At 31.2% G+C, this 112125-nt stretch overlaps 4 protein-coding genes and 6 long non-coding RNA genes across 15 annotated transcripts; 3 read left to right on the top strand and 7 right to left on the bottom strand.

The window, feature by feature from the left end:
* Window positions 1–2644: 2644 nt before the first annotated feature.
* Window positions 2645–6192, bottom strand: LOC146951052 (uncharacterized). The gene is made up of 5 exons (XR_015027774.1): window positions 5595–6192; window positions 5346–5520; window positions 4662–4716; window positions 4456–4545; window positions 2645–4373 (listed from the first exon to the last, which is right to left on the bottom strand). It is a non-coding gene; the product is annotated as an uncharacterized LOC146951052 (long non-coding RNA).
* Window positions 6193–6421: 229 nt separating this feature from the next.
* LOC146951051 (uncharacterized) lies at window positions 6422–8999 on the top strand. The gene is made up of 3 exons (XM_085747013.1): window positions 6422–6999; window positions 7746–8415; window positions 8850–8999. Exons 1-2 carry the CDS (start codon window positions 6977–6979, stop codon window positions 8380–8382), a joined length of 660 nt encoding a protein of 219 aa, XP_085603139.1. The 5' UTR covers window positions 6422–6976; the 3' UTR covers window positions 8383–8415; window positions 8850–8999.
* Window positions 9000–13589: 4590 nt separating this feature from the next.
* LOC146951049 (uncharacterized) lies at window positions 13590–18278 on the bottom strand. 5 transcript variants are annotated; one of them, XR_015027772.1, is made up of 7 exons: window positions 17938–18278; window positions 17263–17401; window positions 16700–16789; window positions 15962–16098; window positions 15656–15883; window positions 14905–14982; window positions 13590–14188 (listed from the first exon to the last, which is right to left on the bottom strand). It is a non-coding gene; the product is annotated as an uncharacterized LOC146951049 (long non-coding RNA). The 5 variants fall into 5 exon arrangements; XR_015027770.1 differs by lacking the exon at window positions 16700–16789 and adding an exon at window positions 17488–17512 and having other exon boundaries at window positions 17263–17404; window positions 17938–18069; XR_015027771.1 differs by lacking the exon at window positions 16700–16789 and adding an exon at window positions 17488–17512 and having other exon boundaries at window positions 17938–18068.
* Window positions 13986–16607, top strand: LOC146951050 (uncharacterized). The gene is made up of 3 exons (XR_015027773.1): window positions 13986–14125; window positions 15697–15816; window positions 16352–16607. It is a non-coding gene; the product is annotated as an uncharacterized LOC146951050 (long non-coding RNA).
* Window positions 18279–21329: 3051 nt separating the features above from the next.
* On the bottom strand, window positions 21330–30243 carry EMB3011 (RNA helicase family protein). Its single transcript, XM_085747010.1, has 18 exons — window positions 30128–30243; window positions 29978–30017; window positions 29744–29885; window positions 28943–29155; window positions 28477–28547; window positions 27317–27530; window positions 27054–27215; window positions 26776–26921; window positions 26584–26681; window positions 26372–26480; window positions 25373–25550; window positions 25047–25276; window positions 24782–24958; window positions 24266–24337; window positions 23943–24119; window positions 23572–23633; window positions 23323–23475; window positions 21330–23237 (listed from the first exon to the last, which is right to left on the bottom strand). The coding sequence occupies exons 2-18, from the start codon at window positions 29981–29983 to the stop codon at window positions 21638–21640; spliced, it is 3810 nt and encodes a 1269-aa protein (XP_085603136.1). The 5' UTR covers window positions 29984–30017; window positions 30128–30243; the 3' UTR covers window positions 21330–21637.
* A 1819-nt stretch (window positions 30244–32062) lies between these two features.
* On the bottom strand, window positions 32063–33889 carry LOC146951047 (UDP-Glycosyltransferase superfamily protein). Its single transcript, XM_085747009.1, has one exon. It carries the CDS (start codon window positions 33780–33782, stop codon window positions 32328–32330), a length of 1455 nt encoding a protein of 484 aa, XP_085603135.1. The 5' UTR covers window positions 33783–33889; the 3' UTR covers window positions 32063–32327.
* An 18071-nt stretch (window positions 33890–51960) lies between these two features.
* On the bottom strand, window positions 51961–54355 carry LOC146951046 (IRK-interacting protein-like). Of its 2 annotated transcripts, XM_085747008.1 has the most exons (3): window positions 54027–54355; window positions 53485–53625; window positions 51961–53187 (listed from the first exon to the last, which is right to left on the bottom strand). In XM_085747008.1, exons 1-3 carry the CDS (start codon window positions 54279–54281, stop codon window positions 52093–52095), a joined length of 1491 nt encoding a protein of 496 aa, XP_085603134.1. In that variant the 5' UTR covers window positions 54282–54355; the 3' UTR covers window positions 51961–52092. The 2 variants fall into 2 exon arrangements, with proteins under 2 accessions (XP_085603134.1, XP_085603133.1); XM_085747007.1 differs by having other exon boundaries at window positions 51961–53625.
* A 15332-nt stretch (window positions 54356–69687) lies between these two features.
* LOC146951045 (uncharacterized) lies at window positions 69688–70730 on the bottom strand. Its single transcript, XR_015025493.1, has 3 exons — window positions 70601–70730; window positions 70495–70520; window positions 69688–70423 (listed from the first exon to the last, which is right to left on the bottom strand). It is a non-coding gene; the product is annotated as an uncharacterized LOC146951045 (long non-coding RNA).
* A 6298-nt stretch (window positions 70731–77028) lies between these two features.
* Window positions 77029–79206, top strand: LOC146951044 (uncharacterized). The gene is made up of 2 exons (XR_015027767.1): window positions 77029–78661; window positions 78818–79206. It is a non-coding gene; the product is annotated as an uncharacterized LOC146951044 (long non-coding RNA).
* A 2868-nt stretch (window positions 79207–82074) lies between these two features.
* LOC146951043 (uncharacterized) lies at window positions 82075–83732 on the bottom strand. Its single transcript, XR_015027766.1, has 2 exons — window positions 82696–83732; window positions 82075–82577 (listed from the first exon to the last, which is right to left on the bottom strand). It is a non-coding gene; the product is annotated as an uncharacterized LOC146951043 (long non-coding RNA).
* Between the last annotated feature and the right edge of the window lie 28393 nt (window positions 83733–112125).

The raw sequence follows: 112125 nt of genomic DNA, 5'->3' as shown, positions 1-112125 counted from the left end.
CTTTTAAAATTTGTGGTTTGACATATTTTAAATGACATGACATACAATCTGATGATGTGGAGTGATCAAGACTCATGAAATTATAATAACATCAACTAAAAAAACCACTTGCGTTGCCCTAGTGGTATTGGCTTGGAATCTGGGAGTGTGCTCCTCCTCAAAGTCTCAGGTCCGGTGCTAATTTGGGTGGACTAATCTAGCTTTTTTTTAAAAAAAATAACATCATATTTTTAATCTCTCTGGTGCTAATTTGGGTGGACTAATCTAGCTTTTTTTTTTAAAAAAAAATAACATCAATTAAAACTTTAATTCAACTTTAATCTGAACATTTTATTAAGTACAAAAATAAGATGGAGAGACCAAAACAGAGTACGTTTAAAATGGAGTGACCAATACTACTATTAATTTTTTTTTAACATGATTTGAATTGAAAATCATTTTTTTAAACACAAAAAATTCAAAATAAAAGAAACGAAAACCAGGACTTGAAATCAAATTTTGAATTCATTTTCTGAATACTTTTTATACTGTTTTAAACATCTCTACAAAACGTGTCAAAAAAAAACATCTCTACAAAAGAAAGAATCATTCAAAAATGCATGTCGACTTAACATTAGTGACTAAAACTGCGTGCATATTTTTTAGTGACGACAAAGTACCACTTATGGGGACGAAAATCAAAAGTTGATAATTTAATAGGAAAAAAACATATTTACCAATTTTCGATATGGAGCTAATCTACAAGCAATATTTTATTTTTATTTTTGAGAGGATCTACAAGCAAACTTGATATAAACTCAAAATTTCCCCTTAATGAACAGTTTTTTTTTGTTTGTTGTTGACAGAACCTTAATGAATAGTTAATCAAGCTACTGTGTCACGAACTCGTGCATAACACTCCATTTTACTTTTAGAAGATGTGTAAAGCAAACTTGCATAAGCGGAAACAAAACTTTGTGGATAAACTCAAAAATTTCTTTAAAAACTCTTGTAAGGGACTTGAAAACATTTGAGAATTGTAAATGGATAATGAGAAAACATACATAAAGCTTGTGAAAGACGTCCTAACAACATAAGTAAAATCATTGGTGAAGTTTTACAAATAGTTAAAAAGTGGAAAAACACGACATTTATTAAAACCTAAGGAAAATGTGAAAAAATTGGATAAACTTAAGATCCTGACCTTAAAAAGTCTTTCATTTAAAACATTATCATCATAATAATGTCCTTTAGGCTAGTGGATAAACCATCATAATTGTATCATTTAGCCTTTAGGATGAACCATCATAATAGTAATATAATAGTAATTAGTAGACATTTTTTTTTTGAAGAATAGTAATTAGTAGACATAGTACAATATGTTTATCCATAGTTTCTTAATCTTTCATACAAATCCAATATGTGACCAAGGTTTATTTTCCTCGTTACACAATAAAGAAACGGTAGGAACTGGTGAAGACACTTCCACAAGGATGCCATTGATCTTGGCACCACTTGTATTTCAACCTCTTTAGACTTCTTGAAGTGGCAAGGTAATCTTATGAGAAGCTTAACTATGATTTCTTTTCTATGACTAAATTGTTTTTTTTCCCTTTAGTAAAGGTAATCTTTTACGTCATTTTTACACTTTTGATCCATTTGCATATAGATTTTCAAACTGTAAATTTATAATTTTATTTTTTTCTTATGACTCCCAATCTTAAAATCTATGATCTTTTACACATATTTACATTTGAATTTCAGATTTGATACTTAAAATAAAAAATATTTCAAATTGTTATTAAAATTAAATTAAAAAAATAAAGTTGTTTTTTTTTTTCCTCTTTAGAAATCCCAGGTGACAGTAAACAAATCTTTGTCACTTTTACCATTTACCAATAGTATTAGTGTGCTACTCAGACTTCCTCCTAGCCATCAATCTTATCATGGATGACACTCCGCGATATCACGTGTATGATGTCTTAAATTCAAAATATCAAGGACTTGCTAGCTAATCGGAACATCTCTCTTCATCACAATCTCAGAGAGGGAAATTAATGTGCGGACTTCTTTGCGAAATTCGGAGCTACTTCAGAAGTTGACTTAGTATGTGCACTACTAGAAAAATCAATTTTAGAGAGGGTAGAAATCCGTCACTAAACTGCCATAATTCCCTCACAAGCTAATTTAGGGACGGATTTAGTGACGACCGGTAATCCCTTAAGAATATTGGCCTTGCTAAATATTAGTGAGGGATTTTGGTTTCCGTCCCTAATTGACACGGATACAATCCCTCACTAATTATTTAAATCCGTCACTAAATATGAACCAGAAATATCCTAAAAATTGGACAAATCCGTCAGTAATTAGTGAGGGATTCTTGTTCCCTCTCTAATAGTGAGGGACTATTCCATCATATTTTACCATTATTTCCGTCACTAATTAATGACGGATTGGTTTTCCCTTTCAAATTTTGAAGGCACAAATTGTGAGGAAATTGAATTCCCTCACTAATTCAAAGAGAAATTTACATCAAAATATAAATGTTCCATTTCAAACCATATTTCATTAATTAATTATATTAATATTGTATATGCATTTACTATATTAAACCATATTGAACTTGTTGGACATTATAAATATACAACAAAAAACACTTGATAAATTGTCTTCATACCCAACACATACATTCATCACCATAAAAGTCATAAGGAAAATCTCAATAAGTTTACAACCATTGTTCAACTCTCAAAATACATAGAGTCACAAGGAAACTCTCAAAAATTAGTTTCATAATAAACGCTTAAACATTTTTAACGATACTAGAAGTAGCACATTAACTAAGTTTGCAACCAAGCTATCAAAATAACCATATATTATACATATTATATATCTATATATCAAGTAGATGGAGGTGGAGGTGGATGTAGATGACCTTGAGAAACCATTTCCATCAATTTAGTCATTTGCTCCCTAAGAAAACGTGAATCTTCCTGCGATGCACGAATCAACTCCTCATGAGCCTTCAATACATGAATAATTCGAAGTAAGTATATGAAATATTTTGATAACTATTCTCCCCTGGTCTTAAACACAGTACTTTGTCACCTGATAACTATATGAAATGTTTGCCTAAAACCTTATCTAAAAACAATGTTGTTGATTTTTACCCGGTATGCTGTCCTAAAAACTTATGATGTGTTCACTGCTTGCCTATATCAGTTTTCTAGAAGCATCAAACAAACTAACATTCTAATATATCTTCCTGTCAAGACAATTCATTATTTTTCTCAATCTGCTTCTTAAATATGGACATAGTTTCATATGTAGTTCTTTATGTCAAAAAAATAATCAAGTGGAGTTAGGATTGGTATGGAAGAAAAAAAAAAGAAAATTGAAATGGTAGTGCTCTGTCTAAGTCATAGGTACATTTATATTATTTCTTAATATGTGCTTAACAATTAGCACTAGTGCATAACCTCCATAAAAATAGCATCAGTGAACAATTATTTCAGTGCAGAACTATTAAAACAATTAAAAATAGTATCAGTTCTTAACAATTAGCATCAGTGCAGAACCTCCATATCATAGTTCAACTACTTTAAAAATAGACTAAATATTCATCAAGTTCAATAAGGTCATGAAGTAATAACTTACAGCAATATCCTCCATATCATGTAAAATTTGAATGATAAATAACAGGTCTGAAACTGCTGCTATTCAAACACCTCAATGTCCTAAAAACAGCACAAAAACACACACAACACACACAGTCCAACACACAGTCCACTAGGCTTAAAAAACAGTCATGGAAAACAGGCCCCAAATGCTGTCAGCACCTCCCTGCACAGAGAAAACACTCACACCAGCAGCAGAAAAAACACAGCAGCCTCGTTTCATCGAAAGATGATTAAGAGGGGTCAATTCATTTTCTCAATAAGGTAAAAAGCATTTATTCAAGTGTAATACATGCAATTTTCCTACTTCATAATAACCCTATAAGTTGGGCAAATAAAATGCATAAGAAACACGTTTCTTCCAGATCAGCTTAATCAATATATACAAATTCAACAGTCATCAAAGAGGCAGAAATCTTACAGCAGTCGTAGTTGATGTAGCCAAATTTTCTTTTTAGTATGGTACTCATCATCACTATAAGCAATGCGATAATCAAGATCATAATTTTTTATGTGCAATTATTCATTATCAGACACTTACCAACTTTGGAACAATAAAGGGAGGACTGAAGCAGGGCTTTAGGAGCACGATACCTGACCATGGGTCATTAATACATGTCATTAATATACATCACACGGTGCCCTACACAAATTTCTAACTTCATCATCAGAAAACAGCTTTTCCCTTTTTTTCATAAGTTGGTAGAGATTGTATTCCTGCATATCCAAAATTGACCTAAAACAGTTAGTATTAGACTTCAAAACAGCCACCAGTATGCCATAAAATCCAGTCGCTCACCATGTACTCAAAAACAAGGTACAGAATGTCACTTTCTCGAATAACTTCCTTCAGCTTCACGACATTTGAGTGATTCATTTTTCGTAATGACTGTCATAAGGGAAATTAGAGAATAAATATATGCAGAAGCATGAAGTACATTAAATTTTGCAAAGGCACAATATAAATTTTCAGATGAATTTACTACGCTATGGAGACATACATACCTTGAATGCCGGAACAGAGTATTTCCCAGAAAGTAAACCATGCACCAATTTTGTCCTGTCAACAAATGGATGCTTATTTACATTATAACGAAGAAAAATGATCTATGCCTTGAAGAACATCATCTTCACTAACAAATGTTTTCTTCACTAATAAATTGGTATTGTAGTCATCATATATGCCATATATATATATATATATATATATATATATATATATATATATATATATATATATATGCAAACAGAAAATCAGGTACAACACCATAACAAAAAATTTGACGATTTCTTCAAATTAAATTGTCTAGATCAGGCAGAGAAAAATCAGGTAAGTCATAAAACAGATCAGGTAAGTCATAAAATAGAAAAACAGAAAATCAGGTAAGTCATAAAAGCTTAACCAAGTACAAATTTGACGATTTCTTCAAATTAAATTGCCTAGATCATGTACAGCACCCTGCTCTAAATTGTATCAACACCATATCACATAACAACAAATTTCGAACCCAAAATCCAAGTGCCACTTCAAGTAAGGTCATGATGAAAATAACAATAAATATATAAATTAAAACAACATCAGAAATACAAGTATCACCAACATCAACTTCACTAAAGAGAAAAACTATAAAAAAACTATTAAAAATAAAATAAATAATAAATAAATTATGAGATTGAGAGAGATGTTACCGTCAGTCTGAGATTCACTGAAGATTTGACAAAGGATTTTGGGAGAAGGAAGAAGATTCGATTTTGGGAGTGAGATTCAGTGAAGATCTGTGCTGTGAGAGCATGAGCACCGTAAATTTGGGTTCAAATTCAGCTTCAGATTTTAGGAGAAATTCAGCTTCAAATTAAGAAGAATCTACAAATTAAACACATAAATTAGTACAGAATGGGAAGAAATTTCAATTAACAAAGAAGAAATCTGAAACTGACCGATTCCAACTGAGAAGAGCTTGCGATTCCAACTGAGAAGGAAAGAAGGGTTCCAACTGAGAAGATGAGAGAGGTTGAGAGAGCGATTCAGGGACTAAGAAGGAAAGAGTTGTTCAGTGAGAAGCTTGCGATTCTGAGAGAGTGAATGAGAAGCTTGCGATTGAGAGAGTGATTGTGAAGGACCGATATGTTTTAAAGATGAGAAGCTTGCGATTGAGAGAGTGATTGAGAGTTTGGGGAAAATTTTGGGTTAATTTTATTTTAGGGTTTGGGTTCATCTTGAATTTTTAGGAGTGAGAAGTTTTGAAGATGAATATTTGGGTTTGTGAGTATAAAATTTGGGGGATAATTTTTTTTTTTAATGGAAAATTTTGGGGATAATTATTTTGAGGTTTGTGAGCCAAAAAAAAGAGGGGGAATATTTTGGTATGAGAGGAGGGAAACCAAAACGTGAAAATAAATGAGGGGGAAGTAATTCAGTTTTGGCTAATGAATTTAGTGAGGTTTTTAGTGAGGGATACATTAGATAGAGATATGCAATTGATATTAGTGAGGATTTTAGTGAGGGATACATTAGATAGGGATAAAATCCATGTCAAATTCCGTCACAAACATTCAGCTAAAGAATTTAGTGAGGGATTTAGTCGCGGAAGTTTAGTGAGGGACTTTTTGTGACGGATATCTAGACAATTCCGTTGCTAATGTTTGGCAGCTCAACTTTCGTGGAAATTACGGAAATCCGTCCCTAAATCCGTCACTATTAGTGAGGGATTGTTTTCCCTCCCTAAAATCCGTCCCTAAATCGTGTTTTTCTAGTAGTGGTGTTTGGAGAGGCGTTGAAATTTTCAAAACCACGGCAGAATATCACGTTTGTAGTGAAGCCAAAAATGCTAGCTTCCCAAAACCACGTTGAATCCTGCCTCGGGAAGTGGAAATCTTGCCTCCACCGCTGATCCAATCAGAGGCATAGTCATTCACCAAACGCCTCCAGCTGACCTCCTCCCCTTGCTTAAGACTGATGCGTTGGGCATATTAGGCGCTAGTTTTCTTGTGTTTATGTTTTTCCTCTTTTGTTTCTGTTTGCTTAATCTTGTAAACAAAGAAATAGTATCAGTGGCACTTTTATTCGTGTTTATTATTTTAAAGCCACGTGTAACTGATTACTTGTTGTTCTCCTTTATTTTTGCATGTATTTTCTCAAATTCCTTTTGCATGGAATCAACTGTTACCTTTTTTATGTGCCTCATTTTCAAAAATTTCGGGATCCTCATTAAGAGAAATAAGTATGGATCCCTTAGTTTTAGCAATCTCGTTATTTCACCAACTGCAACTCCACCGCCGCCATAAGTCAGCTGCAATTCGAAAATCATCAATCTTCATAGATGGCTGAAATGGAAGAAATTGGGTATGTGTCAAAACTTCTATTATCATTTTGTTTTTATTGTTTGAAAATTCAATATCCTGCCAAGGAACGACTAAATTGTGGACCATATATCCATCAAGAACCCTAAATGAACTGTCTCAACATAACACATGAATTGTTGACACCTTGTGGATTAGAATCTAGGTGGATTAAAATGTCATATGGTCTTCACCACCACCATGTCAATCCTAGGGTTTCTATTTTTTTGTTGAAGAACCTATGATTTCTATTATTATTATTTATTTATTTTGACGTGATTATTATTATTATTATTATTATTATTACTACGAGTCTACAAGAACTTCAACTTAGTTTTTTGTTTTTGGATTTATATGTAACATGTTTCGTGATTCTAAGTTATTTGTCTTTTATATTTTTTTTTTGTAGGTTTGTGTTTTTTTTTGTTCGATGATGTATTTCATTTTTGGATAATTGTTTGTACCTTAGCTTCATGAATTAGTTGGAATGTGTCTATATATGTTGTTTAGATATTAACCCTATAAAAATTTATAACTGTTTGTAACTATGTTTTCAATTTGAGTCATGATACAAACCACTGTGCTATAATTGTAACCCTTCTCTTTGTAGCAAAATATAAGTTAAAGTGAGTCAAATACATCAACTTTCTTTGACTCATTTTTGCTTATATTTTGTTTCGAAGGGAGTAGTATATAATGAAATGCAAGGTTAGAGATGTAATTCAGTTGGTTTGGACATTGCATTCTTAGATATCACAATATACTGGAGATAGATGTCAGTGATGAAGAGATTGAAGTTGAAGATTTGGAGAGGCGAATGTGGAAGGATCGTATCAAACTCCAAAGGCTCAAGGAAAAACAAAAGCTTGCAGCACAAGAAGCTGCAGAGAAGCAAAAACCAATGCCGTCTCAAGCACAAGATAATTACTCTTATATACATGCAAACAACATAGTTTCTTTGGAAAACATGAATGTGAGTGGAAGGCCATTGAACTACCCTTACTTGCAAAACCCTCCTGACATGCCACATGAAGCTGCTTATAATCTTGACCTTAGAGTCGCGGAATATGGTCCTCGTCAGGAGGGGCAGCAGCATCAGCATCTGCAGGCCAGCCCAGCCGTGAACATTGATCCAATTAGGCAGCCAGAGAATGGTGCAATCACTATGCCTGTAGCAAATATGAAAGGTGACGAAATCACTGGAGGAGACATAAATTATTTCGCTAAAGACGCATTCCAAAACGAGCTGGATAGGTTTGGATCACCAATCACTAACATGTCATTTGATTTTGGAGTTCTTGACAATCCACCATCACCGCCATTCCTTTTAGTTGATTTCATGGGCCCTATGAGTGACGATGAAATGATAAAGTACTTTGGCGGGTAGTAGATTATTGAAACTAGTAATTCAGCAGAAGTTGTAAGTGCTATTCCTCTCTTAAATTATGCTTCTAATTAGTTATCCCTACGAACTGTGACTCGACTTCTTTTTTGTGTTTGTTTCATCTTTTTTTTCTTCCAGGAACTACAGAAATTCAAGCAGGGATAACTAATTATGCAGTTTGAGGCAGAAATTTCTGTAGTTCCTACAATGTTTATTTAGTAATTTGGTCTACAATGTTTAAGTTGGCATGTCTCAACTTGTTGCTGCTTTGTGAATTTGAAAACAATGACTCTCTGGTACTCGAGAATCATTTTGATCTCTTCTGATTTTCTATTTCAATTGATATATTTTCATGATATGTTTTTGAATGAAATATTGTGAACAATCTGTTTAGCTTGCCTCAGATTTTATTTTCATATCTGTATTTGGTAGGGGAGCATAAAATTTAATGGATCTTTATATTTTTGTAGATGGTCAAAGTTGAAGAAGATCGGTATATCTGATCATCAAATAGCATGCCACTGTAAAAATCTATTGGCAAACTATGTTACATTTCTGCCAAAAACAATTAGCATATTTGCTTAGGGAATTAAAGAAAACTACTGTTCTGTTTGGATTGTTATATTTTGACGCTATTCTACTTCGACTGCCGTTATCTCACATTAGGGCTGGAAAATGAGTCGAGTCGAATTGAACTGCTCCGAGCTCGACTCGATTCGACTCGATAAAAATTGACTCGGCTCGAAACTTGGCTCGAGTTCGATACGAACTATTTTTTTTATTCAAGTTCGACTCGTTTAAAGTTTACAAAGAACTCGGTTCAACTCGATAGGTTCAACTTGTTTACACGAGTAACATAATTCAAAAGTTTTTTTTTTTCTTTCTATTTTTGTCAAATAATTACTTCTTGACCTTTTAAATTATTTAAATTTTTTTTTTTGAACTAATATAAAAATGTGGATAATGTTGGTCTTAGGACCACTAAGTAGAAAAGTAGTACCAACTTATAATACACTGTAGCGCTATGAGTATACATGAACTCTCTTTTATAAAAGTAATGATATTTTGACATCCATTTGATGACAACTTTGTTGACAACATTGTTTTTCTCACTTCTTATTGGTCAAAAACAATGGAGAGAGAAAAAGGAAGAGAGAGAATAACAATATCATGTGAGTATGAGAGAGAAAGTTGTCCAAAAATTGGCAAAAAATGGTTGTCAAAATATCATTTCTCCTTTTATAATGTAATGATTCCTCCTTTCTAATGTGTTCAAAGTCACGGATGTGGGACTAATTTTGGCACACTTGGTTAAAAGCCTACACAACTACATTATCTTATTAGCTTTTTAATCTAATGTGTTTAAAGTCACTGAGGACATTTGTTAAGAAAGCAAAAAGTAGAAACTTTACATTAAAAAGAATATTTTTTAAACATTAAAAAAATTGAATATACATTTTATTATCATTTCCCAAGAAAATACCCCAACTTAAAATCATTCATTAAGTCGGATAATACGATTTAAAATCTTTTAATTAAAACGGTTGGCCACGTTTAATTAAGTCTATCTTTTTAAATCGATTGGTCACGTTTAAAAAAAAGTTCAATAGATATTTTTGCTTTTAATTTCACACTTTTTTTTTTCAAAAAAAAAAAACACACACACACACATCGGTTCACCCAACTTAAAATCTTATTTTTTTTTAGGGAAATGCTAATTACAAACGCTTAGTCACTCGCTTTATAACACACGCGATATTGTGATGCCACATCGCCAATTCCCTTAAACTCATTACTTGTTTACCGGTGCAACCAGTTATTATATTTTTATTTTATTTTATTTAATCTAATAATATTGTTGGTCTCACCGCTCAACACTTAAATTAAAACAACAAGATATTTCACCACAACCATTTGGTTTCTGTTTGTACTCGGAATCATCTGATATTCTATCTATGTCTTGGTATGGCCACTGGTTGTGCTTGAGCCGTTGTGATGATGGGTTGTCGGACATGGTGGCTGGGGACAAATACAGAGCGGCGATCATGGATGGAGGCCGGTGAATGAAGTTTGGGGAACGACATAGATAAAGGACATCTAAAGGGCTGGGTTATACCATTTAAGTAACTTTGCTTGTATTTTGCTTAAAATCTTCAAAGTTAAAAAAATATGCCTCAATGATTAAGTCTCGCTGCAAAGACAAGGCTAGAAGTAAAAAATAACAGAGGAACAAAAAAAAATACGAAGTTGAAAAACTGAAAATTAACATCCATATTAGAGAGAAAATTTAAGGTACCAATTGACACTGAAAAGTGAAAACTGAGTGAAAGTTGACGGTCCAAGGAAGGATTTGATTATTTGTTTTTTTTGAGGGAAAGGAAGGATTTGATTATCTTGAGTGGTTGATGAATGAAATGATGATGATGGTTTGAAATTAATCTCAATATAAGGGTGGTAGTCTTTAAACCGTAAAACTTTTAATAAGAAAATGGTGGATGGAAGTGGCAGTAGTGATTGGGTTTTGGTGGATGAAATAGAACAGAGAAGTATTGAGAAGTTACTATGGAGTATTATTGATTTTAGGTGGATGGTGGCAGAATTAAAGTTAAACGTGAAGAGCCAAGCCGGTAGCCAATTTTTTTTACAAAAAAACAGATGACGTGGTCCAATTGTAAGGCGTGTGATGAAAGGAGAGTGTTTAAGCGTTTGACGCTAGCACTTCTCTTTTTTTTAAATAGTTTTCACAATCTACCAAATTTTTATATATCTTATCCAACCTTCACAACAAAAAAAACTCAAACAACCTTCGCATAGCAATATACATCTTATTGGATATCATTATGGAAAATTTCACAATTAATATCTGAAACAATAATATTTAATTTACTAAAACTCAGTATGTACCTACTAGTACATGTCAAATTACAAAATAAATCTGGACCACAAGTCTCATCATGTAAAAAAACGCAAAATAACAAAAATATTCCCTAAGAAAAACAAAAATATTGTTCACATAACAAAATAAGCTAGTTCACATAAGGATATGCTCTTTAACATTTTTCAATAAAAATTTGGATGGATCTAAAACAATCAAAGTTGGTTCAAAATTTAATATTTTTATATCTCCATTTGTGAAAACTAATACAAATCTTGAATTCCTTTGATAAATTATCAACAATGTTATCACCTTGGCAAGACAAATTATCTTTCGTTGGTAATATGTTACATAACAATTGTCAAGCAAACAAAGAGACATTCAACTAAACCAATCTATTCCAAATAATGACTTTGACCGGAGAGTTTACAATATCATCACTTATTTTAATATCCACCAAAACGATAAATCCGAGTCTAAATATTGAATACCATATCATCTAAAATAAATAATATTAGCCAAAATATTCCTAAATTACACTACCAATTCCTCCTCTACTCAAACTACCTTTTCTCCAAACCATAGCCATCCCTCGCCGCCTCACCTACCCCACGCCTAAACTTCTCAGCCGTCAGCATATCTTTGTCAACCACCTAACTATTCAATCTTAGCAAACGCTCTTTAAACTCCACTCTCCAACCAAAGATCAGACCAAAACCGAGTCTCATTTTCATTTTCAAGAATTCTACGTAAATGAAGATCGAACCATTTTCTCCCTTCAAACCCCACTTCTTCTTGCCATGCTGATCCAAGTTAGGGCTCTGTCTCAAAATTTTGGTTAAAAAAAGTCTAAATAAATTTAAATTTACTTATAAATGTATAATATCATAAATTAATTGTAGATACGTATATTTTGTATCGATCATGTTATTTAATGTGACTTCTTACTTTTTTTTATTCACGTGGCTTTCATCTATTAATACTATGACTATTTAGATCATAAAATAGATAATTGAAAAATGTTTCAATCCTAATTGCAGTTAATTTGATCCAAACGAACCAAACTGCGAGGTGATTTTTAATCTTTGGGTCAATTTGCCTCAAATCGTACCATGAACACCACTATTTTTTAGGGTCTGATTCAAATAGTTTAGTGTCATGGTACTCTCTTTTCAAATGCAAACGATAACATAAATCACATTAGATAAAGGTGGTTGATAATTTCGTTTAACTGTCCCGACGTAATAAGAAAAAAATAGGATTCTCCAAAATGCACTTCATAAAAACATGTTTCATAGGTATACAAGATGTCCATAAAAAAGGACATTGATTGAAATAAAAGAACAAAACTGCATTAATTGATGATTTGCGAACAATAAAGATATATGATTGTTCTAATGTGCTTTTGTTTTATCAAGTTTACAAAAACACCATCCCTAAAATTTTAGAAATCCTATTCGGTGTCATTGATATTTGTCACCACATTTATCATTGTCAACGGTGGAGACTAGTTGCTACAAACCCACTGCACAAGTTGAAGACGGTGGATGTAATGATCTCAAATTTAGCACAAGTAAAATAATGAATATCAAACAACTTTCATTAGCAAAGGATGAGTACAAGAGAACAATTGATTGAGAATACAAGTATGGATAATGAGAACAATTTGTTAAAGGGGAAGGAAGTGAAAGTAAGATAGAACTAAGAACAAGTCTAAGAAGAAGAAATCATTCCGAAGAATGTCAAAGGGAGGAAGTAGGGACTTTCATCAAATTCTACACACCCCGAAGTGATCATCCTTTCCCTATTTATGCACAACCACTAACCACATATCCATTTATCTCAACCAATTACATTTTGTCATATGTATTTGTTCACATACTATTTTGAATCATGACAGTGGAGTGGAGTATATGATAAAACACTTTAGCATGATTAACTAATTTTGTTCTACAAATACCAACTAATCCGTACACCCTCCGGTCACTAATATAAGCAAAAATTTGATTTTTAGATTCATTCATTAAATGACGTATGTAGTCTATAATAAAGACTACATACGTCATTTAATGAATGAATCTAAAAATCAAACTTTTGCTTATATTAGTGACCGGAGAGTGTATATAATAAGACTTGAACTAGGTTTTCAAAATCTTCAAGTGTTCAGTCAGCCATTATTTACAAATACTAATTGGGCAATAAACGGATAATTTTTTTTTTTCTAGAAAATAGATTGAAATGTATCTTAATTTTTTTTTTTTTTTGGTTACATTCTCTGTGCTCCATTGTTAAAGTTAAAAAGAGAGAAAAAAAAAAATATTTATAACTTGCTAAGTTTAGGACAGTGAAAGCAAAATATTGATAACTGAACAATATATTACAAGTTTGAATAGATGGCAATTTGGTGACCGATGCATTTCTTCTTTCTAACAGTGAATACAATCAATAAATCTTACAAGAGATGCTAGCCAATTTTGCCTAATTTTTCCTGTAGATCAACATTTCTGTTATTACTTGCTGGGGAAGAAATTTTGGCAGACATAAAAGGACAACTCTGACAGTAAGGACACTTTACAGCTGGAAAACTTACTTTAGTCTCACAAAGTAAAAACACTTTCCAGATTTTGTGGGATTTATCCCATTTTTTCAACCTTTTAGCCCTGCAAAAATTTATATAGCCTCTAAAAAAAAATCTATAAATACTAATACTAGGAGAAGCTTTGTCCCAGGCATTGGTGTTCAGCTGCACTCTGCATTGTGATGAGTTTCTCCATTCCATTCCAAAATTAACATGTATGTTTCCTTTCATCTCTACTTGATCCTGCACTCTGCATTGTGATGAGTTTCTCCATTCCATTCCAAAATTAACATGTATGTTTCCTTTCATCTCTACTTGATCCTTTTCTCCCTTTAAAGCTTTCTTTTGTATGCAATCTGCCAAAAAAAAGAAAAGAAGAACACAATTATTGAAAATACTTCATTCATACGAAATTCATAAATGTCAATCACAAAATGAATCATGATATCTTTTACTACTTTTTTGCTTCAAAGATAACAAAAATTACTCGGCATGAGTTATATCTGAATTTATATATGCACATGTATAAGTTATTGTAACTATTAACTGAAGTTCATTGGTATGTATTCTTTTCTACAAGATATCTACAAATTCAAGGATATATTGTCATTCTCCATTTGTATATTCAACATGCAATTTTTTGTCTTTCTTAGTTTCCAATACATAAGTTTCCACAGCCAATTCATGAAATTCTTGAATGAAGCACACAAGCAGCATGAAGGCACACCAAAAGAGCACAGTAATTGGAATATTTCACAAAAGTTAATTTTTATTTTGAAAGTAAACATCAGTCTGAGGAAAATTTAATCTTTTATGCAATCTGTCCAAGGTATGGATATGGCAGTCCATCTAAACATATATAAAGAGAAAACTAACATAATTGTTTGAGCAATGCTTGCAATTATATACAAGAATGTATGATGATTTATAACGCATCAAGAGTCGATAAAAGGGCATAAAAGCATGTAGAATAAAAAAAAAACAACTTTGTTCCATTATATCATGTTATATTATCAATTTGTTGCATTATCTCATGTTATAGTAACAACAAGATCAATGGTTCTGAGCTTACAATCAATTATGGTGGTGATAAAACTGGCTGGGAAAGAACCATCTAAAAATTTCAAAGGCAGACAACTCTTCTTCTCACCTGAAATAGTAAATCAAAAGCCCATTTTAAAAAGTAAACTTTCATTAATATAAAGTGAATATTAAAAGAAAAATAAAACAAACCCAGAATTTTAAGTCATAATACATATGCACACTTGCCCATGTTATAACTATTGATTCCAAATATATGTACAAGTAAGTTAAAACAATGGACTTGAATCAATAGTCATAACATGTACATCTGCAAGCAAGTTCTAATTTGTATCTCTCTTAACATAAATCAATTGCTTTTTCTGCATCTTTTGGTTGTATTTGGAATCTGAGAGGTACAAATTTGATGTGCCAATTTCACCCCTTTGAGTTTCCTTCATATATATTATGACTTAAAATAAGATGTATTCCTAGATTCACATGAGGTTTTTCAACATGTGTTCAGCACACAAGGCTAGCATAATTAGTCTATATTAATCTTTCTATTCAAATGCCACAAGGAACGAATAATTACTACTAAGTACTTTATTCATCAATTTTTGAGACTATCTTCTTTATTAAAAATAGTAATTAAATAGCTAATACAAGACAAATTTGTTTTAAAAATATACTGTAAATTAAATATTATCAATATACTAACACAAAAGCCAGCATGTTTGTCCAAAAAAGAGATTCATTAACATAAGTTAAATGCAATTGTTTTCATATTTTTTTGTACTTACAGTGAATATATGTCTTAAGACATGTCTTTTTCTCCTTTCAGTTATGTGGAAGCAAATTTGGCAACTCCTTCATCACACAGTTTCTCAAAGTGTTTGGCCAGCAGCCCAGCAAGCATGTAAACAAGAACAGGATTACTTCCAACTTTGTGTAGATTACAAAAGTAACTTTAACCACAAAATGTCTCAGTAAATTATTATCACCTTCAGACCCCAACTATCTTTGTAAACCTGAAAATAGTTTAGCATTAATGTTGGTAAGTTTAGTTATCCAACAAAACAAGACAAACTTTCAAAACAAAAATCTACCTGTGTGCTCCAGTTGAATATCAGACTATCAAAGATTCTTGGCTAGGGTGTGTATTATCTCATTGGCTAGCGTCACTGGCAGCCTTCAATGCAGCATTCTAATCTCCCATATGCATTTTTATTGAAGGCCAAATTACCTGCACAAATAAAATAATTAAGTTGAATTCATATCAATGAATGCAACAAAATAATTTGCTAATAGTTGCTAAATTCATGACAATAGATTTGATTTGAAGTACATTTAATCTATCAATTAAATATATTCAATATAATAATAAACTTAGCCAAATGTTAAATAGGTAGAAGTATGAGTAGCATGATGAGTAGAGTAGTCACATTGCAAATAATACATATATTTTTTCCATCACAAATCACAACTGATTTTTGCAGGAAAAATTGGTGGTTCATACAAAGAGTACTTTTATACATATAGTATGCAGACATCAAGCGAGATTGTGAACGACCCAAGACATGATATAGCAGCTTTAAACTATTTAACCAAAGTTATTACAAGGTGTCATCGTTCATGATGCATTTGGATGAAGTTATGAATGAAAATGCTTTTATGGTATCAATTATTTGAATTGAATAACTTTAAAGAAAAAAACTACACTTTCTATGTTATGAGAAAATTACATGTAAGGTATATTTCTTTTTGGGTTTGTTTTTCTTATTTTTAGAAAAAAGGCTTTGATTAATCATATTAGATATTGTTACAACTTAAAAGCACAAACATACATGATCAAAAGTAGTAGGCCAAACTGCAGGTTGACTTCAAAAGTCTTAAAGCTTTCTATGCATTATATTCAAATAGTCTAAAATGTTAACCTGCAAATACATGATAATCATATTTCTTAGTGTGCAAATTAACTCTTAACAGGACTAAATCTGCATACAAAATCATAATTTAATTTTCAAAATACTAGAGAATGTAATTGTTTAGAATTCAATAAACATTAGTATAAAGATTAGTTCGTCCATTAACAATAGCATTGATCAAATGCATTTTATGACATTTCAACACAACTAACTAAATTTGAATAATGAACATTTGAATTAAGATCATTAAAGTGAATTGAGGAAAATCAGTTTTTGGATTCTATAACTCAGATGGGAAGCAATCTCATATAATAGAAGGCTTAAGATATTCAAATTTACAAAATAAAAAAAAAATGTCCTGACATAACCAACTGAACTAAGGGGCCTAATTGATTCAATTTTGATTTTTCAAGAACAGTACATAAAAGACAAGGAAAAAGGAAACATGTCATAGAGTAAGGGTAATTATTATTAGTATATACCAATTCATTTCCAAGTTCAACCGCAGCATCTTGATAACTACTTTTTTGGCCGGGACTACTTCCACACAAAAAACACCCTCTTGAACTTTGATAAGCTTAACTCGCTATTTCTTTCCATTTGTATTTGTATCTTGAAAACCTGCTAAAAGTTTCACAAAAGACAATTAAGATGGCAAGATTTGTAAATATTTTTAGCTCAAAATAATTGAAAATAACACAACATACCATCAATTCTCTGAATTTACAGGTTCTGCAAGATTATGTTTTTTCAAATATCAATATACATGTAAGACCATGAATACCATGTTTCTAGACACCAAATATTTCTGGAGGCATGCCACCAGCATTATCGATCATATGACAATATCAATTTGAAAAGTATTAATAAATACATTAGTTTCCACAAGTGAGGGGAGCAAAACAATTTTTTCCACCACCTAAAGTCGGTACTGGGTACCATATTAATTTAACAGACACATCAAAGAACATCAGTTGGTATTCAAATCTAACACAACCAAAAAGAATAGAAACTTAACATAGCCGAAAGGTAAAGTATTTAATTTCGAAAAATGAAGAAAAAATATGAAACACAAGATTTTGCAAAAGGATAATATAAATAAAGCAAAAATAAGACAGGCAGAACTGTCTATTGAAATAAAAATGAAAAAAAAATACCCATTTTAGTGAGATTCTTCCATCGAGATTTTGTTAAGGAGAAGTAGAGAATAAAAGACATGAAACTCGATTGATGAAACGACCTCAGGTTGCTCAGAAAACTCCTTCAAAAGGGATACCCATTTTTTAGATATTCTCTTTTTGTGATTCTATCCCGATAAAATGATAGAGAAGGTTGAGGAGATGAAGAAAACATGGTTTGGTTGGCAAAACAAGGCCGATTTCGGGGTGGTTCAGGGGAGAAAAGGCGGCGGCTACGGCGGTAAGGGTTTAATGAGGAAGATGGAGAAAACGTGGTTTGTTTGTTTTAGGGTTTGAAATGAGAAGAATCAGAAATGAGTGTGGGAGAAGAGGGTCGGACCGGCTTTGATGAAGAAGGTTGGGCACTTGGGCTTGGCCCACTTCTGATTACTTTCATAGGAGGGTGTATGCCAATAACGGTGGTGTAAATTGCAATATGTTCAAATCTGCATTTTAAACTTACTATTTACTAAAACAATCTCAAACCTAGAATTTATGAGTTTGTTATAGTTTTTTTTAATAAAAAAACCACTTTTTTTAAAAAATAATCACTTTTAAGAGTTTTGTATCTGTTTGTTACAGCTTTTTAAAAAAAAATTAGAATATAAAAACGGCTTTAAATGAAAAGTCGTTAAGAGCCCGTTTGTTATAGCTTTTCTTTAGGAAAAAAATCACTTTTTTTATGAAAATAATCGCTTTTAAAAATATTGCATCCGTTTATTACAGATTTTTAAAAAAATCAAAATCTGAAAACAGCTTCAAATGAGAAGCTGTTGAGAGCAGCTTCTCAAAAAATAGATTTTTTTTTTAGAGAAAAGAGAAAATATGGATCTAAAAATTGAACTAATTTTGTAACAAAAAATTGCTTTTATATAGTTGTATCCAAACAAACTAAATTATTGTTTTAAAAAAGTGATTTTTTACTACGGTAAACAAATGCAAAATAAATTATGATTTTTCATAAAATCTCTAAATTATTTTATGTGAAAATCACTTTTATTTTTATCTGTAACAAACGGGCCCTAAGAGCAGCTTCTCAAAAAATAGATTTTTTTTAGAGAAGAGAGAAAGTATGGTTTAAAATATTGAACTAATTTCGTAACAAAAAATACCTTTTATATAGTTGTTTCCAAACAAACAAAATTATTTGTTTAAAAAAAAGTGATTTTTATTACGGTAAATAAACGCAAAATAGATTCTGATTTTTCATAATCTCTAAAATATAATCTCTAAATTATTTTATGTCAAAATCACTTTTATTTTAATCCTTAACAAATGGGCCTTATATCATTTAATTTTCAAAGTATCTTCATCTTCAAATATATCTTGAAAAACTTATTCGAAATATTTATTTTGTTGGATAAAATATTTTCAAATATTCCTTCAATTTTTCTTTTCAAATTTCAAAGAATAAAAATAATTGAATACTAATTATTATTTTTGAAATTCAATGTCTACTTTATTCGGTTCGATGCCCAGTCAAAATTTAATTATACTAATTAACAATTAATAATCTTAATAAGATGGACTAACAAGTTTTTTTTTCTTAGTTTTAGTTTGTGATCCTGTGTAGTGGTGGTATCATAGTAGAAAACTTAAAATTAATTTTAATAACTCGAAATGGAACAAGAATAATATGAGGAATGTCGTAAAATGTAATTGTTATCCCAAAAGAATTGGTACAAAAAATTGTCCAAGAAATTTACAACTTTATTAGTTTTAGTTTTTGTTCATGTGTCGTGGTGAGGTTGTGTAGTCTATAGCCATTGTTAATTCCACCCATGCATCACATATATTGATGTAGTACTTTTTTTAAATGTTTTGTACATTGTTTTTTTTTTTTTTTTTTTATGTTTTGGATTTCGTTTTTGGAATTGAGGTGAAGGTGATTTGTTTCTATTTCTTGCATTGTGATTATATTTGTTCAAGTGTCGCGGTGATGTCGTGTAGTCTGTGGCCGACGTTATTTCCACCCAATCGTCACATATATTAATGCAGTACTTTCATAATTTTACCGTTGTACTGTTTTATGAATTCGTTGTTGCATTTAATTTGGTTATCAAGATCAAATTAGTCCTCGAGTGTATTCGTTATTTATTACCACTTAGAGTTGATGGGGGTCAAGAACATATGTAACCTTAATATTTTTTTCAATAAATATTACCTGTTAGTGTTGATGGATATAAAAAACACATGTAAACTTTTTTAAAACTATTTTTTCACCATTTTAGTGTAACGAGCAGTAATTAGACCGCCAACGGTAACAAACAATGGGTAGAGCGAAATTCAAATTTTAAAAAAAATTAATTAACTGAACAAACGGCTATGAACAGTGTTTCAACGGTTATGAACAGTAGCAGCCACTTTACAAAATCAAATCTATTAATATCCCACCTTCCTTCCTATCTTTCACACCCTTCTCATTAAAAAAATTCATGTTTTCAAGGATGGGCAAGTGTTTCCTTCTCTGCATCACCTTGCTTGTGTTTATTCTGCTACTAATTATTATCATCGATTTTGATGAGTTGGGAGTGGTCTTTGTAGTGTTAATGGTGTGTAGTGTTCTTCCATTGTTAGGCTTCGCCTGGATGATTACCTTTTGTTAAGGTATTGTTCTAATTCACCAATTTTCTTCTATTAATTTTTTTTTTGTAATTTTGGAAACTTTAATTGTTTTACATTTCTCTCAGAATCTCAAAGAATCTAAGCAAATTTTATGTATTTAAAAACGGAGAACTTTTGTTCCAATTTTGATGAATGTCGTAAATGGTATCTGTGCTGGTCATTGGTTTTTTACATTATTTGTTTATAGTGGTTTTTATATGTGTTACGATCTTGCAAAAAAAAATGTGTATATACTAAATTTGTACTCTATTTGATATTGTTCAGGTAAAAATGCAGTATCCTCGAAGAATAATGAATGTTGCAGTTGACTTTTTGTTCGTGTGGGGTTGTACCGGATGAATGTGATTGGGAATTCTTTACACTGGAGATCGTCCTTTGAAGATATTTCATTGTACTGATGAACCATTGTTGTAGTTTCTAATGTTTAGTGTTGTTCTGCGTTAAAAGATAATTTGGTCGTGACAATGTTATGTAGAATAAAAGTTATGTCTAACTTTACAGATTGTGTCGTGATTAGTTGATATTAATTGTAAGGAATGTAGTCTGTAACCCCATTGTACTTTCCTATCGTCTGTCGTTATATTTATGACAAGTTTCTAATTATAGTTTGACTGTTAATTGTTTTGGTTCAATACATGTTATTTCGATTTAAATTATTCGTCCGTGTGATTCAAACTGTAGCTTCGAAATATATTTGACACCTTGCCATTGTTGCACATTCGTTGTCACTTGAGCATACTGCCGAATTTATACTTGAAGAATTTGGTGCATTAGTCCGTAACTGTCACACTGGTTCAGTCAACCCGTGCATCGGCACGGGTTACACACTAGTATATTACATAACAGCACAAGGCTCCAAAACAAATTCAAGTACAAATGTATTATACAAAAATTCGTATGAGTGACCCTAGGAGCAGGAAGTAGCCGGAGAAAATTCATCTTCAACACCAACTCAATAATTCATACTTTTCCGATTACTCGTTAAAATTGGAATTTGGGCCTTTTTTAACCTCCCTCTCCTCCATAAGTTTACAAATATTTCAGAATTATACATTTACAAACCAAACTTTTTTGGTCTCAAGAATGTGGAAGAACCCTTTTTTAAACCTGGAATGGAAATCTGCTGCTGACTCTTGGCCCTTTTTTCCTTCTCCTTCCGTTTATTTTCTCTCTCTAACTCTGCTTGCTCCTTCTTTAAATTCTCCATTTCCTCCTCCATGGCCGTTTTCTCTCGTTTCTGTTTCTTTTTATGCTCCAGTAGTGATGTATCAGATTCCTTCACAGAGAAAAACATGGGTCCAAGCTCAGCCATCCACTGGGGCTCTACCGCTGTGGCACATTGCATGTACTCCTTGGTGGTTAGAATTAACTCGTGATAAACCACATAATCAGGAGTGCAACCCATGCCATAGAGAGCACTACTGGGGTGAAGATGACATGGCATCCCATTCCGGGTGTTAACATACTCCCCGACACCCTTTAGTCTTGCTGAATTGTGGAAGTACGCAGAACAGATTGCTTTTCTAACTACGTCTGTATCAGGAAAGCACGTTGTTAAGGGAATTTTTAGTGTCTTGAGAATATCAAGCAGCTGGGATCTAACCTCTCTAGCCTTTCTTAGACCTTTAACATGCAAAAAATGGTCATTGCACCAATCACCTCTGTAATCGTGTTGTTTCCATTGCTGATAGACATTGTAAAGAGTTAAATGATCGGATTCTGGCACAAAAAATCTTTCACGTGCAGCATCACTCTCCTCTGCTCGGTCCTTTGGCCTAAAGAAAACAGATGGTACTGAAAGCATGGAAACTATTGTCAGAACCTCCTCAAGACACCCTAACTTTTCACCCATCAAAAGCATCTTGGCAAGTGGAGGATCCAGTGGAAACTCAACCATTTTCCAGCCAAGTTCAGTCAATCCCCCCACATTGTTAAGGGCGCCCAACACCCACAACTGGTACATAGAATTGAGAATATTATCCTGCGGAGGTGGATCCATGAAATCAAAGTCGAGTAAATTTTCAACTTTAAGAGATTTCAGCAACAAGACCACATTGCCAAGGTTAGTTCTTTGAATCTCTGGAACAGGACTGGCCAACATTTCATTTAGGTAAGCACTCTCTGTATACAACCGATAGCATGTACCAGGGCCAGTTCGACCAGCTCGACCAGCACGCTGGTCAGCAGCAGCACGGCTAACAGGGAAGACTTGAAGAGCGTCCATACCCATTCTAGGGTTGTACACCTTCATTTTACCATAGCCTGTGTCTATGACAAAGAAGATACCATCCACGGTCAGTGATGTCTCAGCAATATTAGTGGCCACAATACATTTGCGTGCACCATCTTCAGCTTTCTGAAATATCTTTGCTTGCAAGTCAGCCGGAAGCTGAGAATATATGGGAAGAATCAAAAGTTTCGGGACTTCTTTATTTGAAGACGAAACCATCTGCTCCATTCTTTCAGCAAGGGAGTAGCAAGCTGCCTCAATCTCATCTTGGCCAGTCATGAAGATAAGGATGTCACCTGGAGGGCTTGTTACGTGAATAGTCATAGCCTGCTTTACTGCACCTTCAACATAATCTTCAACTGGAGTTTTACTCCATAATATATTGACAGGAAATGTTCTCCCAGGAATATGAAAAATTGGAACACTGCAAGGATGCCCCAATTAGATTGAACTAAACTAAAGTTATTAACAAGAATAAGAAAGAATGCTAGATGAGGAATTAACATTACCTTCCAAAGAAATGTGAAAATTTCTGTGCATTCAGAGTTGCTGATGTGACAATCAGCTTGAAATCACGGCGTTGGGCTACAACTTTCTTCAATATTCCAAAAAGGACATCTGTGCTTAATGACCTTTCATGGGCTTCATCCATCACAATAACCCTGAAACAGTTTCAAACCAGATGATTGGTAACATTGTTTTTATTTCAAACAAACAACAATGAGACATGGAGGCTGGGAGTTTTGGTAATAACATACCTATATTTGTCTAAATCGGAGTCTTTAAGTGTCTCACGTAGAAGTACCCCATCAGTCATGTACTGTAAAATTTAACCACTAAAGTTTAGATCAAAATTAACGTAGCCACATAATTACAATGCATGCCCACCTCATGAATACTATAAAGATAAATAATGATGAAAATAAATCACTTAATGGTACTTTTAACAAAGCGCAGTAATTAATTTTGATTTTATATAAGGTTGGTTTGGTGGTCTGAGTGAGGAGGTGGTTGAAGTGAGGGAGTTAAGAAGCGGAGTGATAAGGAGGTTGAAGGTTCTATCGCCACCAAAACATATCACTGATATACTAACATTTGTCATTCCAAAAAGATAAATGAAGTTGTTCACCTTTATCACGGTGTTTGGTCCAGTCACATCCTCAAAACGTATAGCATAGCCAACTTTATCTCCCAACTCTGTGTCCATCTCCTCGCTAACTCTCTTGGCAACACTCATAGCTGCGACACGCCTTGGTTGGGTGCAACCTACTATACCGCCAATAGTATAGCCATCTTCATATAGATACTGTTAAGAAACCCCATATGTCAAATTCCATTTGATAAACATAGTTACCTATTTCTAACAAAAACATGTGCTTTTAATTTGTTTTTTCTCCTTTCTTGATTGGATAACATAATTAATAATATAAAACAAAGAAAACGACAACAAACCTGTGTCAATTGGGTTGTTTTTCCTGAACCAGTTTCCCCAACTACAACCACAACCTGATTTTCTCGAATCACCTGCACATCATAAATAAATAAATGAAGTGTTGCAATAACTCACGAGCGAATATGTTTTAATGAGAAAGCTAAATGTATACATATATTGAGAAATGAAATGAGAAACCAACACAGGCAGATAAAAATGTGAAATTACATTATTCCAATGCATAACTAACAGGGTGAAATAAGGAAAAGGGACTCTTGTTTATGTCATGATAAAAAAATGACAAATGCGGTCGGTAATCTAACAACCTAGTACTTGATCACTGGGAAAAGAAAAAGAATAATACTCAGCAGACATACCCAACCCATATTCCTCCTCCACAGATAATTCAGATAGATAAAAAAGCGTAGTACTTGATGATCAGTATATTTGATGCTCTAATATTCAAGATTTAAACTGAGTGTGATATTTGTAAATCCAATAAATAATTGCCACAGATAAAACAGAGAAAAACCAACCTGTAATAACTCTTCTCGCACTGAAAAAATAGGCAGATATTGCCTTTGCTCAGCAAGAGTTTTTGACATAGCGAAGTCACTTACAGCTTCTCCCTTCTTCATGTGATTTGAAAACTTAGCTTCCTCCTTAAAATCAATTTCACCATCTTCACCCACAACAGCAGTGTCTGCATCAATCTGGCAATTGAAAAAAAAAATTAAATAAGACTAAATCTCCAAATTATGAAGAGAGTAAGCAAATGTCAAAATTATTCCAGAAGAATACCTGTTCTGCTGTTTTTTCAACGCCTAAGATATCGCCAAGTTTTGAGCCTGCAAGTTCCCAAAAGCGTTGGCGAGACTTATTCGAACTCTGCTTCTCATGGATTTCTCTTACCAGAGCAGATCCTTTGCGAGAAATTAAAGCCATGTCAGATGTTGGATCTTTTATTGGCATAATAGGCTCTGCCTGCTTGGTATAAACAACTCTGCCGTCAAGAAAGGGAGGCTTTGTATCTGTGATCAACATGGAAAGAATAATCAGTCAAAAGAGTAGATTGATACCAATACAAACTACATTAACTTGTCAAAGTTGGTAAGATCAATATTTACCGTGCACAAGAAGAATGACCTTGCGTTCATCCTCATCATCAAATTCAGTCTGAACCTCTGTACCTCTAACAGCACCTGATCTCAGCAGCTGCCGATCTTCCCATTGAGCATTATCAGCTGTAAGCTGAGACAATTTCTTGCTTTGAGAAAGGGACATCTTAGTCCCATCTCTTCGGACCTATGAATAGAGATAACAAAATTACTATTATATGAACTAAAAACTAATAAACTCATACCAACTTGCTTAAAATAATGTGCTCCAATACACTGAACACTTTGTACATAAGCAAAATCATAAATACTTCACCACAGCAACAATAAGAAACTATGTGGATAGTACATGCACCATATTGCAAATACTGCTATAACACAGTAGAGTGTCAAAGCATGTCTTAGAACTGGGATTGGGCCTAACTCAACCCTACAAATGTGGGCCCTAAATCACAGACCAACTCCATAAAAAAGAACACGAGTTGAGACATTGGAATTGGATACAGAAAAACAACATCTTCAACAAATTAATTGTCTGGTCCATTTATTAAAAACATAAACCAGATTCAAATGCCAATCACTCAAAAGCCACCCATATTGGTAGGCTACATGTTAAAACATATCTATCTAGCTTACCACCACAAAAACTAAGGATATGGACAAATCATAGGTAACTGGTCCAAATATCAATCAGAAGGAACATAATGGTTCTATAAACTTCAATCTTTGTCTAAATGAGATCTAAACATGTACGAATAGAAAAAGGCGTGATGAAGAAAAAAAATCCATGCTATCATGTCAAATATAGAACCTGTTCAATATTAAAATATACCAGCTCTCCTTAAGGCCAATGATTATCTATAACTTCCATACGTAACAACTTTATTTGACAGAATACCTACTTAAAACTATAATAGTAGGAAGAGGAAGCACCAAACGCGGACAATCAAGCACATACAAGTGAAGGATAAGTTAGTTTAAAAATATAATTGAATTCCTAAAAGTTACCAGTCTTTTGGCCAACTCAGCCTCTTTTTTCTGAAATGAAGCCTCATCTCCAAGAAAAAGTGAAGAGCTATCAGAATCAAACAATGCGCTGCCTTCCTCTCTATCATACCTTCATAATAATAATCTTAATAAGATTCAAAATAAATAATACCACATGTATCAAATACTGAAGAAAAAAAATTCAAAATAATTTGCAAAACTAAATTACATACCATGCTCGGTCTGCATCATATTCCATCTCTTGACGCATGCTTTCAGTAATCTCATACTTGTGTTCTTCACCCAAGTCAGATTTATCAGCTATTTCCTCCTGAGGAATAAAATTATTAATGCTAAACATTATTGTTGTACTGTATCAGCTATCAAATGCACAAAAAACCTACATATGTTAGGTGCAAAATTACCTCATATGTATCTGAGTTTTCTGAAGAAAAGGCGAGTTTATGCGACCTTCGATTATATCCAGAAACAGAAGATTTGACTGAAGAGCCAGAAGCTCGTATTGGAACAGGAGACGGAGAAACATGGTCCCAAGGAGAAGGTGAATTATCTACATTCAATTCAGCAATAAAAAAATTATTGTTCAAAGACTATCATCATCAGAGTCAAAAATAGGAATTAAAAACATCAAATTTTGACATTAGAAAAACAAATACGATATTTGGAAATGGGAATAACATACAGGATGAATGAGGAGTATGCCACGGAGAAACTAATCGTGCATCAGGTGAGGCGCCAACAAACATTGGGGATGGTGAAGGTTGATGACGTCTAGAACTAGAGACACCGTCCCTTCGTGGAGTATCTTCCCATTCCCATCGGCCATGGTCCCAGTCAGATCTGCCTGCAGATACATACATGAGATATTATGGATATTCCTGTCTTCAATACTTGGATTAATTCATAAATTACAAAAACAGAACAATTACAATTACAATTACATACCAGGCGTTCTCCTTGAACCTTCATATCTGTTTCGCTTTCTATCATATTCATGATCATAATACCTACTACGTGAATCCCTTCCTGAGTAAGACTCCCTACTGTCATAATTGTTTCTATGTCGGACCTCCCGGCTGTCACTCCTTGAATCATCCCTAGAATGCCTCCTCTCACTCCTATGATCATCCCTGTCATATCCAGAAGGTGAAGCAGAAACCTTCAAAATTGAAATATCAAAATTAGAAATATGGAGCACACTTTCATAAAAATGAAAAGAATTTTATCAAGTAAAAACTGCCAGGAATAAATTGAAATGTCGATATTAAGCAACAAAAAACATTTATTCATTACACAGACTAGGAAAAGCAATATTTTTATGCTTTGAGGAATGCTAGCAACACACTTTCCAACACACACTCTTTGATTGGTTAAAATTCACATGGGTCCCACCAAATTATGTGGGTCCCATATAAATTTGGTGGGCCCATGTGAATTTTAACCAATCAAAGAGGGTGTGTTGAAAAGTGTGTGTTCAAATGTGTGTTGCTAGCATTTCTCTTATGCTTTTTATAAAAACCAAAACCCAGATGTATACTTCATATTCTTCAAAACATATCAGAAAAACCAAAAAAAAAAAAAAAAAAGTCACTTAAAAGTAACAGACTGATCTAGGGCAAAAGTTCTTTTGATTCCCTTTTCTTTATCTTCCAATTTAATTTTGCTTACAGTGAGTTCAAACTTCTATCCAAGTCCAACACTTCGATTCAATTAACAAACACACAACATAGAGCAGACATGTTGGGAGAGTGGTGGGATTTCTTATGTCGCTTAGTTACGGAACCAAATACAGAAATATTGTATTGAAAGTTATGTATTTAATTCCTTAAAAGTCTAAAAGTTGTATTTTTAAATACAAAACTTCTTATTTTTGATTCATTAACTAGTGCCCTATGGGCATATGCTAGCAAGAGTGCCCATTTGAATAACACATGACTCACCAAAATTTACTTCATGCTGGCATTATTAATCTACGAAGTTGCAAACAAGCATACAAGAGACAACTACAGATGCTAAAGTGAACTACTGTGCGTAAATGTTTTTTCTAGAACAGAAGGCACGGAAATGGAATTATGGAGTTAAAGGGAAAGAGAGAATAATCTTACATCTGAACCCCTACGCTCAGTCGAATGGTTCCCGTATGTATCAGCATGGTGATCTTCGGTCAGAGAACTTTCTGTACAAAGTCATTGAATTCTTAGACATTATTATTTTCTTTTCTTGAGAAACAAAAAGTAATACCAAAATTCAACACACACACAAAAATAAAAAAAATACACGTGCATGTATGACAACTCTAAATCATCATTTCAGACAGATTAAGGATCTTAAGTTGTAGAAACTTCCTTTACAGTTACCCTTATACATGTTAGTCTAATTTCATTTGATTAACTCATGCCCATCAGTAGGATTTGAATTTTAAGTCCACAATATGGACATCCAACAAGGTTGAAATGTACTCTTCAGAACAGATTGATCATTGATGTTTCATTACTGAAAATATTTATACATAAAACCAAATGCTCGTAACATATTTGCAAAAGGAAATTAATCATACAACTAAAAGAATACCTGCACGTGATGTTTCACTGGTTGTCTCACGATATCTTCTATGAGCATGTCTGCGTGTACCTGCCTGCCCACTTTCCTCAACAACATCAGAGGACTCAGACTTATCTTCATCTTCTGCAGCAGCTGCAATCGAAGTGGTTATTTCTTTTGGCACCTTGAATGCCCCATCACTTTGAGACTCTCCCCGTTTTGCAATGGCAAGGGTATCAAGTCCTATTAAACCATTCGTTAAAACAAACAATAAAAGCTTCAGCATTCATTGCTTAAGATTGTAAAAAAACATAATAAGACACAGAATCATGCATGATATGAACAACCAATATAAGTAAAACATTGCAAGAATGACAACAACCAAGCCTAATCCAACTAAGTAGGTTCGGCTACATGGATCAAACAACGCCACAATCCTCAATCATATATCATATCACTATCCAACTAATTAATCACAATATCTTTTTTAATAGTTTCTCCTATAGTTTTTCTAGGTCTACCTGTCTCTATAGTGAATTGACTACCCTCCATCTAATCTACTTTCTCTCTACATGCCCAAACCACCTAATCTTAGTTTCCACCATCTTTTCTGGTATAGGCGCTACCCCAACTCTCTCTAACATTGTCATTTCTAATCCTATCCCGTCTAGTCTTACTACACATCCAATGCAACATCATCATCTTTGCTACGCTAAAAAAACTGTGTCGGTTCTTTACAACCCAACACTGTGTCTCATACAACATAGCTGGTCTCTGGTGTCATTGAATGATCATTTAAAATTTAAAATGAATTATAAAACAAAGCAATACCCAAACGAGATTTTCTCTCCGGTGCCACGTAAACCACTCGATCCTTCCCAGGAACATAGAGTCCACCACCGGTAGACTTTTCTGGTTCCAACGTCATTGTAGTCTTGTTTATGTCAACAATTTCAGCATTAGCTCCATTTTTCTATTGACAAACAATAACAACAAAATCAGCAATGAAACTAAGAACAAGATAGCATAATGGAAAAGAGAATGAATATGATAGTGATAACTAACCTCCATGGCGGTGATGCAACTGAAAATTGATTATGAAAATCTACACAAATATAAATAGAGAAATTCTGAGTGAAAATTGAATGAGTAACTAACAATATTCTTAGTGTTAAAACCCTAATTCAAAAATTGAGAACCAAAACGAAATCGTACCACAATAGAGAAGAAGGATGTTGAACCCTAGAGATAGAAGGGAGGTTGCTGATAGAGATCCGGCGCGGTGGATAATGAAACAGGATGGATAGCGAGCTGCGACTGCTTTGGTATTTAATTTCGAAAAAAGAGATTGATCAAATTATAGTTTTTTTTTTTTTTTTTTGAAGGAGATCAAATTAACGTTCCTTAAAAAAAAAAAAAAATTAACGTAGCTGTTTAAAAATTTGGTCCAATATATTAATTTTTTAACTTGCTTTTACTGGACTGGAGTATAATTTAGTAGTATAATAATAATAATAATCTATCATTTCTTCCCCTTAAAAACATAAATCTATAATTTCTTCTTAAAAAAATATTTTCTTATTTAAACAAAAGGGCCAAGTCCCAATAGAAACACTATAAATTCTGGAAAATCAGCTAAGCGAAATCATTTATTAAGGTATAATAAACAAAATATAAAAAATTCAGATGATTTTTTTGAGACGGCAAATATTATTTACGACGAATAAAATGCAAGAAGCATAACCAATTATGGATAAAACTAAAAATACAAGCAAACGGTGCCGCATATATACAGAACACCTACAATACCAACCACCCTTAACCTCGTAAATAATATTGATCAAAATTCAAATGATTATCTAAGGAATGATCAAAATTGTCCAAATAATCCATCAACTTGATTTGTTTGTCAGAAAACATGAAGCCACAAATGGTACAATAATTCTTGTAGATATTTTCAAGAGAAAAGATATTAGTACAACTATTTTTTGACAACTTTTTTTGTCATACTTATTTAATGTTTTTACTTTCTCTCTCTACTGCTTTGATTTTTGTGTCAATACCTCATTTTCTTTGTAAATGATGGTTGTCTCATAAGTTGTCGTTCAAATAGTTATTCAAATATCATAACTCTATTTTTAATACCTTTAACTAAATTATGAATATGAGGCGGTTGAATACATCCACTTTAATTTAAGTTTAAGTTTTTGTTTGGTGATGCATTTGTAAAATGTGGTTTGATCAAAAGTGTAGCAAAAAACCACATTAACGAAGTTAGTATTGGGAACTTTTGGAAATCCGACAAAAACACATTAAAACATGCAAACAGACTTTTGTATGTTCTAAACGGGAAACCAAACACACACTAAAAGTTCATTTGAGTCGGATTGGACGAAAATGTTTCTAAATCCTACTATAGATAAAGTGGATTATGCTATATTTTATTCAATATATTGAGCAATTTTTTTGTTGCCAACATATTTGATGCTATATTATCTAACATATTCATTATAATAGTGTATGGATATTCCACCATAAGCAGAAAATGCATGTTACACACCTCTTATAAGAATTAGTTGCATTTTGCATGCTTTGCAAGGAACAAAGATGTGAAAGTAATTTATTTTTTTTTGTCTCTGCAAATTTAGTTAACTTTAGCAGGGTTATGAATACATTTTTAGGAGGGAAAACAAGTTTAGAGGGCTAGAGTTTATATTAACAAAACAGAGAATGTTAACAAAAACCCTTAAAGCAATTATAACTTTAACGACCATTTAACTTGTATTGTAAAGAGATGATTTCCATATTTTTGTAGGTTCTTTTAAACCATGATACTATGAGAATGACCCAAAGAAGAAAAACTCAGGCAGGACAATAGTGAATGTGGCACCGACAGTCCATGTTATCTAATATACTAGAAGTAGAAGAGTTATTTTTTGCTGGATTCCTATGCTAGAAAGAGTGATGTCCAGTGTTTTTTAACTGGTAGTACTACTATACTAGTATAAAAAAAGCATTTTCTAACTATAAACCAAATTTTGCTCTACAACTGTCATCGACCAAATTGTATTCTAATAGATTTGCTGAAAAGCACTTGTGCTTATTTGTGACTGAACTGAAGTAGAAACTTCCCTTCCTAATTCTGTCAAGTTTGCAATAATAAAACACTTGCATATCATTATTAAAAATAGAAAATAAAAAACAATCCTGCCATTATTCCACTGCACTCATATCACAAATTTGGTGAAAATAGATTCAACTGATTATACTCAACTAGTCATACTCAATCAGCAAAAAGTTTTGCTAGTCATTCTAGAATCATTTCGTTGAAACTTCAACTTTATTGACCTAGGTTCGATACTCTGACACACCGGATCCACGACTAATTCAAGACCTCAAAACATAAATTATTCACTCATTCAGTAGTTTTATTGCTCTTTCCAGCAGCTGATAAGAACTCATCAATACCCCTAACAGATGACCCTTTAACTCCATCTTCATTTCCATCTTTCACAGCATCCCTTATCATATCCTTAATCTTACAAGCATTCTCTCTAATCTTCACCCCACTCTCCCCCATTACCAACTCAATTTTCTCAACAATATCTTCATACTTCACCTCACAACTCTTCCCTCTAGCAACCTCAACACAAACACCAATCTCTTCTTCCAACAGCTTACAATTAAAAAACTGCTCCGCCGCCATCGGCCACCCAAGAATAGGTACACCATGACTCAATGATTCCAACACTGAGTTCCAACCACAATGACTCAAAAACGCAGAAACTGATCCATGTGACAATATCTCGACTTGTGGTGCCCAATCATTTACTATTATACCTCTCTTTGTCTCCACAATCTTCTCCATAAACCCTAATGGTAACCACTCTTCATATTTAAACTCTGAGTTTATATCAAAACCTATTGGTGGCCTCACTACCCAGATGAAATTTTTGCCACTTTTTTCCAACGCGATTCCAAGTTGCATCATTTGTGTAGCAGAAATCGTGTTCATCGATCCAAAACAAACGAATAATACCGAATTTGCAGGCTTTGTATCAAGCCATTCTTTGCAAGCTTTAGGGTTTATTCCACCTACTTTACCTCGTGAACCGGTTGAGAGAACAACCGGTCCAATAGACCAAACCGGAATATTGAATTTCCTGGTGAAGTAGTTGAGCCCAACAGAGTCAAAATCTGAAACTGAGTTGAAAATAATGCCATCTGAGTTGACCCAATCACAGAGATTATTCTTCCTTTGAAAAATCGACCAATCATCAAATCCATCAGCTTGTGAGATATTGTTTGGTAATTGATTTCTTTGAATCAAACGAGCTTCTGGAAAATCACTTAATGAAAATTCATCTGAGTCTGTGAATCTATGAGGAAGATTCATCCATAGAGAATAATAACAAGCTAAACCATAACCACTAGCACCACTAAAAACAACATGAAAAACACCGAGTTCTTTAGCGACGGTTGAAGTCCAACCAAAGAAAATATCAGAAACAATACATAGTTTATGGTTAGGTTGTTGGGTTAAGATGTTTTGGATGATGTTTTTGAAGGATGGTTTTAAGGAAAGAGAAGCTTGGATGAGTTTGATGACAAGATTGTAAGGGACAGTGTCAGTGTTTTCTGTGTTAGGTGGGAGATTATGGTCGGAAGAGATGAAAGGGATTGTGAGGAGATTGATGGAGGAATTTGGTGGGAGAGAGGTTTTGAGTTTTTGGATGTTGTGTGGTGTGTTGATTATGGTGATGTTGTAGTTTTTGGATTTTTGTTCTAGATTTAAGGCTAAAGCTAAGAATGGGATTATGTGACCTTGTGCCATGAATGGGAATAGGATTATTGATTGTTTCTCTGCCATTGTTGGTTTGGTTGGTTGTTGTGGAAATGCAGAGTGTGTGTGTTTGTTTTTGTGATTGGTGGTTGCTACTTCCGTTCTTTGTTGAATGAGTGCTTTGGTGGAATGAACTTGACTGGGGGTAGAAGTCAAAGTGCCTGTTTGGTATACTGGTGGAAGCAAGAAAAACGGCGTTTTGGCTAAAGCTTCAATTTGGAGCTTCTGCTTTTTCACGGCAGAATTGCTTTGGTATCTGTGCTGCCGTGGTATCTGTGTTTGTTTTTGTGATTGGTGGTTGCTACTTCCGTTCTTTGTTGAATGAGTGCTTTGGTGGAATGAAACTTGATTGGAAAATTCTATGGTGAAGTCATGAGAATGACTTTTTTGGTGAAGTTAAATCGATTTTCACAAGGTTTCTATCCTTCAATTAACAAAACCCCCATTTTCTTGTAGAAATCTTAAAAATTAAATCTTTATAAACTAATGTTCTTCAATTTCCTCGGAAAACAAACAGGATAATGAAAATTCTAAAAAATCATCACATCCTCCTCCATATTGTTTTTCGCCTCAACACATAGATTCCAATTTGTGCACTAAGACTGAAATTCCCCTTAATATTTTGTATGAGGCCTGATTTGTAATAAGGTAAAGTTTAGTCTTAGAGTGGTCCACCAGTCGGACACTAGTTGACATGACATCAACAGTAATACTATTGGCTAAACAAAATAACTTTTTCAAAAAAGTCAGTTTCCCCACTGCACCGTAGAAGCCCCCAACTTGATTTGGGGGTAGAAGTCAAAGTCATGTAGTTAGATAGATACCACCCTACTAACATTATTAGGACTTTAAAAGAAATAAATCAATTTATAAATCAACTAGAAAAAAGAAGAGAAATATATAATTCTCTTGCGATTCTCTCCCAACATTATCCTCACCTACCATAAAAAAATATTTTCCAAGATTAATATGGATCTCAATATTTGCTAGGAGGCTCTTCTCCATTGACCGAATGAGTTGTTTCAGAAAATAAATTTTTTGTTGATAAAATTTAGGTGTATATCTTTAGATTTTTTTAATTGAAATCAAAATCAACAGAAAAAAGAACTCTCAGCATATATGATGTGCCAAGAAAACAAATTTCACCGTAAAAAAAGAGAGTCAAACAACTTACCAAAGCTAATAAAACACCAAAGACAAGCATATCCAACCATAAAAAGAAAATCAAAACTCCGAGAAAAGATACCGGCCACCAAGCAACAAACGCTCAAGCAACACTACTAAACTCATAATTGAAACATTTCAGCTGACACTTAAAACTATTACAAGATTCGTTGATCACTTTTTAATTAATCAGTGTGTTATTGAATCGATCCGATCCGGTCATGTTTAAGATGTCATGTCCTTAATGTTGGAGTGTGTTAAGAGTTCCACTCTAAATTTGATAAGACTTGAACATAGCTTATAAGTAGAGATAGTCTCTTTCTTCAACAAAAAAAAGTTGAGATAGTCTCATCTTACAACTCGATTTTTTAAGGTTGAGTTACACTTAATCAAAATTCTAGTAAAACCAACCCCAAGATAATAATTTAATCTATCTTGAACAAGACGAACATCAAATTCCTAAAGTCGAATGATCACGTTGTTTCTGTTTTTTCCTTTATACAGAGAAAATAGTTTCAGTAAAACCACCCCCCGAGATAATAATTTTAGTTCACATCGCATTATGTTAGTATAGCAAACTGAAAATACAATACAGGGTGACATTTACTTACACATAGTTATAAATATTTAATGTGATTTTTTTAATATAAAAAATACACTTAAATTTTGTTTTTTTAATTAAAGCAATTATTATTATTTGTCAATTTTTGAAATAGTAAATTTTTTATAATTGTTTTTTTAATGATTGAATTATAAAATAAAACGTATTTCAAACAAATTCGTCGAACTACCTGAGTCGAATGAATGACATCAATTACTTTGAGGTTTTGGGCAAAAATGGTCCAATAAAGTCGTCTTAAATTTTTGGGTTCTTAAGTCCAATTTAGTCACGATTTCATCGTTACAAATGGATTTGTCCTGTTCAACCATGATTTAACCGTGACAAATACGTGGCGAGCCTCTATTTATCGCATATGGCAAAATTTAACTTGGACATGCTAATCACTGGTATTTTTGCGACATTGATTAGCATGTACCTTGGACATGCCAATCACTGGAATATTTGGTACATTGACAGTCATTCCGTGTCAGCAGCAAGGTCATTATTGACTTTTTCGATCGGAACAACCTCAGGAATTTGAGGAGCAGGAGCACAAAAGAAGTAGTTCAAGATGCCACTGCAATCGGAGTGGTCGTGGCACCAACAACCAAACAAGCAATCCACATGTGCGAAAGCTGACAGGGTTTTACCTCTACCGGCCGCCGCACAACCATGCATCAAAGCAATGAGCATCATCATGAAAACAAACACCGCTTTCATTTTCATATTGACTTTTGTTGTTTTGATGTTTTGTTATGGTTTCAATTTATATTTATAGAGTACCATGAACCACCCCAACTTCTTCTTCTTCTTCTCACGTTCTTTATGCAGTGGCTTGACTTCCCCATTCTTTGTGCTTGTGACTATTCTTTTTTTTTTTCGAAAGATAGTTACAACTTACAATTCTTGTTTATTTTCATGAACTTAATCACAATTCTTGGATGAATATTATCGGATATTGTAGCATTTAATGAGAACTTATAATAGTACATAAAAATGAGATAGTAAAAAAAATCACAATCTAGATGAGTTCAATTATATATTTTTCGGTAAAAAATAAAGATAGAAACAAATTAATTCTGAAACGGAAGAAGAAGAAGATGAAGAAAATGGTTTACCTGTCTAGCTTGGAAATGATAAGGTTTTAGTAATAGTTGGAATATTCGGTACAGTGACAGTCAATAAGGTGTTTTCACTACAAGAAACATTACCTTTTGCCAGGGGCAAAATCCCTGAGAAAAGGACAGAATCCCTGGCAAACAGGACGTTTGTGAGGGAATTTCCCAGGGGCGGAAGCACTCGCAAAAGCGCTCATCGCTAACATTTTGCCAGGGGTTACACCCCTGGGAAAAAAACGAGGGGCTAAACCCCTGGCATATGTCATGGCTTTTTCCCTGTCAAAACCCCTGACATATTCCCTCACTTTTTTCTGCAACTGTGCAGTCTGCTCTGAACTATGCAGTCTGCTCCGACTTGACTGCTGACTGACGAAATGTCAAATCAACGGTTTATCTTATACCAAGGCCTTTGCGAGGGATTTAACCCCTGGGAAATTGTATATTATTTTTTTTTTTTTAAAAAAAAGGTTTTATTTTACAAACCGATTTATTAATAATTAATAAAATATTTTTAAATAATTTTAATTAATAAAATGTATTTAAATTAATAAAAAATCGTACTTTTTTCAAAATTGTATTTTAGAATATAATTAATTCTTTTAAAATAATTTTAATCAATAAAATTTATTTAAAATAATAATAAAAAATCGTTTTTTAAATTGTTTTTTAATATAATTAATTCTTTTAAAATCATTTTAATTTACGCGCAAACATATAATTTTACATGCAAACAAAAAATAACAATTTTACATGCACACATATAATTTTACGCGCAAACAACAAATAACAATTTTACATGCACACATATAATACATCATTTTTAAAAACTGTTTTCCAACATTAAACCTTTTTATCCCTCAAAAAAAAACATTAAACCTTTTTAGTATATTATTTTTTTATCAAGTATTTTTATTTAACAAACAGTTTTTCTAGTAAAAAAATCAGACTTTCTACTACACAAATTAAAAAAAAATCCCAAAATTTAAAAAAAAACGTTTTATATAAACTGTTTTAGTAAATAAATAATTAAAAAAATGCTATATATATATTTTTAGAATATATATCAATTCTAAATTTAAAAAACGGATTATACATTTTTTGTCAAGATCTGCAATCGAATGAGGAGGCAGATAGATTAACTATATGTGCAAATACCATAGAAAAATCAAATAAGTTGATAGATATAAAAAATAGTAACATATAAATATAATAAGTGGAGAGTTTTTTACCAAATTAATAAACTTTGATAGAGGTGGAGAATAATGGATTCTATGATAAAAATGAAGAAGATGAAGTGTTGTGTAATGAAGAAGAGGAAGTGTTGTGCATTCTCCTGAAATCTATGATAAAAATGAAGAAGAGGAAGTGTTGTGTAAATGGAAGAGGAGCATTCTCCTGAAATATTACCAAGTGTTGGCAAGTGTTAGTTGTTTACGTGAGAACCAAATATATAAGGGAAATAATGCCAAGGAAAAAACCAGGGGTAGCCCCTCGCTGCCACATCCAATCCTAGGCTATAGATTAGCCTGCCAAACGGTCAAAAAATCAACAAAGAAGCATAGATATTCTCCAACTTTAGTCTTGTCATCTGAGCAATTGCAGAAGCCAGGGTCAATCCCTCGGTTTTGCCCTGTCAAACTGCACCAAATCTCTGCCAAACCACGTGCAATTTGGCGCCTAAAATAAACCGACGGATTTTGTCAATATGCGAGGGGCAAACCCCCGTCTTATATGTCAGGGGTTATCCTTGGCATTTTCCCTGGCAAATTTGCCAGGGGTTTCAAACCCTTGTCAAAATCCCTGGCAAATTGACATATTTCTTGTAGTGTTTATGTGAGCAGCATGGTCATTATTGACTTTATCGACCGGAACAACCTCAAGAACTGGAGGAGTAGGAGCACGAAAGAGGTAGTTCAAGATGCCGCCGCAATCGGAGTGGTCGTGGCACCAACAACCAAACAAGCAATCCACATGTGCAGAAGCTGGTGGAGTTTTACCTCAAACAGTCGAAAAAGTCAATAATGACCCTGCTACTCACATAGAATACCTTATTGATTGTCACTGCACCAAATATTCAAACTGTCACTAAGACTAATCGGTCCAATAATACATAGTTTATGATTTTGATTTTGAAGTTGTTTGGTTATGATGTTTTTGAAGGATGATTTTAAGAAAAGAGAAGTTTGTATAAGTTTGATGACAAGATTGCAAGGAACAATGTCAGTGTTTTTTGTGTTGGGTGGGAGGTTATGGTCGGAAGAGATGAAAGGGAATGTGAGAAGATGGATGTAGGAGTTAGGTGGGAGAGAAGGTTGAAGTTTTTGGATGTTGTGTGGTGTGTTGATTATGGTGATGTTGTAGTTTTTGGATTTTTGTTCTAGGTTTAAGGCGAAGGCTAAGAATGAGATTATGTGACCTTGTGCCATGAATGGGAATAGAATTATAGAATGCTTTTCTGCCATTGTTGGTTTGGTTGGTTGTTGTGAAATGCAGAGTGTGTGTTTGCTTTTGTGATTGGTGGTTGTCTACTTTCGTTCTTTGTTGAATGACAACTATGTATGTGTTGGCTTTAATTTGGTTTGGTCTATTTTTTCTTATTGGTAATAGTTTGGTCAACTTTCATTTGTTTTATTTATTTATTTTTCAAAAATTGTTAAAAGAGGGTCTTATATCATTTGTTAAGGAAGTAAATAAATAAATAAATAAAATTTGTCTTGTAAATTGATGTATTCAACAACTATTTGTTGGTATGATTCTCTAAAAAAAGAACTATTTGTTGGTATGATGCTTATTTATTAATGGAATTCTTTCGTAAAATAAAATGGATCTACAGTGGATTTGCGATATGTCTCATATATACATCTAACAATAGGGGAAAGGATTCTCTCAATTTTTTTTCTCATGTGTTTTAAATCTCAACTTTTTGCTAAAAAAAAAAAAATTCCTCTCATCAGCAATGCATGATTGGGATTTCGATGGATGCTCATGTCACACGAGGGGATTAATTCCTAACAATAGTGGTTGCCTAAGTAGTGGACAATGATGCTTCGTGAAAGAGGTGGTGTGTTTGTAAATACTTTAATTTTTTTTTTTTTGACAAAAAAAAATCCTTTAATGTTTATAAGTCATTATTTAATTGTATTTGATGATCAAAGTTTTAGTGTTTAGTCATAGATCAATAGATACAAATTATAGCATATTATCAATAATAAAGAAGAAAGAAGAATTGTGTACCTTTATATTAGGTTGATGAAGGAAAACCGCCGAAAAACATGAGAGGGATGACTACCCTCATTCCGTCTAGCTTTAGGTTTTCACAATGATGTTCAGAATAATTAACCGTCTGATGGGATGACGTTTAAATAGCTAAACGGTTGAGGGCAGTGACCTCTCATTGGGCTTAGCTAAATGGTCCAACCCATCACGGTCCATTTAGAAACAATAGCTCAATCACACATATTCATCAACTAATTAGTGCTTAACACAATAGACCATAATTTATGTTATAAGATTAACTTATAATAATTGATTATTGTCAATCCATAATTGATTAATTATATAATTAATCCAACAGTCTCCCACTTGGATGACAATACTCAATCACAAAAGAATATAAAATTCATTTTAAAACTTTTATTTATGGTCAAAGCACTAATCATTCAAAAGAGAAGTAAGTTTTAATGCTGCAGAAATTGAATCTGATAGGGAAAACAAATCATACATATCAAAGACTCACTTTTCTAACAAATGATGAATTTATAGTGACACGTTTGAATTAAAAAGAATGTGTCACTAAAGAATAGCCCAAGCATTTTAAAAATGCTATAACAAACTCCCACTAACCCAAAATAACATAGACTTAATCAAATCATTATGAGTTACAATAATCATATATATAAGTCTGTGGTTAGTGGTTCTGCCAATGAGTTTTCAATATTACAGAAGTCATATATCCACACAGGTACACGAATAGTAATTACTTATAGGGATAGCCTATTAAGAGAGTGTAATTACATATAGTCAAAATCAATAAATGTTCTACGACATTCAATTAATCCAAGTTTTATAAAAAAATGTGACTATGAAAATCCATAAAAGCAAAATAGGAAATTCAATAATCCCCAAATTGGATTAACATAGACACTTAGTTTAAAGAAAAAGATGTGGATTAATGTGGCCACTAGAATGTCAATAACAAAAGAACATTTATGATTATCTCAAATTATAAGTACCACAAGAACACAATATCATACTCGATAGGAGTATTGATATTATACATTGTACTTACTATTTATGACCTCATAAAATGTGGAATGTTGGTAAAAACAGAAGCACAATGTATATTTGCATGCTACGAGGTTATTGTGCATATTCCAACAAAATTGACTTAAGCATCCAATTATGATGCTCATTGAGATTAATAGAATTTTAATATATATCTCAATATAATAGAATGAGACTAAAATTTAAAGTCTCTTAAGCTATGCCATATTTTATAGTGTGCACAAGAGTATATGACAATGACGATAATAATATTGTGTACACATTTCTCTTGATCTCACATATATATAAACAAGAGTGATATTTCTCATTTGAGCTCATAATATATAGTGTTGTGTACACACTCCCACTGATCCCACATATATATAAACAATAGTAAGAGGGATTCTCATTAGTGATCACTGATATAAAAATATTACAATAATGTAATATTCAATAGTGGGATACTTAGTTGCTAGTGCAAGATTATCAACATAAGTGGTTATATAATTTTAACCAATAGAGTTTCATGAACTCAACCACATATTTTGCACATGAGCATAGCAGAATTATTAACACAAGTGGTAACTCAAGGATAATATGAAACCCCCATAAATACATATTTTATCATGTCAGATATTATCAAGAATTGGGTTTCGTAGTTAACCACATATTCTGCATTTAGAATTAAGGAGAATGTAAATTTTCATTTATAACACAAGATCTCCTTTTCACAATTAAAAATTCCAAAGAATTTTATAAATATAGCAACCTTTATATGACATAGTATGATGATTATATAAAAGGTTTATCATCATATGAGTGAGATAAATCTCTATTATTATAAAATAGGATATGAGACTCTATTCACAATTTTAATAACTCACTCAAAACTCAAATGCTACAGTTATAATTACACACATTTGAGAAAAGATTAGGTTACACGCAGCGGAAATACACAAGACTTATATTTTATTATTACTGAGAATATAAGAGAAAATAGTCATAAGCTTCCATAAGTATTAAAGAATAGCAATAGCATAATTAATATCCTCAATATAAGTCTCTACAATAATTTCATATCTAGAGTTATAAAACAAATAAATATATTTGTTTATAAGATATAGTTAGTTGACATGTAGAATTTTCCTCGGTTGTTGAAGAATTATATTTTCTCCACTTGGTGGAGAATGATACTAATAAGGTATTTTTCTTACCCACAAAAGGATGATTATGTTAAGTAATGTCATACCGATAGGGTATGTCCATCACGTTACACAATGCATAGCAAAGATTCTCCCACTTGATAGAGAACTAATCATGATAGTTGAATTAAAAGTTTGAAAGGTATTTTAAATAAAATATTCAACTATTTCTCTATCACAAAATGATATGTTAAGTAACGTCACACCGATAGGGATGTCCGTCACTCACATAACAAAGGGATAGTAGCAATCCGATATATTTATATATATATAAAATCACATTTAGGTAGAAATTTAATTCAAAATGTAATAATATTGGATTGCAAAATTTATACAACTTTCTACATGTCTTTTAATAGAGTAACTTACTTATTGTAATCTCATTCAAGGACCTTAAGGATAATAATAAGTAAGAACTATATCATCACAATGTACAATTCTTATGTCTTAAATTAAATATTGATAAAGTACTCGAATTATATTTGACATAAGTATAAAAACCAAGGTACATTGACTAATAGCAATTATATTAATAACAACACACCGATAGGGTATGACTGTCACCAATATAATGCTAATATATTTAACAAAATTCGCATAATTGTACTCACGATAGGTGAGATTACAATTATACAAATAAATAATTTTTATGCTTAAGAGAATATGATACAATAATATCATGCATAAACAATTGTACTTAATTTACTCAACTTCGGTCATATTCAAATGATAGAAAAATGTGCTTAACAATATTTTAAATTAGCACATCATAAATATGACTTTATAATTTCTTTTATATGAAGTAGTATAATAACAAAAGTTATTATTTGGAATAGAAGTGTGTCAAATAGTTTTCTAATTTATCCAGAATAGAACTCTTAGAATAAAATTTTTCAATACTCCCACTATAAATTAGAAAGAACATAAATACAAAATGGAGCATTATAGTAAGAAAATAGTATATAACAACAGAGTTCTGTTTAGAATATTCTGAAAAAGGATTTCACTTCTATATAGGATATCATAATTGCACAACAAAAGAGAAGAAGAACTAAATTTCTTCATATGTGCAATAATAAGCAATAAGTCACAAGAGGATAAAATAATTAAATAACAACTTACCTCGTAGAGTGTGACATTCATCCTTATACTTAGAGCCAATGACCTTTGATGACTTAAAGAGAATATCTTATAATATAGTCATCTCAAAATATTCATCAATAGAGAATAAACAATTATAAATAAGCATATGTGAGACTCTAATTATAAATCAATATGATTTATATAAGAATTCAGATGTAAGGATGATACATATTTTAAAAGATTACCTAGATTCTTAATAAGTTGTTTTGATAATAGTTAACGGATAAACAACAAAGAGGCGTACAAATTTTAATTCATAATTAGAATTTTTAGCATAAAAAATGCAACAATGCATTATTCACTATATATAAAATATATAGTTCAATATTATTGTGATCCAAATATTTAATTGCGACAAGACACATAATTAGATAGTTAATGGTGTTTGTCACAAAATTTAGAGTAATAAACTACGGGTCTAGAATAGAGAGTATAGTAGAAAGCATAATGTATATTAAAGAGAAATATGTCAATTTTAGATTCAATTAATATAAATGACATATATATACAAGTCACCATACTCATTTTGAAAACAAAATATTATGAGGACCCTTCAAAACAATTTGTGACAAGAATCAAAGACAAGTGTCTTAGTTTAAATATGTCGCCAAAAGAATGATCAATTAGTGAACTTTGGATCTTTATGCTAAGACAATATATGAATTCAAGAATATCTTATATTAGAATATTTATAATGCCAAGAATATTTAAAACCGTAAAATTTAAATTAATTATACTTGGCATTAAAATTAATAAAATCGAGCCTTCTATAAATTCACAATAGTAACATTTTAATTGATTAGATAGTTAGTGTTACTAATATAAGAGAGAATTTTCAAAACAGTTTAGGCTCAAATATTGAGAATACATGATTTGAAATAAATTATTCTCAATTTAATTGATATATGATCTTTTCAAGATTTGGTAAAATTTTGAAATCCACGCATCAAAATACAATATCAACAATTCTCAAAATATATTAGTTTATACAAGATATTTGAGACAATAATATAAGACTGAGTCTAAAGATTCTTCACAATACTAACACTTTAAAAGAATAATTTACATAAGTGTTATATTTTAGACTCAAATCTAAAGAATGCATGATTTAAAAAAGAACATATTATTCTCATATTAGTACGCATCAAATATTTAGAGATCTCATAAACTAATTTAGATCCCAATTTTTATGGGTACAAAATAAATCAAATCTTCTTAAGAATATTTTGGGTGCAAGAAAAGAATATATTTTTATCCCAAAATAATATAATATTTACTAATTAATTGGGGATGTAAAATTTGTCAATGACACATTAATCTCAAATAAGAGAGTGAGATTATTTCTCAAGTGTCATATAAGGTAAGGAATGTCCATAAAATTTTCACAATAAACGTGAGAATATATTATCTTAAAACATAGTTTAATTTTCCCCATATAAAATAATAACATAACATATCTTTGAGTGTCAAAACAAATTCCAAAAATTTTACCAAAATATTCAGAATATTAAAATATCATTATTTGGTAAAAGAAAATAAAAAAAAATTGGAAGGACATGATCCCCACGCGCTACAGCTGCGAGTGGGCATATGATTATCTTATATTAAGGTGGTTTCTTCTTCGCCAGTTTGCAGCGAAACGGGCGGGTTTGACCCGTTTTGATATAACGGTTCCGGTGGGGTGACCAGACAAAATTATATGTGTTTTGATCGTTATGCTTCGAATAAGAGAAGCCCTTGATTAATTTCCAGAAACATTAACAATATAGAGAAAACACAGATCAAGAGAATGGGTTTATGGCATAATAGAGTCGTAGAACACCAATTTTCATACTGCCTTGATTGAATAATTCGTTGCGGCAGTCAGTACGATAATCATGATAAATAAGCAAGTAAAGCTCACAAAAGGTTTTACAAATAAGGTGGCCATAGAAGTTTCAATCACCAAAAAGGAAAAATTTATGAATCGCAAATTACAATAAAACAAGGCATGAGCTTTTGCAATTCCCTTAACTTATTTATTTAATAAAACAAAGCATGATTGCCATGTTACATACATCATCGGTGTTCAGATATGATTTGGTCTAACAACAATAGCCATAACTGTATCTATTTGGCTGTGATACCAATTGATGAAAGTTTTAGTGTTTAACCATAGATCAATAGATACAAATTATAACATATTATCAATAATAAAGAAGAAAGAAGAATTGTGTACCTTTATATTAGGTTGATGAAGGAAAACCGCCGAAAAACATGAGAGGGATGACTACCATCATTCCGTCTAGCTTTAGGTTTTCACAATGATGTTCAGAATAATTAACCGTCTGATGGGATGACGTTTAAATAGCTAAACGGCTGAGGGCAGGGACCTCTCATTGGGCTTAGCTAAATGGTCCAACCCATCACGGTCCATTTAGAAACAATAGCCCAATCACACATATTCATCAACTAATTAGTGCTTAACACAATAGACCATAATTTATGTTATAAGGTTAACTTATAATAATTGATTATTGTCAATCCATAATTGATTAATTATATAATTAATCCAACATTTGATTGAGTAGAGTAAGAGATTTATCCTAATGAAATGTTATCTTTGTTTCGACACATGTGAGTTTTTGTTAGTTTATAGATGAAATGAAAAATATCATCTAAAATTCAGACCCACACACTGACATACGCCTTAAGAACTATGTGACCTTTTATAAATGGAGTTTCAATTAAGTTAGGGTAAATCTCGTTGAGAGTACACATATTCTCATTGCAATTCTTAAATCATCATATAAAATTAGTCATGTGGCATGATTGATCATCTAAGAATGTATTCTCAACGCCTTATTTTTCATCTCTTTTTTTTGGTAGAATATTTTTCATATCTCTAGATATATTAGTATTAATTGTATTAATAAAATTTCTTTTTAGAAAAAAGAACTTATTTAGTAATTTAATTAATTTTTTAGAAATATTTTTTAAATGGTGATTATAATCAAGAACACCAATATGGGACCGTAGAGTAGAGTGTACTTATTTTAAGGTCCCAAATTCAATTCCCCTAGTTCTAAATGTTAGTGGGTTAGTTTGACTTCTTAAAAAAATATAATTAAGAGTACTAGTAATATAATACGATAAATTGATTTATTTAACACTAAAAAAGAATTTAGTAACCAAAAAAAAGTAATATAATACGATAAAAGGACCATTAACGTTATTACTAGTACTAGTATAAATTGATTTATTTAACACTTCATCTATCTTATAATAGTTCACTTTTTCACACAAGAAATATATATCCCAAAAAGAGTGTTATTTTCAAATTTTAATGTAGTTTTAATCAATCATTTTATCATTTATACATTATAATTTTTAATATTATGCGTATCACTTTCATGTAATTATTTTCAATCTTGGGGCTGGGAGTTTGTGATGCCCTTGGGGCTAGCCCAGCAGTTTCAGGCTTTTATGGGTTTAGGAGGGGGGAAGAGAGTTAGGTTAGGTTTGCTTCTTGTTTGGCATGCTGTTATCTGGACCATCTGGGCGTCCCGGAATGACCTTATCTTTGCTGGTGGTACTCTCCGAGAGGAACCAGTGGTGGATAGAGTTAAACTCTTAGCTTGGAAGTGGTTCATGGCTAAGTGCCCTGCTAGTCCCTGTTCTCTCTATGAGTGGGAGGCGCAGCCCGTCCTGTGTTTGAGTCGGTAGCGTTTTGTGGTGGTAGGTGTTCCTGGGGCTGCTTGTGGGGGTGGGTGGGGTTGTATCTCCCCTTCCTTCCCGGTGTGGCTTTCGGGGTTTTTCTTGTGTTTCTCTTTCCTTGCAGGTGTGGCTTGGCTCTCGGCTCTTTTGGTTCCTTTTAGTGGTTTTTTCTTGGTGTTTGGCTCCTTTTGGGGGTCTTTGGTGTGCCTCTAGCTCCGTTTGTGGGGTCGGAGGTGTCCCATTAGGTGGTGTTTTGTGGGGTCCCGCTTTGGTGCCTCCCCTTTGTATTTATACTCTTTTTTCTATGATATATATATATATATATATATATATATATATATATATATATATATATATATATATAGGGGTTTGCTAGGATACACCCACTAGTTTTTATTAAGGTGTGTTTTAGCAAAGATATAACTAAAAAGTTGTTAAATACACCTTAAGGTGAATGTTGCTAAAACACACCTTCTAAAAAATAAGTGGGTGTATGTTAGCAACTCCTATAGGCATTTGCTAGGATACACCCACTTATTTTTTAGAAGGTGTGTTTTAGCAAGTTATAACTAAAAAGTAGTTAAATACACCTTAAGGCGTAGCTTGCTAAAACACTCCCACATAAAAACTAGTGGGTGTGTTCTAGCAAATCCCATATATATATATATATATATATATATATATATATATATATATATATATATATATATTTTGCCATTCAAAAAAAAAATGTAATTATTTTCAATCTTGTATTTATGATAATCAAAATATAAAAATGATAATTTAATAAAATCGCCATTATTTTTCTTTTACTTGTCATTTTTTCTTAATCATAGTCATGAAAATAGTCAAATGCGACGGTGATTGCAGCTTAGATGGAGTATTGGAGTATTAATTTTCTAGATAGTTTAGGTTGGTGCTTTGGTGGAATGAACTTGATCCATCTTTAAGACAGGTCACAAACGACTCCAGATCGTGGTAAAGGTCAAAGTCATGTAGTTGATAACATTATTAGGACTTTAAAAGGAATAAATCAATTTATAAATCAACTAATCAATGAAATGAAATAAAATCTTATATTCGAAAAAAAGTAAGAAATAGAATTCTCATGCGATTCTCACTACCATAAAAGATCATTCTCCGCAAAGATGAAATGGATCCTCAATATTTGCTAGGAGATTCTTCTCCATTGACTCAATGAGTTGTTAGAGAAAATAATATTTTAGGATAAAATTTATGTGTATTTCTTCGGATAAATTTGGTATACTTTTTATTGAAGTCACAATCAATATAAAAAATCTCAACACATGATCTGCCAAGAAAACAAATTACACTTTACAAGATGTCCTATCCCTAATGTGAGGAGCATGTGTTAAAAGCTCCACTCTAATCGTAAGTTATGAACATAAGTTTATAAATAGAGACAATCTTTACCTTACAAGACGTTTTTGTAAAGTTGATTTACACCCAACCAAAATTCTAGTAAAACCAACCCCAAGATAATAATTTTATATATATCTTCAACAAGACGAACATCACACTCGTGAAGTCGAATGATCACATTGTTTCTAAGTTTTCATATATACCAAATAATCACTATTTAAATAGCATGTAAACAATCCCCCAACACTGTACCTATAAGACAACAAATTGACCTAGTGGGTTCATATTTCTAAGTAGAAGATTCAAAACTACAACTTTAAACACCACCATAGTTGTGGTCTCGGTTATGAGAATCAAAATAGTTGTGGTCTCGGTTATGAGAATCAAAATAAGACTATGAAACAAGGGTTTGTTTTAAAAAAAGGAAAGAATTTCGAAAGATCAAACTCAAAGGGAAGATAAAAATATGTAGCAAAGTGAGGAGTGTAAGTCTATACTATGGCTACTTATAGACAAGGTTTGATCTCATGATGAGGAGTAATCAATTGAGAAAATTAGGGTTACCATTGCAGAAATCAAATCAACAGGAAATATTAGGTTTTAACCAATCGCAAGCCGAAGAAGGGTTTCTAAGAACTAGTTTTTTATTTTTACGACACAATGATAACAGTGTCAACGCACAATAATCTTAGTTTGCGTCGCATCATCTCATTGCTCATAATTAACTTATAATGCAACACACAGGTGATATTTACTTACAACTAGTTTTGAATATTGTGTGGAAAAAGGAAACCTAAATTTTTATTTTTTTAATTAAAGTAGTTATTATTTTGTCAATTTTTGAAATACTAAATTTTTTAAGTTATTTAATTATAAAATAATATTTATCTCAGACAAATTCATTCCAATTCCACATGTTGATTTGGGTGGAAGGACATCAATTACTTTGATTTTTTGTGTGTAAATGTGTAGAGAGCCTCTATTTAATTGCGCGGCAAAATTGAGTTATTTACGTAATCTACCTTGTGCATGCTAATCATCGGCCCTTGAAGCCAAATACAACAAAAATACAAAAGAAAACCTATAAACATAGAGATCGTTGTTGCGACAGACTAGTCTTTGTTTCTAGTTTCTAGAGCTTTGTAGATTTACCATTGAACTTATTTTCAGTTTCTTGTCGTATTATTTGCATACTTTCATTGTATAGTAGAGAGTCTTGCATCAAAAAATTGTGTAGCAGAGACTAGAAGGCGTCTATTGTGCTTAGCTTGTTGACAGTGACCTTGCTTTTTGATACTACATATTTATGTCTTCAATAAGTTTATCGTAAGACTATTACTTTTTCCATCCTATATCAGTTTTTTCACGCGCCTTATTATTTTTTATGAAAATACCCTAGAGGGCGTCTATTGTGCTTTACTTTTATGAGTGATGATCCTTGATTTTTTTTGTTTCTTCTGATTTTCTGAACAAGTTTCGGAGCAATCTAATCAAGTAGTCTAGAAATCAAATTTTTGACTGGGACTTAATAGGAACAGCTAACAATGATTTGAAACACAAGGAGGGGGGTTATGATGATTAATATAGTTCTTAAACGGATCATCCCTGTCTCAAACAGACTCAGTCTCAGTGCTGATACAATTTAAATTATATAATCCAAATAAGTTTTCCCTGACTTCTTGGCACAATAGGGGTGTGTATGGAGTGTTCGGATTTTATAATCCGAAAAAAACGAAACGTGCCCTGTTATAATGTGGTTTTTGGATTGTATAATCTAAATAGGTGAAAAACTCATTTTCCACCCAAAAACATCGTGAAAACTCGGTTCGGACTCTATAATCCGAAAATCTCCTAGAATATTTTTGTAAAAAAATAATAGGGCGCGTGAAAAGATCATAGGGTGCGAAAAGTAATAACCTTATTGTAAGGCATATGGCTTGTGTTTGGCCCATTTTTCTCATAATGAAATCCCTATTTCATGGACCAAAAAATAAAGTTTTGTTGACATATACTAGCCATTGAAGGGTAGAAACAACAATTGAGGGATGTACAAGTAGAAAGAGGAGAATAAATCGAGATTCTCTCCATTTATTAGTATATCCATTTCTTCTATTTGAAGAGATAAAAACACAAAGAAGTTTTAAAATGACTGTTTGTTATTTTAAGAGAAATGATATTTGTACAACAATTTTATGACAACTTTCTCTTTTATACTCACAATATGTGTTTTTACTTTCTCTCTCAATTGCTTTGTTTTCCGTGTCAATACCTACTTGGTTGTCCCAAAAGTTATCTCACAAATGGTTGTTCAAATAACACACCTCTTATTTTAACAATTTCATGAATTGATATTATAATATAATTACGTTATCTATCTTTGATTTTTGAATTAATGGTTGATATTAATCACTTTACAATTTAAAGTGATTTGTTCACTTTAGAGGAGACGGACTTGAATATGATTGCCGATGTCCAAACATGATTTCGACAGTCTAAACAAAATCGAAGATGATAGCATGAGTCATTCCCAAAGTTCTCCCTTTAAATTGGTTTTTAACAGGAGTGGCAAACATCGGCCAGCTCACTCTGTTTTGCCTCGCCATGCAATCTTCTCTTCTAAAGCAGGGCAGGGCAGCTTAGATAAAGTGGGTTAAAATTCCGAACCATCTTACTACAGGTTGACTCGTCAATAAAAAAATGAAATATATTTATATGAATTTATCAATCAAAATCGGAAGGAAAAAATATCAAATCATTGCCATATTGTTTTGACAAAGAAGACCAACATGAGTGGTAGGGACGTAAGGTCCAAAATCACAAATCATTATTTCTAAAATAATGAGTTAAACGAATTTATCCACGGATTGAACCCGATTTACCATCCTTATTTTTTCATTCGTTTTACAAATGTTTTGATGTGGTTTTGAAGAGAAAAAGTTTTGTTGGAGAAATAATACATAATGTTTTGCAAATCCTAATGTAGCCGAACAGAAAATCATCCTAGGTTTGAACTTTTTCTTGATAGTGAAAAGCAATAAACCCTATGGCACAATAATTAATTTCATTTAATTTTTGTATTATCAATGGAAGTATACATCAACAAATATTTTGCTGGCTTTTAACCACAGTTCCTTAAGTTAAAAGCTACAATGATTCAATATTATTCATTTTGCCAAGCCACTGCCATTAGAGCAACTCTTGCCTTTTCAATATTATTAATGGCAGTAAGATGTTAATTTATGCATGTATTATCTCCCTAACTTTTAAAATATAAAAGTCACCATTCATTGGAAAAAAACAAATTCGTTTTATAATTTCTTACTTTCTACTTTCATCAAACAAGTTAGAACCTTAAAAGAAAAAATCAAACAAGTTAGAAATTATTGTATTTTTATTCTTATATATTTTTCTGTCCAAATAATCCATTAGTTTTCTTTCTCTTTATCTTCTTTCCTCGTCCAAAGGTCCCCTTGTATTGACACTTTGGTCAATGATTGTTTAACTACTCCCACTCATAATAATATAGATAAATTTTAGACATTTGTTACCAAACTTTTTACCAAAACTAAGAGCCAGAAGAAAAATTATCCCTTGCTTATTAACACAAACATCCAAGTTCTAATCAACACCAAACGTAACGAATTTAAACAATCATTTAGTCATGATCACATTAATTAACATACATTTTGGTAGTTACAAACTTATTCAAAGAGTGTCTAAACAAGACCAAAATAAAATGGACAGTAAAATAAAACCTATTTCCAAATTCAATATTTAGATTTATGCCTACAAATAACTTTACACCTTAAAACCTTGTCTTGAACATAGAATCCAGGCATTACCATAATCTTAACCCTACTTGGACCTTGTGATCTTTGTCTATCAATAACCAAATCTTCCATATAGTAACCATCAAAGCTTCTATTCTCTTCAACTCTTAATATTCCCAATGTTGGTGTAAAAGAAAATGCCAAAAGATGTAGCAACCAAATGCATTTTGCTGCCACAAAAAAAGCTTGAAGTAGTGGCTCAGGCCAAGGCCTTAACCAATTAAGTGTAGTAATAATGCAACTCATTTTTTGGTCACAGAATTTGCTGAATTCTTCACTATAATATTTTGTACCTTTTTTCAAAACTTCATTCCAGCTCAAATTCCTTAGTGCAACAAAAGACGAGAATTGCGCACGTCGATCTTGTCTAGGGTCTAAGAATTTCGCCGAGCCGTTCTTTTGGAACACACAATTCTCAAAGTCTTGGTAGAGAGAATTGTTTATGAATGCTTCAAAATGGTAAAGTACTGCTTTTGAGTATTTGGAATCCAAAGAGAGCTTATATGGTTGAAGAAGCAAGTTCAAGTTTTCTATCAAAGTTTGATCATTTTCTTCAATTTGGCTTATAAGGGTCTTGCAAAATTGTTTCACTGATAATCTTGATTCTGACACTATCTGCAAAAACCCTTCTACCATTACATCTTCATTCACAGGCATCATCAAATTTTCACCATTTCCATCAAATGGTATTCCAAGTTTCTCATCACAAAGTGGAGATTCTTTTGCTTGCATTGCTTGTTTCAAAGCTTTTTTCAGCTCTTCACAGTAACCTTCCAAATACTCTAGCTTTTGTTTCAGCTCACCAAATGAAGATCTCATCTCAGAAACTTCAATTATAGCAGAATCTCTACTCTCATGTGCCTCCATAAGCTCTCTTTTTAACATCTCAATTGACATAATTCCCATGTCTTTATTAAAAATCTGAGAAACTTCCTCAGATTCTGTTCTATTTGGTGAAAAACTCTCATTCTTATTCTTGTGCTTCTTCTTAAACTTAGGAAAAAGCCATGAAATCATCCCTTTACTTTTGTGCTGTGTTTGAAATGATGCATGAGAATCAGTGAGAGGAACAACAATATTAGAACTCCTATTGTTGTTTTTTGTGTTGTCAAATTCACTAGTTATCAAAGCAGGTTTACACCTATTGCAAGAAGATAAGGGTTTAACATCATCTAAACTATTTCTTCTTCTAGATTTGAAATATTCATTAGGTGATGTTTGAAGAACTGTGATGTTATTTGCACAAGAACCTGTTACTGATTTTGTATCATCAATAGGACACATGTGTGATTCTTGGTTTAGATTTGTTGAAAAACCAAAAGGTAGTACCTTTCTTGAACATGACTTGTCCTTGTAATCTTGTACAATGGAACTTTCCATGATGTTTCCTCCTTCTACTCCATTCTCATCCCAACTTTCTGATACTGTTCTACTTTTTGTTCGATTTTGATGTGGCTCATCTTCATAACTCTGCCAATTATTAACAAATTTAGAATTTAACTTTCCGTCACAAAAACATAATCTATGTCGTAACATGTGTCACAACATCATGAAACTGCGTCACATCAGTTGTATTTGACTGCGATTCTCTAAGATATCAAGAACTGCACGACCGCAACCACAATTTAAAACTTTAACTGATATATTAAAACATCATTGTTTTTCTCAAACAAAAAGAACATCATTTTTGGGTTTCATTGAACTTCAATAGACCAATTTTGAAAAGTTTCATGAAAAGCAAGATAAAGCAAAAGTTTTAAAAAGATAACTTTTTTATAATAAAAATTCAAAACCCATTTAAAGGAAAAAGAAAAAGAAAGTGAAATTGAATGCCAAATAATAAAATAAAAATAGAAATTTTAGTTGCTTACTGGTGTGAAAACAGGGTAATCTTGAGCAGAGAACTGAGAAACAGAGCGAGAAACAGGGGAAGGAGATGGAAATCTAGCATTGTGCGGACCTGAGCTTGGGCTTGGGCTATTTCCTTGAGTTAATGCAGCATGAAGGGCTCTTAATTCAACTGCTTTAGCTATGGCAGTTTGAATTTCTTGTCTGTTAAGCTCAGTGTTGTTGCTGCTGCCATTGTTGTTTTGTTGAAAAGGTTGTTGTGAGGTTGCTGCAGCCATGAAAATGTTACAAGGATAGAACAGAACAAAGTGGTGTGTATGTGTGTGTGTGAAGATAATAATATATGTGCAGTGGAATGTTTTTGTTGAGGATTGAAATAAAAGAAGAACAAGATGGAAGAACAAGTGGTATTCAACGGTTGGATTTGATTTTGTTTGTATGGTTGGATTGTGATGTTGGAGAAACAAGACATGGAATGAGGGATGGAAAAGAAAACGTCACATCTTAATCCTAACGAGCTTTGTCTCTTTTCTAAATGGAAAATTCATGGCTTGAGCACATGTGATGATGAGTAGAGGGATGAGTAATTTTAATTCCATATTAATAATTGTACTTACATGATCTTAATGGCAAAATCACTTTAAACAGATACATTTTGACTTTACATGCACTCTCTTATATTTGTGTAATTTTGATTATTTGATCAATTTAACTTGGAGCATCTAGAATGGTGCGCGTGTCACCTATTTAACATCAAGTTAAATAGATATTTTTTATACGTAGTAAGAAAATTGAATGTTTATCGAGAATATTGTTAGCGGCCAACACTCAGTGGGACTTAGTCTCACATCAGATAGATAGGATTCTTGAGAAGAGTTTATAAAGAGGAGACACTCCTCACCGTATAAGGCGGTTTTGTAAGGATGAGTTAGTCTCCGATTTTCGTGTCATGGTATCAGAGCCTATCGGGTCTATCATTGGGCTTCTTGCATCGTCCACGCTTCAGGCCCATTGGGTCGGGCTGAAGCGTGAGGGGGTGCGTTAGCGGCCAACACTCGGTGGGATTTAGTCCAACATCAAACCGGTTTTGTAAGGATGAGTTAGACCTCAATTTTCGTGTCAAATAGTATTGCAATGTGTAAATTGGACTAAGGACCATGCTAGGCGTGAGGGTGGGTATGAAAGTTGTTTGTAGTTTGTTTGGAGTTTCACATTGCTCAAGTTCCCGAGTAGTTGCGTGTTTAAATGTGTTCAGACATCCTTATTTTTTTGCGATAGTTTTTGGGAGAGATTCAAACTCATTTAATTCCAAAGATTTCAATCATATATGGTCTTGAGTGCGTACATGTGAGACCCACTTAAGTGGCTAAACTGATAAGAGATAATTAAGGATATATGTAAAACTTCTATACCTATTGTTGTGTAAAGAAACTAAACTCTCGACAAATCAACGAACAATGAAAGAAATGAAACTTCAATTTTTTAATTGAATTATTGATGTGAAGTATTCAGACTTTTTCAATGATCAATCTATGCTGGAGAGTTTAGTTGACCATTTTTAATGGAGCCTCATCTCTTAACCTTGATTTTTTCATTCAAAAATCTTAAATCCAAAACATTACTTAAATAATCCTAGTTTAGTCCGACTTAAACCAATGTAATATTGGTTAACTATGATTATTTTTTACCAAAAGTTAAACTATGAATTTGATTACACTAATTTCGATTGATTTTATCACACGTAAAGTAATAATTTAGGTGCTATGGTTGAACTATAATAACTGGGGATTTGAACTCCACAGCACAAGTGTACATTAATCGGTGTGAAGCCATTTTACCAAAATGCCCACTATGTGGATATATCATGAGAAGCAAAATTAGGTGGTTAATTTGCTCTGTAAGCAATATAGGAAGTTTCCTAATGTCCCCATATGTAAGGTGGGGTACTAATTCAGCTTTTAATTGAGGATCGATGCTGCCCACTAGATCTTGTTTTTATGCCCATTTACAGTAATCATGATTGAGGACCAAGTAAGAGTGTGTTTGGTTCCACTTTAACTTGTCAAAATTGATACTAGACTAGATGCATGTAATTAATTTTGATTTTTTTTTGAATTTTTTTTAGTAGAATTGATTTTGTGAAAAATGATTCCAACTTAAAGTTATATCTTATGAGCAGTGCTAAACATCCCGACAGATTTTACCACGAAGTGATCACGAAACAAATCTTAGCCAATATAATTATTCCCTGGCCGGAAATCACGGGGGTGGTGGGCCTTATATAATCTTTTGATGAAGCAGTTGGCAAATAAGTATGAAATCTAAGGGTTGATAATTTGCCACAGCATTCGGGAACACCTCGTGAATACACGTTCGCTGTGCATAGCATTTTCCATATTTTATAGCTCATTGTACAACTCACTTTTATATTTATGTCTCCAAATTAAATACTACCGTTATTCTATTTTCTTTTTTGGGTACAATACCGTTATTCTAAAAATGTGCTTAATGATTACAATCACTTATTTTGAAAACTTATTGAAGTTTCTTATTAGTAGGCATTTTAAAAATGATTGAAAGAAACGTTTGCATAAACTTTATTATTCAACATTGTTTGCATCTTGGATGCAAGGAATGGACTGGTAAGAATATTCTCTCTGTATATTAAAGGCCTAACGCACGAATTATAACCAATCGTGATTGTTATTTTTTCCCATGCAAATGTGGTGACCCTTCATGGTGTTTAAGATCGTAAACTCATTCATCGAACCAAAGGTCACTGTTAATTTTCAAAATAGAGAAACCACTTATCAAAATCCATGGAGTGAAAAAAGATAAATTCCATGAAGTGAATAAATATTCAATTTGATATTTGATGTTGTAGAACTACAAAATGGAAAAATAATTAATAATCATCGAACGTGCAAAGATTTAGGTTTTCAATCGTAAATGGAGAAAAAAAATTAAATACATGTTTCGTTTTATGATAAGTTTGACAAAATCAAAACGAATCAACATGTTCATCATAATTTCGACAAACCTACGGTGTTATCAAAGATGCATTAAAAAGGTCCCAAAACTTTCCATGCAATGAATCTTGCGAAAACACACGCTACAATAGGGATTTATAGGGTTTTGTAGTATAATTTAAAATTAGAAGTACTTGTCATGCCAAAATAAATACAAGTCCCTATAGGTATGGCGTATTTTTGAACTTGGAGAACAATATTTTTCTTTTGGAGCATGGTATCCTTTTATATATATAATTGGAAATGGAATTCCACGTAGGACAATAGAATTGTGTAATGAGTTCGTAGGTGGAGAGACATGTGACCACAACTTTAATTTATATATAAAAAAATCATTATTTTATAGAAATTCAAGATCCCTAGCAAGGGCAGTTAGGTTTATCAATCAACCACATGGCAAAAAGTGTCTTTTCTTGCTTAATTGATAGTGTTGACATAGATGCCTGAATTAAATTTTGGTATTTTCTATCATCGTCAAGGAAAATAGAGTAACTCATAGTAGGTAGTTTAGTTGTATGCTTTAGAAGACAGATGTATTTGTCGTTTGGTTTTGACTATAAAACGGATATGTAGTAGTTGGATAAAAGGTTTATATTATTTTCCTAACTACCAAATATTGTTTTTGTTCCCAACTAAAATGTGATGTTTTGGTTAGGTTAATTAATTGGTTGACGACAGAAAAAGACAATAAAGTAAGTAAAATAAAAACAAAATGTGAAAGGGCTTCTTCTTACTTTTTCATTCCTTCATGTAATTTTTACCTTATTTCTTCTTTGTTGCATTTTTTTCCTACATTTTCACCATCCAAGTTTGCCGGAGTCGACTCCGCCAAATTTATATGGTTTTAATTTTTCCGGTTTGCGACATCTGCACCGGTTTACAATCATACCAATTTGATACTCTGATAAGATCGTTTATGACATTGATTTTCGATGGAACCGGTCCGACTAGCTAGTCTGATATGATTTTAATAAAAACACCACCAAGAATGTATTCATTTTAATTTATCCATATCTCCATTAAGTGAATTTAGGTTTTCCATCTATATATATTCATCACAATATTTCAATAAACTTCAAGTGTAGGTTTGACAAATATATCAATAAATTTCAAGTGTAGGTTTGACAATTTTGAATTTTCTATTCCTTTTGTTTTTATATGGAGAATAGGCTAAGCCAAAAACAAAAACTACTATCTAACTTTGTGAGGAAAAGAAAAAAGAAATCCTTCATAGCATGTTGTGGCAAGTGTGAATAGAAGTTTCATATTAGGTAAAAAAAAGAAGTTTCATATATATATATATATATATATATATATATATATATATATATATATATATAACTGACATGACCCCATATATACATAATGCCTTAAGATTTTGAGTTAAGATATATTGTTCAACTCATTTGTGTGGTTACTCTTGCCTCGATGTGAATGATCCTCTAAGACCCCCCATGATCCAACAGTGGCAGTGAAGGGAGATTGTTGTGGCAAGTGAGTTAGAAGTCTCATGCACATTAAATGAAAAAGTGAATGTTAAACAATATATAAGATGACTCATATACATAATGTCTTTAGATTTTACGATAGAAGTCTCATGCACATTAAATGAAAAAGTGAATGTTAAGCAATATATAAGATGACTCAGATACATAATGTCTTCAAATTTTACGATAGACTATTGTGTTTAACTCATTTATATGGTTCCTCTTGATTCGAGGTGGATCCCGAACTCCCTTCATGATCCATCAAAAATAACAACCCACTTGAGGGGTGATAGAGATAGAGGGCAGTGTTGATTCTGAGTATAGTTTGCCAATTGACCAATCAACAACACTATTTACTTCACGATAAACATGCTTCACACAGACCTCGCAACCATGATCCAATCTATACTTCCAAGTTTGGAACATCCTCAACTAAGGTATTAGATTTGCAGCGTGTAAAATAAATTGAGAGAAGTGAAAAAAAAACGCCAATTTTTATGTTTAAAAAATAAATTTATTTTATACCGATGAAGAAAAATTCCATGATACGTAGAGTTGGATCTCCTACATACATATCAACCCAACAACAAAAATCTAACACGCACCTTCATTACCTAATTTAAATGATGCAAAATTATAAGTGTGTTACAAGTACAACACACAACCATGTATTATAAAAGGAAATTAGGAAACCACTCTTCAGAAAAAATAAAATGAACACGGAAATATATGGGACCTATAGTCCGTTTTATTTGTCAAAATGTTACACATGCATGCTCACATCCATAATCATACAAAAATGTCGCATTTCATTATCTACAAATACTTTTAACTTTGGAATCACACTAGAACAATTTCCATATAAAACTCTTAGTAAAAATTTGTTTTGTTTCCTCACCCTTCCTTGGAAACACAACATGGGAATGTACCTCGATTACAGCTCATGTCTGCTTGAAGAATATTTCTCTTTCGTTTTCACTAACAGTCACAGCCTTGATTGAAAGAAACAAGTGATATATGAATCAATTTCGTGACAAAGTTAAAAACAAAAGAAGTATAGTAAATAATTATAACCATAGAATTACCAACTATAATTGATATTGCTTTAAGCATGGCTCTTTTTGTCAGTATAAAATGACAAAATCATTTATTCCTTTATATAATTGAAAGTGTTGGCTCAAGTACTTGTTACCTAGTTAAAATTTTAGCAGCTATGTTAAATTAGTATGGCCCTTGTTGTATATAGTATTTGGATTTTGTCTTGTTTTGATTGTTGTATTGAACAAAAGAGAATATTCCCTATCAATGTATGCTTTACTAATATTTGGTCTATATATCTTAATTAATTTGTTATCTTATGTTTTTATGAATTTCTTACCATTCATATTACGAGGCTAAGATCATTGTGTTAATTTCTTGTCTTTTATGTTGTCTTCAAACACCTACTGTATCTTTTTCTCATAGCTTTGATATTGGATAAGTTATACTTGCGTTATGGCTCATGAATGATTAAATATAACGAGCAAGAAAAACAAAATATGGGTGGCTTAAACGATAAAGTTCTTGTAAGGATCAGTTCCTTTCACATGGGTTAGTTAAAAGTGAGGACTAGGAAGAAGGAATGGGACCATTTATTTATTCTCTATCTATCTATACTTATATAAATATGGCTAATGTTAACTTGTGCCCTCAAGGCACAAGTTAAGAAGTAAAAATAGAAATGTTTTGTTGTAATTAATGTATTTGAATTTAACTTTTTGACTTTTAACTAATTGAATGCACAAAATTTAAGAAACAATTTCTACTTTTAAGTTGCTGAACATGTGCCCTAAGGGCACAAGTTAACATGACCCATAAAATATATATGATTTTGAGTTGACTTTTTATTTTTTTTCAATATATTTCATTTAAATTATTTTAATTATAAATTTATTTTTATATAATATTATTTAAATTTTTACTTAAAAAGCAAGTTAAATCCTATTATAATAAAAATAATTCCACTACAATAAGAATGATATGATTTAAATCTTTATTTGATAATGTACAAAAAAATGTTTAACCAAATATTTTTTTTTTATTTAAACGCAATAAAAATGTGGAAAGACAAATACTTTAATGTTCATTTTGATTTTGACGTGGTGTATATAATGGGACAAGCTATAGAGATCGAACATTTTAGGCTATGTTTGGTAACAACAAGAAGTTAGTTTATAGTTTGTTGAATTAACTTATAAGCTTGTTGAATCAAAATTTGACGTATTTTGTAACAAGATTTTTTCGTGAGCTTATAGCTTTTTTTTGAAAAGCTATTTCAAGTAGCTTTTGAGCTTATAACTTATAGCTTCTTATCATTTCTTCCAATTTTAACCTTGTTAATTTAATTTTATTATTTTTAAATAAATAAAATAACCACCCACTTCCCAAGTTTTATGGCCTACAGCAACCATGCTCACAGCTTGCTAGTCACTACATGGTATAGTTTTAACTATTTTGTTGTTCACTTTTTTTTATGACCTTGCTTGTAATTCATATAATATTTAATGTTAAATAAAATATAAAAGAAATAATAAATAGTGAAACAAATTTAGTTAAATAAAATTTCTCAAAAAATAAAAATTTGTCCAATAAAAAATGTCAATTGAATTCATAAAGCACATTTATTAGTGTGAAAATGAAAATAATTTCAAATAAATTTGAATAGTTTTAAAAAAAATATATTGAGTAAAAAAATTTACATATATAATTTATAAAAAAATAAATAAACAAACATATCCTTTTATGTCATTTTATTTATCAGCTACTTTGACAACTAACTTTACCGAACACTTTAATTTTAATAAGCTAGCTTTTTCAGTTATAAGCTATCAGCTATCAGTCATCAGTTATCAGCTGATTTTTCAGCTATCGCCTAACTGATAAGCTATCAACTAGCTTGTAGCTTATTTCTACCAAACAGAGCCTTAAAAATAAGTTGTGTGTTTGCATGTGTGTGTCGCTCTCTGTTTTTTTTTTTTTTTTTGAAAAATAAGATCAGTATATGGTTTTGAGAGCACTAGTATTTTAAATAAATCTTTTTTTTTTTGAACAAAACACACATAAATTTTCCAATTATTTTATAACATTTTACCTTGCAAAAAATAACATGTAATTTACTAAAAATGTTAATAGAAACAGGAAAGATAGTAAAATTTAATGACTCGTATATGGAACCTACCAAGAACATGGGTGTCCCTTCTTTGATTCGTTTTGTTAATCCCTTTGGTTCATGACTGAGACAATTGATGCCGAATGTGGAAAGGTTATTACTGGTTTAGGTTTGGACAAGCATTTGTTAATCCTAATTGAAAAATAAAATAAAAGCCACTTAATATTACACAATCCACATGTATCCGTTTAAACCCATTATTTCTCTGCAAAAATGTGTAACTATATATGCTCATCGACTATTGAATGAGAATTTGGAGAGATTTAGTATTTTATATCTTTGAGCATTATTTTATTATTATTTATTAAAGATGTTTTTTTATCATTCATTATTGACAATTGTGGGCGTTGACCAAATAATTAATTAATTAATTCCTCAAGTCGCTTATAAAAAATAATAATTTTTTTTTAAAAAAAACTTGTGTGTGTCTATATATATATATATATATATATATATATATATATATATATATATATATATATATAATAGACTGTTTTAGGCTATCTTTTTCTCTTTTCAATTATATCATTAAACAAATAATTAAAATTCAACGCATATTAATACAATATATATTAATAAATTTTCAGTGATTTTTCTGTCCACAACAGAGGCTATTTCCACAACAACTGCCAACTAAAAAAACAAAAACCAAGAGATAGAGAAATATAACACATAATCTAACACCAGAATCACGAAGAGATGCTTCTCCAAACCAATGGTTTGGAGACGTGCAAAAATCTAAAGAAAGTACCAAAATTAGAAAGAGATATGTTTCTCTGCATGCATGTAACCATACAACACACGCTATTAAAAATGAAAAAAAATCTAAAGAAGGTATCAATACAAATACAAAATACAGAAGAACCACCATTCTATCATTCTATTTCTTTGCATGTAATACTAGAATTATAAAGAGATATATTTATATGCAAATCAAACAAGCTTTTGGTCATAAAAGCCATGTGCATATGATGAGCTTGGCTTTCCATGAAATCGAAATTGGCACGGTTGGGCTGTGAAAACGAGTTATACCTTTCTTCGTTATCGTACACGTGTTTGTAACCCGACCTTATATTGAATGCAGTTGCTATGAAGGAGGTAAGTTCTCAAGTATTAATGTTATTGAGAGTTACGGTAGTAGTTTATAATTTTCTAGAAGATGAATTGAAGTAACAAGACATTAGCAATTTGTTTAAATAGAATAGTTCCCTCTTATGCTGCTATTGCATTGTTAGTGACTGTTGTTCTTCTCAATGTACGATATAAGTTGGTTTCTCAAATTTCTTAATTAAAGAATTTTTGATATCAACGTGTGAGGTTAAATATGATATAGAGACTTATATTTATAGTACTGACTGGTTTGTTGTATTGGGATAAGTTCATATATTCAATTTGGATGGAATGAGTTTATAACCGTTAATGACACTTAATCAACTAGCAACAGACCCGTGCTAAGCACGGGCCCGTGCTCCGCACGGGCTGATCCTTAAATCGTGATTTACGCGTCAAAACGCGTTTACAATATTATTTACATTGAAAAATAAGAAAAAAAAATTAATGATAAAGATGAATATAATAATAAATACATTGAAATAGTTGTTATTAAATATTATAAAGTGGTAGACTAAAAATATGTGAAAACATTATAAATAATAAAATCACAATAATGATAACGGGGACGTTAATAAGCCCTGTGATTTTTATATATCATTGAAAAATATTTGTAATTATTTTAGCATTTTTTATATGAATTTATAAACAATAAATATGTATATCGTGCAAGATTCTTATGTCAAATTAGAGGAAATTATACTCCCCTCCCCTCTAAGATGCTTGAATTAGACTTTCCTCCCCTCTTATGTTAAAATATACACTCCTCTCCTCTCTTATTCAAAACATATTAGAAAACTGTTCACTCCCCTCCCCTAAGAGAAGCCTTGAATTACATTCCCCTCCACTCTTATGTTAAAATCTACATTTTACTCCCTCAATATATTTTTTTTTATTTCTAATAATCAAGAAAAAAATAAGAATCTAACATACTTGATAAAAATAGTATTGCGGGTCTATTTTAATATAATAAAAAATTGAATACATATTTTTCGCTATTTTTTATTCACAATTTCATTAACATGTAGTTTAAAACCTTATTATAAAATATGAAACAAACCAAAATAAAATTAAAATATGTGAAAAATTACAACAACAATAAAGCATGGTTATTTAAAGTTAATTTTATATTCTAAATTATAAAATTAATAGCAAAATATTTAAATTTAATTATCATTGACATTTAAATTATAAAAAAAAATGAATTAATTTTTCTTAAATGGTGGTTCAAAATTAATATATATCATAAAAACATTTGTTTATGTTAAAATAGATTAAAGTGTAGTGCATATTTAATTATTAAGGAAGAGGGTTGTAATTCAAGCATCTTATAAAGGAGGGGAGTATAAATATTACTTTTCAAGGGAGGGGAGTGTATATTTTAACATAAGAGGGGAGGGGAGTGTAATTCAAACATCTTTGAGGGGAGGGGAGTGTAATTTACTAATCAAATTATAATTAGTATATTATAATTATTGCCATTATTATTTAGAAGATACAATTAGGCATGACAATGGAGCGGGTGAGGACATGTTTTACCTTCCCCGTCCCCATACCCTACTACCATATACATACCCGCTACCCTACCCATATCCAACGGAGATAAGAAATCAAATCTCATCCCGTCTCCGACGGGTTAGGGTATCCCCGCCCCATCCCAGCAATGGATTTTTTTTTAATAAAATAGAAGTATTTTTCTGCCTCGGACGCAATGTTGCAATGCAGTATCCTACAAAGAAATGACAGCGATAGGGTTGTGTGACTGAAACGATTCATGGGTTGAGTTTCTTTTTATATAAAAGGGGGCAATAAAATGATTTTCTACATTTGGGACGAGTTTGGGTATGGGTTCAGGGTGGGTATACCTATATCCCCGTTACTCATCCCGTACCCGTATTTTGAAATCGGGAAAAACCCAAACTAAATCAAAGCGGGGAAAAATCCGTCAAATTGAGTTTGGTTTGGATGGGTACTCGCAGGTATGAGTTTTGTTGCCATGCCTAGATACAATACATATAAAAAAAAAATCAATTTGACTAATTAATATGTGACTGAGTGTTGTCTCATGTATGATTTCTACAACAATATTAGTTGGTGTCGATTTAGTTAGAGAGTAACGTTTGTCTTGTCTTTTTTTATAGTCATTCTTTGAAAGGATATAATGATTAATAATGAAAAACGATTAAAAATAATAATTTTATAATATGACATTAAGATAAACCAAAAAACGTATGAAAATCATTTATACAAAAGAAGTAATCTTGAAGATGTGTAATTTTATGTAAAGTAGTTGTATTTCTCATATTAAATACTAACCCCGTGTATAATTTATAAATGTGAAAGATTTTGTAACTCTCCCAAAGTTATGTTATTTGTGATAATTCAATTGGATATAATTGAATAAATTTAGATGTAAAAATATGTATTAGTGAGAAATAGTCTTATGCTTTTTTTTTGTCAAAAAAAGTCCTATGCTTTTTTCTTATTTATTTACTCTTTCTTTCCCGTGATTTTTTAAGTATCGGTATAAAATGTTTCTCCTATTTTTTTTTATTATTCATAAGTGGAATGTATTTATTAATGTTTTTTTTATTAGAAACACACGATGAGATAAAATCACATGTAGGTCATAAAGTTTATTTTTAATAAATGTAAATTAAATATATGACAAATTTGTTACGAATTAAAACAACGACATTCAATAATTTATAGATTTTTTTTATCATGATAAAAACCACCTCTTTAAAAAAACAATTCAGGGCCCGTTTTGATGCAAATTAAAATAAAAGTGATTTTGATATCTATTAAGAATTTATAAAACAAATCACGATTCATTTTGGTTGGTTATTGTAATTAAAATCACATGTTTTAAATAATTTAATTTGTTTGGATACAACTATAAAAAAAAATGGATTTTTTGTTACAAAATTACATCAACTTTAATAATTATGGAAATATTAACTTTAATAATCTTTTTTTAAATAACAAACATCATTAACTTAATCTTTTTACTTCAAAAAAAAGATTAAGTTAGTGATGTTTGTTATTTAAAAAAAGATTAAGTTAGTGTGTTTTATCGAATGAGTTTATTTTAATTTGTTTTTAAAAGAGAAAAAATCTAGGGAGGTTGAAGCAAAATACAGTAAAGGATATAATTTTGATGACGTGTCATAAAATTAAGAAGGGGTAAGATTGTATTTTTTAGTAAACATTGAGTTTTATAATTAGAGAATAGATTAACGATCACAGTTTTTCAACGATGGCAATCTGTGTGACTAAACGTTTAATTTCTTTTTTTAGTAAAAACTTTTAAATATTTTGTTAACCAATAAACTTTTAAACATATCGAATGTATTTGGTTTTTATTTTTCGGATGAATTAGTTTTTTCTAAACATATTAGATAATCTATTACCAATATATTAATCTATTATTAATATATCTATTACTAATATATTAAAATTGATATATTAAAATTGATGTCCTCCATATTGTCTAAATTGTTATCGACTAAACTCGTAATGTTACTAATTTATTGGATTCATGATCAAATTGCTATTAAATGATAAGAAAAAACAATATATTATTACACAAATATAATAAAACGGTTTATTCTTCTCTTTAATGCTATATATATATATATATATATATATATATATATATATATATATATATATATATATATATATATATATATATATAACAAAACAGTTTTTTGTTTGTTTGTAAAAAATAAATAATAATTTTTTCTCATCTCTTATGCAATACATATAGGAAAACATTTATTCCTATCACTTCCTTTCAATTTTTTTTTATTCCTATCACTTTGAATCTCAATAATTTCCATATAAAATAAAAAAATATTTAATAGAAACACTTTATCACATAAAAAAAACATTACATTGATGTTGATACTTTGTTAATAGTAGTGAGTTTTCAAAAATTTATGATATCGATTTGCTCAATGTAAGAACATAAAATCCACAACGAGGGGTGATGCAAATATTTAACAGTGTTTTACATATAAAATTTTAAAAATTCTTTAATATAAACAGTACATTAATGTTGATATTTTAAAAATACTTATGACTTTTCAAAATTTCATCATATCAATTATCTCATTTCAATACATAAAAATTTATGTTCGCAAATATAAGTGCATAAAATCTGCAATGAGTGCGGAGCAAATATTTATCATTGTTTTGCATATAAATAAAAAATATTTGATAGAAACACTACATTAATCTTGATATGTTGAAAATAGTCAAGTTTTCAAAAAAATTATCATATCTACTTTCACATGTCGATACATAAAACTTTGCACTTAAAGTCTTCAACGAATGCAATGCAAATATTTAACAGTGATTTGCATATAAAATAAAAATATTAATAGAAACACTAAATTAATGTTGATGTTTTGAAAATAATCACGAGTTTTCCAAATTTTAACATATCGACTTTCTCATATCAGTAAATATAAATTTGCGTCCCTAGATCTAAACACATAAAATCTGCAACGGAGGCAGTCCAAATATTTAAAGGTGTTTTGTATATAAAATAAAATTAAAAATATTTAATAGAAACTTTATATGTTCAAAATTAAGAATGTTCTAATGTTTCTCATATATGTTCAAAATAACAACCGTTGTAATTTATAATTTTACAAAAAATAATTAAAACTACATGTGATTGTTTAGAAAAATTCAGTTATTTGGTAGATAATAGAAATAGATAATATAAATGTAACGTGGGTTAGAATTTAAAATCTATTTGTATTTTTAGTATATATTATATTCATTCTCACATGACATGCATTACTCTAAAAATCATTTTTAATACATGAAGAATGAAAGATAATGAATTCTTGTGATGCATATCAGATCAAAGTGGTTGTAAAAAAATATTTATCGTATGAAGAATGGATAAAGTTGTTTTTTTTAAGGAAAGAATGGATAAAGTTGTTCTTAAGTAAGAAATTAATGTTAGGTATAATGGTTAACATTATTTTCACATGCACGACAAATTAAAGTGGTTACAATATCAACCCTTACTTTTCTCACTTTACTTACAAGTCACTTTAGAGGAGCCTAGACCATGGAGATGAATTGAACTAAAAGTAACATAAAATACACACGATTGGTATACACAATTGTTTTATCGAATTGTTTTATCGATTTTTTTAACATAAATAGGAGAGCACAATTTGTCATTAAACACAATATATTCACGCAATTCCACGGAACCCAAACTGCAGCATTCCATACCAAAAGGAATCCTCTCATTTCCACTTTCTTGCGACCTAAATCCAACGAGGTCACAAGCGTTAAAAAATCATCTGGATAACAATAACCAGACCCATGCAGCAGAAATGGGCTAGGCTGGACTTTGTAAGACCTAAGTCTGGCCTACTTAAAAAATTATAGGCCTGAGACTGACCTATTATCCGTCACTAACTTATTTTTAAGGTCTGACTTGACCTTTTTAAGGGTCCGGTTAAGTCTGGAAGTCTATTTAAAGTCTATTTTACACTAAGATCTAGCAACACTTATAAGCTTACTACTAAATAGGTCAAATTTATGAAGTCATAAAGCACATGAATATGTCTACTACTAAATAATGAAATTGGGTGTGCATTAGAAGACAAACTTAACATATTCTTTTGATAGAAGACAAACTTAACATATAATGACACAACAAAATGTGTAGCTAGTAGAAGCAATATGTGATGGTAGTAATGAAGAGGGGTGGTCATGTTTTGGAGAGAGAACATTATGGTAGTAGTCTAATCTTTACGGGAAGCTTAAAAAAAATGGGGAAATCAATTGAATGTTTTCAAAAAATAAATGAAATTACTCTCTTACCCTTTAATTTAAGTTATTTAAAAAGAAAAGAAATGGTTTTTAAGTCCAAAGTAAAAAGGTGTATGATGCTAATGCACACCTTCTAAAATTCAAGTGAGTGTGCATTAACATTACCCTATATATATAAGAAATAATTCAAATCCTTTTTTTATGTTTAAAAGTTTAGATGAGTGAGACTCTCGAGGTTAACCGGGGTCGGTGTTTATGGATCATCCACCAAAGAGGTCCGTACATCGGCATCGGAAGTTAAACCCACGATCTTACAAATGAGTCAACTTCTTATCAATTGATCCAACTTTTGTTGGCAAATAAATCAAATCCTTGAAGTTAGTATGATACATATATTGGTAGGGTAGATTATATCTAAACCTATACTATATTAAAAAAATATATATAGGATTTTGAGCTGAGTTTTTCATCATTCCAACCATACGGTTGAACAATTTTTTCTATAATATAATAATATTATATATAAAGAAAGGGAAATGATCCTATAAAGTGAGTAACAAAAATTCATTCACTATTATTTCACATAAATGGTGTCCCTGCCCAATACTCAAATTGCAACATCTTTTTTTCGGTTACATTGATCTTTCATTTTCCTTCAGACACATTTTGATATTCCATCTAATATTTAGGGCCCGTTTGTTTTGTTTCAGATTTTTTCAAAAAAAAAAAAATACTTTTTCCCTTAAAAAAAATCATTTTTTTCATTTTTATGTGTTTGTTAAGGATATTTAGAAAAATCATTTTATAAAAAAAAATCTATTTTGACCTTAAAATGAAAAGCTATTAGGATTAACTTTTCTCAAAATCTATTTTTTTCAACAACAACGAGATAACACATGTGCAAACACAAATAACTTCAGACTTTTATTTTTAAATCTCTAAAAAAAATTTCTAGATTCTTTTGACACAAAATCTATTTTTTTTTAAAGCTAAAACAAACGCACCCTTAGTAGTTTACGAAGTTAAGATATTTCCATCAATCAAGTTGTGAGCTTCTGAGCTATACACAGTTTTACTGTTAGACTCAACAATTGTTGGACCATGAAGAATGAAATTGCCAACTATAATGAGGTGTTTCTCATGTCCCCTGTATTTTTCCTATGTTTTTATTCATGTCAATGTCTCTCCACATATTTTACTCCTCAAAGAATAATGAATGTGATTTCCTGAAATCTGCTTACATTAGAATATTAACAACTCCAACTTATCACCAATTATGCACAGAAAATATTTTGTGCTTAATTAGAACTTTAAGATTGGCAAATGTGAGAATAAATAACAGCCAGTAATCTGTGAATTTGCTGAACACTGATTGTAGAAGCTCTTTTTTCTTTGTAGCAGTTTGCTTGAAGCCACATAACACTGATTTGCTGAACCAGTAATCTGTGCTTAATTATAAATTTCCTAGGACTTGAGAATTTGCTGAACACTGATTTGATTTTAACATCTGTTGCTGCACTTGCGTGTATCGTCACCAATACCATGGCACATAATCTGTGACAAATAAATATAATTAGTTAAATTTTTGAAATTTATAATTGAAGATTTATAATAGTCAATGAAAGGTATCTATCAATGGTGTTAATTGTTAGAAAGAGTGTCTCTGTCTTCAAATTAAAATGTCGATGAACTTCAACTAGCCAGTCCACAACAATAGTCCTCATATTCATATTGATTTCCTTCTGTGATTGCATGTAGTTTGAAGCTCTATTATCTTCCTGCATTTTGAATTCTCAGTATTAATTTACTTATCAAGCTAAAATTTATTGATAGCTTATAGAACACTCACTGTTGTAGCTTTGGTAGTTCCTTGCCCTGCAAAAAGATTGGTCAATTGTTTCTTTCCCTTCAAGAAAACTACGAGAAACTTGAAAATGAAAAGAAAATTTCAGAACCTGTTGATGATTCTTGAAATCTGATTCCTATCAAGTTTACCAATATCTCGAACAACTTCATGGATGCTTCTTTTTGCTCTCTGCTTCTCCGTGTCTTTGCCTGCAAGAAACATGATATCCAAATGTTAAGAAAAAAATCAAGAAGAAATAAATTTAGAGTCCTGATACGTCGACCACCTTACGTGGACAAACACCCCATACCACTCTTAGTTGGCATATTTAACAATTTTTTTTTTGCCTAATCCATGTCATACCAAAAAAAAAAATTGGCTTCTTTCCTCTGGTTCATTCAGTCCAGTTTCTCTCTCTCTCTCTCTCTCTCTCTCTCTCTCTCTCTCCCTCTCTCTCTCTCCCCCCTGTTCCATTTTTTCGCCGGCGAGAAGAATTTCGCCTTCAATCACTTTACCTTCTTCAATCAATTCAGTAGGGTGAGAAAGGGGTTATTGATGCTCGCGACTCTCTATCTCTCTTTGTCTCACGTCTCGTTCGCTCTCGCTCTCGACGGCCTTCAAACTCTCTGTTCTTCTCCAATTCTCTGTTTTCGATTTTTGTAAGTTCTATCACCTTCTTCAGCGCTAACTCCTGATTCATATTTGTTGGAACACTAGTTAATTCTAGTGAAGAAAATTGGAAAGAAAAACACTATGAAAAAACTAGTGTGTGGGTGTGACTTAAAAATGTCCCACATTGAAGGGTCACCCCAACTAGTAAGTGTTTATATATGGGAAAAGTGACCTCCAAGGGTGTGCCCTTGGGGTACCCAATTTTGTGAACGGGTGAACGCTTAAAAAAAATTGATATATTTTTTTGTCACTTGAAAATGTTAAATTAATTAATTAATTAATTTAATCATTATCCGTAAGCGCCACGCGTAACAAATAATTTGTTACGATCCGACCCGATCCAAAAGCATATCCAGAAACTTTCGGATATATCCAATTAAGAAACAAAACGCGTTTGCTTAAGGATTAAGCAGACTTAATCCCCAAGTCACTCGTTTTTTGTTACAAACTCTCCCTATAAAAGGAGAGCTCGCCCCATTTGATTCTTTACACCAAAATCTCACAGTTGATGCTTCCTGTGCGGTTTTCTCTCTTCTCCCTTTCGATTTTAACAAATCGTTCTTCTGCTTCTACTCCTTTCTGTCCCTTCGGTATTAAGACTGTTCTTAAGACCATAGTCCCTTGGTCTTAAGTTCATATTCCCTTTGATAATATATGATTCTTCGGAATATAGAGTACTATTAAGATCATATTAAAGAATGATCTTAACAGTATATATATTATTTTTAAGGAGAAATGGTGGTATCACCATATTTGAGTGGTCGTAGTGCCATATTCATGTTTTGGAGAAGTTAGAATGGTGGTAACACCATATTTGAGTGGTCTCAGCACCATAATAGAATGGTAATAATACCATATTAATTTGAACGGTTTCAAATAGAGCGGTTACGTACCGTATCGAGTGGCTTCGATCAAACGATTGAGCCATATTGTGAAGGTGTAATTCTCGAACGATTTTTCTACTGTGCAGTAGTTAATCGAACAGTTGTAGCTGGGCTTGTTTTATCCTGGAGGCGGCGTGGTTGATAGTCTACCTTGCACAACTTTGGGTAGTGCCACGAAACGTCTTAAAGAGAGCGACCTGGTCGTGACTCAACCTAGTAACAACTTCGGTAGATTAACAGAATTTGGAAATCCAAATTTAACAGTTTGGAAATCCAAAAACAACAATTTTAAGACGTTTCAATCTGCTATGTCTACCGGAGATGTTACTTATTGAGATTAAATTGTCCCTAAATAAATTATGGATAAATCAAGCTATTGAATTACATATTTTGACTGAAACGACGAAGTGCTTGTTGTAAACAACAACACTATGAAATTCACATATCTCGTTTTGGTAAAGTGTGGAGTTAATTGCAAATAGCCATAACTGGACACATCGACATGGTGCAATCCCATAATTTTCCTAAAGTGTTTTATGACGCTGCCGTTTTTTTTGAGTTAAAGAAATGATAATTGGAATAAGCTTACGGTTTTAGAAATTGTCATCACACTTCACTTGAAAAACAGTATTGAGAAAAATTATGCTTATAATGATATCGATAGATCAAGGCTCTAAGATTAAGCGCAACAATATTGTTTTAATATTGAGCACCAGCTATGCACCATAGCCACTAAAGCTTCGAACTTATAACTTTGCGATAAAGAAAAATAATTAGAGTTGTGGAATTGTACTTTATGTCCGGAAAGAATCTGAATTCAGATTTCTATTGAATAAGACTGAGTTGACTCAGACTTAAAAAGAAAGACTTGTGTACCATGCATTCTTGTGGGAAAAGACTGCGTCTTTTATGGTAATATTAAGAATTAAAATTCTCCTTCTATTTTATTAGTTGTGTGATTTTAATATTTGACTCATGAACAAGCGTTTAAATTTAAACTTGAGTAACTTGGACTTAATTCCAAGTTATATGGTTAGACAATTTTATTTATTGCAGTCAAGATATATGAACCAAAAGTTCATATAAATCAGAATTTAGAGAATTGAATCTCTAAACATAATAAATTATTATATGTGTTAAATTGATGACACATAAATTAGAAATGATAAAATGATATCTTTATCATATTGATGACTGTGAATTTTGGAAAATAAAATTGATAAGCTTGATATGTTCAATTTTTATAATGAAAATTGAAATTTATAGAGTACCCAAGTCTAAGAACAAAAATTCTAATTAAGAAATTTTTGAAGAAAAGACAATCCAACTTGTCTTATTTTTTGAACTTGGGATTGTCTGAACTATACTTAGATTCTGGACCCCAAGAGAGTTGAACTCACTAGTAGAGCCTATGAATGTGTATTCATCGGGTATGCGATAAATAACGAAACATATAGGTTTTATGACCTAAATGTTAAAGTGATCATAGAATTTAAAAGATGTCGAATTCTATGTAAATATTTACCCCTTTAACTAAAGAATAGTGGGGGCACTAGTGGGGGCTCTAATGGGAGCACGACATTAGTGGGGGCAAAATAAATTTCCCTTTAAAAATTAAGAACTAGTGGGGGCACTATATCTAATCACATTCATGTAATTAGAAATAGTTATGAAAACATCATACAAGATGTTATAGAACCTCAAGGAGGTAAGAAAGCTAAAATTGCTAAAGAGTATGAACTTGGTTTATACATTGGAAGAAGATTCATTAAGCCTTAAAGAAGTTATATCCTCATTGGATGCTGAATTATGGCAAAAGCAATAAACGATGAAATGAATTTTCTAGAGTCTAACAAAACATGAAACTTGGTTGACTTGTCTCATAGTTGCAAAACCAATCGGTTGTATTTGATTTTTGAAAAAAAGGAACTAAAACCTGATGGTACGGTTGATGAATACAAGGCTTTCCTTGTAGTCAAAGGTTTTAGACAAAGAGAAAAATATAGACTTCTTCGACATTCATTCACCAGTCACTAAAATCATATCCATAAGAGTACTAGTCCCTTTAGCCGCCGTTTATAACTCGATAGTACTCCAAAAGGATGTGAAAGTTGCCTTTTTATGGTGAACTAGAAGAACAAGTCTATATGGAACAACCTGAAAAGTTTTGCGATTCATGGACAAGAAAACAAGGTCTGTAAGTTAGATAATTATTTGTATGGTCTAAAATAAACTCCTGAGGAATGACATGAAAAAATTTGACATTCTAATGCTATCGAATGAGTATAAAGTGATTGAAAGTGACAAATAATATTTGCACGATCATAAGTCTCTATAAAGACGACTTGCTCATATTTGATTTAGAGATTCATGTTATGAATTATGTGAAATCATTGTTTATCAACAACATTGATAAGAAAGACCTAGACAAAATTGAAGTAATTCTTGGTTTCAAGATTACTAGATCAGAAAAAAGAATTTTTTTTTTTTTTGATAAATCTCATAAGGTTGAGAAGTTCTTAAGGAAATATTATTATTTCGCCGTAAACTTGCAATCATATATTATGATCCAAGTGTAAGAACACTTGAGATGGAGTTAGAAACAGAATATGCGAGCATCATTGGCTATACTTAGGTATGCCACTGAATGTATTAGACCCGACATTGTCGATGTCGTAAAAATCTTGTGCAAGTTTACTAGTAGACAAAAGAAAAGCATTGTCATGCTATTGAAAGAGTCATGAGGTGCCTTAAAAGACTATGACTCTAAGATTACATTATGAGAAGTATCCTATTGTACTTAAATGGTACAAGATACAAATGAGAAGTATCATATTGTACATGAATGGTACAAGATATAAAATAGAACATCTTTCAGATGAATATTTAGCGACTAGTGTTTGCACATTGAGCATCACTAGAGGAGTTGTTTGTTAAAACAAATGATATTGACTCAGTCCACTATGGAATGAATCTGAGATGAGAACACTAGAGAAAACTAGTGAAGAAGCAAGTTGGCTAAGATCCTTGCTAGCTGAGATCCCTCTATGGGAAAAACCGTTACCTGCTGTGTTAATTCATTGCGATAGTACCGCGGCTATTGCAAAGATTAAGAATCGTTATTACAATGGTAAGAGACGACAGATATGGCGAAAACACAGCACGATTAGAGAGTGTATCTCTAAATGGAGCGGTTGGAGTTGATTTTGTACGTACGAATGAAAACTTAGCTGATCCTTTGACGAAAGGACTTAATAGAGAGAAAGTCCAAGAAACATCCAGTAGGATGGGACTAATGCCTATAGCCCACAAGTGACGGTAACCCGACCTAGATGACTGGAGATCCCAAGAAATAGGTTCAATGGGTAAAAACAAGTCATGAAGTGGTAGAACATGCTATGAGAGAAAGAATATAGAAAGCATGATCCTGCAGCGAAAGAAGGATGAGGTAATAGTAACTCTTAATGAGATCTATACTCTATGTTGAGTGGGGTACACAGCTACAGGAGTACCCTTGATAGACTCACCTATACGAATGTGGAACTTAGGCCAGTCCTATGGAATTTCGAGGCAGAATTGCTAGAGCATTCGTTAAAACCGGGATACACGTGCAGGGCCTTAAAACGCACGGGCTTTTAGAATACACCTATGAAAAGGTTTGTGTGTGGATTCTATGTCTGAGATAGAGTTCAATGCTGTAAGCAACTCTTGTTAAATCAGAATACCTTCCACTATGCTAAGGTTCAAGTTGTTGGCGACACCTTTGTATATTAGCAAATCTTATGGAAACGTTTTACGTTATTTCTCGAAACCATTTTGAAGTCAAGTGGGGGATTGTTGGAACACTAGTTAATTCTAGTGAAGAAAATTGGAAAGAAAAACACTATGAAAAAACTAGTGTGTGGGTGTGACTTAAAAATGTCCCACATTGAAGGGTCACCCCAACTAGTAAGTGTTTATATATGGGAAAAGTGACCTCCAAGGGTGTGCCCTTGGGGTACCCAATTTTGTGAACGGGTGAACGCTTAAAAAAAATTGATATATTTTTTTGTCACTTGAAAATGTTAAATTAATTAATTAATTAATTTAATCATTATCCGTAAGCGCCACGCGTAACAAATAATTTGTTACGATCCGACCCGATCCAAAAGCATATCCAGAAACTTTCGGATATATCCAATTAAGAAACAAAACGCGTTTGCTTAAGGATTAAGCAGACTTAATCCCCAAGTCACTCGTTTTTTATTACAAACTCTCCCTATAAAAGGAGAGCTCGCCCCATTTGATTCTTTACACCAAAATCTCACAGTTGATGCTTCCTGTGCGGTTTTCTCTCTTCTCCCTTTCGATTTTAACAAATCGTTCTTCTGCTTCTACTCCTTTCTGTCCCTTCGGTATTAAGAGTGTTCTTAAGACCATAGTCCCTTGGTCTTAAGTTCATATTCCCTTTGATAATATATGATTCTTCGGAATATAGAGTACTATTAAGATCATATTAAAGAATGATCTTAACAGTATATATATTATTTTTAAGGAGAAATGGTGGTATCACCATATTTGAGTGGTCGTAGTGCCATATTCATGTTTTGGAGAAGTTAGAATGGTGGTAACACCATATTTGAGTGGTCTCAGCACCATAATAGAATGGTAATAATACCATATTAATTTGAACGGTTTCAAATAGAGCGGTTACGTACCGTATCGAGTGGCTTCGATCAAACGATTGAGCCATATTGTGAAGGTGTAATTCTCGAACGATTTTTCTACTGTGCAGTAGTTAATCGAACAGTTGTAGCTGGGCTTGTTTTATCCTGGAGGCGGCGTGGTTGATAGTCTACCTTGCACAACTTTGGGTAGTGCCACGAAACGTCTTAAAGAGAGCGACCTGGTCGTGACTCAACCTAGTAACAACTTCGGTAGATTAACAGAATTTGGAAATCCAAATTTAACAGTTTGGAAATCCAAAAACAACAATATTCCATACATAAGGTTATTAGGGTTATATTTGTGTTTTTGCCTGTGTTTTTCAATTCCATGTGATTGCATGTGTTCAATGTCAATTCAAATTGAGCTTGTTCAATATTTGATGCTGATTGTAAGTGATTACGTTTATTCTTTTGGTTTTGTCAATTTTAAATTTGTGAAAGAACACAATTGATCTAAGGAAATGTTGGAAATGCTAAGGTCAATGTTGACATCCCTGATGCTAAGGTTATATGTTTTAATTATTTGTATATCACAAATTATCGTATGAAAACTATATCATTTTAAGCCAACCTGTCATGTAAAAATTAGATAACCAAAAGAATGAGCAATGCGATTACGCCTGAACAAATCTGGTTACACCTTTGTAAAATTATGGTTATATGCTTCAGTTAATTGGTTAGTAGAATTATCATTTTAAGACTATATAATTTTAAGCAAATCTATCACTAAAATACCAATTGTGATCAACTTTTAAGTTTCATGCAGTGTAATTACTTTAATTTGATGTTTGCAGATTAGTAAACTTATAGATGAGTAATTTTAACACAGAAAAAAAAAATATTGTTACGCCTTTGTAAATTATAGGGTAATCTTTCTCAATTTTGGTTAGTTTTTGTGAAGCCTGTTAAAGATGAACAATAGTTCACCTCTCACCCATGCTCATTAGTCAAGATTATCTAGTTTTCCCAAATGTATTCCTTTCACATGATTTAGGTGGATAAATAGTAAGAAAGAGATAAAATGTACCTCAAATCTCATTTTTGGATAAAACATGGTTACACCTTTGATAAAACTTGCAGCTTACAAAAGAAGTTGTTTATTGTCAGATGGACGTTAAATGTGGTGAACTAGTGTGCTTCGATGTTCGTTTGGCTTAAAATGTCATTGTTTTTAAACAGGAAGTTACAGTTAACCATAAATTTGGTCTGTGTGACCACAATTTTTCAGTTGTGTGACCATCATTTTTCCAGATTTTTGAATTTGTTCATCTTTAGGCGTGAAAATCTCGCAGCTTATACAAGAAGTTGTTTATGGTCGGACGGAGGTTAAATGAGGTGAACTAGTGTGCTTCCATGTTCGTTTGGCCTAAAATGTCATTGTTTTTAAACAGAAAGTTACAGTTAACCATAAATTTGGTATGTGTGACCACAATTTGATGTTCTGATTTATATAGTCAATACAATTTTCTAGTATGGCCAACATAGTACAATATTCATACAATTACATATCAATTGTCTGTAAAGAATTATTAGAATTAGTTTGATTGAAATTCTTACGTGAAAAATTTCATGCGTTATAGTAGTGTATTCATTTTTTTTCCAAATACTTTTCTTGATAGAACAAGGATGTATCTGATGCAATTCAGAAGGTTGCTATTGCCTATGCAATTCAGTGAAATAAGCTAAAAATTTCTGATCATGTTATTTTCTACCAGGTAACTCTACTAACTGCACAGTTTTGTTGTTGGCTTCAAGCTTGAGTTCTAATCTTGATTATCTTCGTTTAACTTAAAATTGCACTTCCTTTGTCATAGGGGGATTTGGAGGATAAAAGAGCCTGTTTGGGTTTAGTGGAATGCATAAATCATAAGCTATTGCCACCATTTCCCGTTCGGCATGAAAAAACTGGTAATTTTTCTATGAGCTATAACATGAACAATTCCATATTGGTGTTGTATTCATATGAGCTTAAAATTGAATGTCATGCTATATAGTTTTATTATCAGATGATTTTGTTGCACACAACAAATTCACGGTCTTGTTAATGCCAAATGAATTGGACAGTGTCACGTCTCATATACTCCAAGACTTGCAGCACACAAAAACAATACATGATCCTGAGATAAAGGTTTGGCTACCATTAGGCATAAGGACAAAGAAGAAAGGTGGTGGAAAGAAGAAAATTGCGTCTTTATTTTATTTCTCCAGGGAATATTCTATTTTCATACTTGAAGCTTTTCATTGGCCTCGTGGAAGGATAGAAAATGGAGATATGATTTACAAATTGATTATGTATCTTATGGTGATGTCATTTTATTTTGAAAGATAGAAATTAGAGATAAGATTTATATTGTTGGGAGTAATGAAATTGGAGATATTATTACATTTTATCTATTATGTATTTTGAATTGTATATCTAAATTTTAATGAGTATTCTTATAAATTTTAACGAACTTTTACGAGGACCAAGCTACCCAAATTTTAATGAAATTGTAAATTTTTTTATTCTCTTTTAAATTTACCAGGACCATGTTAAACCTATATTATTAATGAAACATAATATGTTGTTAGTTACTAACTTTCTTGAACAATACTATAGTATGGTACTCACTAAGCTTGTAATGTACTATTCCTTCTAATCGCACTATGTATGGTTTTATGGTTCTTAAGATAGATATTGACAGAGTATGAATATGAATATGTTTTGCGTGACCACATTTTTACAAAGGTTAATATGTGTTTACCCCCCCTGTAATTTGGGCGAGTTCCGGTTTTCCCCCCTGTAATAAATTTTGTTAAAATTCAGCCCCTGTAATTTGAAGATTCCGTCGAAAACCCCCCTGGTCAAACCTGGCACACGCCAGGTGCTGATGTGGCGTGCCACGTCACCTTTTTCTGATGACGTGGCACGCTGACTGTATAATTATTTTATTTTTTATTTTTTTATATTGTACACGTGGCATTTTTTATTTTTTTATTAAAAAATAATTTTTTTAAATAAAAAAATATTATTTTTAATTAAAAAAATATTATTTTTAATTAAAAAAATATTTTTTTTTTAAAAAATTTAAATTTTTTTTTAAAAAAAACGAAAAAAATTCTTAAAAAATAAAAAAATGAAAAAAAATTCTGAAAAAAATAAAAAAATACCGAAAAAATTAATAAAAATGAATACAAAAATCTGGTAAATTTTAAAAATAAAAAATAAAATCTGAAAAAATTAAAAAAAAAATGAAAACATTAGGGAAAAAAATAATAAATTTCGAAAAATTCATATTTCCAGATTTTTTTCAATACCGGAAAAATGAAAAAAATTCTTTTTTTTACGGAAAGTACTTGTCTTTCAACCGTATAACATGATTTATATACCGGAGTCAATCAATATACATTGTATCCTGTTATTAGGACATGATTTTTATAAATATTATTAATCTTGAAAATTTTGAAAATGATCAATCTTGAAATTTTTGAAAAAAGATTAATTAGCTCTTTGGGACTGGTTGTTTCTTTTAAAAAATGTCCTCAATTTTCAATACAAGTAAAACATGTAACACATCGTAAATATTAAAAAAAATTCCAGATTGTTTTTATTTTTCGAAAAAGAAGTTTTTCAAATTTTCTCAACAAAAAAAAATCTTGAAAATATTTTTATTTTTAAAAATCTGTGTACAAATTTATTTAAAAATTTAGGAAAATTCAGATTTTTTTTTCAATTTTTTTTTACGATGTGTTACAAATTTGAGAATATTTTCTAATATTTAAAAATTGAGGATAAAAACAATCTGGAAATTATTTGTATTGAAAATTGAGGACATTTTTGAAAAGTACTTTCTAGAAAAAAAGAATTTTTTTCATTTTTCCAGTATTGAAAAAAATATGGAAATATGAATTTTTCGAAATTTATTAATTTTTTCCCTAATGTTTTCATTTTTTTTTAATTTTTCCAGATTTTATTTTTTATTTTTAAAATTTACCAGATTTTTGTATTCATTTTTATTAATTTTTTCGGTATTTTTTTATTTTTTTCATTTTTTTTATTTTTTAAGAATTTTTTGCGTTTTTTTTAAAAAAAAATTAAATTTTTTTTTAAAAAAAATATTTTTTTAATTAAAAATAATATTTTTTAATAAAAAAATATAAAAATGCCACGTGTACAATATAAAAAAATAAAAAAAAAATAATTATACAGTCAGCGTGCCACGTCATCAGAAAAAGGTGACGTGGCACGCCACATCAGCACCTGGCGTGTGCCAGGTTTGACCAGGGGGGTTTTTGACGGAATCTTCAAATTACAGGGGCTGAATTTTAACAAAATTTATTACAGGGGGGAAAACCGGAACTCGCCCAAATTACAGGGGGGTAAACACATATTAACCCTTTTTACAAATACGTGACCACTATTTTTTTCATAAATTAGAACTTGTCCGTCTTTAGGCGTGATAAACTCGCCGATTGTAAAACAGGTTATTTATGGTTGGAAATGCTTTTAGTGCAGTGATCAAATGAGATTATGCGTTCAATTCGCCTAAAACGAAATTATTTACATCTGAGAAATATAAACTAGCCAAATATATGGTCTGTATGACCACATTTTTACAAATATGTGACCACTATTTTTTTTCATAAATTAGAATTTGTCCGTCTTTAGGCGTGATAAACTCGCCGATTGTAAAACAGGTTATTTATGGTTGGAAATGCTTTTAGTGCAGTGATCAAATGAGATCATGCGTTCAATTCGCCTAAAATGATATTATTTACACCTGGTAAATATAAACTAGCCAAATATATGGTATGTGTGACCACATTTTTTAATATGCGTGACCACTATTTTTTCAGAAATTAGAACTTGTCCGTCTTTAGGTGTGATAAACTCGCAGATTGTAAAATAAGTTATTTATTGTTGGAATTGCTTTTAGTGTAGTGATCAAATTAGATTATGTGTTTGATTCGCATAAAACAAGATTACTTATACATGGGAAATATAAACTAGCCAAATATATGTTTTGTGTGACCATATATTTTAAGGTGCGTGACCACTATTTTTTTTTCCAGAAATTAGAACTTGTCCGTCTTTAGGCGTGATAAACTTGCAGATTGTAAAAGAAGTTATTTATCGTTTGAAAGGCTTTTAATGCAGTGATCAAATGAGATCATGCGTTCGATTCGCCTAAAACGAACTTATTTACATCTGAGAAATATAACTAGCCAAATATATGGTCTGTCTGACCACATTTTTACAAATACGTGACCACTATTTTTTCATAACCACATAACTACAATTATTTGTGTTCATATATAGTACAACATTGATACATGAACAATTATTTTTTTACAAGCAAACATGTATTCAATTAAAGATGGTTATGCATATTAGTACAAGCAGCAAAGACTGCGGGTTTAGGGACATATCCCACCGATGAGTTAGAACCAAACCTTTTTCAACTCCCACTAGGCTATGGGCAGCAACAATCTTAGTTCTTTTAATAAAAATAACAGTACAATTGTACATAGTAGATAAAATGTCTATGCAATCTAGAATAATATTTTATATCTCAACCACCCAAATAAGACCTTGGATACATTTCACCGTGATTTCAGACTCAGTTTCAATGAGGAAATGTCCATCTTGATTTGTTGTGAGGATCCATTGGAGACACCACTGAAGGGCTAATGCTTCGGCCAGAGTAGGGAATAGTTGCCTTCATTCTAGTTTTATTGCAGCAAATTTCAGGACTCCTCTATGGTCTCTAGACTACTATTCTCCATATCATTGTATCATCCTTAAAGCATCCTCCATCCACATTCAAATTCAGATTCATCACACCTGGTGGAGGGGGACACTAAAATTCAGTATCAGTTCTCACTAAAACAGTAGCTACAGGTGAAATAGCTATTTGGATAGGATTCAATTGCTGATTTTGGAGCACCATCTAGTTCCTAACCTGCCAAATCTTCCAGAAAGTGATACAAAAAAATTGAGCTGATAGGTGATCTTTTTTATCATCTAACCATACATCTAGACTTTCAACCACAAATGAGTAAGAACATGATGTCCTTAGGTAATTTGATTGACTCTACTAGCATTGTCGAATAGAACTATTATAACTATATATAACCAAAATTTTGAAGAGTATAACCAAAATTGTACAAAGGCGTAACCATATGTTTTCTTGCGTGCAAAATTGGTAGTCTATAAGTTTATCATACTCATAACAGAAAACTAATGCAATTAAGAGTCCAAGAAACATAGAATATATATCTCTTGATATCTTTGTGATAAATTGCCATAGAATGGTATTGTTTTAGCAGGAAAACTACATATAGCTAAATATTTGAAGCGTGTAACCACAATTTTACAAACGCGTCACCGTGTTTCAAAATTGGTCGTAAGTTTACCAAATTACGTTTTATCATGGTAGTTAGGGTATGTCGGACCATTAAGCTGCGAGTATTACACGCATATGCACAGTAGGACAAGCAACACACACACACACACACAGTTTTTTAGCCAATGCGATTCAAAATAAAAAATAGATTATCTTCATCCACAAAGAAAAATGATGTCTTCATGTCTTTATTGTGATTCAATTAGAACTGCATAGGATTTCTACTTTTCTGAACCGACATTATCTCAATTTAACATTCATTTAAATATGCTTAATTAAATAAACAAATCAAAACATGTCTTTGTTAAAACGATAACCATCATAATCAATAAACCTTATTGAGTCTACCAAATAATTAGGAATAATATGAAGCTACTAAGAGACCAACTCAATCTCTAAATTCATTAAACAAAACCTTCTTTATCAGTAAAACTTGTACATAAAACTCAAAAATTGGAGATGTTGGACAGATGTTGACACTAACTCTACGTGATATCATTTAGAGGAACAACCACAATCAAACTACAAAAATTGGAGAAAACTTATATCCATCAGATCATCCACTAACACTTGAACAAAATCTAACAACCTACCAAATTATTCAACATAATCCAAAATTTTATTAATAAAAATCAAAGTTAGCCTTGTTATGCAGTACTAACATATGTCCATCACTACTATTGCTTAACAACCAATAATCCTACCCAAAGTAATGCACACATCAGTTCATAAATAACTTCACCACAGTACTCTATTGCACAAAAAAAGCCTGTCAAAGCAACCCCAAAGCACCTCAATAACTTCACCACAGTACTCTATTGCACAATTAAAAGACGTATCAATCAACAGTACTATACTATGTTGTAGCAAATATCACACCATAATCAATGCTTCTTAAGAGTACCACATATGCAGTACTCTATAACTATTGCACCACATTGACAAAATTATATGATTGACAATTAAAAGACGTATCAATCAACAATACTATACTGTCATGCAATTTCAAAAAGACGTATCATAGACATACTTACAAAAATTTATCTGCACTTAACCATATTTTAACATAGACGTAACCACATTTTTTTCCTTCAAATTTCCAACACTTTGACCATTTTTTAACAAAAGGGTGACCACAATTCTTGTGATTAAGAATTTGACACCAACTCTACGTGATAACATTTACAGGAACAACCACAATCAAACTATAAAATTTGGGGAAAACTTGTGATTTTTTACTAACAATAATACAATGATAAATGAATGTTTTCTATGTATAACATGTTTTCTATGTATCACAAAATCAAATGCAATTCTCATCAAGTGCAACCATTAACATAATAAAAGCATCCAAATGGGTAAGGTGCAAAAACTTCATAAATTGGTATAGCTAATTCCAGAAGGCCAAAAACAAATGCACATATTACAGAGCTGTTGAAATATTGTCCATGTTGAAATTTGTGTGCGCAAGAGAGATTGAATTAGACAGTTAGCTACATAAAGTCTAAAGTGGCACCATAATTTATACTATACAAGCTGGTCAATTGAAAACAATACAAGATTTAAGATATACATCACCTTCAACAGTTTGATTCGGCGACGGAGACTACGGCCAAGGTTGAATCGCAGAAGGAGAAGGTTGAATCGCAGAAGGAGAAGAGACCGTTAGAGAGAGTGCGGCCGTCGGAGACTGGGAGGAGATGGCGGTCGGAGATCGGAGACTAGGAGGAGATGGCGGTCAGAGATCGGAGAGTGGGAGGAGATGCCAAGGACATAGAGATGGAGGAGAGCAGAGATCGCGTAGGAGACAAAATATCAATTGGTTTTGTTTCTCAGATCTATTCTTTCCCTTTTTTATCATTCTTCTTTTTTTCTTTTTCAATAAGCCACATCACTTTCTTATTTTAATATTTTTTATTGGCCAGGTAAGGAGTGGTACGAGGGTGTATACCCAAAAGGGTGTTCACCAATCTTTTTCCATAAATTTATGCATGTTAAATTTCTTCTGTACTATAAATAAATTTGCATGTGAATCTTTTTTTTTTGGTTACAATTTGCATGTGAATCTTACAACAAATAACAAATGATTATTTAATACCCAGAAGCTAAATCAAGTAATGAAAGCATAACAAATAATAAAAATGGCAGTGCATTATTCAAGAAATGTTAAGAGAAAATTGGAAAAAAAAGCTCTCAAGACCTTTTTCTCCACTATCCATTGTCAAGTCTTGTTGTGTCTACTATCAAGCAACCTCCTACGCTCTCCTTTTGAGATGCTAATTAATTTTTTTTGAAATATGTTTAATTGTGTGTCATTCTTTGGTTGGTTGAGGGCTTAAATCATATGTCATTCTAGCAATTTCACATATACTAACAAATGTAACTAATGTTGTACGGAAAAGAGTAATTACATTATTTTGCAAAAATATCTTTTATTCATCATATGGAAAACATAAATTAAAAGAACTAAAAAAAGATAAAAGTAATAAATTTAAAGGGTATAATAGGAAAATAAGCATTGATGATTCATTGATATTATAAAATGACATAGTTTAAGACAAACAAGTTTTGCTAGAATGACATATAATTTAGAATGGAGGAAGTATAAGGGAAATACATGATTTTGAGTTGGCCTTTTCAGTTTCTATTATATCCTTAAACATATAGTCCTATAAGAATGTTTTTTTTTTTTTTTGAGAGAAGTCCTATAAGAATGTTATATTGTTGATGTTATTAAAAAAGATAAGAATTGTCCCCGTGAGCATAACTTAGTTGGCAGGGACAAACACTGTTATATGCAGGGGTCGGGGTTCGAACCCGGATACCCCACTTATTTACCTTGAAAAAGGTGAATTCTAGCGATTAAACTACTTGACCAAAAAAAATGAATTTATATTATATTTGACATATTGTTGGTGTTATTATAAACTAAATATAATAATTTGTCAGAATACGAAAGTGTAAAATATCTATACCTATAACTTTAATTCAAATCAAAATAATTTTAATCAAAATCTCATAAAAAAAATATTGGTCGCAATTTATATGCGCGCAATAAAAAGAGTAGACAGACGGGAACAGAGTATCCGTTTGAACGCTAGTATTCATAATAATTTCCCGAACCTCCCCAAAGTGATCATCGGACCAGGAATGTAAGAAACAAGATTGGCAGGGGACTTGGATTAATCCATCTCTCTTGCTCAACAAAGTCTCCTATAGTGGGAAGAGGCTTGTGTGTGCAAAAGCTGCTTCGAGCCGCGTTCATCATTAACAAAGTCTCCTAATGTTATTTAGAGTTTTTCAAGGACTCATCGAAATGTTCAAAAAATTTCAACCGTTGACAGAAGGAGGTCAACCCTTGGTGGTCAGTGGCTTTCGGGTTATCCCATCGAATCCCGAAAACATGGAAGAGTCTGTTCAAAGTACTCACACATCTTGCTGAAGTCCCTCATATAAGAATGCAGTTGAGACGGTGCAACCATCAACCAATTCAAAACTGATGTGGATCCAATAAGGATTCACCATACAAGGATCTTTGACCTAAGTGTAAATTTCTTGAATTGAGATAGAAAATGAAGGAAAATGATCGAAAATTGACCAAACTAGGAATAGAAATAAAACATACAAAATGGAATTAGATGAGAAGTGGGAAGAACGACCGCCACATTCAAGATGAACGATATGATCGAATCACGGATCCGCCACAAGAATAAGATGTTTTTGATAAGGATCTAGATTTGGTTAATCCAAGAACCTAGAAGAGCAATTTTAACCCTCCCTTCAAAATAATAACAAAGTTGTTATTTATACCTACACTTTAGCCATCACATATAAGGCTTAATAAGAAACTAGAAAAACAAGGAGCATTATCCAACTCCAAAATAAAAGTAATCTAATTTTTTAAACTAAACACTATTACAATCAATATTCACTAAAGAAAGATAGCATATTGGTCCTCGTCAAAAACCCCCACTTCAAACCTCTCACTATTTATAAAGAGTAAGCCCACGTGGAAAACGACCCAACGCTTCAGATCCAACGATCTAGATGCGTGGGAAACAAAACGTTCTACAATCCAATTTAAACTTTGCTATGCTCCATTTACTCATTTTCAATGCATTGATGTTTGACATGTGACAAAAACGAATTCAATGGTTGATATTAAAAGATTAAAAATAGAATTAAAAAAATGAGTGTATGTTGAAGTTTTCTCTGATACAACATTACACCCTTTCCTATAAACATATTACTCCTATTTCATTAATTGTTTTATGTCTTTTAGATATTTGTCAATGAAGATGAGTGAAGTAAGTGTTTGTTGACACACCCATGAAGCAAAACAACCCGCGGTTGAAGAACAATATTTGCATGATGAAGGGTCACTCAATGATTGTAAATATATATAAATAAATAATAGGAGAAGATCTAGTTAATGTTTATCCATAATTATTTGATTTCAATTTGAAAATAAAAGATATAAGAAAATATTAGAAATAAATCATCAGTTAAAGTTTGTTATGAATTTTCAAAATATACAATCTTTTTTTTTTAAAAAAAGAAAAATCATACTTATATTTTTTTAACAAGATATACATACTTTTTTTTTTTAAAGAAGATATACATACTTATATTATTAAGTTTATTACGAGATTTCCTTAAAAAATTATTATGAGATAACTTATTGAAAAATTTATTAAATAAAAGTTTGTTACGGGATGAGGTTCTAACCCTACAAAGCCCTATATATTGTGAATCTCCCTCACACCCTTTCTCACAAAGTCAGAATCAAAATCATCACCTTTATTATTGATTAGCTACATTACAGCCATGACAAAGAAAAAATGTCTAAAGCCAAAGCCATGCAAAATCCTAAGGCCAGGAGAACTTGCAAAACGGAGAGACTTGATGATTGCAGCAATATATGCTTCTTCAAGAAACCAAAGCAATATCTCCTTCTCTCAAATTTCATCAACAACAACATCCACTTCTCAGAATCAAGTGCCACAACATATTGAAGAAACAATGGTTCCTTCTTTCCCTCTTCCGGTCGATTTTACTAACCGCCCTAGCTGCTTTAACCGGAAGAAAATCTTATCTGTCACTCCAGTTTTTGTCTCCAACACAGACACGCAGTTATATTAGGATGATGGTGCATGTAAAGGAGTTGAAGTAATTTGTTAGGTTTAGTTACCAAAATTAGGTTTTGTAAGTTTTTTAGCTTTTTACTTTAATTGAATTATTACTTTTCCTATTTTTGTTTTGAATGGTTACGTTTTCTTGTTGAAAAGGCATGTCATAAATAAGTTTAATTTTTTTAAAAAGGACAGCATTGTGAATTTTTTTATTTTAATTAAGTTTGATTGGGTTCATAGCAGCCAACAAAGTGAAGTTCTTCCTATATTTGTTTTTTTGACAGAAAAGTTCTTCCTAAACAAATATTGGATTTATTGAATTCATGCTTCCGTTGATTTTTTTTTTTGAAAGATATTTCTATTGATTTTTTTTTTTGTTACGGATGTTTCAATTGATTTCATCATTGTGATTAACTGATAATGTAAAATATATTTACACTACCAGTGTATATGCATTAAATCCTGATTAACTGATAATGTAAAATATATTTACACTACCAGTGTATATGCATTAAATCCTTTTTAAATCTGGTGGACACTTTCCATTTTTAATCTCGAGCTTGCTTTATTTAACAAACGCTTTATTGTTATTCAATATAAGTTCTTCGTCCCAAAATATAATAACTTAAATCGTATATTTCTCTCTAACTAAAAAAAGTTGATAGTATAAATAATATGTATATTTTATGTGTATAATACTTAAAATACTTTTTGAATAACTTTTCTGGTTAAAGTTGGATATTTATTAAATCTTTAATTGAACCATGGGCATAACTAATGGGATATAAAAAAACCTTCTATTTTGATGTTTAAATTTTTTCGTAATTTAGTTTTGTAGTATAAGAAAAAAAATAGCTACGTGGATAGATAACCCCGCATCATCTATCATGAGAAGCAAACGAAACTCACATGGAGGATTAATTAGTTATAATCAATGTACATGTTCCCTTCATATAACGTGTGGTGAAGTTGAAGATTACACCTTCCGATTACTATTATAAGCAAATATTAATATAAATTACATACATAATTTAATGAATGAATTTAAAATATTGATTCTTGCTTGTAATAGTGATCGGAGGGTGTACAATCTTTTTCTATTAATTTTAGATAAATAAAACAAACATAATACACCAAAAATGATTTAAAATTCATTATGGGTGAAGGGATATTTTGGTGGCATTTTTGCTTAAAATGTTTTGAAAACCCATTCAAAAGAGTCTCAACACCAATTAATATTATTTTTATTATTACTAGGATTCATAAATACACTACTCGTCTTTGTAAAAAAAAAAAAAGGACACTACTTGTGTGTCCGCTATTTTTATTACATTAATGTGTGTAAATTATGAAGAAAAAATTAATGCAATTTAGATTTTGATTAAAATTATATGCATGGATGTGTGTGACTTTTAAATGAAAACAAATCATGTTTATCCTTTTCAATGACACACAAATATAATATAAATTGTTATCTTTTTCTTTAGTCGTTGACTAGTTTTTTCTTTAAAGATAGTAGTTCACTAGTTTTGAAGAGACAAGAATTTGAATTTAAATGTAATGTGTTTTGCCTATGTGAGGTTGGAATTTCATATTCCATATTCCAATAACTAATAAGATAGTAGTTGCAGAGAAGTTTTCTTTGGGTTGGGAGTTTAGTGGTGAAGTGTGGGAGTGGTGTAAGAGATTGTTTGTGTTGGATGAGGGGTTGGTGAAGGAGTATGCGGAGCAGCTGTCACTTGTTGTTTGCAGGTTGGTTTGAGTGACAGGTGGATTTGTAAGCTTCATTATTTCCATCAGCACACAGTCAAAAATGCTTATAATCATCTGAAGTTGGTGTTGATGACCGATTTAATCATGTTTTGTGGCTTTAGCAAATTCCTCTTAAGGTCAATATTTTTATTTGACGATCGTTCCTGAATAACTAAAATGAATCTGTTCATGAGGAACATTCTGGATTACAATGATTCTTTATATGCACAGCTGCTTGTGGTTTGGTGGAGGATCTAGACCATTTTTTTTTACTTGTGCTTTTTACAGTCAACTTTGGCTCTTGATACCTGCTTGGCAAGGTTTTCCAACGGCTCTTCATGCTTCATTAACTGAGCATTAATATTTTACTCAGTTTGGAGGTCTTGGGGCTTTTCCAACAGGTCTTGTGGCTTTTAACATAATTTAGATTTATGTTCTTTTAATTATTTGGAAGGATCTCAATAGGAGGCATTTCCACAATAAGTCTAAACTTCCATCTTTATTGGAAAAGGTTAAACTTCAAGTTTATTGGTGGTTTAAATCGTATTACGACTTTTTTTGATTTTGACCGTACATCTTGAAGATTGAGTCCTTTGTTAACCTTTCAGACTGTAACTTAATTATTTATTTTTGGCAATTGTGTAGTAGCTTGTTTGTGTTATTGTAACATCTCAATAATTTAGTTTTCTTTGATACACCTTATACTAGAGTAGTTTTTGTTGGTTTTTAATATATTTTATTAGGTTTTTTTTTTTTAAAAAACAAATTCTCATCCTATAAACATAATTTTATTGGGTCGTTGGCATGTTACCTATTTATTAATTTTTTTAAGGACCGTATTTATTATCGTGGAACTTAATTTATGTTGACTATCGAAAAGATGGGCACTCACGTGTTCATCTTTCCGCTCTTTTTATTACGCTAATGTTTGAGAAAATTATGAACGGTGTATTTTTTATGAAATTTTGATTATGATTAAAACTAAAAATATAAATGTTTGTTGCTTTCACGTTATAACAAACCAAACTAACTATGATTATCTATTTCAATGACACCAATAATATAACTAAAAAATCTAAATCTAAATTTCTTTTTTTAATGACACCAACAACAATCTTTATTATAGATAAAGTTGTTTAAGGGTATAATTGGGATAATAAAAAAGTAAGTATAAATATACTCATCTAATTTGTTACACTTTTAAAATGATAAAGGAAAAAAAAAACAAAAATATATATTCATATCATGTTTGTTTGTTACATTTGTTTTAATATTTAAATTTATTCTTATCTATTTGTTACATGTGTTATTTGTATTGAAAATTAAGGGTATTTTTAGAAAGAAAAAATCCAGCCTAAAAGTGTTGAGAGGGTAGTTTTCTTTATATATATTATAGATATAGATTATAGAACTATAGATATAGATTCATATTTTCAACACTCAAACTCTTCGGTTGTTGAGCTTTTGGAGTCGATGGCTATTGTTAAGCAAAAAGTCGTTGGGTCAGAAAAGAGTAAGCAAAAGATCAAGTCTGCTGGAGTACAAGCACCAAGAAAAGTCGCTCGGAAAACAACTCCAGCCTTCAAGATGGTGAAGAAACCTACACTTGAGATTAATGGATACGTCTGGGTTATTCACAAATTTATTTCTTAGTTTTTTTTTTTTTTTTTAGAAGAAATTGTTACACTTTAGTATATACAAATTATGTACCGTACTCTTGTTCAATGAAATTATTGTGTAAACAGTTTAATTCAATAATCTTAACTCGATGTTGCATGTATATTATGGGAAAAGAGCAATTTCAGGGCTTCAGAATTTCCATCGATTTTACTATCTTATGCTTGCGTGTATCCTTTAGAATTTCTATCAATTTTACGATTTTATGCACTCCTAACAAGCTTATAATATTGGACGATCAATGAACAGATTCATTGAATTTTGTTATATAAAAACAAACATATATCAATTATTTTTATTTGAGGATAGTAAAAATCCTCTTAGATTTACAACTTAACGTGTTTTTATAAGAATGTTAGTGTTGTTCTTAACACGATTAATAAATCACAACATATGTTGTGTGCCTTAGTGTGCAACTATTCGTGTGTTGAGTAAAAAATTGTTGTACAACTAGAAACGATTATTTTTCTCGTCCATCGATCACACACGTACAAATTTTATATAATTTGAACAACTCTCAACGTGTAATTTAATATTCATATTTGTTCAAAAACAAAATATTTAATATTCATATTGGACATGTTCATATTCTCATAGACTAAATTGAAAGCTTGCTATAAAGTTAGAGACCATTTTGGTTGCAAATTTTACACTTCACGGGACATGTCATCACATTAACAATGTTTAGTAACATACATTAACAAAAAGAAAATTTAAGGACATTTTTTGAGGAATAATAGATTGAGAGGCCGTTTGTTATAGTAGATTAGTTTTTTTAGGGGATATATACTAAAGAATAGTGAGTGCAACAAATCCCGGAGCCAATTTTGTCTCTCCAGTCTCCACGTTAGCCTTTGGAATAGAAACTGCAACAAATCCGATCCTTTTCTCCTTATTTTAAGCCAAAATCATTAAAATAAGGCAAATTCTATGGTACACCCAAAAATTTGGGTGTATTGGTACACCAAATCAATAAATTAATAGTTAAATGTGTTATTTTTTTGAAGAGAAAATTGTTTTCTATCACCTATAATTATAATAATTAAATCTTATTTACCAAAAACGTCGATGAAATAAAATTTAATTTTTCTGAAATTTTTGTAGTCATAATAGAGAATTTTGATTATTTTTTACAATAAAATATAAAAAAAATTAGTATGATTTTTTTTTTGAAGGAAAATTAGTATGATTTTTATAAACAATAAAATGATGTTTTTTCTTATAAAATGACATTTTCTAAAATATAAATATCAACAAATAGCTCTTTATTCCATAAGAATAATAATTAATTTAAAGATTTTTGAAGTAGGAGTACCGGTACACCTTAATTTACGGGTGTACCGTAGAAGTTCCCTTAAAATAAATCTTCCGCGATATATTCTACTATTATTTCTCCTTTTTTTTCATAATATAAAACATGATTTTCATTAACAAATATAGCATTATTGTTCTTCAACTGCAGGTTGTTTTGCTTCATGGTGTGTCAACAAACCCTTCACTCATCTTCATTAACAAATATCTAAAAGGCATAAGACAATTAATGAATTAGTTTTATAACGGTTACAACTTTTGATTAGGTTTATTGGGTTGAAAAAACTATTGATGTAGCAATATTATTGCATCATTATTATTTTTTTCCAATCTAATAAACTTGTTAAGTTCTTCAGGAATTAAATTTTGAAACTCTTGTAAAATGAATTCTTGATTCATGTTGTTGCCTTTGAGATCTTTGTTGGTGATAAATGGTGAAGGATCAATCTAGTCTCTAGCATATTTTTCATGTGGTTAAAGTTTACGTGAGTTTAAAGCTCTTTATAGTAATTGATTTTTTTTGAAGAAGAAAGCTCTTTATAATTGATTGATACAATGAAGCTCTCAATATTATTTTTTGAGAAGATGCTCTCAATATCATGTATGATGATTTAAAAGATTGTAAAAATCAAGTTTTTTTAGATGTCAAAATTTTTCAAGTGAAAAAAAAATATTTTTTTGCACTTGAAATTTAGGTTTTTTTTTTTTTTGAAGAAACTAAATTAGCCCACCCAAATTGACACCGGAGATAATCGAACCTGAGACCTCGAGAAGGAGCACACTCCCAGATCCCCAACCAATACCACCGAACCAACCCATACCACCGAACCAACCCAAGTGGGTTTGAAATTTAGGCTTTAATACATTGTTATTCTATTTTTTAAACTAATATGTATCATACTAACTTCAAGAATTTGGTTTATTTCAATTAGCAAAAAAAAAATGGTTTATTTCTTATTAAAAAAATTGGTTTAGTGGTAAAAAGCTAGACTTTTGACCCAATCGTTTCAGGTTCAAGTCATGTTAGTACCATATAAGGAAGCACAAGGCGTGGCAAAAAGGATTAAAAAGTGTTAGCAAAACAAAAATCAAATAAAGCAAAACAAAGGCTGAACCAAAATTACAAATTGGGTAAGCATAAATTAAGCTACTAATATATTGCCCTATTTATTTATTGTAAAGTAGCTTAATTTAAGCTTTATCAATACTATAAGAAGCTTATTTGGACTATCAATGAACGATTTGTTGCTTAACAAGAGCTAGCCATTATCTTCAAAAGCTTAATATAGTATCAATACAGGGGGTATATTAAAATAAGTGGTGGGCAAGTTGATAATGTGGATTCCCTTGCAAAGGTATGAGCTACAACATTTGTTTGTCGTAATTAAATTGTACCCAAGAGTTTGTAACATGAGAAGAAAATATATTTTTTGAAGTTGAGATGATATTTCCAAACTCCGTGGCAGCAACACGCCTACTATTGAAGGTGCATGTCATCGTTTTGGACTCGAGCACGAGTTAAAGTTTTGAAAGAGAGAAGAGCAATTTTCTAATTATTTTATTTCAACTTGAAAATATAAAAGATAAGAAAATATTTGAAATAAATCATCAGTTAAAGTTTGTTATGAATTTTCAAAATATACATACTAATATTAAGTTTATTACGAGATTTCCTTAAAATATTATTTTGAGATAACTTATCGAATAATTTATTAAATAAAAGTTTGTTACGGGGGATGAGGTTCTAACCCTATGAAGCCCTATATATTATGATTCTCCCTCACACCCTTTCTCAAAAACTCAGAATCAAAATCATCACCTCTATTATTGATTAGTTACAGCCATGACAAAGAAAAAATGTCTAAAGCCAAGGCCATGCAAAATCCTAAAGCCAGGAGAACTTGCAAAACGGAGAGACTCTATGATCGCAGCAATATATGCTTCTTCAAGAAACCAAAACAATGTCTCCTTCTCTCAAATCTCATCATCAACGTCCACTTCTCAGAATCAAGTGCCTGTGCCACAACATATTGAAGAAACAATGGTTCCTTCTTTCCCTCTTCCGGTCGATTTTACTAACCGACCTAGCTGCTTTAACCGGAAGAAAATCTTATCTGTCACTCCAGTTTTTATTTCCAACACAGACACTCACCTATTTTAGGTTGATGGTCATGTAAGGGAGTTGAAGTTCGTTAGGTTTACCAAAATTAGGGTTGTAAGACTTTTTATTATTACTAGACCATCGACCCGTGCTATCGCACGGGTCATATCGAAGGTAATATTTGACAATAACATGTAACAAAATAGTTTAATTGAATGTCATAATTGTTCTAATTAAATTCATAATATTAATTATCATAGACATTGGTACTGTACCATATCATATTATGTCCATGACATCGACCTTGATATTGTAACATGACATCGACCCAACACAGATTTTGATCTTTTAATTGGAATGAACAATAAATGCGATTATCAATGAAATTAGGAACATAATTTGACTAACATAATAGCGAGACGGGTTAAGCTTTAAGTAATAGCGAGACGGGTTAAGCTTTATTAATAAGAGATAGGGTTAATACAGTAAAATTAAGCAGAGAAAGTAGGGTAAATCCAGGGCAAAATATTGCTTACGGGTTAACTTTAAGTAATAAGAGATAATAGAGGAGATAGGGTTAATACAGTAAAATTAAGCAGAGCAATTAGGGTAAATCTAGGGCAAAATATTGCTTACGGGTTAACTTTAAGTAATAAGAGATAAGAGATAATACAAGAGATATGGTTAATATAGTAAAATTATGCAGAGAAATTAGGGTAAATCTAAGGCAAAATATTGCTTATGGGTTAACTTTATAAATAAGAGATAATACGAGAGATATGATAAATACAGTAAAATTAAGCAGAGAAATTAGGGTAAATCTACGGCAAAATATTGCTTACGGGTTAACTTTAAGTAATAAGAGATAAGTGACGCAGTACGGAAGCGTAGGGTTAGCAAGCGCTAAACCTAGATAGAAAAGAACAAGTTTGCAAGCGACAAACTTGTGAAAATAGGGTTGCAAGCGACAAACCTATCAAAATAAGGGTTTCTGGAATCCACCAGAATTAAGAGAAAATCTCGAATAATTTTATTGAATCAAAAAGTGTGTCTCTTAGGCTACAGAAGTTCTTCTTTTAAGTTATTTAGTTTAATTGAGTTTAATGTAAAATATATTTACACTACGCATTAAATCTTTTATAAATTTGTTGGACACTTTCTACTTTTAATCTCAAACTCGCTTTATTAAATTCTTCTTCTTCTTTTTTGGTAGATTAATATTAAAGTCTTCTTCCTAAATATAATAATTTATTGCATACTTCCCTCTTGTTACGAAAAATTAATAATATAATCAACATGTCTATTAAGTGTACAAGTGCCAATACAAAATTTCTATTTTCAACTTCTTAACTTGTGCAAATTTGTACATGATAGAAAAACTCATTTTATATATACATATACATAAAATACTTTTTAAATAACTTTTCTGGTTGAAGTTGGACATTTATTTATTGTACCAAAAGAAACAAGTTGGACATTAATTAAATCTTTAATTGAACCTTGGCCATAACTAATGGGTTAAGAAAAAACCTCTTACAAGTTGGAGGATCACTCATAAAAGTTGAAGCCCTAAAAAAAATGTCCTATTATTACGTTCGTTCCATAAAACTCAAACACAAACAAACCAAATGAGTTACATAAAAGATCTTCTAGTTGTCGAACCACCTGTCGAATAAGTAAATTGAAGGAAATGTCAACAATGCTATACGGGTCAGCCCCAAATACTTCAATCCAATCACGAACTAAATGCCATAACTCTCTGCATATGGTACAAGAGAAAAATAAATGTTGTGTTGTTTCCACTTCTCTGTATCCAATCACACACATCTGAGCCTCCTGACTGAGTATCCCACGAGCCACTAGATTTGCTTTGGTTGGCGACCTATTACAGGAAGTCTCCATGCGAGAAACACCTTTACCGGAACAAATTTGTGCCAAATCAAATCTGAAGCCACGTCGAAAGTATGACTGTCATCTGTCGTGTGCATCTGATAGACGCTGCGGACAGAGTAACCGCCACTAGGATCAAACCTCCTCCTCCACTAATCGGAATACACCAAAAAGATTAAAAAGGAAACATTGGCATTTCACAGTTTCTACATGTTTAGTTCGACTTATAAGTGCGTCTATTATGCAAGATAAAGAGGTAAATAATCATAATTATATGCGTTTTGAGCATCGGCAGAAAGACAAACTTGAGAAACGCCTTGTAAAGTAAATTGTTTAGGCAATTTCTACGGTACACTCAAAAAAATTGAGTGTACCGGTACACCCAAAAAAATTGAGTGTACCGGTACACCCATATATTAAATGAATAGTTTAAAGAGTTAATTTTTTTAGAAAATATATATTTTCTATTAGTTATAATTATAATAATTATATTTTTTGCTCAAAAAAAATAATTATATTTTATTTTTCAAAAGTGTCGGCAAATCAAAATTCAATTTTTTTAATTTTTATTAATCATAATAGTGAATATTGATTATTTTTTCGATAAAATGTTAAAAACATTAGTATGATTCTTATAAAGATTGAGATGATGTTTTTTCTTATGAAATAATATTTTCTAAAATATAAAAGTCGACTAATATCTCTTTATTATATAAAAATGATCGTTAATTTATTGATTTATGAAATAGGTGTACCGTAGAAACTCTCAATTGTTTATATCGGTTTATACTAATCGGAGTATCAAATTGAATTGTTTAGATTCATAGATATCAAATTAACAACGCCTTATAAAGTGAACAATAAAATTCAACGATATGTGTTTCCTTTTTTTTTTTAATTTAAAAATCGATTTTTGAAGGAATTTAAAAATCGATTGATGTTCGTTCATCGATAGTCCAACTTCTTAGTATTGACATTTGACAAAACATAAATTAAGCTACTTTACAATAAATAAATAGGCAAAATAAAGAAATATTATTGAATTAAATTCTGTCATTCAATTGATTATACATTTGATTATGTGTACATAATAAGAGCAGATTTGCAAATTGAAATTAAACTAAAACTTCGTTTTGTGGATAAGCCACACATATCCATTAATCGCAAGCGTAGGTTTCTTCACCATGTTGAAAGTTGGAGTAGATTTCCGAGCAAATTTCCGAGTAGCATAAATTTGTGTAACCTTTTGAGTGATCTTTTGCATACTTTTTTTGGACCCGACGATTCTTTGCTTAACAAGAGCCATTATCTCCAAAAGCTCAACAAAAAGAAGTTGATTTGTGAGTTTTGAAATTTAGTTGTGAAGTAACTTTGATTAGGGAGTTATATTTATAATACTAGCCAGCTGTTGTATTGGATGAAATAAGTTTATGACCATTGTTGATGGCTAATTAATCAACGATCACAATTTTACAAAGTGGCAATCCGTGTGACCAAAGTTTTTAAAAAAAGATTTTAAACTTTTATAAAATTTTTGTTACATTGAAAGATAACTATCAACATTTATGACCATTGATGGCTAATTAATCAACGATCACAATTTTACAAAGTGGCAATCCGTGTGACCAAAGTTTTTAAAAAAAGATTTTAAACTTTTATAAAATTTTTGTTACATTGAAAGATAACTATCAACATTTATGACCGTTGATGGCTAATTAATCAACGATCACAATTTTACAAAGTGGCAATCCGTGTGACCAAAGTTTTTAAAAAAAGATTTTAAACTTTTATAAAAATTTTGTTACATTGAAAGATAAGTATCAACATTTTTGTTTCTTTTTATGAAAACAAGCAGCAACTTTTTAATGGGAACGTTTTAAATTAGGGAAATGTTAACTTGTGCCCTTAAGGCACAAGTTTAGAAGCCAATTGTAGAAATTAATTTTTGAAAATTGTGCATTTAATGCTTTGAAAGATTAAAAACTTATCTTTTCACTAGGGCACAAGTTAACATGACCCTTTAAATTATTATAACTCTTTTTTTTTTGGTACAAAATTATTATAACTCTTTATTTAACACTAGTATGCACTTTCAATTGTATTTTATTGTAAATTATAATTTATCATATACTTTAATTTAATTAATTTGTTTAATAACAATGTTATTTAAATTTTACTTTCAATATTCAGTTAAATCTTTTAAATTTAACAAAAAAAAATCATCTTCTATACTATATATAAAGGAAATACATGGTTTTTGATAGCTTTTTCATTTTCAATTATATCCTCAAACAAGTTTGTAATGTTATACCGTTGGTGTCATTTAGAAATATAAGAATTTATATTTGTTGAACAAGGACAAATGAAATAGATCAACTATTCGAAAGGTTTATCCTAGTACAAGGAGTGCAAAGAAAAAATTCAAAACACAATGTTAATTACAACAGGGACATTAAACGACAAAAGAACAAAAAAGATCAAAAGCTAAGGGGCTAAACACAAATACAACATATGATTAGCCCACCACCAATGATTAAGATCAATAGTTAAACTTGGATTTTTCGCTATGATCCACCAGTTTTACTTTCTCAAACAAATGCTCAATGGACTCCGTCTTTTGCTGAAAACAACGGTGGTTTCTTTCCTTTCAGATGACTCATCCACAAGCTAGTCAAAAAATATATAAATAATAACATAATTTCTTTGAATAAAAATGTCAGTGTTTATGTTGGTGTTTTGTTGTTGAACGTGTGCATTATTGAGTCATATGTTCATGCATTCATAAGTAGGATATTTTAATCCAAGGACAGTGATTAGGATACTATGTATCCAACGACGGTGTTTAGAATACTTTGTATTCAACGAGGTGTTTATAATACAGTTGTATCTTGAGGTGACAACCTTGAGGGTGTTTGGTACCTCGTGCATATAGAGTCGTGTTTAGGCGCATAGCATACATATGATAGTTGGTTAAATGTGTCATGCTTATGTGCTTGGTGAATACTTGCATTGGTAAAAATTGGTGAATTGTGTACTTGATGAAATTTGGTGAATATGTGAAGATGTGTACATGGTGATGTTTGTTATTTTTGGTGATACTTATACACTTTGTGATTTTAATTGATGATAGTTATTTCGTGATAGCAATGAAGTGTGAATTATATTTATGTGAATTGGTGTCCTCTTTGGTGACGATGATTTACTTACTTATACTTTTGAAATGATGAATTGTATTTAATTTGTTGGAAAATAAAACTTTTGTTATATTGAAAGATAAGTATCAACCTTTTACCTTTTTTACGAAAATAAGCATAAACTTTTAATTTTTTAAGGGTCCTCGTGAGCTTAGCTCAGTTCGTAGGGATAATGCATAATATATGCAAGATCCGAGGTTCAAACTCCGGCCAACAAAAAAAAAAACATTAAGGGAACTTTTAAATTATGATAACTCTTTTATTTAACACTAGCATGCGGACATGGACTCCCTTTATCCATCTGTTTGCTCATTTTCTATTGTATTTATAATTTATCATATACTTTAATTTACTTAATTTTCTCATTATCAATATTATTTAAATTTTACTTTCAATATCCAGGTTAAATGTTTTAAATTTGGATTTTTAAAAAATTATTCTATACTGTACATAAAGGAAATATATGGTTTTGGGTAGCTTTTATATTTTTAATTATACTCTTAAATGAATTTATCTATAAGAATGTTATATTGTTGATGTCATTTTAAAAAAATATATATATATATATTTGAACAAGGAAAAATAAAATATATTAACCATTCAAAAGGTTTTTCCCATCACAAATGAATTTATATTTTCACACTCAAATGAAAACGAAATGATATGTATGTAGGAAAGATTTTTTCACTCAAAGTGAAACCTAAAATGATTTAAAGGGTCAAAGTGTAATTTAACCAAAAGTCTGATCAAATGCGTGAAGCTGGATTTGGTGCAGTTGAAAACAATACAATTTTAATCTTAACCATTGGATGGTTTGATAAAGTTAAAATATATGCATCCAATGGCTTCAATAGCAAACTGTGTGAAACTGTGGTGTTTCTTTACGACAACGAATCTTAGTCCTATAGATAGATAAGCTCAGGAGTTGTGGAATAGATAATCAGACCTAATGTTTGCATCAATTTGAACCTAAGCCACAACTAATGCAAACGAAAGGTCTGACTATCTAGGACAACGAATCTTAGTCCTAGATAGATAAGCTCAGGAGTTGTGGAATAGATAATCAGACCTTATAATGCAAACGAAAGGTCTGACTATCTATGCCAACTCATTATCTGGATGACCTTTTTGTTTGAATCAGTCGACAAATTACGCATTCGAATCTAAGTCATAACAAATGAATGCAAAAGCTCCGACTATATTTGACAAATTGTTTCACTGTTTATTGAGATGATTATTTATATTCAGATTCAATATACAATATTGATTTATTAACTTATTGACAAGAATAAGATCAAGTTACTTCTAGATATCTTAACATGGCAATCTGAGGTAGAGGAACTGAACATGGTCGAATCGAGGGAGATGTTGCAACCCTCCTCAGCATTCACCTTTCCCATGTATATTATTCACCTTCTTGGTCATATAGCATAAATTTGACTTAGAGTTGTACATAAGGTCATGTGGATTATTATGCTGTCTAACTTGAATTAGCGAGGTCATCCGGTGGATTATTATGCTGTTAAGAATGACAAAATTATTAAGGCAGAAGCAAGGGATGACTAATGCATTAAAGCATAAGCAAAAAACCACTAATGATTCTGAAGAGAGTGATGAATTCTACGCTTATGATCATATTGAAGATGAAGAGACAAAACTCATCAAGGAGAAAAGTCATCAACGACAATTACTCAAACACCAAGCAACTGGTGCAAAACTGCAAATAGTGTGAGAAAATATATAAAGGAGTCAGTTTTGGATTTTCCAACAATATGAAGGAATCAAATGGAGAAATTAGGCGTGGTCCAGGAAGAGGTCATAGTGATCCACCAGAGCCTTCTCAATCGTGCACTTGTCCACCACCACGACCACCACCACATACTTCATTTTCCCCAGGTATTTTACAACCTATTAATATAAATCATATAATAACAAGCACATAGTCTTATATCTGGTACTTTTTAGTTTTATTTTTCTCACTGAACCTTTTTTTAATTAGATGCATATTTTCTTGAAATTGATAAGAGTAAAAGTGTTCGAAAAAGTTTGTTACTCATTTGGCAGTGCATATTCAATGTTTCGATGTTTCATTATTTCGGTTTTGTTATTTTTGTTGAACTTTTGAATTTTTGAATGTTCTAGTTGGATATTGAATATAATTTTCTATGCCAAATAAAGTTGGAGAATCGACTGAACGCGTGTAGATCTTCTATGACAAATTCGTTAGTGAGAATGTTCGTAGCAAAACGCATATTTTCTTGTTGTGATATTTAATTCCTGAAGAACCTCAATGGTTTATTAGATTGTAAAAAGTATTGACGCAACATCAATTGTTTTTTCAACCCAATAGACCTATTAAGTTCTTGTGGAATCAAAATTTATAACTGTCATTATAAAACTATTTCGTTAATTGTTTTATGTCTTTTAGATACTGTATTTGTTAACGAAGATGAGTGAAGGGTTTGTTGACACATCCATGAAGCAAAACAACCTGCAGTGTGGAAGAACAATATTTGCATGAGGAAGGGTCACTGGATGATTGTAAATAGAAATAGGGTCATGCTATCATGTTTCCTTAGAACACGTGTTAAGGATAAACAGAAGGAGAAATAAGAGAATGTTTATCCATAATTATGATTTTTTTTTGAGTGAATCCATAATTATGATTTGATGTCAATTTTAAAATAATAGAGATAAGAAAATACATAAAATAAATTATCAGTTGAAGTTTTTTTTTTTGAGAGAATTATTTTGAGGGAACCCATAATTATGATTTGATGTCAATTTTAAAATAATAGAGATAAGAAAATACATAAAATAAATTATCAGTTGAAGTTTTTTTTTGAGAGAATTATCAGTTTTTTCCCAGACCTTGCATATTTTATGCATTGTCCATACCAACTGAGCTAAACTGTTGTCAAAAAAAAAATATACATACTTATATTATTAAGTTTATTACGAGATTTCCTTCTAAAATTATTATGAGATAACTTATTGAATAAATTTATTAAATAAGAGTTTGTTATGGGATGTTAAGACTTAAGAACCCCTATATATTGTGGTTCTCCCTCACACCCTTTCTCACAAAGTCAGAATCAAAACTATCACCTTTATTATTGATTAGTTAGGATTACCAAAATTAGGGTTGTAAAACTATTATTCATCAATTGGGTTTTCTTGTTGGCATGTCATAAATAAATTTAATTTTTTGAAAAAGGATAGCATTGTTAATTTTTTATTTTAATTTAGTTTGATCGGGTTCATAGCAGCCAACAAAGTGAAGTTCTTCCGAGATTTTTTTTTTTTTTAACAGAAAAGTTCTTCTTCCTAAATTCTTAATATATTTTTTTTACTTTATATTCTTAAATTTTTAATAATGAGCTCCCCCAGACAACAAGTTGTTTGAGAGAATCCAAGTTGGATTCTTAGTAGAACAATTTTTTTTAGGGGATTTTCTTGTGGGCAATTTTTTGTCGAACTTTAATTACTTACCTCCTAACTATATTTTGGATTAATTGAATTTATGTTTCCATTGATTTTTTTTCCTAAAGATGTTTCTGTTGATTTGATCATTGTGATTAACAGATAATGTGAGATATATTTACTGATTAACAGATAATGTGAGATATATTTACACTACTATAGTAGTAGTGTATATGCATTAAATCCTTTTTAAATCTGGTGGACACTTTCCATTTTAAATCTCAAGCTTGCTTTGTTTTTAGTTTTTACAGACGCTTTATTGTTATTCAATAAGTTCTTCGTCCTAAAGTATAATAACTTAAAAGGGAAATGCTAACAGGTGCTTCCGGGACACTGGTTAAGAATGCTAAAAACATAGTAGTTATTGCACTGAAAACTGTGAAATTAATACTAAAAAAGTCAAAAATGTTACCTTTTATGGTAATACTTACACCCTCTGGTCACTAATATAAGCAAAAATTTGATTTTTAGATTCATTCGTTAAATGGCGTATGTAGTCTTTAATAAAGACTACATACGCCATTTAACGAATGAATCTAAAAATCAAATTTTTGCTTATATTAGTGACCGGAGGGTGTACCTTTTTTGTCATCATTAACCAGTGCCCCGGGGGCATCGGTTAGCAAAACCCTAATTTAAAAGGAAAATGTTAACTTGTGCTCGTAGGGAACATATTAAGGAATTTAAAGTGAAAATTTTATCTAAAAAATTGTGCCAATTTATTCTTTTAGAGATTGAAAATTTATATTTTGTAATAAATATTTATCATTTATAGAATCATTAACATGTGCCCTAAAAGCACAAGTTGGCATGACCCTAACTTAAATTGTATAATTTGCTCTAACTAAAAAAAGTTGATTGTATAAATAATGTGTATATTTTAGGGTTAATATGTCTTTACCCCCCTGTAATATAGGCGAGTTCCGGTTTTCCCCCCTGTAAAAAAGATTCTTTCGATTCCAACCCTGTAATATAAAGATTCCGTCGAAAACCCCCCTGAGCACATTTGAGACCCCCCAGCTGATGACGTGGCGTGACGTGGCGCGCTTAGTCACCCTTGTCTGCTGACGTGGCTTGCTGATTGTATAATTAATTTTATTTTTTATTTTTTTTATAGGGTACACGTGGCATTTGTAATTTTTTTATGTCTTTACCCCCCTGTAATTTAGGCGAGTTCCAGTTTTACCCCCTGTAAAAATTTTAAAAATAAAAAATAAAATCTGGAAAATTTTTAAAAAAATTATTTTTTTAAAAAAATTCTGGAAAATTAATAAAAATTGAAAATAATGAAAAAAATTCCAAAAAAATTTAAAAAATTAATAAAATGAAAAAATAGATTTTTTTTTGAAATTTTAAAAATTATAAAAAAGTTTGGATTTTTTTTGAAATTTAGAAGATATTTAAAAATACCGGAATTTAATTTTCAAAATAAAAAAGTTTAGATTTTTTTGGGAAGTTCAAAAGACATTGGAAGAGCAACTTGAGGTACTCACTTTTTAAATTTTAATGTCTCTTAAATAAGACACTTTTTAAATTTTTTTTAAGTAAAAAGAAAAATACATTAAAAGAAAAAGAGAGAGATACATAGACTGGGGGGACATAAAACCTAACCCAGGTAAAACCCAAAACGGGCATACATCATTATAAATCAGACCAAGCGAAACAGTCCTAAAATATCCTAACAAAAATTCACTAATCATGAGCATAACATAGCAAACCCGCGTGCGGGGCCGAAACCAGATTACAAAAAAATATGAATAGTGAACATTTGTCAAAAACAATTAGGATTTAATTTTAGCGAATGGATTGACTGCCAACACAATAACAAACCCAAGTGCCAACAACTCCCTGCTCAAGCAGCAAGCATAAAGCTCTTTTGAGCTCGATGAACCTGAGTGTAAACGGACACTTTTTAAAATTTTACACGCATTAATAATTCTTTTTACAAAAATATTCCTATGTAATTCAAGCTTCTCAGATTTTTTTCCTAAATTTTTAATTAAACTAAAATCAATTTTTTTCTTCAGATTATATATTTTCAAAATTTAATTTTCATATTGTAATTGGGTTTTAGAAAATATATATCCAGATTTTTAAAATTTTAAATACTTTCCAGTTTTTTTATTTCGAAAAAAATCTAAACTTTTTTATTTTGAAAATTAAATTCCAGTATTTTTAAATATCTTCTAAATTTCGAAAAAAAATCCATTTTTATTTATTTTTTCCATTATTTCAATTTTTATTTATTTTTCCAGAATTTCTTTAAAAAATTATTATTATTTTAAAATTTTCCAGATTTTTGTTTTCGTTTTTATTAATTTTTTTCCAAATTTTTTCATTATTTTCAATTTTTATTTATTTTTCCAGAATTTAAATTATTTTTTTTTTTAAAATTTCCCAGATTTTATTTTTTATTTTTAAAATTTTCCAGATTTTTATCATTTTTATTAATTTTTCCAATTTTTAAAAAAAATTTCGTAATTTTTTTTTATTTTTTCAGAATTATTTTCGTTTTTTAGATTATTTTTTTTAAAAAAAAAAATTAAAAAAATGACAAATGCCACGTGTCCCTATAAAAAAAATAAAAAATAAAAATAATTATACAGTCAGCGCGCCACGTCAGCAGAATAGGTGACTCAGCGCGCCATGTCATGCCACGTCATCTGCTGGGGGGGTCTCAAATGTGCTCAGGGGGGTTTTCGACGGAATCTTTATATTACAGGGTTGGAATCGAAAGAATCTTTTTTACAGGGGGGAAAACCGGAACTCGCCTATATTACAGGGGGGTAAAGACATATTAACCCTATATTTTATGTATAATACTTAAAATACCATTTAAATAACTTTTCTAATTAAAGTTGGATATTTATTAAATCTTTAATTAAACCATGGACATAATTAATGGGATATAAAAAACCTTCTATTTTGATGTTTAATTTTTTGTCAATTTTTTTTTTCAAGTTTGCACATGCCTTGGAATTGATTCTTTTTGAATTTATGATTTTTGGATTTTTCAAATTGGAGATTTCGATTTGGGAAAATTATAATTAAATATATAGCAATATTGGAAAAATTATAAGGCTTTGAAATTGGCGGTCTATTTAGCAGGAAAGGAACGAATGTCTGTTTCATAATATTGTTCTTTCGACTGAGTAGGTTGTAGAGAATGTTAGCGTGAGTAGGTTATTGAGAATATTGGTGGTCTATCTACCAGTATGTATTATGAATGGAAATTTGAACTGCATGACGAGGCAATTTTCTGCATAATTCGGAGTTGTTTTTCTTTTTTATAAAAAATTTGTTGTGTTTTCTCGGATGTTTTGGCCTGTGGACTGTTGTTGTACAACATATTTTTCTGGTGGTATAATACTACAGCGGCAGCAGAGCCACGTTTAGGTGGTTGTGGTTTGGCTCTTTTAGCATAGTTCGTTTTGGTTTCTTTTCTTTGGTTGTGGTTGTGGTTGCCTTCTTTTGTTCTCTCTGTCTTATTTCCCTTTGTTTCTTTTACTGCTACTGCAGAACTATTGCAGTTTCTTCACCTATTTTATGTATCATGCATGCCTTAGATGGTATCTGATTTAAGGATTTTGTTCTGTGTATTTAATTTTAATTAGCTTATTTGAGCTTCACTCATTTGATAGCACATTGTTATTGATTCAAATATTATTTTTGTTTATCCTTTCTGCAGTTAAGTCTAACGTTCTTCTTGTAATTTGCACATGATAAAGATTATAATTGTAACCTTTTATTTATAAAAGAAAATATATTGTGTCTAGCATTGGTAAACTCTATCCAAATAAACCATTTCCTTATGCATTTGTGTTGCATCAGTTAAGTCTCTTTCAATGAAATGAATTCACCATAGGCATTAACTCTAGAATTGCTTTATCAGCCAGTCAACGTTCTGTTATAGCCATCATGTCTTTATGTTTTCTTTGTCTTCTATCACTCTTTCTCCTTATTTTATAATCTCTTTGTTTTCTTCTTTTTTTAGTAGTTGCTGGTTTCAGTTCGTAGGACATGAGTGTTTGGACATGGATTTTGTGTGAGTAAGGCCAACATGGCTTTGGAAGGTAATTTTACATTCAAAAGAAGCTGGATAGTTTTCTTTAGTCAAATATAAGCGTAAGGTCTTTGTTTTTATTTACAAGTGCAAAAGTAGATTGTTTTCCTTTATCCTTTCCTTTTTCATATTTTCTTCATTTGTAAAACTTTTTGCCAATCAAACTATATGCTACCATTTTTTTTACTTCTGTAATTGCATGCTGAATTAGAAGTTCTAAAGGTAAAAGCACCTTGGTATTCCAATTATTTATTGCAAATGACTATGCTCAAATTACTTCATAACAAAATTTGCAGTTGAGAGAAAGAAGTCTGGTTAAATGGTAATGAGTTAAATATTGGTAAATCCAATTGATACAAATCTATTGTGGATGTTGTTTTTCACAAAGAAAACTCTAAGTTGAAATTTAGTCATGTAATCCAATTGTTTTCTATTACTTCTTTTTTGTGTACATTTTTGTAGCGCAAAAGGTTTACATAGGTTTAACAACTAAGTTATGCTTCATGGTTGATTCTAAACTTCCAATTGGTTTCATTCCTTACCAATATAATGTAGGTGTGAATCAGAGTAATGAAGCACAATATTAATGTGAATAGTTTCCGCTAATGTTCAATGGCTTGGAGCAAGATAATAGCGCAATGAAGATGGTAGCTTAATGTTGGAGATGAAAAGATGACTGAGTTTTGACTTTTGATGAAGTAAAAGCCTTAGAAAAGAGCTTTAAGTTGAACAACAAGCTAGATCAAACGTGATATTAGAGGTTTTGATGTTTTTAAGTTTGAGTATAGTAATATCAATCACTTCGATTTTTTTCTCTTCAAACATACCCCTTGATAGTAATACAAATTTAACTTTGATGAAGGCAACAATTTGTAAGTTGTTCATGGTACCCATGTAAATGATAGAATAAGGGTAATTGAAGCAACTATTCATATATTAATGCACTTATTGCAAATATGATCGATCAAGTCTCACAAGATTTTTTTTGTATTTGACTATTTCACACATTAAAAAAGAATGGTAAATTTTGTAAAAAAAATGCAAAATTAAAGAAAGTGAATGGTGATTTAACGAAATTGCTCATAATTATTGATGTACTCACTCCGAGTTTATATATAAGAAAAAAGTCAAATCACTAAAAAAAAAGAAGTAAAAAGTCAAATGTATTTGGTCTATATTTGGATCAAATAAATTTGAGTTTAAGTCCAAAGAGAGCGTTTGTATTATCATTTATGGATTTGGTCAAATCTATGTATTTGGTCAAAGTTATGTTGTTGAAGTAAAAGTTATGTCAAGAAGTAATATTGGTGACAATGTCTTCATTCCTAGATTATCTTTTATACCATTTGATGCCAGATTATATTTTAACATCAATAAAAATACAGTATAATTTTTTGGTCTTTATTATAGCCCATGAGACCCGTGCGACCGGGTCTGTTAAGCTAAAAATAATCCTTGATTATTGAAATATTATAACTTCACCACCCAAACAAAATACATTATGAAATGATTTTAGCTCATAAGACCCGTGCGGCGCATGGGTCAGCAATCTAGTAATAACTTAAAAGGAAAATGTCAACTTGTGCCCATATGGCACATATTAAGGAATTTAAAGTGGAAATTTTATCTAGAAAATTGTGCTAATTTATTCTTTTAGAGATTGAAAATTACTAATTTATAATAAATAGTTATCATTTATAGAATCATTAACATGTGCCCTAAAAGCACAAGTTGGCATGACTTTTCTAAAATATTTTATGTATAATACTTAAAATACCTTTTCTAATTAAAGTTGGATATTTATTAAATCTTTAATTGAACCATGGACATAATTAATGGGATATAAAAAAACCTTCTATTTTGATGTTTAATTTTTTGTCAATTTTTTTTTTCTTTTCAATTTAGTTTTGTCATATAAGAAGAAAATTAGCCACGTGTCATCTACCATGAGAAGCAAACAAAACTCATTTGGAGGATTAGTCCTAATCAATGTACATGTTTCCTTTACACAACGTATGGTAAAGCTTAAGATTACAGTTTCCGATCATTATTATAAACAAAAATAAGACTACATTTTCCGATCATTATTATAAACAAAAATCAATATTTTAGATTCATTCAATTATTGATGTATATAGTTTTTATTATAGACCACATACATCGTTTAATGAATTAATCTAAAATATTAATTTTTGCTTATAATAATGACAGTAGGAGTGTACAATCTTTTTCTAGTTATAGATTTACCTATGTGTATAAGAAATCATTTTGTTAAAAATAGGTTGGGGATGCCTAGTTATAGGTTTTCTTATCCCTGAGGAGGTTTTGGTTTGGTCCCCCTCCTCTTTTTGGTTGTTGTTCCACCTTTTCCCTTTTTTAATATATGTTGGGTTGCCCTAGCTATCTGCTAGGCTTCCTTGTTTGCTTAAAAAAAAAAAAAATCTTTTTCTATTTTGTTTGACGGACTAATTTTAGATAAAACAAACAAACATAATACACCAAAAAAGATTTAAAATTCATTATGAGTGAAGGGATATATTGGTGGCATTGTTGTTTTTTTTTAAAAAAAGATGGTGGCATTGTTGCTTAAAATGTTTTGAAAACCCATTCAAAAGAATCTCAACACCAATTTTTTTTTGTGGTGGTCGGGGTTCGAACCCCAGACCTTGCATATTATATGCATTGTCCATACCTTTATGTATTGTCCATACCAACTGAGCTAAACTCACGAGGACATCTCAACACCAATTAATATTATTTTTATTATTAATAGCATTCATAAATACACTACTCGTCTTTGTAAAATATAAAATAAAATAAAAGATACTACCTATGTGTCCGCTATTTTTGTTACGTTAATGTGTGTAAATTATGAACAAATTTTTTTAATGCAATTTAGATTTTGGTTAAAATTATATGTATGGATGTGACCGACTTTCAAATTGAATCAAAAAATGTTTACCTTTTTCAATGACACACAAATATAATATAAATTGTTATATTTTTCTTTAGTAGTTGACTAGCTTTTTCTTTAAGGATGGTAGTTGACTAGTTTTGAAGAGACAAGAATTTGAATTAAAATTTAATGTGTTTTGCTTATGTGAGGTTGGAATTTCATATTCCAATAACTAATAAGATATATAGCAGTTGCGAAGATGTTTTCTTTGGGTTGAGAGTTTAATGGTGAGGTGTGGGAGTGGCATAAGAGATTGTTTGCGTGGGAGGAGGGGTTGGTTAGGGAGTATGCGAAGCAGCTGTCGCTTGTTGTTTTACAGATTGGTTTGCCTGACAGGTGGTTTTGTAAGCTTCATTCTTCCCATCGGTACACAGTCAAAACTGCTTATAATAATCATTTGACAACTTATGATGTTGGTGTGATGATCGATTTAATCATGTTTTTTGGCTTAATAAAATTCCTCTTAAGGTTAATATTTTTAGAGAAATGATATTTGTACAACCATTTTGCAACAACTTTCTCTCTCATATTCACATTATGTTTTTATTCTCTCTCTTCCTTTTTCTCTCTCTATTATTTTTGACCAATAGAAATAGAGGAAATGGAAGTTGTCATGGAAGTTGTCACCAATGGTTGTTCATATATCATTGCTCATATTTTTATTTGGCGATTGTTCAGGAGAAATATTCTGGATTACAATGATTCTTTATGCACGACTACTTGTGGCTTGGTGGAGGATCAAGACCATTTGTTTTTTACTTGTACTTTTTACAATCAACTTTAGCTCTTGATATCAAGTTGGCTAGGTTTTTTAATGGCTCTTCATGGTTTGTAAATTGAGCATTAATATTTTACTCAATTTGGAAGTCTTGGGGGATTTTTCAAGAAGTCTTGTTTGGCTTTTAACATAATTTGGATTTATGTTCTTTTTATTATTTGGAAGGATCGTAGTGTTGAGACGGCTCATTTTGTTCAAATTAACAATTGTTTGGGTTACAAATTGATATGAGCTAGTAAAACTAACCCTAATAAAACCATTAAAACTATTTTTTTTTAAGTGAAATAATACATAGTCCTTAATTTTATTGGACAAATTTTTTTGACACTGCTATTATAGCCACGCCAAAACATGTTCTAGATACGCCCCTGGTTATAATTTTTTTTTTTTTGGATAAGTGGTTATAATCTTTCTTTTTTTTTTTTGGAGAAAAAAGAGTTATAATAATTTAAAAAATTGATGTTTATATTCCAAATATAACTAAAATGTTAAACCTTTAAAAAAACTAAATTCTTCCGATGTATTTCAAAAAATAAAACTCAGCCCCTCTAAAAAAAAAAACTAACTCATCCGATAAATTTCATAAAACTGATACAAATCGAATTAGTAACACAAAGCTTCTCAAAAAAATAAAACAAGTCAAACGAAT

Source organism: Medicago sativa, chromosome 2, assembly GCF_051527215.1.
Source record: "Medicago sativa cultivar Bolivia chromosome 2, Bolivia_mono, whole genome shotgun sequence".
NCBI lineage: Eukaryota > Viridiplantae > Streptophyta > Magnoliopsida > Fabales > Fabaceae > Medicago > Medicago sativa.
The sequence above is the reverse complement of the archived record's forward strand: the minus strand, read 5'-3'. Positions and strand labels throughout refer to the sequence as shown.

Bases quoted from the DNA above. Each gene is read 5' to 3' on its own strand.
- LOC146951051 (XM_085747013.1), top strand. From the start codon at position 6,977: ATGGCTGAAATGGAAGAAATTGG. The intron at 7,000-7,745 runs GTATGTGTCAAA...TTGCATTCTTAG, and splicing joins GCTGAAATGGAAGAAATTGG to ATATCACAATATACTGGAGA.
- EMB3011 (XM_085747010.1), bottom strand. The intron at 23,634-23,942 runs GTGAACAACTTC...TAAATTTTACAG, and splicing joins GACCAAACACCGTGATAAAG to TACATGACTGATGGGGTACT. The intron at 23,476-23,571 runs GTATGTTATTAC...AAACTGTTTCAG, and splicing joins TCCGATTTAGACAAATATAG to GGTTATTGTGATGGATGAAG.
- LOC146951047 (XM_085747009.1), bottom strand. From the start codon at position 33,782: ATGGCAGAGAAACAATCAATAATCCTATTCCCATTCATGGCACAAGGT.
- LOC146951046 (XM_085747007.1), bottom strand. From the start codon at position 54,281: ATGGCTGCAGCAACCTCACAACAACCTTTTCAACAAAACAACAATGGC. The intron at 53,626-54,026 runs GTAAGCAACTAA...AATAATTGGCAG, and splicing joins ATTACCCTGTTTTCACACCA to AGTTATGAAGATGAGCCACA.